General features: G+C 51.2%; 1 protein-coding gene across 10 annotated transcripts; it reads left to right on the forward strand.

The window, feature by feature from the left end:
* Positions 1–6,193: 6,193 nt before the first annotated feature.
* Positions 6,194–120,024, forward strand: MAP4 (microtubule associated protein 4). Of its 10 annotated transcripts, none has more exons than XM_057367857.1 (22): positions 6,194–6,251; positions 24,111–24,369; positions 32,363–32,428; positions 59,099–59,212; positions 62,232–62,342; positions 62,805–62,933; positions 63,590–63,664; positions 64,551–64,691; positions 66,668–67,576; positions 68,501–68,644; positions 69,358–69,510; positions 98,929–99,029; positions 99,981–100,193; positions 101,740–101,917; positions 105,562–105,621; positions 106,161–106,480; positions 108,315–108,440; positions 109,991–110,083; positions 114,264–114,345; positions 116,632–116,744; positions 117,883–118,054; positions 118,208–120,024. In XM_057367857.1, exons 2-22 carry the CDS (start codon positions 24,129–24,131, stop codon positions 118,213–118,215), a joined length of 3,549 nt encoding a protein of 1,182 aa, XP_057223840.1. In that variant the 5' UTR covers positions 6,194–6,251; positions 24,111–24,128; the 3' UTR covers positions 118,216–120,024. The 10 variants fall into 10 exon arrangements, with proteins under 10 accessions (XP_057223840.1, XP_057223835.1, XP_057223836.1 ...); XM_057367852.1 differs by lacking the exons at positions 6,194–6,251; positions 24,111–24,369 and adding an exon at positions 70,484–75,025 and having other exon boundaries at positions 32,369–32,428; positions 66,668–66,955; positions 67,094–67,576; positions 106,158–106,480; XM_057367853.1 differs by lacking the exons at positions 6,194–6,251; positions 24,111–24,369 and adding an exon at positions 70,484–75,025 and having other exon boundaries at positions 32,369–32,428; positions 66,668–66,955; positions 67,097–67,576; positions 106,158–106,480.
* Positions 120,025–123,153: the final 3,129 nt, after the last annotated feature.

Raw genomic sequence — 123,153 nt, forward strand, 5'->3', positions numbered from 1 at the left:
GCTTCTCCTTGTTGCCATTAAAGAGTTCATTAATGTTTCCCCAGCTAAGGCAGGATGGGCGTTGGAGGAGCTCCAGCCCTGAACGATGATTTCATAGTTCAAGACTTGACTCTGTTCTTAGTGCTCCTTGTGTAATGTGTGTGCAACTGAGTCTTTGTGAATCTCAGATCATTGAAAATGCCATTTGTGGCCTATACGGTCCCAAAAGATGCAGGCTGGGTAACGCTGGCAGAGTGTGGGTGTGGGGATGTGCTTTGACAAATAAAGCAGAAGACAGGAGTCGCGGTGGATCTGTATTGATTAGACAGAACAGTAGGAAGAATTCCTGAATTTGTAAACCCTCTATTTTTAGATGTAWTTCGTCTGGGCTGAAGGCTTTCTGTTCCCTGAATTGTTCCAAAAATAAATATTTCAGAAGAGGATTAAACTTGAATGTGAAAGACAGTGTTTTTTATGCATCAGTGTTCATGGAAGGAGCTGGTCAGAAATCACTATTCTCCTTAAATTTGCATGCTCTCAATCCAAATTAGAGCTGTTTTCACCAAAACTACTCATCCACATGGGAGGCTTGAGGTGCTGGTGAGAATGCAACAGTGAGAGCTAATTTTAGCTAATTCAGTCCTGTGAGCAGCAGAGTCCTTCAGCTGTGAAGAGAGACACTTCGCTCTTGCTTAAATCACTTTCTTTTTTTATTGAGCTTCTGCTGAACAGGGACAGGCTTTGCTGATTCTCACCAAGGGCAATTTCTGCCTTGAGTTTTAGTGCTTTTTTTTTTTTTTTTTTTTTTTTTTTTGAATTTTGTTTTTAAGATTTTTTTTTTTTTTTTGACACTTCAGAAGGATCTCTGAATCTTTCTACGCATTGCTTGTGTCAAAGTGCTCCCTCTCAGCCTTCTCGGGGTGTTGCCAGGCTCCTGTTACGAGTACTTTGTGTGTAACACAGTCTTTCCCACCCTTGCCACCTTCCTCCGTTGGACACTAACAAACCACAGGCTTCTGGAACTTTCCTTCCCAGGTGAGTCCAGCCCTTGCTGCACTGCCCAGCACTTCAGAACCCTTCGGGAAGGTCCTTGCCTGGTCCTTCACACTGGCGCTGTGGTGTCCCATGAGTCACTCCTCCAACTTTCCAGAGTCATTGCACGTTGTTTCTTTTTTTCAAATTGCTCCTGACATCCCGAAATCCRTGGTGCTATAAAAACAGCCCCGCTTGTGCAGCTGCTTATTTCCTGTCTGATTGTGTGAACCTCAGTGGGTTTTAACTTTGTCAACCTGAATTGCTGCCGAAGACTCTTATTTTAAAGTCTGTCCCCTCTAATAAGGATGAAATGTGGATGTTGCCAAAGAGTATCTGCTTGCTTTGCAGTGGGAGACCTTCATTCTTCTATGTGCTGCTACCTGGGATTGGGGAGGATAATCTCCTTCTTCAGCAGCAGGACTTGCGTGACTGCTGTGGAACTCAGACTTGCTGTTCATGAATATTTCCCTAGAAAATGATTCACTCTTCAAGTGCAGTGGAATTACATCCTGTGTTTTGAAGACTCTTTAAATTATTAGTCTAACTTAACTTCTCTTGGGAGAAGCCCTACTCAAAAGCCTGGAATGAAATCTAAAAGCAGTMTCTTTCAAATCCCAGAGTCATTTGGGTTGGAAAAGATCTCCCAAGGCCATTGAACCCAACCTGTGCCCAGTCCCCACCTTGTCCCCAACGCAGACCAGTGAGTGCCACATCCAGGAATTCCTCAGACACCTCCAGGRATGGGCACTCCAAACCTCCCTGGGCAGCCCCTGCCAAGGCCTGACCACCCTTTCCAGGAGGAAATTCCTGCTCATGTCCAACCTGCTCTTCCCCTGGCCCAGTCTGAGGCTGTTCTTCTCCTCCTGTCCCTGTTCTCTGGAAGCAGAACCTGCCCCCCGGCTGCCCCCTCCTGTCAGGGAGTTGTGCAGAGCCACAAGGTCCCTCCGGAGCCTCCTCTGCTTCAGGCTGAGCCCCTTTCCCAGTTCCCTTTTCCATTTATCCCRTGATTTACTGTTGGCTTTATCCAAGATACTTCATGCCAGTGTGGGAACAGGAATTCAATCCTGATAAAAAATTCATTGAGTATTTGGCAGTGGTGCCTATGAGGGAAAAAGATCAATCAAATATTTGTGAATAAACTCTTGGTTTAGGATCTTGATGAGTTCAGGTACAGGCAAGGAGACAACGTAGGGGGTTGTGGCCATAAAGGCAATTTTCCTTCTCCCAGAACGTGTACTTGGCCATGGCAGGKAGTTGGAATGAGATCTTGAAGGTCCCCTCTAACCCACCCCACTCTGTGGTTCTGGGATTCCTTGTCAGGCTGTTGTAGTTACTGCTGTTAGCGTTATTCCTCTAGCAGAAGCTGGCACGGAAATCTGAGCTGCCCAATGTGGAGTCTCATGGCCACTGTGTATATTTAGCTCAGGGTTCACCAGCCCCTGCCTTCAGAGCAGCGGCATCCGACACCCCGGGACTGCTTTGCATGTGGAATGTTGGAGCTGRGGTGGGCAACGCCCCTCGGGGCTGCTCCTATCGAGTGATCTTCGTGCCCTGTGTGTGTTGGAGACGGAGCTATTTAAAGGGAGCTGTTTATCCCGAGCTTTGGAAACCAAGCCTGAAGGGTGACACAACAGGAAACTCAAGGTTGAGGGGCTGTCTCTCTCAGGGCACAGGAAACAGTCACGAATTTGGGATAGGAAAACAGAAAGTGTGCTTGTTTAGTGATCTGAGGGAGCTGATAAGGGCTTCTGATGTGGGGAATGGCGCATTCTTTGTTTTAGACTCCATGGCACTGAAGTGCATTCCACCTGGCTGGAATAATAATCCAGAGCATTGCTGTGCTCTGGCATGGTAGGCAGGGACTGAGACAATCATTGCTCACACAGAAATCCTGGAACACTGGAGCTGGAGAGTGCCCAGTGACGATGATTTTGTGGGGTGGATGTGGGAATCACTCTGCATCCTTTTTGGGTGGCTCACCTTGATAAGCTCTGTGCTTCTCTCAGGGACCAAGCAGAGCTGGGAGTTCACTCTGTCCTGCCAGGGRCTGTCACTGGGACCTGGCAGAGATGAATTGGGGCTACTAAAAGTAGTAAGAACCTTCAAAATGACAAAAGCCTGAAGGGAGWTGTTAATGTTTGCCCTGAAATATGGATGATTTAGGGAGTCCTCAGAATAACCATTGTATGACAGATGGGGTGTGTTTGGGGTGCTCTCAGATGAGGGTTGTAACCTGGAAGTAGCCATTGTGTTAATGGGAACAGGGAATTCAGTTTTTCTGGGAGGGGAATCTCTGAAGTTGGAGAAGCCATGGAATGTTCTGTATTAAAAGGATGAGGAGCTCGGCTGCCGAGGAGCTGAGGAACGAGAGCTGCTGGTGCAGGATGTGGAGCTGGATCTTACCGGGATAGCAAACTCCAGCAGCCTGCACTCCAGGCAGTGCCTGTTCTCTGATAGTGCAGGCAAGATGAAAGGAGGAGGGGGAGTGGTGTGGGATGTAAATGAGATCCCTGCCTCTCCTCTTGGTGCTGCTTTTCCATATCACTTGTGGGAAAATGGTGTTGGGGAGGAAGGAAGTTGGAAGTTTGGAATTGGGCTCACAGTACATAGACAGGCATCTCKACACATTAAAATAGTTCTCAGGAATATTTCCCAAACTGAAGAACAATCCTGGTTAATCATAAGCTATCACATGAGTTGGGATTTGCTAGATATGTGGCCTTTTCCCCTCTGCTCATCAAGGTTTATGTGACAGTCRGAGTCTTCCTCAATTTGTTAGGCAAGGGGACAAGGTGAAGTCTCTCTTAGGCTCCTGTAAGACTCAACACATAAGAAATCTTTGCAGCCACACCTTAAATTTCAGCAAATCTGTCGATTTGGGGTAAGAAAGACAGATATTGAATGTTACTGCTTGTCAGTCGAGAACACCCCCTAACTTAAAAAGCATCAGTCTTACAGTGGGGACTGTTTAGATCTCCTGAGTACAGGAATTCTGCCCTCAATGGGGTTATTTAGAGAGCAGCCAGAGGTGCAGCTTTACCAAAGGAAAGGTWAGTTTGCCCAGACAAAAAACCTGTGGTCGATTTTCTCTCACATTTACCAGGTTGACCCAGCACTGCCCCAGCTGAACTTGAGCAGCACTTAAAAAAGAACTTCTGCTTTTCATTTTCTTCAATTCTGCCCAAAAAGAGAGAGCTGAGGGTTGTTTTTTCTTAACGAATAAGGTAAAGTTTTAGTGGTTTCTGTGCAAAGAGATTGGAATCTCATGTGTGAGAGCGGATCACAGCAAGGGCTGTGGTATACACTTTAAGGGAGCAGGCAGTGGGGCTGTGCCTGGGGCTGCTGTGATGCCTTTGGAAGTGATGTGGGTGTTCCGCAGTGGGAAGGAGCTAGAGAGAGGGACCCTGATGTCTCAATTTATCACAGGATGGCTCCACTGTAARTAATGCTATGGAGAAGGAAGGAGTGGGTTTGGGGTGGGAGAAGGAAGGAGTGGGTCTGGGGTGAGTGCTAGCAGCATGTCTCTCTGCTGGGAAGGGGAACGTCACTGTCACTACGCAGGCAAGAGCTGACACTGAGCACCTTGTGTAGCTGAACCCTACGCAAGATCCTCCTCCATTCCTTAATTAACGTGATCGCTCCCCTTCTCAGCCCTTCTGAAGGGAGCAGGGCTCTTCTGCAAGGTTTTTCTCACTCCTGATGCTTTACTACTTCACTAAAGATAAAATGACACTTTTCTCTGGGCTGTTTCCTCATTTAGCTAAAAGTTCTGGCATTTTACTTCCCTGGAACATGAAATGTCCATCTGTGGGGTGAGGAACATGGATTAGTGCTTGCGTCTGACTCTGAGCAACTACTGAGATGATGTTTTCCCGTGAGATTGGTTTAATGCCTTGCAGTGGTTGAGAACAAGTTGGACATTTCTTTTTCCATGTGGATCATAATACTTAAAGTCCATGGCTCAGTTTGTGTTCTCTTCTGCAAGGGAGGTATAAAGAGTAAATATTTCGATAGACTGTTGTTTTTAATAGCTATGTTTGCTTCACAATTACGAAGCATTATCAACAAAGTGTAAAATATTGGGTAGAAAAATTTGGAACATGACATCCAGGTGAGGAGATGGTTCCCTGGCAAAGCTGGTGGGAACAGTTTCACTGGAATCATGGCCAAAGTATGGAAAACAGCTGGAGCAGKTAAAGGTGGGCTCGTTACTGGGATGTGGCTGTCCCAGGTGGGCAGGTGTGACAGGGACTGACAGGGGCTGTGTGAGCTCTTAAGCCTTTCATTGAGCACCTGAAATGCTGCTTAGGGCAGGGATGTCCTGATCAGCCTGGATTAATTCAGCTTTAATKCTGTGTTTGGGGAAACCTGGTAAGGTGTGTAACGAGGGAAAAGTTGCTCACAGTTTTYATGAAATATCCTAAACAACTTGAGCAAGTGTTGATGGGAAATAGCAATCACAGAATAGCCGGAATGTGAGGAGACCTCTGGAGATCACCCAGTCCAAGCCATGCCCAGGCAGGGTCAACTGGAGCAGTGACACAGGAACRTGTCCAGGGGGGCTTGGGATGTCTCCAGAGAGGGACACTCCAGATCCTCCCTGGGCAGCTGTTCCAGGGCTCTGCYCCCTCCATGGAAAGAGGCTCCTCCTCCTKCTGGGTGGAACTTGGTGTGCTTTGGTTTGTGGCCATTGCTCCTTGTCCTGTCACTGGCACCACTGAGCAGAGCCTGGCACCATCCCCTGGCACCCCTTGGAGAGATTTGTCRGGATTGATGGATTCCCYCGAGCCTTYCCTGYACCAGACKGACCAGGCCCAGCTCCTGCAGTCTCTGCTCATCAGAGATGCTCCAGAGCCCTGAACATCTCTGTGGCCTCTGCTGGACCCTCCCYAGTAGCTCCCYGTCCTTCTGGTACTGAGGAGCCCAGAACTGGACATGACATTCCAGCTGTGCCTGACCAGGGCTGAACAGAGGGGCAGGATCCCCTACCTCAATCCTGATCCCAGCAATAGTGAGATCATATTCCTGTTGAGGAGGAAATGCTGAGGAAAGCTGCCTGGATCGCTGGAGGGGAGTGCAGCAAAATCTCCCAAGTTTTGGTGAATTCTGAGTGTAACAGCATTCGTGTCGCTGCCATCCCAGGACTCTGTAATCACACTCTTCCCTCTGCTTTGTGTCTTGCAGATAAGCATTTCCTGAGGACTTAAGCACCTGCTCAGGGGACACCTGCTTGTGAGGTACGAACTGATTTTCTAATGACCCAACTCTAAATCTTTAAATCAGAAGCAGAAGTTGGGTGCAGCTGTGTGCACACCAGAACAGCTGTGCTGGGAATCGCAGCGACATCCAGAGATCTGGAATGAGAGCTCTGCCACGGGGAACCTCTGTGGAGCCAGCACGTCTGGAATKCACTCACCTTTCCATTCTGTTACGTGAAACCTTCTAATTGCTGCTCTTTTTACATCCTTCCAGCTAGAATCATAGAAAAGTTTGGGTTAGAAGGGACTTTAGGATCATCCAGTGCCACACCCTGCCATGGGCAGGGACACCTCCCACTGTCCCAGGGTGCTCCAAGCTCCAATGTCCAACCTGGCCCTGGACCTTCCAGGGATCTGGGGGCAGCCATAGCTTCTCTGAGCACCCTGTGCCAGGGCCTCCCCACCCTCCCAGGGAACAATTCCTTCCCAACATCACATCCATCCCTTCCCTGTGGCACTGGGAGGCCATTCCCTGTGTCCTGTCCCTCCATCCTTTGTCCCCAGTCCCTCTCCAGCTCTCCTGGAGCCCCTTTAGGCCCTGCAAGGGGCTCTGAGCYCTCCCTRGATCCTTCCCTTCTCCAGGTGAGCACCCYCAGCTCTCCCAGCCTGATTCTAGAGCAGAGGGGCTCCAAACTTTCAGGTATTTATTAGAATTTCAAATATTCCTGGGGATTTGTTTGGGATAACAGGGTTGGTGTGGCTTTCTGGCCACTTGGACCTTAATTCCTTGCCTTTTCAGCTGCAAAGGGCTCACATCTTGTTTAACTTGGTCATTCAAATCTTCTTTTTATCAGAGTAAGAAGACTACAAAAGATTAAAATGGTAAACTAGGCTAAGGAAAACAAGTCTGATTTGATTTGTTGGGAATTGAAAGCAGCAGATCATCCAAGTTTTTTATCCTAGCTGTCCTTTGGGAAGGYTGTAAAGTTCCAGCTCCACTGGAATCTGCCATCAGTTCTGCAGTTGGCATGTTCAAAGTGCAGGTGCTCACATAATGTGGTTTTGGGAAAGAATTGCAATTTATTCCTGATTTCTGTATGGACCGAGACTCAGGCAAGTTCTGCAGAGCAGTTTGGAATTGTTACAAATGCTGCTTATGTCTATGAGTCCTGAGAGGAATATCTGCTGTTTTCCTTGCTGTTTGATACTTCCATCTGCCTTTTCCTTAGAAAAGGGACTGAGCTGTTCCTGGCAGTGCTGGTACACGCAGTGACCCTTGACTGTGGGGAAGGCAGAGGAGTCACACGGACACCGCTCACAACACCTTGTTAAACATCGTCAGCTTTATCCACTGTGATCTGCTGGGACAGCCTGGAGGTGACAGGAGCCTCACATGTCTCCGAAAACTGAGTCAGGGAATAAAATTGGTCCTCAGGTGCATTTTTTCAGTGTCCTTAAATGTCAGATGCAGMGATAACATTGTAGGTACAGAGTCCTTTATTTTCGGTGGGGCTGATGCTCCTGTTCAGGGTGGGACTGGAAGAGGCTCCTGTGTCCCCATTCAGGGTGGTTCTGGAAGGGGCTCCTGTGTTCTCATTCAGGGTGGGACGGGAAGATTCTCCCAYTCCTGCAGTGGCTGGGCTTGGCTCCCTGAGCATTCCCAGCTCCTGCTGTCCGTCCCGGGGCTGTGGCCACCGGCCAGACCATCTTAAGTCATTGTCTCAAAGCCACTTGGACAGAAGCCAAGGAAGATGGCTTATCCCCCCTGGGTGGGATGGAAGGAGGGGCCGTCCCAGAGTGCCCCACGTGCTGGTCCCCGTGGCCTCAGTGGACCTGCAGAGGTCACGGGAGGTGGGTGTCACCTTCTCTGCAGGGAGAGGCCAGACAGGGACAGTGATGTAAGGATGGAAGAGCTCTGTGTTTTCCTTCTGGTGCCTGCCAGTCTTGAGTGGGTCTTAGTTTTTCTCTTTACTACCTGTCTTGGCTTTCAGCAGTGTGGTCTGAAGGTCTGCCAGGCTCCTGGGATGTCTGGACTGGATCTCAGACTTCATGGAATATCTCCAGCTGGAAGGGACTCTTAGGGATCATCAAGTCCAATTCCCTGCTCTTTGCAGGGACCTCCTAAAACAAAATCACACAACTGAGAGTTTTCCAGGCACCCTTGAACTCTGACAGGTTGTGTTGTACCTCCTTGCTTGTTCAAGGGGGTGACTTTGCTCTTAGGATTTTCCTCCTTCCTTTTCCCCATTGTGCAAAACTGGGAGATCCGGTGGAAGCTGCCTCCTGGAGTTCCAGGCATCCATGTACTTCTCCACATTTGTTGTTCATGGTTTCAGGACATAGAAACCAACCAGGTGTTTCCCACAGACTACATTGAGCCGTGCTTCCTGGAGTAATTTATCCGGGAATATTTAATCCACACTCATTGACTGYTTGGATGAATGCAGGCAGCTTCCTCCCCACCATCCTCAGCTGGGAGAGCTGGCAGGAAGGAGGAAATGCTGGTGGGACTGGGCACTGGCTGGCTCTGCTAGGATGAGCTGGTTGAGGAATATCTTGGGCTCCTCACAAACCATAAGCTGTTACCTTGGACTGTCCCTCAGAACAGCTGAGTTCTTCCTGCCTRTTCCATTATGAGCTCCTCCAGCCAAGTACAGGGCACGTTTGGTCATCCCTCTTAAAATGCAGGCACTGAGCATGACTGTGGCACCCAGATCTTCATTTGGTTCTTGTGTTGGTTCCACCTGTACAGGTGGGCAGAAAACACTTCTGAAAATGTTACCTGCTGGATAAATTTGTATTTTGTTGTGTGATGGCTTTAATTGGCAGGAAACACCCACAAACCCATGTCAGCAGRGGCAGTTTTATTGGGTGGGGAGGCCCTGGCATAGGGTGCCCAGAGAAGCTGTGGCTGCCTCTGGATCCCTGGAGGTGTCCGAGGCCAGGMTGGACAGGGCTTGGAGCATCCTGGGGTAGTGGAAGGTGTCCCTGCCGATGGCAGGGGTGGCACTGGATGGGATGAGATTTAAGATCCCTTCCAGCACAAACCATTGAGGGATTCAAAGATTCTGAGTCATTTTACCACTTACAGTTTTAATCTCTGAAAGTGATGTGGGAAGAACCCTTCATTAAAACCAAAACAGGGTGATTTTTTTTTTTTTCATTTTTACACTGAATATTTATTTCTTTGTTTAATCCCCTCTTTTTCCCTTTTTTGAAGGGAATTGCTGTGCCCAAGGGCACCACAGTGTGACCCTGGATGCTTGCAGCCGTATCTGCGATAAGAAAGTGAATCATTCTCTAAAGAAACCACCAGGCTGTGCCTGATAACACTGCAGGGACACCTGCAATGGTTTTTATTGCTCTTTTTTTTCATGAAATCTCAGTTTTTGTTTTCTAACCCAAGCCTGGTTCTCCAGGCACCCTTGAATGTGTTTGTTATCGAGAGTACGGAAATGTAAATACAATGGTGGTTGAGCTGCAGCCGCTCCTCCCTTCCTCCCCCTGCCTTCCTGCGTGCTCTTGGGAAGGGGGAAACCGTTCTTCTGCATTAATTCATTTCAGAAAGGACTGTTCTCCCCCTGCTGMCACCCCATCAGGTCTCAAAGAGAGCAAAGAGACACAATTCCCTCCTTGAGACCATGAATTAACGCAAGGCTTCGTGCTGTGGCTCCCCTTGGCATTTTCCCAAGCTCCTGCCTGACAGCACATCCCATTTTTGAGCCAGATAAGGCACACAGGCACCGTTCTACTTGAACTAAGACTGTGTTCTTCTGCTTGCAACATTTGAGTGCATTTCCTAGAAGAAAAACTAAAAGAATTGGAGCCTTGGGCRACTTGAGTCTCCCAGCCTTAAGTTTGCATCTATTTTTGAGAGTTGTTGCTCAAGTGTAGTTGGTCACTAGGAGCTAATGTTGGTTGATCTCTCAGTCAGCAGGAATTTTGTCATTAAAACCAGGTCAGGATAGCAGAAAGGCTCCAGTGGAAGATTTGTTCTTTTGCCTCGCTCAGGAGGAATTGGGCTCAGCTGTTGGCCGGGTGTGAGCAGTCCCTTGGCCTCACTCTGTGCCTGTCATCTGCTTTTTTTACAGGTTCTGTCATGAGCTTTGTATGGCAGGAACAACTTTCTGGGCAGAGTTATTTATTTATCATCTGTTACCCAGGTCTAACCTGCCACGGTATATGCTATTGATGTGTCTGATAACGCTAAGGCTGCTCCTTTGTCACTACTGAGGAGTTCAGTGCTGCTCTTCTGGCCCTGGGCCAGCTGTGGGGCTGAAGCAGCTAAAGAAAAATCCCCGGGATCCTCTCTAAGAATAAACATCATGTGAGAGCAGGAGTGTCCCCCTGCTTGGGGAGCATTAACGTGTCGTGCTGGGAAGGAATAACRGAGCAGCTTAAGGGCTGGGCTGGCATCCCTCTGACTAAAGGGATAAGCTGCAGGGCCACAGGAGCAGCTGGTGTGGACCTTTAGCTTTCCTTGCTGCTGAGCTTTCAGKGTGTGCAAATCAATCTGATCAATAACCTTGCTAGGGAGATGTGAGCACACATCTCACCTGCTGAACCTCTGGCCTGGCAGAGTTTCTCCAGATGAGATCCTGATGAATGGGCCATTGAACAGTTTTCTTTTAATTTCCCTGTGCTGGGTAGTGCAGGAGGTGCTGAGCTGTGTAGGAGTGTGATAGTGCTGCCTCGTGGCTGCTGCTCTGGCACTGGCACCCTCGGCTTCCCAGGAATTCCCTCACCAAGGGAGAAGGTCCCCTCTGCACTGACACCACTGCTGGAGCTGTGAATGGCCCTGTGGTCCCTCTGAACACCCAGAGTTCTGCCCTGGGGAGGTTTGGGGTGACTCACTGGGCCTATCCCTGCCTCACACCCTGTTTTGAAGCTCAGTTATCCTTATCCCTGGCCTTGGGAGCTGTTCTTTAYCACCAGGAATGCCTCTGTCCCTCCAATCGCAGGCAGGGAGTATTTATTTACCAGGCTTCCAGCACATCCTTTCCAGAGCTGTCACAGCCAAAGACTTCAGCTCTGCCTGCAGAGGGGCCCAAGTGTGCTCAGCACTTTGAAAGCTGAAGGTTTAAACTTTGTTTTAAAAGGTTTTTGGAGTTTTGTCTTTCTCGCTTTTGTGTAGGCACAAGTATCCCTACTTAGAAGTAATTCCTATTAAAATGAAATATATTTAGTTTCCATGATGTCTATTGTGAAATTGTCTCAAGATGAACAAAATCCACATCTTGAATTACCAAGGTGGTGCAAAAAGGCCCTCGCTAAGTGTGATCTAATGACACTCCAGTGTGTTAAGGCAGGTTGGGATATCCCAAAGCTGTCCTTAACAAGATAAGGAACAGGGATATCCCAGAGGTGTCCTTAACAGAATCAGGAACAGGCTCCACAGCTTGGAGACCTCCAGGCGTACCCTGCTTTTCCSCTAAATGTGCTTAGGAACTTGAATTCATCATTAATTTCTGAGCATCTGAGTGGCCTCCATGGAAATAGAGGGACTGAATTTTGTTCCTTGCCTGAAAATCTTGTGGAGCAGGCGGGGAGCTGCTCCTGTGTGGTACGTGGGCACATTGCCCYGGAGCAGTTCCCCAGCGTGTCCCAGAGTTTTGCTCCAGCAGAAGCCTTGCCTGGGCACCAGCAGAGTATTTGCTTTTCCTTGCTAAACATCTGCTTCCATAAGACTTCGTTGTGGTTTCCAAACAGCAGCCCCTGACCTCTGCACCAGCCCAACATGTCTGTTCCATTTCCAGGTTCCTTTGGGGCATTTCTGGGAGCTGGAAAAACCTTGATCCTCAGAGGAGCTGAGGAGTCCATCAAGTTCCTCACTTGCTGTAGCCAAGATCTTGCAGAATTTGCAAATAGCTAAAACTTCTTTCTTGGTATAGAAATGCTTTGATCYATTCTTCTAAAATTTTTTGACCTTCCAATAGTGTTTGAAAGATTTCAAGTATTGTTTTCTCTTAACAAATCCCCTTGAAAAAGCATTGCCAGGCTTGCTGTTCCACTCCTCTGGAACATCAAGCTGGTACTGAGTTGTCCTGGAGGAAAACAATTCTCCAGTTACCTTTCTCACATGGAAGCTTCCAGTCCTGTGTCCTGACGGGCAGGTTCTGGTGCTCTAATTATGCTGGCAAGAGAAAGGTTCATTTTAATGAAGAATGAAGTAGCTGCCCTCATACAGTCACTGCCACAACTGGAATTATTCCGTGCAGGAAAGGGAGTAGAGCCTGGATGGGAACCGAGCTGCTGGAGGCAGAGATGGTGAGTGCTGGCTGCCAAACGAGGGCCTTCTGTCTCTGTGGCTGTGTCTGCTGGAGCTGCTGCTCCCCATAACCTGCGGTGGCTCGTGCTCCTTGCCCAAATTTTATCTTGTTTTTCAGTAGCACTGGTGCAGGTGCTGGTTTGGGGCATGTGGARTCAGTTTGCTCGCAGCGGGTGGCATCCAGCCTGTCCTGTGGGCATCACAGTCACGGAATTGTCGAGGTGGGAAAAGACCTCCAAGACTGAGCTCAACCTGGTCCTGGTCCCCAGCTGAATTTCAGAATTCATCCTCTCAGGCCTTGCTTGCCCTCCTGCGCTCTCAGATGTGTATATACACATATTTATATATTATTATACACATTTGGCAAAACTTAAAATCGATGAAGCCACTGAYGGCCTGCGCAGTGGTACTAAAACTGTAATTAGACTGGACTAAACCTCTGAATTTTTTTCTTACAGCATGACTTGAACTCATTCTCATCTCTGGGTTCGTCATTCCAGTGTTTGTGCTGTACAGTTTTCATCCCATCTTGGAAATTAATGCCCAAACTCTCACATGAGAACAARATCCATTATTCTGGGAGCCACGTATATGAGACAGACATGGAATAGGATGGATTTAGAGGAGCTGGCATAAGGGTGGAGGTGAACTTTGGCAGTGAAACTTCTCCCTCTTCGTGCACTGAGCTCTGTCCAGGCTGTGGCAGTGAGATGATGTTGCAGAAAGAACGAGGAGGTTAAGATGAGAATTGCTGGGTGCTTCCYTGCTTTGCCATCCTTGCCTTGCCTCCAGGAGAGGGATCTCTCCAGGCAGACCAGGCAGCCCTTGCGCTGCGGGTTTGCTCTGGGGAGGAGGTGGGAGCCGGCTCCTCCCCGGGCCGGCTGCTATTAAAGGAAAGCAGCTGACGGGAGCAGCTGCTGGGGCTGGGGCTCAGCCCGGCATCCTCCGGAGAAAGTGCTTTGCAAACAGCCCTTCCTGCCCTGCCCCCACGGTCCTGCCCCGTGCCAGCAGCACAGAGGAGTCTCTTCCCCMTGATGGATGAAGCCATCCCATCCTTATTTGGTGCTGCTGGCCCGGGGAGCCGCACCAAACCCACTCTGCTGCTGGGGAGCTGCTTTTGTAAAGCTCCTAGAGAATAGGACGTTTCAGAGCTAAAACTTCCAGGTCTGGGCAGAAGGTGGGCAGGCTCTCCTTTTTCCTTGCGTAAATATTTATGGTTTTGGGAGTCCTTTTTAGGTCTCTTACTGCGGTGCTTGTAGGCCTGTGCAGAGCTCTACACTTGAAAGTCCCTCACAGTTATTATCTATGAACTCATCTTCCATGTGGCTGTTTTGAAGGCCAGCCAAGAGCATTAATCCCCACCTTCTAGAGTCCCTAATCCTTGCTGGGGCTTAGAGGAAAGTTATTCTTGTCGTCCCAGTGAAGCTGCTCTGGCAGAGCATCTCTCTCTGTAACTTAAGGCAAGTTTATTAATGTGACTTTTTATCAGCTTGGAAAGGGTCCAGCTCTGCATGGAGCAATCCAATTTGGACAGTCTTACCCCATCCTGCTGAGTGCTTCATGGCACTGCAATTGCCCAAAGGGAGGGAATCGTGCACGAGGTTGGTGTGCCCTTATCTCATCAGGCATAATTACCCATAGTAAAATACTTTACAGGCACGGTACATGCCACAAAGCTTTTTTGGGGATGGGTGCAGCTGAAGCTGAGTCAGGGCTGGAAGTGGGGCTGCTGGGATGATTCTTCGCCGTTGTATCACTCTTCCTCTCCCCAGCTTGACGTTCCTAAAGCCTCCCAGCTCTGGTTTTTGTCCACTTGTGGCTGTGCTGGCGTCTGGTCTCTCCCTACGTGATCCTCCCCCTTCCCACCATCCCTCCTTGCTCTGCTTTGGTTCCAGGAGTGCTCCTCCAAATGCTCTGGGCTGGTTCAGGTGCACTTCCTCCCTCCCATTTGTTGTCCTTGCAGGGGTTTGGACAGGAGGGAAGGCTGAACCATTTTGCCTTCAGTGTGGTGGCTTTGGGCAGCCCTGGTGATCGGTCTGGGCTCACATGAAGGTTTTGGGAGGTGGCTCAGGGCTGTCACAGGGAGCTGTGCTGCCTCGCTGGCACTGGCGCTGCTCTCCACAGGGAAATTGCAAAACAGCCCTCAGGCTTTTGGACAAGTGCAGAGCAATTGCAGCATGATTYCCAGGAATGCGGTAGCGTTTCTGTCTTGGCTGTGTGGAGGTTTCTGTCTCTGGGTTCTGTGGGCACAGCGTGGCTCTCCAGAGCCTGAGAGCAGCAGGAGCTGCTGTGGAGCGCCCTGATCAAACAGGCTCGTGCTTTGTGCCTGGAGTGCCCAAAGCTCCTTCTGGAGCCCGTACCTGGCATTTCCTCCCTCTGCTATCCCTCCTCCTGAACATAGGGGAGCCTGGAATGAGGCCAGAAGGGAGCTGGTGGAAACCCTGCAGGTGAGGTCTGCAATGAGAGTTTGCAGAGTGCTCAGTGCAGCTGGACACGGGGCTGAGCTGAGATCAAACGGGGATCTGTGCTGTGGGAATGCCRAGTTCCAGAGGCCTGGCTGGAAGCTGCTGGGWGGGTGGGGAGGCCCTGGCACAGGGTGCCCAGAGCAGCTGTTTCTGCCCCTGGGTCCCTGGCAGTGTCAGAGGCCAGGCTGGACACTGGGGCTTGGAACACACTGGGACAGTGGAAGGTGTCCCTKCCATGGGACAGGGATGGCACTGGATGATGTTTAAGATCCCTCCAAGCCAAATGATCCCGTGACACCATTCCACGGTGCCAGGCAGCTGCACATGTGTGTGTGTGTGTGTGTGTATGTGTGTGTGTGTGTTTAGGCACACTCAAACAGGAGCTCTCCCTGGTTCTCTTGCATTTGGATATTCCTTCTGCCTTGATCTTTGACAGAGATCTGGCTACAACTAATTATTTTCCTTTTGCATAAGTGCAGAATGCAGACTTTATTTTTAAACTGCTTATACTGAGTTGAAAATAATGTTAATAAGGGACATGTAATATTCATGTTACCCGCCGCTGGAATTCCTCGAAGTCCTGAAGTACCAGTATTTATTTCTCTGTTCCCTTTCCTCTGCTCAGAACAGCCCTGATCACAATGATCCATTTGTGCAGTGACCTGGAACCTTCCRTAACACCTGGGAATAATGGCATCAGTGCTCTCCAGACAGCTTTGCTGTGGGAGAGGGAAGTGGAATGGGATGGAATGTGCAGGAGAGTTCCTACAGGTGCAGGTGATTCCCTCCAGCTGTGAGAGGGCTGTGCTCCAGGTGTTGGAAGTGAATACTTTGTGGGGTGCATTAACACCGAGATGGACAGCAGCAAATGGCAGAGCCTTTGGCTGCTGGCAGGTTTTGGSTGGTGCCAGGGTCACCAGAGTCTCCGCGGTGTCACAGAATCTTTAAGGTTGAAAAAGACCCCTGAGATCACCAAGTCCAGCCTTTGACTGACCCCATATCAACTAAACCAGTTGAACTCAAGTAGCCTTTGAGTCACCATGGTTGGTGTTGCCTCACCTAGATGCCTGTCGTGGGTTTAACTGTGTAATTGGCCCAGGCCTGATGGTCAGCCTGTCCATCAACCTCAGAACCAATGATGGGTTGGCTCTGAAACACAGGAGGGGGGGGGGCAGAGCTCCATTTGGTGGAGAATGCGGGCAGAACATCAAAGAATGAGTGATTTTTAGATGGGAGTTAACAGGAAAGATTTATGGCTAATTGGGAGAAAGATATATCTAGTTGGTCAGACAAGTTTATGCTCCACTCTGTTGCTGTATTCTTTTAAGGTAGAATGATAAGTTGTAGGGGTGGATACCTCTTTCTTTAGTTGTATTTTTTTAGTTGGTGTTGGTATAATTTCTGTGTTAAGAGTAAGAATTAAAAGTAGATTTAAATTATTGGGGTTTTTTTAGAGAAATGTCATCACAGAGGTGTAGGGGTGRAATGTCATGGTTTTGCTTGGTCCAATTTTTGGTGGTGGGGGATGGGGAYCAAGAAACCACAAAGATGGCTGCTGTGAGAAGTCCTAGGAGTGTCTCCTTCTTCTTCTTCTCCAGCAAAGGGAGCTCTGCCCCTCCCCGCTCCTGTGTTTCAGAGCCAACCCATCATTGGTTCTGAGGTTGATGGACAGGCTGACCATCAGGCCTGGGCCAATTACACAGTTCAAACCACGACAATGCCTTTCTGGTCCTGCAGTTTCCTTTGAAGTCCCTTCATACTAAAAGAAAAATGTTCCTTTTTTTTTTTTGTTGACTCAAACACTGATAATTCTAATATTAGTGAATATCCACATGTAAAAAGAACAGGTGGGAACTGCTTTAGTAAAGCTGCAAAATGCTGGCCTTGCAGCCTTCAGGCCACCTTCAGCTATGGCTTTTGAGTTGACAGTGAGTAGGAACACGTGGAGAGAGGAGCTTGTTTTACAACTTGCCTTTGGCTGGTGGGGGATTTCTGCCTGGTTATCCTTGGAGACTTCATCATTCCATGAAGTGTGAGCTCTCCAAGCCACGAGTGGCTGCAAGGCAGGAAGAAAATAGAAGTTGCCTCAAATCTCCAGAAATGGAGAGAATCTTTTTAACATTCCCAAGGAGGCAGGAATGCTAGGAGAGCGTCTGCTGCCTGGCTCTGCTAATTCACATGGCACCTGAATAATTGATGRTGGGGAAGGGATGGCTCGCTGGCTTTATCAGTGCTTTCCTGAGGGAAGCACACTTGATGAAAATGTCTCTGCTTCTGGAGCAGAAATCATCATTAAGGACTCGGGTACAGCAAGTTGGGTTTATCTGCGGTGCCAATAACAGCAAAATTAATGCTTGAAACAGGAGAGAAATGGCTCATCCCCTAAGTAATGAAACCCTACAAATTCATGGAYGTCCTTGGAAGTCCTGAATAAACCCCTGAATTATGGAGGCTCTTACAAGACATCGTGAATTGAACAAACTGCCCTTTAAGCCATTGACTTTGAAACTGTAAAGTTGTAACTTGGGAAAGTTGAAGTATGGCCTGGGAAAAGAACTGGCCCAGCTCAGGCAGAGGTGAGTTGCAGTGACTTTCCTTGTCACATTTCCATGGCCTCGCTGTGGCCGTTCCAGTTGTGCTCCAGCAGTTGCTCTTGGTTTGTTGAAGGTCTGAGGAGCCTTGAGGGAGACAAGGTTTCTGCCYTGAGGAGTGGAAGGAGGGGAATACCAGTCATGGAAGGGGAAGTGACTGGAGCAGACAGGGTGAGGAGGAATCAATCGGGGCTGAAGTTCTGCCTCAGCTTTGGAATTGTGTTGAAACCTCATTAAACCCATCTGAAGTGAGACCTTAAAACTCCTGTTTATTATCTGGTGTGTGGCCATAATGGGATTGTGGGAGTGACAGAGATCTGGATGAAGCCTTCGGGGCTATGTCATGGTTGGAATACTGGARTCCCAGAATGGYTTGGGCTGGAGGGACCTTAAGGATCATCCAGTGCCACCTCTGCCATGGGCAGGGACACCTCCCACTGTCCCAGGCTGCTCCAAGTCCTAATGTCCAGCCTGGCCTTGGGCAYTGCCAGGGATCCAGGAGCAGCCACARCTTCTCTGGGCACCCTGTGTCAGGGCCTCCCCAYCCTCTCAGCCGGGAATTSCTTCCCAATATCCCATCCATCCCTGCCCTCTGGCAGTGGGAAGCCATTCTCTGTGTCCTGTCCCTCCATCCCTTGTCCCAAATCCCTCTCTTGCTCTCCTRTGGAGCMCCTTCAGGCACTGGAAAGGAGAAGCTAGGATTCCTGAGTGGAAATACCTGTGTCCTTGTGTTCCTCCGTGGAGGCAATAGCAGGATCTGTTTTCCCTTTACTGGTGCATTGCTGGCTTGTTTCCTGTAGCAGCTTGGAGCTTCTGGGGCTGACTGAATTTATTTGGAGTGCTTAAAGTGAGCCAGAAGGCTTGGGGAGTTTGTACTGAGAAAGGAAACAACTCTCTGAGTGCTTTGTCTGTTGTAGAAGTCCGGGCTTAAAATCATCAAATGCCCCAAATCTGCCCTTCTGCACCCAAACCTGCTCTTGTTGTCTCCAAATCTGCCTCCTCTGGTTCTGCCCTGTCTTTGTCACTCACACAGGAGGGCAGCAATCACTTAAGCTCTATAAATAATAGCTGGAAAATCTCTTGGTGTATTTATGGATTGTCTGAAAGAGAACATGGCTCTGTGACTCTGCCTGAAATCCTGGTTTGCTGGAAGTCCCAGCGTGCACTGGAAATGAGGAATATCTGATGTGCTGTCTCCCTGTCTGCTTACCCAGGTGCTCTGAGGAAGCTGCTGATTTACTCTGGTTTCCACAACACCTCCAAGTTGAAATTGGGTGTTCGATTTTTGCATTGGAAATATCTGGAATCTTCTAATTAATCCTGATGATGCCATCGGGTACTTGGGCTGGTCCAGCAGGGATGGAGCATCCCAAAGAACTGGAYACCTTCCCTCTGCAGGGGGTGGCACCTGCACATCAGGGGATCTTTGGGGAACTGATTCCTGAATATAATTCTGGAGTCCAGAACACCCATTCTGAGGCTGTTTTTTCCAGCAGTTGAGCTGAGCGTGGTTTTAAGTGTTGGAGAGATTTTATTACARGTCCCTCAACCTCCATCTCTTTACCTCTGAGAAGCTTCTGGTGATTTGTGGGATTTTCCTGTGAGTCCTGAAACAGCCACAMAGCAGAGCTCTTGCTGTTTTTAGTTTTAAAACAAGAAATAAATGAATCCTATTGGTTCAGACTGTGCCAAAGAAAACTGTAAAATATTCAGTTGGGTCATAGATTTTTGTGCCCAGCCATGGAATGTGAGGAACGTCGGCGACTCCATTGGTTGCTGTGTCCTCTCCTTTGGAAGGGTGGATGCAGAAATCCTTCCCATGGATTCCAGGACTCTGGGAAGGAGGATGACTTAGCAGATCTCTKCTCTCCTGTTTCCTCACGCCTCAGCAGCCATGGCTGTGCTCCCAACAGCCTCAGCTAAGAAAAGCAACCTGACTTACCCAGGAGAAATGGGAATCATGACCGAACTGTCCCTGTTTTTTCCAGCCAGGCATTTTGTTCTGCATGGAGTTAGGAGCTAATTTTAAAGGAGCAAGTGGCTCTGATGGAATAATGGACATGCTTCTCATAAATCTGGGCATCAGAGTCTCCTTTAGACCTGCAGAAGTGAGGAAGTGCTACTTCACTRTTGCTCCTGCATGGGAGCAGGTTCTGGTTCCCTCTCTGGCAGGAAGGGTGCTGGCCCAGGGGCAGAGTCCAGCCCGTTTGGAGCAGGCTGGAGCTGCCTGGCAGGGCTCTGGAGCAGACTACAGTGCTGTGTCACCATCACTGCAGGGCTGGGGCTGCTACCTGGGTGTGCTCCTCCGGGAAAAACCATCCTTCCCTCCACCAGAAATCCCAGTGAACTAAGGCAGTGTCTCACACCGAGCATGCTTCTGTTTAAACTGTTTACAGGCTTTCAGGTTTGGGTTTTTTTGGGCAGCATCTCCTGTCCTGGCTATGCCTGCTCTTCTCTTTCTCTGTCTTCAGAAAAGAAATGCAAAATCTGGGTCAGACTGATCATAACTTGAAATTCCAAGCCTGTACGTGCCAGGAGACAGGAGCACAACAGAGCAGTCAGAAAAGCTGTAAAATGGAAGCAGAAAGTTCAGGAATTAAATTCCACGCTTCCCTGGATGGGAGGCAGGAGGCTGTGGCTCCTGCAGGTGRTGTGTGATTCGCCTCTCTTCCCCAGAGGGTGGCTGAGGGGATGATGGCTCTGGGGAATAGTTCCAGTGGCCACGGAAAGCACAACCTGAGCAAGGAAGTTGCTGAAGAGTTCTTGACAGGCTGAAAAGTGTCCAAGGCTGGGTTGGACAGGCTTGGAGCACCCTGGGACAGTAGGAGGTGTCCCTGCCATGCAGGGGTGGCACTGGATGGGCTTTAAGGTCCTTTCCAGCCCAAACCACTCTGGGACCCTTCCAGGGATGGGGCAGCCACGACTAAAAACCAGTCAATAGTTGGAACTCTTTAAAACAAGACACCAGGGGGATTGGGGGCTGTGATGTGGGTGTGGGATTAGAATAACCCTGCTGGATCTTCCAGAGTAGCTGACAAGAGATGGGATTTATTTATCCCAACAAACAGGTTACTCACTGAGCACACAGAGAATTCTGAGCAGGGAGGAGAACAGATGGGGCAAACCCTGAGTGTAACASATCAGCTGCGCCTGGAACAGGGAGAGATCTAAACAATCCTCCTGTGTAAAAATAATGTGTGAATTAAAGGGACATAATTGATTTGCTCTGGGATAATTTGAAGATTTCCTAGAATGTGTAGCTACAGGAAAACCCTTTWCCTTGTCGGTAGCGCAGCTGTCCCTGTGGCGCTGGTAGGGCTGTTTGGTGCTCCTTCCACACCTTTCCTCGGAGCAAACTCCTCCCGTTGGTGCTGTCAGGGAGGGCTGGGCCGTTCCTGGAGGCTCCTCCCGGGATACAGAGCTGCAGTCAGGTTGGTGTTCACCCACTCCCTCTGCTGATGAACAGCCACCAGGACCTGGGCAGCTGTTCCACAGCTGAAGAACCGTTTAGAATCCCCGAATCCCTGAGGCTGGAAAAGCTCTCCCRGCCCATCGAGTCCAAGCTGTGCCTGATCTCGCTTGTCCCCAGCCCAGAGCTGGGAGTGCCATATTCCGGTGTTCCTTTGACACCTCCAGGGGTGGGCACTCCAAACCTCCTTGGGCAGTTCGAGTGCCTGACCACCCGTTCCAGGAAGGAATTTCAGTGCATTTTTAAACCTCTGCCTTTGGAAATCTCAGTCACTCCTCAGTTTTGTCCTTTCATGCTGAGGTTAATGTCAGAATTCATGTTCCCTGTGCTCTGGTAATGTCTGATTTCTAGAGCTGTGGTAACAGAGGATTAAGGTGCATCTCTCTGAGGATTCTTTAATGCTCCCRGCCAGCTCTGTTCCATCTGAATGGAAATGGGCTGGGAAGCATCTGTCTCTCTAAKCTGCTCAACACACGAATGTGCTCTGGGATTTGTTTCCTACCCTTGGGCACAATCCCGGCAATATCCTCCTTTTCCTTTTTCCTCTGATAGCTTGACAAGCCCTGGGAATGTGGGGATTGGTGTCGTTYGGCTGCTCTAACCCTGGAGATGAAAAGGAAGGAATTCCACAAGCTGTCCTTGAGCCCACCTGGGCTGTGGAGGGATCCCTGCAGCTTTGGGCAGAAGCAGTCTGTKCCAGGTGTTCCTGTGTGTCAGAGACACCAGAGCTGCCTTAGAAATGGTTTTTCTTAGTTACACTGGTTTATTTTTGTACATCGTTCCTACATTCCCTGTTTAGCTAAATATGGACAAGGAAATGTCCTGCTGATAAGGCTGTATAACCTCATTATTATTTTTCCCCAGAAAGTAGATCACTCCAGTGTCCTAGTTCCAATGTAGGCCTGAAATAGCAGCRCTGTCAGTGCCACAAAACCCCCTAAATACCATATATTTTATGGCAGCTATTYCATGGAGTGCAGCCGACTCTATGTCAGGTTCTGTTCCCAGGGAACAGGGACAGGAGAAGAGGAAACAGCTTCCAGCTGTGCCAGGGGAGGTTCAGGTTGGATATTGGGACTGTTCCTCCTGGAAAGGGCTGTCCAGCCCTGGCACAGCTGCCCCCAGGGCAGGGGTAGAGTGCCCATCCCTGGAGGGATGTAACAGCCCTGTGGATGTGGCACCTGGGGACATGGTCAGTGTTGGCCTGGGCAGTGCCGGGGGACAGTTGGGCTCCATGGACTCTGAGACCTTTTCCTCTCGGTCACTYTGTGCTCATGACGCAGCTCGTTGGGAAATGTGTTGTTTTTCTTTCTGATGCTAAATGACATTTTCAAAAGAAAATGATTAAATGTTCATCGCTCCACATTGAGGCTCACTGACCCAAAGCCATCAGTTCGCTTTTGAGTCGAAAGCAAAGGAGAATGTGGCTGAAAAATTGGTTCTTTCTGGGCCCCATTTGTTCCTTGAAGGAGACTGGTCAGAGCAGGGATAAAACTCCTGGGAGTGCCTTCCCTGGTGGGTGCTCCCTGCAGGTTAATGCAGCCAGTTGTGTGCACATCTGGGTGGTGGCTTGTCTTCAAAATAGTCAGGAACTCTGAAAGAAACCTTTTTGATAAGACTACAGAAGTGTTCTTTTTTACTAACCRTAATTCATTTCACTGTGACCCTGCACGGGGGGTGAAGAGCTCCAAACTTTTCACCTCTGGATTTGCAAGTGGTGATTCAGGGCCTTTATCTAAAGCAGCAAAAGCTGCAGTTGCTGGCTGAAGTGTGGTCTGCCCACAAGTCTGACCTTCTATTGTTCAAAGAATAAAAAAAGAAGAGCTTGCACTGAATTAGTTTCCATAATGCACTTGCCTGGAAGGACAGAAACCCCACTATCAGTGGGATACCATTGTTCATAAGGAATGTGAAGCATTGCCTTCCAGAGGCTGGGCCTGTAGGTATGTGCTGGCCCTGCAGTGCTGACACAGAATTTCCTGCACTCAGAGGAGTAGGAGCCTTTGTTTTTTGGGAACAAGAGGATCTGTGTTCTGCCACCCCATGGAAGGCAGTGASCCTGGGCTGCTGCTCAGTGGCCACTTGGGTCACCTCTCACTGCCCAGCTCACACAAGTGTCCCTTGTGTTCCTTGGGCTGTGGCAGCAGCTCCTGATTTTCCTAAGGAGATGCTAGAGCCAGGCTGGGAGAGCTGGGAATGTTCACCTGGAGGACTCTGCAGGAGAGCAGGAGAGGGACTGGGGGATARAGCCTTTCTGTACAGCAGTTCGTGTTGGCTCTTGTTCCCAAGAATAACTTCAAAAAGCTGAAACGTGAAAAATTCCAGAATAGGTGATGGGAGTGCRCTGTGCCAGCCTGAAGGTTCGAGATGAGTCAGTTCAGGTGCATTTTCATCTTGGTGCCAGGAGTTAAATTGAACACAGAGATGCAGATCAGGGACAGAAGGATAACTGGGGATTGCTTCTCCTCTGTTCCCAGTTCGTAGCTGTGGACATAATGCCTACGTGTGCACTTTGCTACATTTTTTCATGTAAACATTATTAAAACGTCACTTTCCCTCCMAAATCCCAGAGCTGGAGGGGGTTTGCTGGGATTAGCAAGGTTTGCTGAGGACATGAGCACGCTGCAGGACCCTCTGGGAGGGATCAGAGCAGTGCTGAAGTATACATCAGAGATTATGTAAAATCCTAATCTCCATAGGATAGGCTGGGTGGAGTCAAGCCCAGCACTAAATTCTCTTGCGTCATTTATCTTTGTGCTGCGGAGGGGTGTAATTAACTGCAGATCTGGGGCAGGGCAGGAGTCAATGTCACACCATRCTTACCYTGGCCAGGTCCTGGGAATTATTTCYTAGGTTTTATATTTCAGGTTCTGCTAAAGCATCCCATGAAATGCAACATCCACGAGCTAAACCTGCTTTAGATGATCCCGGTTTATTTCTGTTCTTGTGGTGGGGTTTAGAGACATCTGGGAATTATTGAGCGCTAACCAAAGGTTTCTCGTGGTGTGAAGGCCCAGGGGACACGCAGTGTTCAGCACYAAAGCGAGTGAAGCTCAGAGATGTCCCCTGAAATGTGTCTTTGTCTTCCTGCCCTCGTGGCTGCAGGTGCAGAGGCGCTCAGGCATGGCTGACCTGGAGCACAACCTCAGCCTGGCCGATGCTCTCACGGAGCCGCCCCACGACATCGAGGAGGAGGTGAAAAGGGACTTCATTGCCACGCTGGAGGCGGAGAAATTCGATGACGTGGTTGGAGAGACGGTAGACAAAACAGACTATGTGCCACTGCTGGATGACGAGGACGACGCCAAGCCCGGGAGCCAGGAGCCCAAAGGCAAAGGGCACACGGATGGGATTCCYGTGGAGCGTAAGTGTCCGAGCACTGGGCCAGGAACCGGCCCTGGACATCAGGGAGCACCTGTGCTCGATGGGGCTGCTGAGATRGGGCTTCCTCCTGCGCTGGCCTCACTCTGAACTGTTTGTTTCCAAAGCCAAGAGGGAGATCAAATGCTGTTTGTTGCTTTCTGCCCTTCAGTCCTTCGGCCTGTGAAATAACCAATCCTTGCGGGGCCACAGGAGAGGCTGGGCTTTACATTCATGTTTTGGGGTTGGGGGGTTTTGGGGCTCTCAAAGAAAGCACTGACCGAATTTTGTGGCCACCACACTCCACAAAGACAGTGTCACAGAATCTCAGAGCTGTGCAAGTTGCCACCACTCCAGGGGATGGAAAATCCAAGGAGTAAAGGTGGATTATGGGCTGTTGCTGGAGAGGCTGGCAGATGGCAATCTTCATCATCTGTTTGGAAGCTTCATTCCCAAATGTTTAACAGTTAAATCCCATCTCTCTGATCCAGGGCTTTATTTGCTTGGATTTCTTGCTGCATGTAAGTGCTGGTCATGTGCATGGATACAAAATGTGCCGCTGCCTCTGCTGGTTAGGAACACTTCCCAGCCCAGCTGATATTTAGAATAATGGAATCATTAAGGTTGGAAAAGATCTTTGGGATCATCAGGTCCAGCAGTTCCCCCAGCCACTGCCAAAGCCACCACTGAGCCATGTCCCCAAGTGCCACATCCACACAGCTTTTAAACCCCTCCAGGGATGGGGACTCCAGCACCTCCCTGGGCAGCTGTGCTGGGACTGGACAGCCCTTTCCATGAGTAGTATTCCCAGTATCCAACCTGAGCCTCTTCTGGCCCAGCCTGAGTCAGGGACAGCTTCTCCTCCTGTCCCTGTTCCCTGCGAGCAGAGCCCGACCCCCCCGGCTGCCCCCTCCTGTCAGGGAGTTGTGCAGAGCCACAAGGTCCCCCCGGAGCCTCCTTTTCTTCAGGCTGAGCCCCTTTCCCAGCTCCCTCAGCTGCTCCTGGTGCTCCAGACCCTTCCCCGGCTCCATTCTCTTCCCTGGACATGCTCCATCCCCTCCAGGTCTGTCCTGGACCTGGAGATTCCAGAGCTGCCYCAGGAATTTGAGGTGGAATCTCACCCATTTATTAGTGTTAAAAGCTTTATCAAAAAAATCCTTAGGAAAAGGTGAGTTTGAAGCAGATGCTTCCCTGTAGGAGTGAAAGGGAAAGGAGTAAGATTTGGGGGTCGTCCAATAGGTTTCTTTCCTGGTGAGCAACTTAAATTATTTTTCCCTTTGCCTGTGTGCTGTTCCCTCCCTGGCCCGGTGGAAATTGTCACCGGGGACCAGGAGGGCCTCCATGATTTTATTTTGTGGCCTTGATCTGTGCTGTGCAGAAGTGGAAAGTCTTTGGTAACCTGGTGACTCCTTAAAATGAAAGTTTTTTGKTTTTTTTTGCCTTAATCCTGCTGCTCATCAGCATTGGGGAAGGTGGGATGTGATTCCTCAGAATAAGTAGAACATCCAGGACCACAGAATGGGGAATTCTGATCTGTTTAAGGCATTCATTTGCTTTGTTTAGAAGTCCATCAGGTGCCTTTTAATACAGAAAATGTAAATTTGACTTTTCCATGCTGACACAATTAAATGAGTGAAATGATGGGAATGGACAAAGAGATTCTTAAAAAACATGGAATTTTGGTCAGTTCAAATGTGTATTATTTATTTTATTATAGGTGATTTCTATTTTAGCATTGCAGAAGTGGCTGAAACAGAGAAGCGTGAGGACTTGTTAACACCTTGTGGTTATGATTTGAAGATATTTTAAAGTTGATTTTGAGGATATTTCTGCTTCCTTCATTGCAGAAGCTGCAGATCCTAAACCATCTCAGCACCAGGATTTCTCAGAGCTAAAATGACACAATATTGGTTTAAAATACGAGTCCCTTAGTTGTGTCCTTCCTCYCAGCCACGTATCCTTGGACATTGCTATCCCAGTTCCTTATTTCACATACCCTGAGGATCTCGGAGTGGGGGTAACGAGGCCTTTTGGGTTTGCCCAGTCATTAAAACTCCCTGTGAGGGAACTGCTGGGTCCTGTGTGCAGACCTTGGGCAGAAATGTTGAGGGGGGGGAAGAAGTAGAATTTCAGGAGGAATTCCTTCCTGGGAAGGRTTGTGAAACACTGGCAGGGCCTGCTCAGGGAGTTTTGGAATGCTCATCCCTGGAGCGGTCCCAGGAAAGCCTGGATGTGGCACTCAGAGCTCTGGGCTGGGGACAGGGTGGGCWTCAGACTCAGCGGGCTGGGAGGGCTTTTCCAGCCTCAGTAGTTCAGGGGTTCTGGGATCTCTTGGCTTTTCAAGCCCCCTCCTCTCCCCTCTCTGCACACCCCATCACTGGGCTGCCTGAACAGAACTTGTTCCCTCCTACGTGGCAAGGGGGGATGCAGTTTCTTGTTCTTGCTTTGGGGATTGTTTTTTCCCTTTTTTGGGAGAGCTGGAGAGCAGTCAGGAGCATTATCTAAATCCTTGGCAAGCTGCAGGCGAGACCCTGTRTGAAGAAATGGAGAAGTGGCCCTGAATGGGGTTGTTGAGCTCTCCCACCTTGTACTGGGTCAGTTCACCACAGAACAGGCTTAGGATTTCATGCTGGAATATCTTCATTTCTCTTAGCTGTTTTTCCCTGAAGTGCTRAGCTGTTTCTTCCAGGAGATTTATTTATTGTTTTTAACTCTTAAAAAAGACAGTAAAGCTGAAYGTGCTGTGTTTATTGAGGCTCTAGAATAAATGAGCCCTGGGTAAGATGACAGGGTTCTAAGGGGGTCTTGATGTTGGAATTCCATTTTTGAGTGTAACACCAAGRTTTTGGGGAACAGCAGCAGGAGTTCCATGTTCCTGGCTCCAAACAGCTTGGTTTTCCTGAGGAAGAGGAGCAGCCTGCAGAGCTCAGGCTTTGCAGCCTCCACTTGTTCATTTATTTATGTTAAAAGGCACAAATGCATTCTGACATCACGGTCTGTGCTCCTGAGATTGCCTTTCCCCAGTCAGAAGAGGTTTAATCCTCCATCCTGTCAGGCTTTAGCTGGTCCAGCTCTGCTCCAGGGCTTTCTTTCACTTTTTTCCTAAACTCAGGAGCCAGATTAGGTGAGTCTAACGTTGTGCTGGGCCCCACCATGGAGCTGGGCGAGTACGGAGGGGCAGAGAAGAGGAGGGACATGTGATGAGCAGTCATTTGGTCACCTACAAATCTGTCCTAGAATAAAGCTTTAATAACAGCTAACTTAGAAAATACCAGGGAGAAAGGGGTTTACTCTTCCTCGCACCTGGCTGGACATCGCAATTTGGTAAATTCTGGGATAATCCTCTGGTGACCTTGTGGGCCTTACATAACACCCAGGGATCGCTTGGGGTGGGTGCTGCCTGCTTGCATCTGCCATTCCTCAGCAATTCCAAGGCTCTCAGGATACTCTGGAGCTTCCAGGGAAAGTCCTGAAGGCTGCAGCAGCGGTTTCATAAAGGTGCTCCTGTGATGGGCAGGGGTGGAGGGAAGGGATTTGGGCTGGGGAGCACATTCCAAGGGAAAGGAAACCACTGGGGTTTARTGGTTTGCAGCAGAGCTAGGGAATGTTTCAGGTGAAGTGAGGACCATCTCTGCCTCTGCAGCGATGGTTCTTGGGGAAGAATTGTGACCAAGAGCAAGTCTGTGCTGATGGGCGTGGCCTCGTGGTCAGTCCTGTGTTTTGCATTCTTGCCCCTGTTCACAGACTCCTGGATACAGTTTTTTTTTAGGGAATTGTCCTGAKATGGGGTGGGATAGAGTTAATTTTCATGCTCGTGGTTGGGACAGTGCYGTGTTTGGATTTCAGTGTGAGAATTCTGTTGGTTACACCGACGTGGTTGGGTTCTTCTAGGCCCTACCTGATCTGGATCAAGGACTCTGATTTCTGAGGCTCTGACAGGGAGCAGGTGTCAGGAAGGTGTAGGCATGGCCAGGAGAGCTGATCCCACCTGGCCASAGGGATATCCCGCAGCACAGAACGCCGTGCCCAATATAAACTGGGGGGAGTTGGCTGGGAGCTGCCAGTCACTGCTGGGAATGGGCTGGACATCGGTCAGGACCTGGTGACCCAGGGGGCTGGGCATCACTGGTGTCTCTTGGGTTTTATAAATGGAATCACAGAACTGTTGAAGTTGGAAAAGCCCTCAGAGTTCATTGAGTCCAACCATCCCCAGCAGTGCCAAGGCCAGCACTGCCCCATGTCCCCAAGTGTCACATGCACAGTTAAATCCCTTCCGGGGTGGGAAACCACCCCTACCCTGGGCAGCTGTGCCATGGCTGGACAGCCCTTTCTATGAAGGAACATTCCCAATATCCACCCTGCCCCTGCCCTGACACAACCTGAGGCCATTCCCTCTCCTGTCCCTGTTCCCTGGGAGCAGAGCTCAATCCCCCCGGCTGCCCCCTCCTGTCAGGGAGTTGTGCAGAGCCACAAGGTCCCCCCTGAGCCTCCTTTTCTCCAGGCAAACCAAATCCTCTCTCTTCTTTCCTTGTTATAATTCTGTTATTTTATTTTATTTTATTTTATTTTATTTCATTTATTAAGCAGTCCTTGAGCCATTGATGGGTTTTTCCCCACTCCCCATGGGGCCAGAGCAGCAGCGGGTGGCTCCGAGGTGCCTCATTCCTGCTGGGGTTAAACCCAGCAGGACTCAGAGCCTGCGGGGCCGGGAGGATGGGGTTGGTGTGATGGGATCAGTGATGGGGTCAGCGCCGGCTCGGGGACCGGAGGTGTCACCACGAGATGGCTCTGCCGGTGCTGCCGCCCGCCCTCCTTGCAGCTCYACAGCTCAAAGCCCTGGCCAAACCACGGTTCCTTTTAAACCACTGTTCCTTTTGCTTTTCCCTCCCTTTCCACATGAGCAGTAAGTGCCTGTTTGGAGCAGGATTTGCTTTAGTGAAAGGGAATTCAGACATTGTGTACACATGGAAGTGGAGATGGACAACGTTCCCCACGCCCCAGAGTTGCAGAGGGATCCAAGATAAATCAGCAGATGATGATATTTGCATTTTTGTCTCAGATGGTACATTAAACCTTTTCCCTCTCAAAGTCTGTCCAGTCCCATTCCTGCCCCACTCTTGTTACATCACAGAATCCCAGAATTGTTTGGGTGGGAAGGAACCTTAAATCCCATTGAGTGCCAYGCCTGCCAGGAGCAGGGACACCTCTCATTGTCCCAGGTGGCAGTGAGAGTCCCCAGCTGGTTTAGCCTCTGTCCCTCAGCGTTTTGTTCACRTTTTCCTCTGCAGTGTCAGTGTTTGACAGCGTGGGATGCTTGGTGTGGGACAGGTTGGTACCCCCTGCACCAGGACTTCTGTCCATCCCCACCTCAGCTGGGCTGCCCAGGCCCTTGCTGCCCTCAGGTGTGCCAGCCCCACTCTGGACTGGGCTGCAGGGGCTGTGCTGGGGCCGTGCTGGGGCTGTGCTGGTGTCCCTGTGCCCTGTCCCGCTCCCGCTCCCGCTGGGATTAGGGGTTATGTTGGCACTGCCCATTTGCTCCAGATTATCGGTTTAGCGAATGCTGCCTTAAATTTGTTTATATAAAAACAATCCTTTGATCCACGAGCCAGATGCAAATACTATCTTGTGATTCTGATGAGGATTAGGTAGTTACAACATCTTGACATGGTTTTGTGTTTATGCAATTTGGGATATGAGGGGAGGAGCCCTGGCCCTGTGCAGGTTGCTGGGGGCTCTCACACCGGGACTGCAGCAAACCAAACTCAGATTGATTTGTTACAAAGGCACTGACCTTCAGAGACTTAAAAATAACAGTCACTCGTGCTGACTGGAGTTGGTGTGATTTGACCTGATTTTTCTGGAAGCTTGTCTKCCCAAAARGCTAAAACTGTAAAGGGAGCCATTTTACCTGCTCTCTGTCCTTCCTAGGAAGGGTCTGAGGAGAGCCATGACATTTCTGATCCTTCTGCTCCTTTGGGAACCCACTGTGGAGGTGTTCAGCCACGCTRTGGTCATGTTGAGTCCTGGTTGAATCATCAGTGATGGTGGTGGCATCAGAGTCACTGAGGATGGAAAAGCCCTCCAGGAGCACCAAGTGCACCCTGAGCCCCATCCCACTGAGTGCCACGACCAGAAATTCCCTGGACACCTCCTCCAGGGATGGACACTCCAAACCTCCCTGGGTAACCCCTGCCAGTGCCTGACCACCCTTTCCATGGAGAAATTCCAGCTGATGTCCAGAACACCAGGGCCAGTCTAGGAAAGATCCCAGAAGCTCCACCACCTGTGCCAGATGTAAGGAGCAGCTTGGAAAGCAAGGAAAGCAGAATGTGATTGTGGAGGGAATSTGGGGCKGTCCTCTGCAGGGCCAGGAGCTGGACTTGGATGATCCTTGTGGGTTCMTTCCCACTCAGGAGATTCCATGATTCTGTAGGACTTAGGGAAATGGGCATCTGCTGGCCCTGGGCTGAGTTCCCTCAGTGTCACCTGTGCAGCTCCTCCAWGGAATTCTTCAGGGGTCCCATTGCAAGACCCTGGTATTCCTCATGTCCCTGTTGGYAGCTGTGACTCAGTGTTGTATAAACCCCCCTGTGATCCCGTTTTTCCTGTGCCTGACCTGCTCAGAAAGCCCAGGGACAGCCAGGGCCTCTCCCAGTTACTGCTTCAGACCRTTCTGCTGTTACAGCAGACAGCAGCCCTGTAAAGCCTGGCAGCAGGAGCTGGTGTGTGGAGCTTCTGAGGAACAGGTCCAGGCATCCCTGTAAGATTTCCAGCTCCTCCAGGAGGATGTAGGTGTGTGTTTTTCTATAAGCTGGCAAGTTCATGTGGAATTTTTGTCAAACACCAGCATGAGCCACTGATGTAGCTGGAAAGAGTTTTCCTTTTCCTTGACTGAGGGCTGGATTCAGCCCCGCAGCGCCGTGTCTGAGGGTCACTGGGAATGTTGCTCTGTTATAAAATGGCCTCAGGAAGGGACAGCAGTGGCTGCAGGTGACTGAGTGTGTGTCTCTTCGGGAGAGACTTTTATTATTTATAAAACGAGCATTTCCTTACCATCAGCAGAACTGAGGGCCCGGGAGGAGCTGCTCTCGGAGCTGGTGCTGCTCGTTCTGCTTCACTAAAACTGCTTGGGGTCATAAAGTCACAGAATATGAGGATGGTTAGGGCTGGAAGAACCTTAAAGGCCACCCACTGCCACCCTTTCCATGGCAGGGACACCTCCCACTATCCCAGGGTGCTCCAAGCCCCAGTGTCCAGCCTGGCCTTGGACACCTCCAGGGATCCAGGGGCAGCCACAGCTTCTCTGGGCACCCTGTGCCAGGGCCTGCCCACCCTCATTGTAAAAATCTTCTTCCGTTTATCTAATCTAAATGGACCCTCCTTCAGCTTCAAACTGTTCCCCTTGTCCACTGCTGCCAGGTTTTCCAAATTCAGTGTGTAATCGTGGTGCTGGCTAAAATTTTRTCTGACGATGCCAGAACAAGATGGACTAAACCTCTTTGTGGTAAGGATTTTCTGTGCTGTTTTTTGGAATTGGTGATCTTCTACCCTGACCTCCTCCTCTAAATCTCTCCTGGTCCCTTTTTTAGCAGTGGGTTGTGTTTCAGCAGGAATTTCCCCATGGAAAGGGTGATCAGGCCTTGGCAGGGGCTGCCCAGGGAGGTTTGGAGTGCCCATCCCTGGAGGTGTCCAAGGAAGGCCTGGATGTGGCACTCACAGCTCTTGGCTGGGGACAAGGTGGGGACTGGGCACAGCTGGAACTGGATGGACTGGGAGAGCTTTTCCAGCCTCAGTGATCCTGGGATTCTCTGAGTGTGCTCTCAAGGCTGAAATCGACCGTTTCTTTTGTTAGTTTTGGGATCATCACCTGGGTGACAAGGTAGGGATCAGTCACAGGCTRGACTTGATCTTGGAGCTCTTTTCCAGCCTCAGTGATTCTGTGATTCCATGATTAAGATGAATTCCACGTGGTTTAACCTTGCTGTGCTTTCTTGCAGATTGYTCAGCTGCTGGGCCGATGGTGGTAGAGAACGGTGACCACGGGCTGCAGGATCATCGCACAGGTACGTCCTGCGTGTCCAGGGAGCACAGCCCTTCCTGGGGATTGCTGGGCAGCAGAGCTGCACCGGGRCCAAATGCTGCTGCTTTGGAGGTCTCCCAGGGCTCGGGTTGGGATTTAATCAGCTTTTCAAAGAATTGGCAACACAGTAGAGCTTTATTTTCTTTGGTGTTGAAGTGATCTTTGGATCAAAGCTTGTTCTCAAGATGTCCTGTTCTTTACCCATGGTCAGCTCTAGGAAGGCAGCTGATAAAAATGGCTTGGCAGGGAGTCATGACATCCACAGGTGAACTGTCCCCTGTCCTGTGCCTTCCCCCGTTCCCTCAGACCCACAGTGGTGTTTTCCCACACTCCCCATCCCTTGGAGCAGATTTTAGTCACTGCCATGACCCCGCTGTGTCCTTCCTTCCCGCCCTCCCCTTCCATGGCCATGTCCCCACACCTCCTCCAGCAGTGGCACAGGTGACACCGAACCTTTGGAACCTTTTTCCATAACATCAGCATAGTTCTGACAGCCAGAAGCTTGTGATGTAACTGGATCAATAGTTCAKACTTGTGCAGAACCTGGAAAAAAATTGATCTTTCCAATCAAGTGTGAGGTTGGTCTTCTCTTAGTCACAGTTAATGTAAACACTGCTTCCCTTCCTTACCCTTCCCTTGAGGCTTGCTGACTGGGAATGGGGGTTCCTACCAAATTCCAACCCGTCTGTCCCCTTCTGTCATGAGCACTTGGACTGTGGGACCTCTCTTTTCTTGAGGATGAACTATTCCAGAGCCAGTTGTCACCCTGGCATGGGTGAGAATGGTTCATTTGCTCTCCCKTGGGATGATCTCCAGCTCCAGACCATTGCTCAGATTGTCTGGATGCTCCCAGCATTATCATCCCTCCTGATCCATAGGAGAAAGGCAATTCAGGAAATAACAAAYATTTGGAAGATGGGGATGAATTTAAGCACCTCTTTGCTATAATTCTGTGTAGGATTTCAGAGTTTGATTTAGAGTGYGAGTGAGTTTCATGTCCTTAGTGAGGATGGGAATAGAAAAATTGATCTTTATACTTCATTTGTTGTTGGAAATCCAGTAGAAAGGCAGTGGTGCATCTTTTATAATTTAGTATAAAATGAAATTAAGAACACTTCTGAACTTTCCTAAGGATATTTCCTCCCTCTTTTTTAATAATTATAACTAAAAGAGATAGAAACAAAATCAGATTTATGGTCTGAATAATTAAAGGCATCAGGATTTTTGTATTGAACTTCTGACTTGTGTTTAAAAAATTCTTTATTATTTGCTTCACTCTTGCTTTGTGGAGGTTTAACTCTTCACACTAAATGTTAACAACTTTGATCAAAGATACTTTTATGTGTCTGGAGCTTTTTAATTTATTAATATGTTCCCTCTTTKTGGGGTAGAGTTGGATTTTTTTCTCTTGTTCAAATCTGTCTAAAAGCGACATCAAAGTGGCAGAGCAGCGTGTCAGGATGAGGAGTTGTGGCCATCAAGTTAATTAGGTTTGCCAGAATAACAGAAGATTTATGTGACACAATTCCTTCATGGCCTCTTTCCCCTACCCCCTTCTTTGTGGAATACTTGCAATATTCCCGGTTCTCCGTGGGAGAGGAGGGAGRGATGCAGCATTTCCATCCGGCACTGGAGGGGTCTGTGGGAGCACCTGGCCAGGGTATGGCCTTGAGCAGTGCCTGGTTCCACTTTTCATGGGTGGTGCTGCCTAAAGCCTGGATCCCTGGCTCTGAACCACATCCAGGTTTGTCTGATTTGTTTGCAGCAGGATCCATTCCCCGTGTCTGAAAGCTGAAATGGTTCTTAGGGATGTGCAGTGTGAGCCCAGTGCAGAGAAATGGAGCAGGCGGGAGGGGACTGAGGAAGGTGATGCTCAGCTTTTTGCTACAAAAAACAGTGTTAGACGAGAGAGCTTTAAAAAGCAGAGTTGGGTTTAAGTTGCCTCTGAAACAGACTCCAAGGAAGGAGGGGTAGTTCAGCCATTTGCAAATCTGAATGTGGATCTCTCCGGGCTGGAGCACAGGAAGCGCTGCCGGATGGTTTTCTTCACTCATCAGATGAAACAAGGTGATGACTTGATCTTGTTTTATTACATGCAACATTATCTGCAGCCATGTAGGGCGTGTCTGCAGAGCTCTGGACGAGGCAGCACCGAAGTCYTCGCTCTCCTTGGCAGCCATGCCCGCTTCCAAACACCCTTAATGCAGCACATGGCAGGGACCCAAACCTCCTCCAGCTCGGGGGCAAACCCTCCATCAAGTGCTGAATTATTTTTATTCTGGCAGAGCTGTGTTTTGAGCACTGCTATGGGGTTGTGTTTAGTCCAGGATTTTGGGCAGGGAGACACGGGCAGCTCCTGCAAGGGCTCCGTTCTTGGCAGCGCTGAGCCCGACGTGAGCGGTGCTGCCTGGCCCTGTGGGTTTGTTTTGGGGAATTTGAGAGCCTCGGAGTGGGAGCTCTGGCTGTGGGTGCTCAGCACATCCCCTGGAAGGCTGAGTTAATCCTGTTCTTCCTTATAAGGATAAATGGAGCGRCTGCAGCAGCGTTCTCGGGGATGCACGGCTAGCAAGGGAACAGGGATGGGCTGTGATTGCTGATGGGGGGAGATGCTGAGGGAGGCAGCTTCCTGCTCAGCTGCACCAGGAAAAGGTCAGGGAGGGCTTAGTGCAAGCACCAGCAGGTTTAAAAGAAACAATACACGTGTAATTTTCAATTTGCAACTCCTCATTGCAGGATATTTGCCTAGAGTTCCAAGGAATTACATACTTAAAAATAAAGTCCAACCAAATTTCTGCAAAGCAATCCATCAAAGATGATCACATGGTTTGATCTGGATGCCTCTTGCCCAGGATGCTGTTCACATTCTGGCTGGCAGGTGAGAAGGGAAGTGTCCCCCCCTCTGGATGTTCATACTTCCCCTAGCTGGGCTCTCCCTCCAGCCAGCCTGCTGRGAATTCTGTCCCTCATGCTTGGGTGACAGAAATACTTGATTTCTGTGCAAATTGTGCTTGTGAGCAGCATCCTGAGGTGCTGCTCTCCTGTGCCTGTCACAGGCACRTGGCTCTAAGCCTGCCTGGTGACAGATTTTCGGACACTGGTGAGAGCAGAGCTGCAGTGTGTGTGTGTCTGTAACCTGGCTTCTGGCAAATCTCCTGGCTGCACGAATGAAGTGTTGCTTGTTGTGCAGTGCTGCCTCGATGGTGATGTTTACTAATAACTTGCGCTTTCTTGCCCCCTTCCCCATCCCCTTTCCCTCTCCTCCTTCTTCTCCTCTCTTCTATTTTCTCCTCCTAGAAGCCTAGACTGTCTCCTAACACTGGGGCTGCCACTGACACGAGACCAGTGTCCTTTTCTACCTGCCATTACACTTCTAAAATCTGCAGCATTTTACAGAGCTCTTGCTTTACCTCCTTGGACTGGGCTGTAGAAGAAGCCAAAGGGTGGCTCCGTCCTGCTCCTCCTCCCTGTGCTCTGCAGTGCTTGTTGAAACCTTCCTCTCTCTGTGTAAGCACAAAGGTGCACCCCGGGTTGGAACTGCACTTTCCCACTGGTTTGAAATCACAACCACAGCTCCATTTTCAGTTTGATCACATTTAAATTTAATTTTTCTCCGTTTTCATGGTGCTCAGTAGGAGAAGGTTTGAAATTTCTGGTTGTGCTTCCTTAGTGGATGGGTCCACCATGACTGCGGCTCCCCTTCCCCTTGTCCCCACGGTCACCACAGCCTTTAAGAGTACCTGCCTTGATACTTGCTGCTTTGGAACCCTCTCACATGAAGTTTTCATCTGTAACAATGTTGTTTTCTTCCAAAGGAGTGGTTTCAGACCWTTTCAGCACTTGAGAAACAGGTTAGGGAAAACCAAATTTCCTGAGGTGCAGGTTGATGTCTCTGGTSTCTGAGGGGTGGATTTTGGGGTCTGAGCCCTTGCCATAAGTGGGAGTATGAAGGAAAACAGCCCCAAATTCCTGCCTTAAGTAGTGGTTTTGTTGTCCTACTCCTTCCCAAAAGCATTGGAAATAAGAAAGGAAATTGCCATTTTGTAACTTCGCACCTCTGGCTTCCTTTGGGGAGTGACAGCCTTGGGTGGAATTTTACCTGCCAGGAGAAATAATCTRTCCCTGCTAAAACTGAGGGAAACAAGAGGACTGAATGGTGAAATTGTACTGAAGTAATCCTGRTGATTTCCAGCAACACCAGAAGGAGCAGGCTTGTTTTAACCTAAACCAAAACACAAGAGGTCAGCACATCTGGTGGGATTTCTGCTGCCTCCACAGAGGTACAAAACTTTCCAAACACAAAAGTGCTCATTTTCCCATCAACAGATAAAACAAAACCTGAAAGGAGGAAATAATTAGAGAGACAACGCAGCATTTTACCTGGGCCAGGCTCAGCCTGGGCTCCTGGAGGTGAGGGAATGTTGTGGGTGACGAGGATTGTATTGTGCAGCTCAGGGTACTCRGCCTGCACCCCCTGATTGAGAAGATTTTATTGAACCCAAATTCAGTCTGGGGCTGACCCAAAATAAGCCTGCCAAGACCTTCACTTGCCGAAAAATGGCATTTCCTTGTGGTGAAGGGAGTAGCCTTGGTACCCTGCTGGTACCCATTGCTGTATCCCTGGTGTACTCAGGGATTTACAAGGAGGGGTGTCCCACCCAAATGAGGGGTRTCCCACCCAAATGAGGAGTGYCCCACCCAAATGAGGGATGTCTCACCTGAAATGAGGGATGTCCCACCTGAATGAGGGATGTCCCATGTGGAAGAAGCGCTGCTGGCAGTACTGTGCCAGTGCCACCAGAGGGTTGCTCCGAGCATCTCCCACAGGCAGACCCGTCCAGCCTGGCTTTGTTGTTTATTCCCCAATGAGACCTCACATGCTCCCCACCCAGGGTGGCAGTGCCAGGGCTGAGTCATGGCCTGGGCAGTGATGTGCAGCAGGACTTGGCGCTTTTCTCCTCCAGCCTGGTGCCAATTTATCCCTTTGTGCCCSGCTTGAGGCCTCGTTAGGAGCTGCCATCCTTGTGGTGCCAGTTCCCAGCAAGGAACACCGGTGGCTTTTCCTTCCAGGTCCGTAGTTGTTGTTTCTGGGAAAACTCTCCCATCTTCCCAAGCTGGGCTTCTCTTTCCCAGTGCCATGTGCCAACCTGGCTGAGCCACCATGCAGTTCGGGGTCATTCASRTTGGGAAAGACCTCTAAGATCCAGTCCAACCTGTAAGTTCTTCCTGTTGTTGGGGCTTTCCTTTGAGTTTTTAGTGTCCATGGCCATAAAAGGAGATTCTTGTACTCTTGCCTTTATTTTCAAAGACCTTTTCATAGCTATTTTTAAAAAAAATGTGATTTTGAAGCAAGGCAGCATCACTTTAACTTGGCTTCTCAAGCGTTACTTCTCACCTTTTGCCTTAAGTGGGCTTARCTCTCGTGCCCTAGAAATAGAGAATAAATTATGTGAGACTGAGAGGTATTTTCAGATTGAATTATGGAAGGTTTCAGGTTACCTGAATATGAGACTTTGCCCACTCCCACAGATGCTTTATTTTACTGWAGTGCAACAATGCTTTAACGTCTGGGCTAGAGGGCCTTACAGCCAAAGTGAGGTGGACAGAGGAGTTTGGGAACAACTGCCCATCCTGGGACCCTCAGTCAGTGGGATGGGGCTGGATGGGGCCYAGCAGAGCAGGGGCAGCTCCTCCAGGTTTGGCTGTCCCAAACAAACAGGGTTTGTTCATCCCATTGCACCCCCATCCTTCCATCCCATGTTTGTGTCCCTGTTCATTTGAAATGCCATCGGTGCCGCTGATGGGAAGGTGAACTGGAGGCAAARGGGGAGCTCTTTTGGGGGTCTGAGCTGGTTGTTCCTGCAGGACTGACCCCGAGCTCTGGGATGGCCCAGGGACTGGATGCCAGGTAGGGAATGGGGGGGTCTGTGTAGGGTGTGGGATCTTTTGTCCCTCSTGGACCATGTCCATATGTCCTGCGATGAGCTCGGTGCAGGGCTGTGTATGTGTCCTTGTGCAGTCCTGTGAGCAGAGAGCCAGGGAGCCCCTGGAATGTTCTCTGGTGGGATTCCCATTGTCCATCCTTTCCTCAGCCCTCGGAGGTGCTGCCCTGCCTTTGCTGTGCTCTAACACCCTCGTGCTTCCACGCCTGTGTGCTGTCTCCTGATGCTGAATTATTAATTCCAATGCTCTGTATGATGTGAAGCTGTAACTGCTGTGGAATAAATCTCCCTAATAAACATCTCAAACTAACCCCTCCCGAGTTGTTCTGTGGTGAGAATCTCCGGGGTCCTGCTGCCTGTCCAGGGCTGATTCCTGCAGGGAATGTGCTGCATCAGCTGTTGCCGTGGCGGTGCTGGAAGGGGGAAATGGCTGGAGCTGGAATCCTTTGTGCCTGGACATCCTTGTCCCTCAAAGACAAGGATGTTRTGCACAGTGTTGGACACCGTCCTGCACAACATCCTTGTCCCCAAACTGGAGGGACAGGGAATTAATGGACAGAACACTCGATGGATGAGGAAGGGGCTGGATGGCCACACCCAACTGTGGTCACTGGGCTCAATGTCCAARTGCAGAGCAGTGACCAGTGGGGTGCTCAGGGTCGGGATTGGGACAGGCACTGTCCGAGTCCCTTGTCAGTGACAGGGGCAGTGGGACTGGGGCACCCTGGGCACTCTACTGGTGACACCGAGCCCTGGGTGCTGTCACAGCCAGAGGRAAGGGATGGGGCACCCACAGGGACCTGGCCAGGCTGCAGKGGGGGGAATGTGCCAACCTCAGGAGGTTCAGCAGGGCCAAGGGCAAGGTCCTGCACCTGGGCTGGGACAGTCCCAAGCACAATTCGAGGCTGGGACTGGGAATGAAGGGATGGAGAACCCYGGAGAGAAGGATTTGGGGGAGAAAAAGCATCCCAAAAAACCCTGACCCAAACAAAAACAATGACAAAACCGTGCCCAGATCTGTTTATTCTGGGCAGCACTTTGTAAATAGGACACTTAGAGGTGTGCTTTTCTTATCAAAGCTTTTCTGCTGGCTTTCCTCTTCTGCCTGCCTGTGTATTTCCCTCTGGGTGCAAGTTTTTATTTACAGAGGCTGGGCTTCAGGCACAGCTCTTTAGGCTTCTCAGGTGGGGCTGCATCCAGCCATGCTCAGTACCGGGGACTTCACGTTTCCTGTGGCTCCAGTCTAAAAACAGCAGCCCAGTGAATAATTCAGCAGCTTTGCTGAGCTCCTCCGTGACTCAGAGGGTTTGTGTGAATCTCCCTGAGCTTTGGGRTGATGTATTTTTTGGGGGGGAGGTGGGTGGGGAAGTTGATGTGACAGCCAAGGGGTCTCTGTCCCTGGTCCCAGTGAGGACCCTGGGAGGGACAGAGGCCCTTCCAGGGAATGTGGAGCTTCCCTGGCTCCTGGAGGGTGAGTGGAGGCATGAGGGTTTTTTCCTGCAGGTCCTGATGCTCTTTCAGATGAGGAATTTGTGGCTTCCTGTGGCTCAGGAGCTAAGCTGCTGCACAATCTCAGCTCCTGAGCTACTCCTGAGCCGTTCAAAGAGCATAAAGAAACTTCCCAGGTTCTGGAGTGCCGATAAACAYGGGAATGTAATAGACAGGGTKCTCAGAGAAGCTGTGGCTGCCCCTGKATCCCTGGCAGTGTCCAAGGCCAGACTGGACACTGGGGCTTGGAGCACCCTGGGGTAGTGGCAGGTGTCCCTGCCATGGCAGGGGTGGCACTGGSTGATCCTTAAGGTCCCTTCCCACTGACCCATCCCATGAGTTCATGATTCTGTGTTTCTGCTACCTGAGGGAAGGGCAGTGCACATCAGCTGAACCCCTTGGCTGGCTGGCTGGGAGTGCTGGGTCCATCCCAAAGTTCCTCCTGCTGTTCATGGGCTCCTCTGCTGCTTTCCCATATGGCAAAGGACGTGCTCAAGRAGCTTTTCCCTGGGCCCGAGTCCTGCTTGTGTCAAAGCAGCTTAAGCTGTTGTGTAACGAGCTGCTGCTGGAGCAAAGGGAGCGTGGCAGCCCCACGGGAATTCTCCGTGTCCCCAGGGACACTGGGACTCTGCCCTGCAGCTCCTGCCAGGCTCAGCATGGAATGGGAAGTGTGGATGGCCAGGCTGGACTGGGCTTGGAGCACCCTGGGACAGTGGGAGGTGTCCCTGCCATGGCAGGGGTGGAATGCCTTAAAGCCCATCCCACCCAAAMCATCCTGGAATYCTGTGATCCTGGCTGTGTTGTGGTGTGGGKAAATGGWGCTCTGGATGAGGAARGGAGAAGCTGGGAGTTAAGGATGCAGGTTTTTCAGRGARCCAGCCCTGCTCTATGCCCAGTGTCACTGTGGGTCCCCGCAGGAGGGAGTGCTGGAACGGCCACGGCTCTGGGACTGCCCTGGGAGCTCCTGATGSCTGCAGGACAGGAAGGGACCTTCTCTGTGTCCGCAGTGCTGTTTTCATGCTGTGTCTCTCTCAGACAGTGCWTCCCTCCAACCTGCTGTTTGGCTTTTCACTTCTTGTTCCAGACCACGCTCCAAAGGTGGGATGTCCCTGACTTGGCTCAGTGAACGGGAAATTAAAACGATCATAATGAAGTTATACATATGTCGAGAAGTCTATTAAAAGCTTAACAGGGAGGCTTAGTGAGGTTTAAAAACTGGGAATACAAACCTTTGCTGTTTTGCAGCGTGCTCAAGAGTTGTTCTAGTGAGGATCTGACAGCTGGGTGAATTAATGGGGTCCTCCAAGGCTTGAATTGCCTGAGCAAGTAGCTGGGACTTAAAATATTCAAGCCATGAACTTTGGAGTTYATACCTTGGATTTAATGTGTTTTCAGTGCACTTAAACCTCCTGATTTGGGGAGGTGCTGCAGAACTACGCAGGCTGAGACCTCCTGGAAAATGTGAACCCTTTTCTCTGCCCATCCTTTGAGTTTGTCAGCCTTTTCTCAGAATCAGCTTGTCATTTCTCAGAACTACTTTTCTGTGGAACTGGAGTGTTTTTCTGTGCATGTAATGAGGCAGTCTTTTTAAAATCTGGGTGTTTTCAGGCGTTTTTGAGGCAGGTAGGAGAGAGTCATTGCTGCAAACAAGTAGGACTCACTGCTCTCATTGCTCATCATCCAAAGCCCTGCTGTTATCCCGCACTCACATTACCCGATTTGCCTTTAATTTGTCACTCTGGAACTTAACTGCAGCTTAAAAAGATCCTTACTTTTTTCCCCTTCTTCAGTGCTTAAAACAACATCATGTTTATTCCCTTGCTTATTCCAGTAGCTCGTGCAGAGTCTTTGCAGTGATCCTTCAGATTAAATGTAGGGAACTTCAGTGAGAGACTTGTCAAAGGAAAATAAACAGCAGCATTGTAAAGGCACAAAAAATTAAGCTTAGTCTAAACACTTTATCATCACCTTTCTGCCAGGTGGGGTTCATTGTCTGGAGCTCTGCCATTCGATCCCTTGGGTAAATATTTGCCTTGGAGTTGCAGCAGGGAGTTGCCAGCACCGAGCAGCAGGGAAAGAATGAACTCTGCTGTGGCTCAGTCATCGCCCATCTGTGGGGATGGGGAGGGGGTTTGGGACCTTGGGGAAGGTGGGGTTGTACCAGGAATGTTGCTCCAGGCTGAGCTCCCCTCCCCACCAGGCTCTACCTTTGCAACTTCCCTTCCCCACCTTTTATTCCTCATCTAAAGCTGGGGTTCTGCTGCTGAGAACRGCTTTAATGGGGGTTTATCCTGCTTACAAAAGCTTCGGGAAGAGTCGTGTGCTGGGATGGTGCAGTGGCTTTGAGAGGTCGTGTGACACAGGCTAAATCTGAACCTGGGGATAGGAAACTTCCCTAATCCTGGCTCTGCTTGTGGCTCCCCCGGAGGCCTGAGCTCTTTAATCTCCTTCCAGTTCAGTCCCATCACTGCAAATAGGGTAAGGCTGATTATATTGTGCATTTTATCTTTTCTAGCTGCACCCCAGCTGTTGTTATCGAGYGTTCTCGTTTCGGGCTGGGTTGGTACCGGGGTAATCTTGGATTAATGGGACCTTTTTTTGGAAAAAGAAAATATTATAGTTAAGGAATGTATTGGATACAGTGAGGCTGAGCTCGGAGCCCTTTGGGGCTTGGGGATGAGAGTCAATCTGCACCTTGGAGCAAGTGCAGCTTTGGAGTGGCTGAGCAAAGGGAAACTGAAATGTTGAGCAAGGCTGTGGTGCCTCCTCGTTAAACCCCACAGAACTGCCCTCCTGGGAATGGCTTTGGACAAACGCAGCTCTCTTAGTCCTGCATGAACAAGTCCCTGAAAATAAAGAAACTCTAGATGTSCGCATCAGCAATCTCCCTTCTGGTGCTGTTTTTGTGCAGCTTCTGCAGCTGATTTCCAGCTCTGACCCATGAAATAGCGGGTACACCTTGTATGGAGTTGGTGTGTCTGAAACACTCAGGATTTTGGCAAGGGTAGCATAAAAACTGCCTGAATTCTTGCTGAGTGAGTGTCAGAACAGGAAAGCTTTGCTTCTCTTTGGAGTTCTGAAACTCAGTCGAGATGTGAGGGATGCTCAGGATCCTTGTCCTCTCCCGGCGCAGGGAGCTGTGCCTGCTCCCCTCGGATCAGTCTCCTCTCCTGTTGGGTGACACTGCAGGCCAGGCTCACCCTGCCCTTGGAAATGGTGCAAAATGCTGTGTGGGATGATTTATCCAAGTGTGGGCTGTTCCTTTGTCCATTAGATGGGTAAAAGCTCACCTCAGTATGGCAGAGCTGGTCCCTCCTCACCTGGAGCTGCTGTGCCAGTCGAGGTGGGATCAGGATTTCTGCCTGATGGGGGATGAGGCTGTTCCCACRGACCTGCCCCTTGATTTTGGCAGCAGTGGAGGTGGCCAGGCAGGATCCCTGTTTCTGCTGGCATTAATCAATGCCTGCTAAGTGGTGCAGGGTTAACAGCTCCCTTGGGAGCAGCTCTGGAACTTCAGAGCTGTGGATGTTTCTGTGGACAATTGATGCTGGAGGCACCTCTGGAATTAGAAGTGACTTGGCAAGGCACAGAAGTGACAGGAGACTGCAGGACATAAGCAAAACACAGTTCAYCACCCCCCAAAAAAATATCTGCAAGGGATGTTTGATTTTGTTCTGTCATGTAACTTAYGATGCTGTTTAACCTTCTTCCTTTCAATGAGAGCACTTTGCATTTCAAAGTCACAGAATTGTTGAGGATGGAAAAGAGTTCCAAGGTCACCGAGTCTGAGCTGTGCCTGATGCCCACCTTGTCCCCAGCTCAGAGCCCTGAGTGCCACATCCAGGAATTCCTTGGACACCTCCAGGGATGGGCACTCCAAACCTCCCTGGGCAGTTCCAAGGCCTGATCACCCTTTCCATGCAGAAATTCCTGCTGATGTCCACCCTGCCCCTCCCCTGGCCCAGCCTGAGGCCRTTCCCTCTCCTCCTGTCCCTGTTCCCTGGAGCAGAGCCTGACCCCCCCAGCTGCCCACTCCTGTCAGGGAGCTGTGGAGTTGGAGAGGTTTGATTTGTCTCTTCTCAAGGAGAATTTCCTGCAGTTGTCTGTGACAAGTTCAGCCTATGCAGGCCTTTGGTGACTATCGTGTGTCCCCCCAGCTCAGGATATTCTCTGGTTCTGTGCACTTGTGTTTTCCATGTGCTCAGGTTGGGCTGAACTTCCTGAAAAACCATACTCTGGCCAAAGTCACTGTCTTYCCCTGTTCTTCCTGAGCTGCTGGGGATTTAGGAGTGACTTGGATTTCAAAGGGTTGGGAGTTCCCTCAGAGATGACTGAAGGACTGAAAAACAACATTTAATCCTTCTGGAGTCCCTTTTTACCTGTGTAGATGAAAGCTTGCCATGTTAGATGGCCCTTTGCCGTCTCCAGGAGACAAACTGGGAATTGATGGTGCTGCCCCATGGCCAGTTGGTGGAAGGGCTGGCAGAGAGCTCAGGTGTCCTGAGCCAACCATTGGACTGTTCTTCCTCACCTGAAAGCAGCAGTGGGAGCAGCAGGAGCTGGACTGTGGCAGAGTTTGCCAGCAGAGCACTGGTGGGTCTGATCCTCTGGCTGCCATGGCTCCGTGGCATTCCCTGGGAATGGGATTTGGTACAGGAGGGGGGATGGAGGYGTCTGTCTCTTGAGAGGATGCCACAAATTCTGCCTTAATTGAGGCCCAGTTCTTTGTGCTTCCAAATCTCCCATCCCGGTGCTGGGCTGTGGAGTGACATGTGCCAAGGGGAATCATGGAATCGGAATATTCTGGGATCATCCAGGCTGTTTCTGATCACTGGGAAGCAGCATCTGATCTGCACCTCCAGCACATGCAGGTAACAGAAAYTGGGCTGCTCAGTTGAGTCCTGAGATGTGAAGGCAGAATATTTGCTCTGAAAAAAGCTACTTTTAACCTCATTTCATCAGAACTTTTTTTTTATTTCTGTGATTAAAGATGAAAACATGAAGCAAGGATTGTTTTGGATTCTTGATCTTCACCCTCTAATAACTGGTTATGTTCCTCCRGGAAGAGAATTCCCCTTTTGACATTGCCTTGCCACTTGTCACTTAGCCARCTCTTTATTTACCTTTGTGTCATTTCCTTGTGTCTCCACTTTCCCTAACATTTCCCCTGGCTACAGATAAAAATACTTTGCTTTCGGCCTCGGCGAGCCTTCCATGGTTTGTCTGGAAAATCTGTGATGTTCCATCTCCTGCGTTAACGCTCTCCTGTTTCCCTACAAACAGCTTCTCCTTCAAAACATCACTCACGGGTGGTTTGGTGAGGTTTGAGGGGTTCCACATCTCAATCTTGCAAGCGAAATTACTGACTCTGCTTAAAAACAAACAAACAAACAAACAAACAAACAAACAAACAGTTTAAAAACAAATAAACAAATCTGCATTTCAATGTCTAGCACTGGAAGTTTCAGGTAGGTTCGTGCAGCTCTGTGTTCTACCAAAGATAGTCTCGGATTCAATGTTAATGGGAGCCAGATAATCGTGGAAAGATCCAGTTCCATAGCTCAGAGTTTAAGAATATTAAATTTACCTAGCCAGATTTCCAGTTAAAGAGAAATAAATACATTCATAAATGAGCTGATGAGGGGTTTCACCTGCCAGTTTTTGTGGTGATTTTAGAATTGCTGCTCACAGGGGCAACATCAGTTTTTTTACCTCCAGAGTCTCATGCTRCTGTTCTGTCTCAGGATTGTGTCCAGTCCTGCCAAAGTCAGGAGGCTTCAGCATTAAACCTCAGTGAACTGAAAGCAACCAGGGCCAAGAGCAGGTTCAGCAGTGCCTAAAGGTGCTGGAGGAGAACTGGAGAGGGACTGGGGACAAGGGATGGAGGGACAGGACACAGGGAATGGCTTCCCACTGCCAGAGGGCAGGGATAGRTGGGATATTGGGAGTTAGGAAATCCTGGCTGRGAGAGTGGGAAGGGGYTGGGTTGGATTTTCCAGAGCAGCTGTGACTGCTCCTGAATCCCTGGCAGTGTCCAAGGCCAGGCTGGACAGGGTTGGAGCACCCTGGGACAGTGGGAGGTGTCCCTGCCATGCCAGGGGTGGCACTGGATGATCCTTAAGGTCCTTTCCAGCCAGCCTATTCCAGGATTCTGTTCCAGCATGTCTCAGTGCTCATCTTTTTGGTGGTGAATTCCATATTCAAGCCATACACCCAAAGGGACCTGGAGGGCGGGAATTGAGGATTTTTTCCCTTGTTGATCTATTTTGGAGTCACCTGCAGCTGAACCCATTCCTGCAGCCTGTGTCGGTGGCACCTTGTGCTCCCTCCCTGGGGCGCAGGGCTGGGTTTGAAGGTCACACTCCGTGTGCTCTGCTGTGCTTTTCCCAACCCCGAAGGGAGCCGGGGGAGCTGTCTGGGCTGGCTGAGCCCTGCCCTGCAGTGCTGGGGCTGCAGAGCTTGGGAACATCTCCCGGAACCCTGGAAACGTCCGCTCGYGTCACCGTCAAACGCGGGGCTGGGCACTCTGCTGCAGCTCCCAGCCCCGGCTCTGTCAGCCCCATCGAGGTGAGACAGGTCAGTGTCTGAGCAACCAGCCCTGGCTTTTTCCTTAYATCCCATGTCCATGGTGTTTGGGCAGCTGGAGCAGCAGCCAGAGCAGGTGAGCTGCTCCCTTGGATGCCACATTCWGTCTCTCAGGGCTTGTCCACGTGGATAAAAGGACTTCATTTTTTGGATTTTCAGAGGAAAATAAAATTGGCAGGGTTTATTTCAGAACATCAGAAACTCCTTAGTAAGGAATTAAAGAATTCCTGGAAGACCGGCTGCTTGTGTGCAGGGCTGTAAATTAGAGTGATTTCAAAAGAGCACAGACAGCGTGTCATCTTCCTCATTCTCRGGCAGAAGCTGCCTGAATAAACAGTAATAGAATTGTAGATTCTTCTGGTATTATGTAAATGGCTTCATGCTTTGATGTCCCTCGTGTCATTAGTTTGACACTAGCTGGAATTAATGGCCATAAAACTCTATTACAAATGTGGCAGAGAGATTTCTCTTGACTGCTTCTGATTCCTCCCGCGAGCTCGCTGCCTCTGCCACGGGATTGGGAAAGCTGAAAGTAGGTCAGGGCGATGTGTGTGAACATGGGCTGCTGGAATCGCAGCCACAAACAAACAGCACTCGAGTGCTGAAGGGAAATTTGCTATTTTAAGCCCTTATTTCCATTATCACCATCTCATTCTGCACAACAAGCGTTTGGGGGGGCTTTGTGGCCATGCACCCACAGATGGGATCCAGGAGAGAGGAGAAAATATGAGTATGTACAGATATATATATATATGTGTGTGTATTTATGTGTTTCAAGTGTGACAGTAAATATTGTCACTTCTGAATGGCTCCTCCACATCTCATGTGAAGCAGAGTGAAGGTGCCAAAATATGTAGGTCAGAAGAAATGAAGCCTTTTGCATCCAAGCAGCAATCAAATGCTGGAATTCAGGGCTGGAATTGCTGATTCCTTGTGGTGAAACGTGGGGCAGGATTACAGGGGTGTGTTCCACAGTTCCCACACTCCTTCATAATTCATTCCTAGTCCTTGGAGGGGCTTCCCCACTGACAGCTCTTGGGGACRAGTGTTGGCTCACAACCCAAACTGACGAGCTGGGATGTTTTGAACCAGAAGAAGGGTTAATTGTGGAGCTGGGGTGTGGTTTTCCTTAGGAGAGCTGGATGGAATCAGGTGGGAAACAAGGAATGTGATAGAATTGGCTGGTTTTAGGCAACTAAAAATTTAAGCAGAAGGGAGAAAAGGGCGGAAGATTTAAACTCATCTTGGTAGTCAGGGATCTCAAAAGTTAAATCTGTGGAGAAGGTGAAGTGCTAAAAAACTAATGGAGGGAAGTGATTTGTGTGGGTAAGAAAGACATTCACAGACCATTTCCAAGGAGTCTGTGTCAAACGGTTTTAAGAGTCTGGAAAAAGAAGGAAATTAATAAAAATGGAAGCCAGGACTTAGAGCTCGAGAGATTTAAAAACTCCCCAGATTATGGTGCACAGTGATTTACAAGCACAAGTGCATGAGTCAAAAGAAGAGGGTTTCTAATTTAATAGAGATAAGAGAAGGTTGGAAGAAAACTGTAAAAGGGAGATGGAGGAGAAAATGATGCCMAGGAGGCTGTGGGGTTCAGCCCTTTGTCTGCTTTAGGTCTGKTTTTTATCACTGGTAAGGGCTGGAGCACCGGCTCCATCCTGGCCTTGGACCCAGGGGAGCTCTTGGGATGGGGATGGGTGTTCCCAGGTGGTGGAGAGGGCAGGCACCACCCTGGCCTGGGGCTGTGAAACATTATTAGTTAGTAGCTTACTTCATTAAATGATATTAAAATGAGTGATGGCACAACCAGAAAGAACCAGATGGAGTGACAGAGGCTGTTTGAGGAGGTGTAGCTACAACATGCTGCACTGAGAAGGTTTTCCTAATGTATTTATTTGCCGTAAGTTTTGAGAAGAGTCAATTTCATGCCCTCCTCAGCCACAGGAATAGCTCTTGGAAAGTGCTGTTGGTGGATCGAGAGGTTGGCTGAGCTGGTGTGTGGATCTTGTTCTTCTGGTTCTGTAAATATTGGCTCTCAAAGGAGCACACTTGGAGCTYGTGATCCCCAGCAGACGCCGTAAGTGCTGCTTTTATTTATTTTTATATTTATTTTTGTTTTCTTCCCCAGCCCTGATGGCATTTACAAACCAAGAGCTCAGCTCCTGGATGTTGTCAGGGAAGGATTTGGGGTTTGCAGCAGCTCGGAGCAGCCGTGGCTCAGCACAGGGAGTGTCAGCTGTGTCCTGCTGCAGTGATGGGTGTGGGAGCTGGGCCCTGGTTCTGCTCCAGCTGCTCCTGGCAGGGTCTGGCTGGGCATCTCTGGCAAAGGGAACCAGTCTGGGRTCATGAGGAGCATGAGCATGGGGTCTGCCTGACCCTTGGAAAGGCAGCTCAGATACCGAGCTTGCCATGGAGAGAACAGAGCAGGGTTGGTCTGTCTGATGTGGACGCAGCGTGAGGAGAAATCCTGGGCTGCCTTAGGGTCTGAAGGTCAAGGAGCAGTTTGTGTTCAGCTGAAGAAAAAGCTGCAGGTTTTTTTTTTTTTTTTTGGTCTTTTGGGTAGGTGGGGTTGGGTCWCAGAAGGATAAAGCTTAGGGAACATTGGAGTTCCTCAACAGGAGGTACCAAATTATCATCAGTGGGAAGAGGGGATATTTTCATTTTGGAATTTTGCTGGCTTTTTATACTTCAGGTATTTTTTTTTAATCCCCTCTGTGGTTCTGGGATTTCCTGGAAGCAGGAGGCACTTTGCAAGTCCCAGTCCTGTGTGCAGACTGGCAGCAGATGGTGGTTTAGCTGCTCTTCTCTGTTTGTGGTGTCCTGAACCCTCTGTAGGTGTTGGCATCAGCTCAGGATTCTCTGAACTGTGTCTGGTACCAGCCCAAAATCTTCGCTGGGCTGGAGGAGATTCCTGGGTCTCTCTCTGTTCAAGAATGGAATCACAGAATCCTGGAATGACTTGGGTGGGAAGGGACCTTAAAACCCACCTGGTTCYACCCCCTGACATGGCAGGGACACCTCCTACTGTCCCAGGCTGCTCCAAGCCCTGTCCAGCCTGGCCTGGAGCACTTCCAGGGATTGGGAAACACAACCTGTGCCAGCCGTCTGCTCCTGAGCCCCGGGGAGTCACTGCACACCTGGGAGGGACCTGGAGTGTGTTCTCCAAGTCACAGCTCCATCGCCAGCTGCTCCTGCTCATGGAGATCCTGCTCATCTTCCACACTCCTGGCTGCCTTGTCTGGGTTTGTTCTTGTGTCTGGTAATGTTTGCTCATCCTTCCCCTCTCTCCAGAGGCTGAGGGGAGACCTGTGTGCATGTTCAGGAGACTAACTAGTTTACCTGGAGGAAAAGCACTTYCAAACCTGCCTTCCCTGGAATGCCCTCCATGGTGGCAATTGCTATCTCCCTGTATCCCTGCTGGAAGGTTGGAGCACCGGGCTCCGCACTGACCTTTGCTGAACAAAGCTTTGTGCTGGCTCCTTGCTGCTGCCTCTGCTCTCATGCAGGGCCCCTGCTCTGCCRTGTCCTGCCCTTCCCCTGACCCTGCATTAATGTGGAGCACGGGCAGAGTCCTCAGCGTGTGCCCGAGAGCTGCCCCAGCCCCTGCCCCACTGCAGAGCTGATGATGGAGCATTTGAACTGGAGCATTCCCTGAATCAGGAGGGAACTGTTTAAATTTGGTAACAGCCTTTCAGGGGAAATAGCCTCTGTTGCTTGGAACAAGGGCTGACAGCGCTGCGGGTCACGGCTGCCTCTGCAAACTGCACTGTCACTGCTCTGGGTGCCAGCAGGAGGGACGCTCTGTCCCTGTCTGCGGTGCCACTGGGCACCGACGGGCACTAATTCCTCTCAAAACCRTTCCAGACTGTTCTGGAAGTCAGGAGGCTTCTGCAGGGCATTAAACCAACTCGCTGGGAGATTCCATGGAAGGGCAGGTGATGCTTATTGTACACAAAAGTTTTGTCACTTGGGATCTTTGTCACGTCACTGTCAGAGCTGTGTGTTCATGGCTGTGAGATCTCCGTGCTCAGGAGCTGTGGCCAGGCTGGCACAGGGAGGGGGAGAGGCTCCAGCTGCTGCTCCCAGCTCAGCCTGGGCAGGAGTGGGGCTCCAGGGGGATCTTTGGGCTCTGCACAGCTCCCTGACAGGAGGAGGGGACCAGGCTCTGYTCCAGGGAGCAGGGACAGGAGGAGAGGGAACGGCCTCCCCCTGTGCCAGGGGAGACTCAGGTTGGACATCAGCAGGAATTTCCCCATGGAAAGGGTGTTCAGGCCTTGGCAGGGCTGCCCAGGGAGGTTTGGAGTGCCCATCCCTGGAGGTGTCTGAGGAATTCTTGGATGTGGCACTCACTGGTCTGGGCTGGGGACAAGGTGGGGATCAGGCACAGCTTGGACTCCATGGCCATGGAAGGCTTTTCCATCCTCAACAATTCCACAATTCTGGGAACTCTGAGGCTCTCCCCTGTGCCAGCAATGGGGTTTGGGCAGGCCTCACGTGGCCACTCCTTGTTATGAGTCTTTTTACCCCAGAATTTATCTTCCTTCAGCATCACACCTTCGAGGCAAGGCAGCCTGGGCAGGGTGTCCACAGACCTTCCTGCAGGTTCTTCCCTCYGTTTTGAGGCTGGATGCAAGGCCAGGAGTGGGGGATTCAGCTGCCTCAGTCCTCCCCTTGCTGCTCTGGGGTTTCCTTAGGTGCCAATGTTCTCTGCATCCCCTGCACCTCACGCTGCTCCTGCTGAACGGGTTCAGGGCTTTACCACGCTGTGGGTTAGAATATTCCCCACCAAGGACACACAGAGGGCTCATGACTTTAAGAAGGAGTCCCAAGGGGAACAGGGGAACTGTCTTAGCTGAACCACTGGGCTGAGAAAAACCAAGCAAAAAGCACAAGTAGGGACATCTCTCACTGTCCCAGGCTGCTCCAAGCCSTGTCCAGCCTGGCCTTGGACACTGCCAGGGATCCAGGGACAGCCACAGCTGCTCTGGGAATTCCATCCCAGCCCCTCCCCACCCTCCCAGCTGGCAACTCCTTCCCAATATCCCATCCATCCCTGCCYTCTGGCAGTGGGAAGCCATTCCCTGTGTCCTGTCTCTCCATCCCTTGTCCSCAGTCCCTCTCCAGCTCCCAACATCCAAAATATTTCCAGTGCTGTGGAAATAAATCTCTAGTGAGCCTTTTGTGTAAAAACAGAGCTTCAGATGCCTGTGTTATTAAAAGATGAAGAGTCTGTCGGGGGTGGCTCCAGGTGGGGAGTGTGGAGAGGTCCCTGCTGGGCACTGTCCTGTCCTGCGGTTCAGGCGCTGAGGGGCCAGGGAGCCTCGTATCAATCCAAGCTGTGCCAAGTGTTACTCACTTCCTGAGCAGCCAACATTCCCAGTGGGAAGCAGTAGCAGCAGAACAAACATGGAGCAATTAGAGCAGAGGGTGGGAGATGTGMGCTCTGTGCACCTCTGTGCTTCCACCTCCCAACTGATGGCAAAGCAATCGCTGCTGGAAAATTCCCTTTGGGAAGGAGAAGTGAGGAAGGGAAAAATGCTGGACCAGAAACTGTAACAACTGCATTTTTTTTCCCTTGCGGATTTTTTTTTTGCAAGGCAGAACAAGAACCTTGTGTTGAACTTTGGAGTTAGTGACTTTGCATCTCTGAAGTTTGGAGATAGTGGTTCTGACAGCCGTACGCACAGAGCCCTTTTAGCATTCGGGATTATGTAACYGCATGGAATTTCAGAGGGAAAGCAGTAAAATCCTTCTGGAACTGTCAGCACCCTCTGAAATGCCCTGCRGTTTCTTGGGGGCCTTTAAACGATTTCTGATTCTCCCATTCTACTCGGTGGTAGAATTTAATTTGCTTCTCATTGCAGGGACTTTGGAGTGCCAGGACACAGGAAATGGCYTCCTACTGCCAGAGGGCAGGGATAGGTGGGATATTGGGAAGGAGCACCTGGCTGGGAGGGTGGGGAGGCCCTGGATCCCTGGAAGTGTCCAAGGCTYGGTTGGATGGGGCTTGGAGCACCCTGGGATAGTGGAAGGTTGGAATGAGATAATCTTTAAGATCCCTTCCAGCCCAAGCCATTCTGATATTCTGTGAAATTTAAGCATTTTGTGCAGTCTCAGGCAGATTTGGGCTCAGCACCAGCTCCTGGGAGTTAACCTTTGCAAACTCTGAGATATCTCCTTCTCCAAAAGCTGGATCTGCAGAGCCTGTGATGGCTCAGGAGGCCAGAAAGAGCCGCTGACATCCCAAATGCAGCACCTTTGCCCAAAGCGGGGAAAGCAGACTCCACTCGTGCTCTGCTGGGCTGGCTCTGGAGCTGTCCCCAGGGCTGGACAGTCCCCAGCCTCTCTGGCCAGCCTGCCCAGTGTCCAGTCCCCTCAGGTCTGAGTTTTCAGTGAAGTGCAGTTGCTGCATTTCAGTTTGACGAGAGGAAAGGGAGGGAGTACCAGCCTTGACAGCTCTGTTCTGGGTGAATTGTCCTCCATCAGGGCTGCCAGCTTAGTGCTTTAGATATTCATTAAATGCAAAAACTTCTTGGAATCTTGAGCTCTTATCCTCTTGGATAAAAGTGTACAACCTCCCTTTGGGTGGCTGGGTGACATCTTTTTCCATGTAGTTCCTGTCTGTGCTTATCCCTTAGATTTTGGGATTAGTCAAGCTTGTCTGCAAAACTCACTCACAGGGATTTTCAGACCCTTCACTCTGAACTGAACTAGACAATATTTTATTTTAGGAAATGATGAAACTGATAATAAAATATTGAGAGGATATTCCTGCAAGATGCTCCCTGTTTATTCCAAGTCAGGCACAAAGGGAGCCTGGGCATCTTAAAGGAGGAGTCCTGTGACTTTTTGGGTGACTCTTTTGCCTCCCTAACCCTAAATAAGGTCTGGAAATAACGTCCTGAGCAAGGGAAGGAGACCCTGCAATGTCTTGGCTGCCTGTTGGGGTTGTTACCTGATGTTCCAGGCAGATCCCATCCTGTTGGGCAGCAGATTGAAGGGGTGTGTGCATAAGGAAGTGCAGACAAAGATCTCATGGATCCATCCCTCTGGTGGGAATCAGAAATTGTTCCTGGCAGTAACTGTCCTGAGCAGCCGCCTGAGCACAGGGAATTTCTTCTACAGGAAGCAAGTGCTCCCAAAAAAAGTCTGAATCTTATGTAAAATCCTTAAAGTGTCCAGTCTGGAAAAGGGAAGKCTCCAGGGAGGCTTTAGGGCCCCTCCCAGTGCCTAAAGGGGCTTGAGGAGAGCTGGAGAGGGACTGGGGTCGAGGGATGGAGGGACAGGACACAAGGAATGGCTTCCTGSTGCCAGAGGGTGGATTTGGGTGGGATATTGGGAATTAGGAATTCCTGGCTGGGGGGGTGGGGTGGGGTGCTGGGATAGAATTTCCCAGAGCAGCTGTGGCTGCCCCTGGATCCTTGGCAGTGCCCAGCGCCAGGCTGGACAGGGCTCTGAGCACCCTGGGACAGGGGAAGGTGTCCCTGCCCATGGCAGGGGTGGCAYTGGATGATCCTYAAGATCCCTTCCCACCCAAACCATTCCACGACAGATTCTCCTTTTTAAGGCAGCAGGTATCCCACCCTGCAGAGGGGTATCAGTGTGTGGAGGGACTTTCCTTCCCCTTGAGACTGATGGGCAGGACTGGTAAAACCATTCTGTAGTGATTGCAGCAAGGCCAGCTTAGCCCCTGTGTGAAGTGCACCCATCCCGTGGGTGATGTGGGCAAATTCCCTTCCAGTTCCTAATCCTCCCTGTGCCTGTTCCCTGCTGGGTGCTGCCAGGGCCCTCTCCTGGCTGCTCACTCATCCATTGTGAGGATCCTTAACCCCGAGCTGGAGGTCTGGCCGGTGACCTCCCAAGATTAGCATCTCCTGCAGCGAAAAGGCTTTAGCGGGTAATCCTCTGCTCAGAGAGCCCTGCCTGGACATTCCCCGTGGGAAGTCCTGCGGGACAGCAGCTCCAGGAGCCGGTCCTGCCCGAGGTCCAAGCTCGGCGTGGGGTGCGTGGTCAGGAGAGCACTTTTGGCTGGATCAGCTGTGAATTGGGTGGTGTGACTGTGCTGATTTCTGCAGAGAGATGATCAAACAAACAGTTTGGCACTGTCAGCAGCTCTGCTAAATGTTCCACCCTCGTCCTGCCCTGGCACTGGTGCGGGGAAGGTGCTACTTGCATGGGATCCTTATTTTTACTTTCAGAAGCAAGTTTGCTTTGTAAGTATGTTGTTAATGGTCTTTTTTCCTTTAAGCAAGACTTTGTAAGCTCTAATCCTACATTGGTTTATATTATCAGGAYTCGTAACCGGATTTTCAGCTATCAGCCAGCTTTAATACTTGCTAAAATTGCTTTACAGGTCTGTGGGATCTGTCAGATTTGCATTTTGTGTGGAGTGCATTATCTGCTGCTGATGCACATTMACAGGCACCGTCAGCACTGGGCCTTGTAAAGGCTTGGCTTCGTTTTGCTGTTTCTGTGTCTTTTGTTGGTAGGTCAGAGGCAGAATGAGTGTTTGGGGAGGTTGGGTTTGGAACTGAAAAATCCTCTTTTCCCAGTCCTTGGGACCTTGTTCTGAGATCACGTTTTGTGTTCCAGGCTTGATAAGGAGGAGCTGATTGTTGGGATGGGATGGGGATGAAAGATAAGCTGGAAGTGTCCACTTTATGGCAAATAACTTGGAAAACATTTTGGCAGTAGCAGAGGGGGTTTTGCTGGTGGCAATTGTGGTGCAGCAATCTTCGTTGTCCTGGCTGTGGCAGGGGTGCCTTGGCTCTGGGGGGCTGATCCAGGCTTGACCCTACTCCTGGCCCTGCTCTGGCCTCTTGGCTGCTCCAGAGCTGCCTGGATCCCTCCTTGCGCTGCGATTCCTGCTGGGAAGTGGTGGCTGGTTTGGGTTTTTAATTTGCATCTGTTGTAAAATATTGTGTGAAGAATGTCCCAGTCTTGGGTTGAGATTTCGAAGGATTTGGCAGAGGCAGCTCCCAACTGCTCCTGATGCAGCTTCTAGCAGCTTTTGGGGCTTTGCTGGAGCTCAGGGCTTGCAAACRYTGAGAGTTTTTTGCTCAGCTTGGTYTCATCTGATGTCACATGGAAATATTTCCCATTACAATTCCGTTGTGTCCTTCTGCTCCCTCCGCCTCCAGCCCCGGGTGTGGTTCCCCTCTGTGTTTAAAGACATGAACACAACGTGGCTACTAAAAACAACCCCAAAGTGGAGGACTCCCTTCTACTTTTTTGTGTTCTTCCCTGTGAAATCTTGAATCATGGCAATATGTCAATATGTTTTTAGTGCTAACAAATAGATTTATTGCAAATATTTAGCGTTCAAGCAGYGGGTGCTCTCCATCAGCCTCAGTGTGGGTCCACCCAGAGCTCAGTTCACACCATAAAATCAGAATATCATCTTCAAAGAGGTTCTTGAATGTTTTTAACTGCTCCCAGGCTCTTCCTCGCACTGTCAAGGACTTTTAGTGTCTTCTATTTTTTTTTTTTTTGCTTTATATAGTTTTATAGACACGCAAATGACAGCCCCCTGTCTAGAGGAATTTACAGTGGAATCTAATTAAATCCCTTGCTGTTCTGTACCACAAATAATGGTAAATAATAATAATGTCTCTTGACACATTGCAGCGGCACTGTATCTCCAAAGCACTTTGCAAATCTAAATAAAATATTWCAAAAATTACATTATATTATCAAATAAAATATTAATGAAATATTTTCCCCTTAAATTATCAGCCTTGGTAATTTAAGAGCTCTGACAGCATTGCCCGGGCTGGATTTTCCACGGGGCACTTGGAGGGTTGTTGCCTCCCCACGTCCCCATGTCCCTTGCCACAGGGGAGGCAGAGCTGGTGGGAGCCCTGGCCTGGGAGYRTTCAGTGTGCTCGTTCTGCAGTCASCCRTGGCCAGTGGGGCCTTTCAGCAGGGTATCAGCTCCGAGCCCCCGTGCCAAACCCCACTGTTCYGGGCTCCAGGGGTGATTGGGGCTGGGTGTGTGCAGGGGCAGGGCTGCAGTGCCTGCTCTGAGTCCTGCTGGCCTGGGAGCCCAGGAGTGGGAGAGCTTGTGTTTGCTGGAATTGCCCTYTGATTCCCCATCTCCGGCTTTCCCAGTGTGTGTGAGCGGAAAAAATCCGTGTTATTGTCTGCAGTTGGATCAGCAGCTTCATGGGATCTGTCCTACAGCGTGAGCYCTGGTGAGAGCCTGGCACTGCCCATGGGGGACATGTCCCTGCCCCGGCACAGTTTGGAACGGGTCAGGGGTGTCCCTTCCACCCCAAACCATTCCAGATCCCACTCTGTGGCTCCCTTATTCACTGGAAGTGTTCCGTCCCATAACCAGCGTCCACCCCAAGGGCAGCCTTTTCCAGAGTTTGGGTTTCAGTAAGGAAAAAGCCTTTTCCCAGAGTGTTCCCATCTGCATCATTGCTGTGGGACAGCGAGGATCAGCCTCTGGGAGAGGGGGAGGCAGAGCTGGGGTCCTGCTCCCGCCCAAGGTGGCACTGGGGACGCGGTGCCACTGCTGTGTCCCTGAGCACGCGGCCCTTCCCTTCGTGTGACCCCTCCAGGGGACCTAAAGCCCCGGAAAGCTCCTGCCTTTCCTGGGATTAGTGGGGAGCGCCCTGTGGAAGGGATTGCTGGGAACGGCTGCAGTGGGGACACGCYGAGRGAGGGACAGAGGGAGGGACAGAGGGAGGGAGGGTCACACACACAGGGTCACACTCACAGTGTCACACACACAGGGAGGGTCGCACACACAGGGAGGGTCACACACACAGTGTCACACACACAGTGTCATACACACAGTGTCATACACACAGTGTCACACACGCAGAGAGTGTCACACACACAGTGTCACACACACAGTGTCATACCCACAGGGAGGGTCACACACACAGGGAGGGTCACACACACAGGGAGGGTCACACACACAGGGAGAGTCACGCACACAGTGTCACACACAGGGACTGTCACACGGCCCTGAAATCACAGAGGCCACACCCTGGGGACGCAGCAGCGCTTGGAGCTCCAGAACCTGACTGGAAGTAATATTTAGATTATTTCTATTAGTCATTGCACATGTTCTTTTTTACTGTATGTGTATATATGTATGTATATCTATATATTTATATAGATATCTTTATATATATAAAAATGTGTCTCTGTGTATGTATAAATAAAAATATACATTTATAAATATATAATGTATATATGTATATATATAAATATATAAAATTAAATATATAAATGTATATATACAAATATATAAAATAAAGTGTATAATAGATAATGTACATTATCTATCTATAAAGTGTATAATAGATAATGTACATATCTATTTATAAATATAATAAAATATTAGGTAATCTATATAATATGTAACATGTGAAAATATATAAAATATACATTATAATATATATATTGTAATGCATAATAGAAAATGCATTAAAACATAAAATATATTATAAAAGTAAATATATATCATATATGCTATATAATATATTCTATGTATTTATATCTTATATATAAGATATAATATAAATTGCCTAATATATTATAGTTTTACAATATATATTATTAGTTTTAATATCTAAATTATTATTTTATCTATATTACTAATTACGTTATAAATTAGAAATAATATTTCATTTTTACCCCTAATCAGAGGTTTGGATGTGTTTCAAACTCCACAGAATCCTCTCCTACTCTTCCAAACCCAAACTCTCTGAGCAAATTGTTGAACCCACTGATGATTTGTCCTGGCAGCCTTTCGTTTTCTTATGATGTGAAGCAAATGCCAAATCCCACAAAAGACATTTTTCATTGTATTCTTTCTTAATCACTTTGTTATTATTAAAATTTTTAGAGTTGAATCTCTGCCCACCTTGCTGTGAGCTCTCAGCCCACCTGGCACCTCCAGGTTGTTGCTTTTACAGACCARGGTCGTGCTTTTGATGAATTATTCCCTTCTGTTTCTTCTGTGTCTTAAAATGTGGTGGTCATTTTTATTAACTGCAGTTTTCACTGAATTCAGGGATATTTTGTGATGCATTTCCTCTCCCAAACTCCAGGCTTGCAGGTATTGTCAGCCTAAGTGAAGGTAAAAATATGAAAAGCATAAGGAGATGTACTGGCAAGTGAGTAGGAAATGCTGTACTGGAGATGAGAGGAGTCGGTGCAAATATTTCTGTTTCCAGAAGAAACTGGAACCAGTTTAAAACTAATGTTGCCCACAGAAGAGCTGACAAATTCAGGCCTCTTTAAAAAAAAAATAAGAAGCTCAAAGTCATTAGTGTGGGCATTAATTTTGAAGCCTTCCACGGAGTTTGTCCTGTTTAAAGCTTCAGGCATTATGAGTTTGTTTCTTTTGTCCACCTGGAGGCTTTGGAGCAGGACAGCACTTCCATGTGAATCCATTGTTGATCTCACATGTGCGTCAGGACACAGAAATCACTATTATTCTGTGTCTGGTATTTGGAGAGCTGGATCAGACCAGTAAGAAATTAATGTTATGGTCTGTGGTTTGACTGTCAGTCCCTGTTCCCTTGGGATGTCACATCTGAATGGCACATGGTGCAGTGATCCATTCTACMTATTTTAATGTTTGGCTTTTGACTGGGTCATTTCTTCTCCCATGTCAGTATTCCCAGGAGAAATCATGGATGAGAAGATGTCCTACAAAGAGTTCCTGGATCGCAAYGACTCCTGGTCGGCAGAGGAGAGGGACCTGTGCTTCAAACCCATGGACATGGCTGGTAGGACAGCTCAGGAGCTGGGAGTGTCCCTGGATTGAGCAGCTGGGGGGCCTCAGGGACTCCTGGCACCATTCCTGGCCCCATCCCTGTGGGGGTCTCTGCCCCAGTGCCCTCCACRGCCCCAGGGCTCCTCAGGGCCGGGCCCTGCCCTGTTCTGTGGCCACTTTGGGGCTCTGGGTGAGGCAGGGAGGGAGGGAACCCTCAGGGAGCTCAGGGACAGCCCTGAGCAGGGTGGGATGTGGGTCTGCTGGAGGGTGRGAAGGCTCCAGGCCGGGGTCTGGACCAGCTGGGTCCGTGGGCTGAGRCCAGCAGGGTGAGGGGCACCATAACCCTGCAGAGTGCTCCAGGCTGGGATAGAGGGGCTGGAAACCCGGGAAAGGCCCTGGCTATGCTGGTGACATTAGCCCAGATGTGCCCAGGGGGACAAGCGGCCAGTGGCCCCTCTGCAGTGCCAGCCCCATCGTGGGCACAGCCCCAGGGCAGGGATTGTCCCCCTGTGCTGGCACTGCTGAGGGACCACCTCAGATCCTGGGGGCAGCTTTGGGATTTCCTGACAGGAGAGACCTGGAGGGGCTGGAGCATGTCCAGGGAAGGGAATGGGGCTGGGGAAGGGTCTGGAGCACCAGGAGCAGCTGAGGGAGCTGGGAAAGGGGCTCAGCCTGGAGAAAAGGAGGCTCCGGGGGGACCTTGTGGCTCTGCACAACTCTCTGACAGGAGGGGGCAGCCAGGAAGGGGTCAGGCTCTGCTCCCAGGGAACATGGACAGGAGGAGAGGGAACGGCCTCAGGCTGTGTCAGGGAAGGCTCAGGTTGGATACTGGGAGTATTCCTCATGTAAAGGGTGGTCAGGCCTTGGCAGGGGCTGAAATGCCCATCCCTGGAGGTGTTTCAAACCCAAGCAGACACAGTGTTTGTGGTGTGTTTTGGGGTCTGTTGGGGTGTTCAGACGCTGGAGTTGATGATCTGGGCCACGCTGTCCCTCACCCTCTGCACAGGGAGCCGGGCCTGGTGKAGCCCAGCCCCGCACACAGATGCAMTTTTACCCAGCAGCTTCCCCTYACTTTTCTRCTTTCTTTYCTGYATTTTGTGAAAGCTTATGGGAATTGCTTGCTGTTGGAATTGCCCAGATTATCCCAGGCAATCAACCCAGAAAGATACAGAGTGGAACTTCTTTTTTTAATATATTGAGTACTGTAGAGCTGCTTAGTGCATGGTTTCCTTGCTGTGTGAATCTCATATTTTGTATCTGTGGAGAAATGATGTATTTTTACATAAGGAATGATTCATAGRAGAACTGGAAGTAAAGAGCCACAGGTTGGTTGGGTTTTCCTTCCTGTTGCTGTGTGGGTGCTGGAATGGGACRTTGATGTCATTGTGCTCAAGAGCCAGATGTCAAATGCGTTAATTAGGAGCAATTTACGTACCACCCATTGTCCTTTTGARCAGTGAATAATGCGAATTTTGTGGTATATTTGTTGCATGAAACCATTTCTTTAGGCACTGTGCCGTGCACACCTGCACAGGCACCAGGTGAAGTTCAGGATCAAAGTATTCCCTGTCCTGCTCTTCCCATTGGGTGTAAATGAGATTGTGCTTGACATTCCCATAAAGGAGCAGAGGGATCAGAGGGCACGGAGCAGCTTTAAGGACCAGAGAAGTCTGTGGGTTTGTGAAGTGTTTGTGTGCCCACTCTTTGGAAAGTGGAGGATGATTTCCCTCCCGAGGAGAGGATTCTCTGGCCGGTGCTGTAATGGATCTCTTGACCACCATTGCTGTAATTCCTTGGTCSCTGGGGAAAAAACAGGYGAAATTCCAGCTCTYCCACTTCTCCCTTTTCCCCTCCAGGGAAGAGGTGGGGTTTGCCCAGAGATCTGAGTTGCCCATTTTTTCCACATTATCCAGCTGCTAGGGAAAGAGGGAACATCAGTGGGATCTCTTTCAGTTTTAAATTGGTTTCTGTCATGACCTTTTTTTTCCCCTTGTTTTTGGGGTTGTTTTTTTAATTGGAAAGAAGGCAGTTGTTCAGACCTGGCAATGCTGATCTAAACAGCTTGAAATCAAAATATTCTCCACGTTGCTCTGAGGCAAGATGTTGTCTTGGCCTCTCAAATAATCTGACAGGTCGATAAAGGAATTCACTCAGCTCACCTGATCCTGCCATCCCAGACAGGAACACCTCAGGCCATGCTGTCAGCCCTGCAGGGAGCACATCTGGCATGGAAATGAGCCCCAGCCCTCAAGGAACTCCCTCTTAACTGGCGTTAACTGGGAGAAATCTGAGTGTCTGCGAATGGATTGTTCACCCAGGGGAGAAAAGTCTCTGGGAGAGCTTAGAGCCCCTTGCAGGGCCTAAAGGGGCTCCAGGAGAGCTGGAGAGGGACTGGGGACAAGGGATGGAGGGACAGGACACAGGGAATGGCTTCCCACTGCCAGAGGGCAGGGATGACAGGGACCTTAAAGCTCATCCCATTCCACCCCTGCCACRGTAGGGACAACTTCTTCTATCCCAGGTTGCTCCAAGCCCCATCCAACCCAGCCCTGGACATTCCCAAGKATGGAGCAGTCTGCCTGGAGCACTGGGAGATGTTTTAATTTCCCAGTAACTTGGTTAAAACCCCAACCCATCACTCCAGTTCACACTGGGGTGCAGTTCTGGCCAGGAGGGTTTGGGGRTCCCATACCTTTCCTTGCTCTGGGGGGAGCTGAGCTGAGCCCTGGCTCCTGACTCGGAATAACTGGATGTGTCCAGCAGGGAAGAAGCAGATGATCCCTCCTGGAGAGGGGGAGACAGGTTCTCCATGAACAGTCCTGATCCACTTTCCCCAGGAATCAGCCCGAGCAACTGAGTGTTACTGCTGGGYGTGAATTCCAATTAAGAAGGTGTTTGCTCCTGCTGAATAACCCCAAAAGCAGCTTTCCCTTGGAATTTCAGTGCTGGGATCTGGTGCATCTTCATTCCTTGTTTCAATGATGRTCCTTGTCCCCCTGTGTGGTGACTCTGCCTGGTTCTGTCTCTGCCAGACCCCTTCAGCATCCACAGAGGGGAGAACCTGCCAGACTTGTCATTCCCCACGGACATGAAGAACATGCCGCTGTTCCCRGGCCACGCCGACGCTGCCAGGGACATCCTTGGTGAGCTCCTCCTGGACATCCCTCCCCAGCTGTCAGCTGGGCAGTTTTCTCTGCTGACTCTCATGTAGTGAAAATTAAGGTCCTAAGCTCACAAGCCTTTTTTCGTGCTCTTGTTTTCATGGCTAAAATCCAGATACTCAGAACTGTTTTCACAAAGTGCTCTTTGGCATTTGACCTCCTGGATTATTAKATTAATATTGGATTATTGAGGGATTACCAGCAGGAATTCATGGGAGCAGAAGCAGAAAGCCCAAGGAAATAATTTGCCTGTGTTTACTGTCTTGCACTTGTTAGAAAGTTTTGTAAAATGCAGAATTTAGGGTTTGTGAGGCAGAACAGATTTGATACAGATTTATCTGAGCTGCTGCTGCTGATCAGAGCAGCCCAAGTATTGTAGGACTTGAAGTTTAGGAGAGGATTCATCAGGGCTGGTGCTTAACAAAGGGGTTTTTATTTCCCTAGCTCCACATGGACCTATGATGGGACCTGAGCAGCCTTTCCTGGGGTCCCTGTATTCCCCTGCAGAGGCCCTAGACCCATCAGCCTTCATTGGCCTGGAGTCAGGCACAGAATTCCTGCCAGGAAAAGCAGGTGAGAAGCAAATGTTTTCTCTTTTTGGGTTTGGAGGGYTTGCAGCTGAAAAATCCCTGTTCATGAGTCCTAAAGAATCCTGGTGGGAAGTTGATACATAAAATGAGCCAAGATTAGAAAGTTTCCTCTTGGTAGTGGCAGTTGTCGGYTCAGGGGGAATGTTCTGGTGTGAGGCCCTGGCACAGGGTGCCCAGAGCTGCCCCTGATCCCTGGCAGTGTCCAAGGCCACTCTGGACAGGCTTGGAGCAGCCTGGGATAGGGGGAAGTGTCTCTGCCCATAGCAGGGGTGGCACTGGGTGATCCTTAAGGTCCCTTGCARCCCAAATCCTGGATTCTACGTTAGGGGATCCCAGGATGGTTGAGTTTGGAAGGAAACTTTTCCAACCCCCCTGCTCAGACAGGGCCACCCAGAGCCACTTGACCAAAATAATTGAGGAAAGAAGCTCCTCTTTGGTCAGTGCTGGTTATAACCCTTCTCTGATGGGAGGTTTCACTCCCAGTAACTGTGGAAATACAGGATGTTCTGGTACCTCTTGCAGAGGGAATTGAAATGTTACCTGAGGATGAAGTCCCAAACCAGCAGGGTCAAGACCTTCCATGGGGGATGTAAAATCCCTGTGGGGTCAGGGCTGGACTGAGTGTGTTTCTTCCCACAGTGCCTGAGGAATACTGGATGGGAGCTCAGCAGGACATGAAGGGACCAGATACCTCTTTCTTTGTTGAGCCACCAGGTAAAATCAGTTCTAAGCTGATGTGCAGGAAGTRTCAGTAGAGAGTTCCTGAGCAGCAGAGCCAGCTCTCTCCTGCTCTGTCCTCTTAGGGAACATGAGGCTGTGACAGAGCCAAGGGGGACCTGAGCAAGGACAGCACTGTTTCTGCTGCTCCAGTCAATTTAGAATGGAAATGCATCTTTGAGGAATGGCAATGGCTTCCCACTGCCAGAGGGCAGGGATAGATGGGGTATTGGGAAGGAATTGTTTCCTGGGAGGGAGGGTGGGGAGGCCCTGGCACAGGGTGCCCAGAGCAGCTGTGGCTGCCCCTGGATCCCTGGCAGTGTCCAAGGCCAGGCTGGACACTGGGGCTTGGAGCASCCTGGGACAGTGGGAGGTGTCCCTTCCATGGCAGGGAGTAGCACTGAATGAGCTTTAGAGTCCCTTCCAAGCCAAACCTTTCTGGAATTCTGTGATTATCTATAGATTCTGGTCACAGTTTAACCTTCGAAGCTACTCTGGGACGTCATTGTATTGGGGATTCTTGTGTATTACAAAACCTGTCCCATAATGGGATCTTTATTTCAGTGGAGAAGCTGAGAACAGTTTAGCTCTGATCGTGGGTAGAAAGTGCTTTTGGAGCTGGGGCTGGGATTGTTTGTAACACAGCACTCCCCAACTCTGCCACTTCATCCGGGATTCAAGACTTTTCCTGGGTGCCACATAAATTATTTCCCTGGGAATGGGCAGTAAAAGCCGATTCTCTTTGAGTTGATGGGGGTCTGAGGGGGGAGTTCCCTSCCCGGAATGGCTGAGGCTCTGGGAGTTTCAGCCCCATCCCAGCAGCTGCAGGGAGGAGCCGCTGCCGAGGCCTTTGATGCTCATCCCGGCTGCTTCTGTGTCCCAGTGCCCCCCGCAGCCGCAGAAGCAATAAAGACGAGTCTGCCCGAGAGCCCCACGGCAGCAGCGCCTGGAAACGCTCCCGCTGCAGCCACAGCATTGCCAGGAGAGGCTGGAGCCACCGATGGACCAAAGGGTGCGGCGCCAGGTAAATTCCTGCAGCCTGAAGGGCGGGGTTTGGCCCTCTGGGAGCGGGTTGTGTTGGTGGGAAGTTGTGGAATTGCTGCTCCTGAGGGAAGCACAGCGAGGCGCTGGCAGATCCTGCAGGTTTGGGGTGCCTCAGCAGTGTGGGGAGAAGCAGCAAATCTGCTCCTTTGTGTCCCAGCCCAGCAGCTGATTCAGTTGTTCAGGGCTGTCTCCAGAGTTCAGCTCCAGGAAAATCCTGAGAATGTGGTTACAGGACAGAGTCAGGGAATGGTTTAGGTTGGAAGAGCCCTCTGAAATCACTGAGTCCAGCCCTTCCCCAGCACTGCCAAAGCCACCACTGCCTGTGTCCCCAAGCCTCAGATCTCTACAGAATCACTTTTAAACCTGTCCTTTTTAAAGACTCTCTTAAAAAACCTCCCATTTTAATGTATTTATACACAGATCTACAGTACCAGTAGTTGTCCAGTTTCCTAATGCTTTATCCCACTCATTTCCGTAATTCACCAGGGAGCATCCATATTGCTTTTAATATCTATTTATTTACAGTGTTATTTGTGTATAAAATCCCARTCTTTAAATTTTCTTTGGAGAAGATCATGATATCACTTAAACCCACAACAAAGTAGAACCCAAATGAGGGCTGGTACCTCTTGTATAATGGATCCTCTCATAATGGGTTCTTTTGGTTTGGTTCACTAAAATATTTGTCTTATCTAAATGCATCCTGAAGTACCATTTTAAGAGGCACTTTTTCCATTTTCCTATTTCTTTCCAATTTCAGTTTAAATCTCTAATTTAGATTTAATACATTTTCCATTGGTTGGGGAGGATATTTTTAGATGTGACTCAAAAAATCAGTAGAAATGTWATTTTTTGGTAGCATCTTCTCAGCAATAGATGGGAGATGTTCAGGGCACTGAGCTGCAGGACACAGAGGGTGGGCAGAGCTTGGGGCTGTCAAGATGAGAAGCTGCAGAAGAGAAATCCAGTGCTTCTGGCACTGATCATTTGCAAAGCTTGCCTCTAGACAGCTGGAACATTAAACAAAAACTGACTGGAAAGCCTCCTTTAAGGGGATTTTAGGCAAATAGGAGCTTAAATGCAGAGGTTTGATTGTGCTGTGAAGTGACAAATGCTGGTTTGGAACTACCAGCTCAGTGTTAGGAGATATTGTGTGAAAAATGAATGAGGCCAATATGAAGGAATAGAGGGAATTTGGGATTCATGGGATCATTTTTGTGTGAGAAGTTTCACAGCTCCTGCTTGAGCACCAAATTCTCCTCACCAGCACAAATCATGTTTAGAATGAATTGTGTGGCTTTGGAGTGTGTCAGGACTTTTCCTGCTCTTGGAAAACCCACAGGCTCACACAGGTGATTCCACATTTTCTGTGTCCCACAGCAGAGAAATAACAGGTTTCCCAGGGAAGCTGTGGCTGCCCCATCCCTGGAAGTGTCCMAGGCCAGGTTGGAGCAACCTGGGATCATGGGAGGTGTGCCCTGCCCATGACAAGGGACTGGGACTGGAACTGGAACATTTTCAAGGTCCCTTCCCATCCAAGCCATGCTGGGAGTCGGTGAAAGCCCCCTCGCTGTGATTCCTGTCTGGGTTCTGCTGGAATGTGCTCCTGGCAGAGGATCYAGCAGCTTTGGCCCTTGGCCAGCTRTGTGGCATCAGGGAGGCTTTGAACAGGAGCAATCCATCCTTGGCTGCTGCACGCTGGGAGCAGATGGGAGTCCCGCTGCAGTCAGGGATGCAGAGCTGGCACATGGGGCTGCAGCAGGAAAAGCTCTTGGATGCATCCAGGAGTGACCTAAAGGCTGGAACAGCTGGAGTACACTGCTGGAAGGGGAGGGAGTGGTGCTGAAAGCCAAGGGCAGCAACAGGGGGTGAAACTCTCATTTTCCCCAGCCGTAACCAGCCAGGTGAGGTTTTCCCATTCTGTTTTTCCCTGATTCTGTTGCCTGTTCCGGGCAGGTGCAGCCTCCGTTCCCGCCTGCGATGCTGCGGCSCTTCCTGCCGAAAAGGCCGGGTCTGGCCATGCCGTGGACACCAAATCTGCCCAGGCTCCGGGGGCTGGATTTGCCTCTCCAGCAGCAGCCAACCCTTCCCAGGCCACAGATCCGGGGCTTTCTGCTGCCCCTGAACCCACCCCCCGCAAAGGTGTCAACGATGTGTCCACCCCGGGGACAGAGCTCGGCTTCGCCCCGGCACCCGACGCTGGATCCCACCACGGCCAGGATTTGGGATTTGCTCCAGCAGCAGGTGTGGAATCCCACCATGATATGGATTTGGGGTTTGCTCCAGCAGGATGCATGGAATCCCACCATGGTGTGGATTTGGGATTTGCTCCAGCAGCAGGTGTGGAATCCCACCATGGGGTAGATTTGGGGTTTGCTTCAGCAGCAGGTATGGAATCCCAGCATGCCATGGATTTGGGGTTTGCTTCAGCAGCAGGTATGGAATCCCAGCATGTCATGGATTTGGGGTTTGCTCCAGCAGCAGGAATGGAATCCCAGCATGCCATGGATTTGGGGTTTGCTCCAGCAGCAGGAATGGAATCCCAGCATGCCATGGATTTGGGGTTTGCCCCGGCAGCAGATGCAGAACCTCACCATGCCTTGGATTTGGGATTTGCTCCAGCAGCAGATAACAAACCTCAGCACGCTGTGGACTCTGAGTTTGCCCCAGCACCAGAAGTCAACCATGCCCACGGCCTGGATTCTGGATTTKCTGCAGCAGCTCCAGCCAAGCCTCTCCCCACTGTGGATCCCGGGAAGGTGTCAGTGGAAGCCCAGCCCTGCCCTGCAGCTGCCCCCAAAATTGCTGTGTCTGGGGAGCTGCCACCATCTGAGACTGCCCCTCAGSAAGACAAGGCTCCTGCAGGTGAGTATGCCCAAATCCCACAATTCCAGTCACAGATAGTTCAGGCTGGAAGCCACCTCTGAGCTCAGCGAGCCCAGCATTGGTTGGCTTTGCAGGGAGCACCTTGAGGAGAGCTCAGCTCTGCTCTCAGCACACACAGGAAATGCTTCATGGGGATTCTTCGCTCACAGAACAYAAAATGAGAGGTTTTTAATAAGCTTTAAGTTTTCATTGGGCAGGGCTCAGTAGTTTAAGTGCAGCCGTGGAGAGGTGTTGGCTCATCCCTGTTGGTGCTTGGCTTTGTGTCACCACCACCCTCAGCTCTCACTGAAATCTSCAAAATCCCATAGGACACAGAGCTGACACAGGGCCTTGAAAACAATTTCTGAAGAGACTGATAGGCTTTGTGGATAATTTTGGGACCTTTCCTTGGGACGACTGTAGGTGTTGAAGTGGCGTGTTTGGTTTTCCATGTGGAGCTTTCTTGTGCTGTGTGGATTTCTCCGGGGACACTTCTGGAGAGAAAACTGCTCTCCAAAATTAAATTTATTCTATATTTAGATTACTAAAATGCAGCAAATAGTCCTGGGCGGAGGCAGCATATGTGGATTGATTGTGGATGGGCTTGGAGTGAGATATTTTTTTTTATCTTCTAATACTCTTTAGTTTAATGATGAGGATAAATTTCAAGAGAGAAATTTTATTAAAAAAAACCTCACAAGAATGTAGTGACTGAGAGGTCCAGGTGGGTGAATAGAGAGGAAATACAAAAAAATACAGGAAGGTAGAAAGATCCTAAAAATCACTCCCAAAAGGTTTTGAAAGTGCAGAAACCCCTGAGTTCCTTGTGCAAGATAAAAATTGGTGGGGGAGTGGTTTTTGTCTTACTTAATCTGATCTGAATTGAAAAWTAGGATTTTTTTATTCTTTGCACTCCATTTGCAGAAGCAACAGCAAAGGTGGAAGYGGAATCCAAAGCTCCAGAAGTTTTTGGGGATGACTCAGAGAAGATGAAGGACAGGAAACCTCCCCCCAGCCCCCCRGGCGAGCAGCTTCCTGGGAAAACCAACCAGCACCCGGAGCCAGCAGGTGGGAAATGCAACCCCGAGCAAAGCTGGGCTAGTCCTGCCCCACACAGGCACTGCCCTTGGCAAAGGAAAGAAAAYGAATTCCAATTCCAAATTGGAATTTCAGGTTTTTAGTGTGTGCTGACACGGGGCTGTTATTCATGGAACTTGTTCTTTTCTTCCTCATCCACAGTTGTTGTACCAATGTCTGTCATCATTTTCCTTTCTATTTAAAATTTAAATAAAATTAATTACAGGGAGAAGTGCTCTCCCATGTAATTATGCCTCACAAATTAAAACTGGGTGTAATTATGCAGAGTGAGGAATGTTTGGTGTCTATGTGAAAGTATTGTAAGGTATAGATGAATACAAGATGATCAGCATTAGCCAGGGACTCCAGGCTGATAATGGAGTTCGTTCTGGATTTGAATTCCCAGTGGGAGGCTGGGGTGGTCTGAATTGGGTTGATTACAAAGACGAAAAACCCAAACAAATCCTCATCCTGTGCTTGAGCCCAAGACAGCCCCTGCTTCATGTTCTACCCCCACCTTGACATGTCTGCAAAATGTTGAAGTGCTGCTTCAGATGGATTGTGAGGAGATGAAATAACCACGTTTCCTCAGCTTCATTCCTGTTAAACACAGAATTAACCCCTTTCCAAGGGCTGGGGRTTGGCTGCAGGCTGCCTGCACTCCTGAGACCTGAAGCTTTCTGTTCCTGTCTTTCATCTTCCAGTTCCAGCAGAAGCAAAAGGAGCACTAGAAAATAAAGCCCTTCCAGAAAAATCCACTCCTGCTGAGGACGGTGAGGCACAAAAGGAGGAGGCTGAGCACAACCACGTCCAACACGTGGAACCTCAGGAAGGGAAAACCCTGCAGGAGCCCACAGGTAGGATACAAATCATAATATGAATAATAATTCCATTTCCTCCTGGAAGTCTCCTCTGGGAACTCTTCCCCTTCTCCTCCTGGCTGTGGGGCCACCTGGGCAAGCAAAAATGTCTTTGTGTGGCTCTTTGTGTTGTGGTGCCGGGCTCCCCCTTCCCCTTGGATCCCTGTCCTCTCCAAGGCTCTTTTCTCTCCATATTCAAACAGAAAGCCCCAATCTGGGTGCTCTGAGTGCTTTCTCACTGGGACTGGCTCACAGCTGTGCTGGAGGATGGCAGAGCTCCTYATCTCTCTGCCATCAGCACTGGCTTTTATTTTGGTATTAAAGGGACTGTTAATTCTTACGAGGGTATTCCCAATGAGGATCTCTGTCCCAGTCGAGCTGTGTAATCACCACAGGAAGATGTGATTCTCTCCTGCTCCACTGACCCAGCCTCCAGAGGAGCTGGTGCTGCTCATGCTGTGCGTGGAGAAGGATTTGTGGGCCAGGGCTGAGTGACAAATGCTCCTCTCCTAGAACTCAGCTGACGGGTCCCCAGGGTCACAGCAAGTGACCTTGGGACAGAGGTTCTGCCTCCCACTGCTTCCACCCTGGGTGCTGGGGAAACTTGGCTCTCCTGCCCCCATCTCTCTTCCCATCTTCCCACTAAACTTCTGTTTTCCCACTCTGGAAGGATGCCAGCCAGAGATATAAAAAGGCTCTCTCTGAYCTTGTCTTGCTGAGACAAAATGGATCCTTAATGCATTTTTAAAAAGCAATGGCATGTCCTTACRAGAGCTGGTGCTTTTTGGTGGGGTAAGAGCCTGTGGCAGGACTCGTGTTTAAATAGCTGGGTGGCTCTGGTGTGGGACCAGGGCTGGGGAGCCCTGCACGTCTGACTCTATGGCCTAGAATCACAGAGACAGTGCATTTAGTATTTCTTTTATCAAGCACATAGTGGCCTTGATGTTTGAGTGGGCTTCCTATATTCCAGGTCTTCCCACTGCACAAGTCAGGCAAGCTCACAAATCCAGGGACCGCGGGTTTGGCAGAGCAAAACCTGCCCCAGTGCCTCTCACAGATGGGCCAGAGGAGCATCCTGTAGGTCTCCCACAGCAGAAGAGTCCTGAGCCCAGAGCAGATCCCTGTTCCACAGTGGAGCTTGGCTGTGGTGCCGGAACGTCCCCTTGTTTTAGGGTTCCACACAAAAAGGCCACCAATGTCCCCATGGAGCCTGTGGAGAGCTGCAGAGATCCCCCCCGGGAAAACTGGGATTTGGAAGGGGCTGTTGTGAAGAAAAAGAAAAAGAAACCAAAACAAAGGAGAAACCAGCTGCCCAGAGGGATGGAGTTCTGGGATGAAAACGGAGCAGCCTGCAGAGCTCCCAGGAACGCTCCCTTTGGGKTGGAGTGGCAGAATCCAGACGTGTGTCCCGGAGCAGGGAGCAGGGAGCAGCCRCTGGCCTCGGGAGGCAGAGCTCTGRATGTGCCAAAGGATGCTAAAATAACAGCTGGGAATCACACCCTGAACGAGCAGAACGCCTTCCCCGGGACAGCCCCGGGACAGCAGGCCCCAAAATCCAGCGTGCTGGGTGCCAAACCCACAGAGGAGGTGAAGACAGGAGCAATGAGGGAYGACAGCTGGGTGCTGGAGTCCAAAGACAAAACCAAGGAGCAGGTGGGAAAGACTGAGGAGGAGGAATCTGCCACAGCGAAGGGACCCACCAGGGCCACGGAGAGAGATCGTCCCAACAAAAACGAGAAGAGGGAGGATAAGGAGTCAAAATGTGCTGACCTGGTGGTCAGTCTGAACAAAGCAGAAACTCCCTTACAGACCAAACCATTGGAATTGCCCCTTTGCCATAAAGATAAGGAGCCTAAAACCCCATCTGCWGGGCAGGAAGCATCTGGTGGCTCTGTCCATCAGTCTTCCTATGGATCATTGGAAGCAGCAGCTGAAAAAAACTGCGAAAAAAGCAAAGGGGCTGAAAAGGAATCCCTGAAACAGCCTCACCTGGAGGCTGCAGCCATGGGGGACAAGCTCCCTACGGAGCCAAAGGCAGCTGGGGAAGGTAAAGCAGGGTCAGAGGGAGGGCTGAAGACCCCAACAAAAGCTCCTGGAGCTCCTGTTCCAGCGTTGGCGTCACCAAAGGCTGAGGAGGCTCCAGCTGTGCAGGACAGAAAGGCTGAGGGTGCTCCCGATGCTCCCAAACATCACACCACTGGTGAGGCAGGGGGCAGGGCGATGGCAGCAGATTCCCCAGATCCAAACAAAGGGAAAGGATTTACTGCCTTAGAGCAGCAGGCTGGAAAAGATCCCAGTTTTACACACAGGGTGGACAGGCCTAAAAAAAAGCGTGGTGAAGGGAGAGTTAAAAGAATTAAAAATTTCTCAGAGCAGATGATGCTCTCAGAGGATGGAGGCAATTTCACTGATGGAGGGAGGACAGATGAGGCTGGAAAAGAAACAGCTTATCCTGAGAATGATGGAGGTTTACCTGCCAGGGGACACCCACCAGCCAGCCCTGCACAGGCCTGTCCTGCAGACAAGCCCAAAAAAAGGGACAGCGATGGAAGGAGCAAAAAAGGGGAAAGAAGCTTTTTCCAGCAGCCTTTCCTTGAGAATCAGATGGATCCAGGCAGTTTTCCTGAGGTGAAGGAGGGCTGTGATAAGGACAGAGAGGGAGGCTCTGTCGCCGCTGGGGGCTTRCAGGAAAACGCAGCTAAAATGCAAAGGCCAATTGAGCTGGGACTGGAGAAAGCGACAGAAAGTGGTGGGAAAAGTGTAGGAGCTGATTTGGGAGCTTCAGACCAAGTTTTGGTGCTGGAGAGCAGGGGAGAGGAAGCCAAACATTCTGCCCTGGCTRCCACCATCAGTCCAGCAACACAGGTGGGCTTGGCTGGGAGAGGCAGAGAGGCTGGAGGAGCTGGGGACTCTGCTGGGCTCAGCTCGGATGTGACGGTGCTGGCAGAGAAAGCCAGGAAAAGGAGCAGTGATGGGAGAAGGAAACAKCCCGAGAAAAGCCCTTCTGGTCAGGCAGCTGTCCCGGGTGCTGGGGGGGAAAGCAGCCAGGAGCAGGCGGCTGGAGGCAGGAAGGAAATGAGCCTGGATAAGGAGACGGGGTCTGGTTTGCAAAGGGAGAGTCTGGAGGAGGAGCTAGGAAAGCCCCAAATGCAGGGGGGCAGGGGGAGCTTCTCCAAGCAGCCAAACCTTGCAGGCCATGAAACRGAGATGTCAGAGCCAGGAACAGGCAGTGCCAGAGAAACTTGGCCTACGAGTAAAGGGAAGGAAGCAGAGAGATCCCAGCCTCTCCCAGAGCTCAGGGCAGGGATGCACAGTCCCAGCAGGGAGATGGGGATGGACAAACCCAGGAGTAAAGGCAGAGATGGGAAAGGCAGGAAGGCTGAGCACAGTCCTGAGCTGGGGCCGGGTGATGTCTCCGCAGCAGGAAATGTTCAACAAACTCAGACTGGAAAGGGTGAGGAGGCTCATTCCAGGACTCCAGCCATGCTGCTGGGTGACCTGACTGCTCCTGCTAAGGTACAGGCTCCTGCTTTGCCTTTGGAGCCAGGGAAGTCACACACAGAGGGTAAAGAGAAGCACACAAAGGTGGAGCCTGACCCGCAGCTGCCTTTGCTGCTGGAGCATAAAGCAGGAGCAGAGATCTTYCCTCCTTTTGGCCTGGAGGTCAGGGACAAACCTGAGGCAGGAGGTGCCAGTCCTTGCAGCAGGAATAAAAACCCTGTTCCAGAGCATCCAGCAGTGTCAGATCCCAGTCTGGTCCCAGTCCCTGAGAGATCTAAAAAGAGGGGTTATGATGGAAGCAGTAAAAAGGCTAAAAATGCCTCCAGGCAGCCTGTTCCTCCAGAAGCAAAACCAGGCAGGAGCGAAGCACAGCCTCCYCCGGGATCTGGGCTGGAATGTGGCRTGGAAGACACAGATTTTGTAGATGAAAACAGAAATATTAAAAACTTTCCCACTGGCCCTCAGAGGCTTTGGAATAATAAAGGAAGTGACTTCAAATCTGTGGCTCAGACCACAGCAGGTGGCCCTGGTGACGTGGGTGATGCTCTCTGTGGCTCCCCAAAGCAGAGAGAGGGGGGTGCAGGGACTGGGGGCCTTCCTCCTCCTCCTCCTCCTCCTCCTCCTCTGGAAGCTGTGGCACAGAAAAGCAACAAAGAGCCTGGAGCTGGTGCTAAGCAGGAGGTGCAGACCCTGAAATCTCACAAGCAGACTGTTAGTCTGGGGCACATAGAGCCTGGAGAAGAGGGCTCACAGGAGGATGGGAAAAGCAGAGAGGCTGCTTCCCAGGATGGTCAGTCCAAGGAGAGAAGCCACCTTTCTCCCATGGCAAAGGCGGATGATAAAGGAACAAAACCCACTGATAGAAAGCACAACGCTGCCCAGGCTCCCTCAGAGCTCCATCATGAGATGGCAGATCCAAAACTCAGAGCATCCTCGGGAGCTGCTGAACAGACAGGGACACCAGGGGCCACTGTGTCCGGGGCAGAGAGGGGCACAGGGAGCATTTCCCCAGCCCCTGCAGGGACACCAGGGACTGGAGCCAAGGGAGCCGCGCCCCAGGCTGTGCCAGGAGCTGGGATGGACAGGAAAGGTGGAGKGGCTGAGCCGGGCGGGGGCACGAAGAGCGAGCAGAGCTCACCCCAGCACCGCAGCTCCGAGCCTGAGCCTGCCCAAACTACCCAAAAACAGCCCAAAGAGWGCAAAAAAGGTCCCTCTGAGCCTGCAGAGGAGGGCCCTGCTCGCGCTGGGGATGCTCTCCTGGAGGACGCTCCAGTGTCAAAGACCGAGACAGATAAATCAAAGACTGAGATAGATAAACCAAAGATGGAGATAAATAAACCTCAAGGCACAACCAAAGAAAAGGAATCTCAGGCCAAAACCCAAGAAAAGGATTCCCAAGACACAAGTAAAACAAGGGAAACTCAAGCTACCAAAGAAATGGAATCTCAGGATGCAACCAAGGAAAAGAAATCTCAGGACACGAATAAAGAAAGAGAATCTCAGGACAAAACTAAAGAAAAGGAACCTCAAGAAATAACCAAAGAAAAGGAATCTCAGGACACAACTAGAGAAAAAGAATCTCAGGAAATAACTAAAGGAAAGGAATCAAAAGAAAGAACCAAAGAAAAGGAATCTCAGGACAAAACTAAAGAAAAGGAATCTCAAGAAATAACCAAAGAAAAGGAATCTCAGGACAAAACTAAAGAAAAGGAATCCCAAGAAATAACCAAAGAAAAGGAATCTCAGGACACAAATAAAGAAAAGGAATCCCAAGACACAGCCAAAGAAAAGCAATCTCAGGACACAACTAAAGAAGCAGAAGAAGAATGTAAACAGAAAACTGTGAAAGAGGCAAAGAAAGAGAGAGTGAAGGCAGCAGAGCAGCTCAAGGGCTACATGAGACCCACCAAGGCCCGAGGGGGGCCAGCCCTGGTGGCCAGGCCCGGGCTGGACAGAGGCAGCCCCCGGCAGCCRAGAGCGGCCGCAGCGCCACGGCCCCGGCCGGACAAAGGTGTGTGCGTGTGCCAGGGAATGCRGCGGGGCTGCTGCCTGCCCTGCCTTGGCATGAGCCCGAGTGGTCATTCCCAGTGTGGCATGAGGGGTGTGGGGCTGCTCTGAGGGGCTGCTGGCGCTGCTTGCCTGGCTCACGGTGCTCGTTCCCAAAGCTGGGAGCTCCAGCAGCTCACTGCGAGTTCCAGAGCTCTGCACTGGGTTTTATCCGTTCAGTTGGAGTTTTACAGGCTTTGTAGAGTATTAAAGCAAAGTGGCACTTTTGGGGGGGAAGCTGCATTGGCTTCTTGTCACCTCAGCCTGGAAGTGGCCTTGACCTGTGCAGTGACAGTGGTCACTGTGACCCTGCTCAGGGATGGAGGAATCCAGGGGAATTGTTCTGGGTCACTGTTGTTTGTAGGGTTTGGGTTTATCCCACCCCACACCAACTGCATCCCTTTTTCCACCTGCAGTTGGTTTGGGTTAAGCTTCCTTGAGCCTCTTCATCCACAAAATGTTTCCTTCTAGAGTCAAAACCCCTTCCAAAGCAGCTCTAACAATAGTGGTACTGATGTAAATTTTGAGACTATCCCTCTGTGGAGACTTTGGATGGGCTGGTCAGTATCCAGGGCTAGTCACCCTGGCTGTTCTCCAGGGAACAAGGTCCCTGTGCTCATAGGAAATGAGCTGGAAATCATCCCATAGAACTGAATCAAGTTCTTAAAAATTTTGAAATATGGATAGAGATGAAATTTAAAATATTCTTGTACTTCTACTCATTCTAAAGCTTCCTCAGAAAGAGTTGGCACCTCAGTGAACCCCACTGTGTCGAGATGGGCTGGGAAGTTTCTCCCTGCCCTCAGGTGCTCTCCGTTTTTGCCTTGTCATCAGGCATGAAAGTTTGTTCTGTTCGTGCAGAGTTTCTTGCTGCCAGTTTGCATGATGCAGCCACTAACTCACCAGACCCCGAGCCCCAGAGTGCCTTAACATGCTGCTCAGGTTTTTGAGAGGTTTTGTAATTTTAATGAGTGTTGCATAACCCGAAGTAGTTCTATTTTAGTGGAAGTGGTGTTCTTTGCATGAACTTGTGCCTGCAGAAGTGATGCTCTTTGGTGCATGATGCAACAAAACAAAGGGAAAGCTGAAGGCAGCATCTTTTACAAAACCAACATTTCTCCAAAGCCTTTCCATTCTCCACTAGGAGTTTTTGAAGGAAAAGCTCCTCCTGAGCGTCTTGCCCAGGTAACACGTGCATGGGATGAAGGAGTGTTGGCTCAGAGCAGCGCTGCAGCCTGTGCCTGAGCGGGCACACTCTGTGCACCTGGAAGTGGTCCTGGTGTGAGTTTGCACAGGGCTTGGATGACATCCCTTTGCTTTCACCCCCTCCACACATTGTAGGTTCAACAGTTGGTTGGGTGGGGTTTTAAGAAGTGCCTTGTCTGGCACTGCCCAGGCTTCCCAGGGAATGGTCACATTCCCAAGGCTGCCAGAGCTCCAGGAGCATTGGGACAGCGCTCACAGGGATGCACAGGGTGGGTTTATTGGGGTCTCTGTGCAGGGCCAGGGATTGGATCAGTGATCCCTGTGGGTCCATGGTTCCATGACTGAGCTTGTTTTGGAGCTCTTGGTTGCCGTGTTCCCRCAGCAGTTTAAGGTGCTTGGGCATCCACGCAATCCCAGGATCGTTAAGGTTGCAGTCCGAGCTGTGCCARTGCCCACCTTGTCCCCAGCCCAGAGCATTAAGTGCCACATCCAGGTGTTCCTTGGACACCTCCTGGGGTCRGGACCCCAAAGCTCCCTGGGCAGCCCCTCCCCAGAAATGCAGATATGTGACCGAGGCTTTTGTCTCCATTTCCATCCGTGGCTGGCCTTGCATGGAACAGCTGTTCCATGAGCTGCAGCCACCCACAAAGCCTGGCTGAGTCCTTCACTTGGCACAACTGGTGTGGAAGCGCCTGGGGCGGATCTGAGGCTGCAGCAGGGAATTCAGTCACACCCAAGCTGAGCCCAGGAAGCAGTGAAGGGAGAGGTGTTGAGGTCCCTGACCGTGGGGAATGTTCTTGTTTACTGACAGAGCCAGGGAACTGCTCATTAACCCCAGCACTGCCAARGCCACCACTAAACCRTGTCCCCAAGTGTCACAGCCACACCTTTTATGGTCACGTCCAGGGCTGGTGARGGCAGCACTTCCCTGGGCAGAGCTGCAGGGTCCAGGAGATTACTGTCATAGTCCAGGTGGCCCACAGACCATGTGTCCCCTCCCTGTGCCTGCTGGTGCCCCTGTTACAGAGCAGTTGGATGCTCAGGGAGTTGGATTTTCAGCTGTTGGCCAACACCTCACTGTGTTTGTCAGGCAGGACTGGGAAGCTCATCCTCACACCCTATATCCAGCAGGATCCTGGAAGGGRTTGGGTGGGAAGGGACCTTAAATCTCATCCAGTGCCACCCCATTTCATGGGCAGGGATACCTTCCACTGTCCCAGGSTGCTCCAAGCCCTGTCCAGCCTGGCCTTGGACACTGCCAGGGATCCAGGGGCAGCCGCAGCTACTCTGGGAGTTCCATTCCAGTCCCTCCCGACCCTCCCAGCCAGGAATTCCTTCCCAATATCCCATCCATCCCTGCCCTCTGGCAGTRGGAAGCCATTCCCTGTGTCCTGTCCCTCCATTTCTTGTCCCTCCATCCCTTTCCCCCTTTCTTGTCAGCCTCCTTGGGTGCTGAAGCCATTTCTCTTGCCCCTGCTGGGCAGGCAGTGTTTTACTCCCAGATTTAGGCATTTTGGAGGATCTCCTGCTCAAGTTGAATAATGAGATCTCTTTAGCCAGGCTTCCATGTTCTACACTATGTGTTCCAGGATAACAGGATGCTTCCCTAAAAACATCAGCTCCTGTATGTGCTGCTAAAATAGGTCCCCACGTTGATACAGCTCCCTCGGGAGCCATGGCAACTGTGATGCTGCAGATTGCTCTCTCTGACGGAAGTTGGATCCATCTCCTGTAAATCAGGCCTTGCATACTTCTGTAATTTTGTTTTTCTTCTATTTTTCACTGTGCAGCTTAGRAAACGTTGGCTATAAGGCTGATCATGCAATTTGAATTTAATCCCTTATCCCTCTTTTGGGTTTATTTCAGCTTYTCATTGTTGTCATTGTCATTGGAAGAGCTGCCCCAGAGTCTTCTGGAAAATTATTTTATACCTTTTAATGTCAGGAGGCAGCTGAGCTGATAACAGAAACATGACGGGCATTATCGGCCTTTACAATGCGACTGAACCTTTGTGCTGCACCTTGTGTGAATTAAAACTCAAATTGGGAATTAGAGATGACAAGCATGGTGCTAAATTCTGTGTTTCCGAGGAAGTGCCTTGGCTGATGCAGGGCTGGGTGCTGAGGAATGGCTGAGGGGGGAAATGATGGGAGGTGTTCACTCAGCCAGGGTTGGGCTGTTGGATTCCGATTTGCTGCTGACATCCCCCTTCCCTCTGCTCCTCAAGCTCAGTTTCAAAGGGACACTTGCAAAAGATACTTTTCCCGTCAATCTGTCCTTAAAGAATAGTCGATTTAAAAAAAAGAAATTAATTTGTTTCAGCGTTTGGGGGCTGTATCCTCTTAGGGATTTTGATGGCATAAGCTGTTGAGGCAGGGCCAGCTCGGATCCCTGGCGCTGCCGAGCCGAGTGCTGCGGGCAGGGAGCTCATTGCACAACCACCCTGTGGTGCAGACAGGCTGCTCCTGAATCACTGCCCCAAATGAGGCCTGCAGGGCCTGCTAGAGTGCTCATCTCCTGCCTGGATCCCTCCTTCCTCCCATCCATCCCCATCCCTGCGGCTGCCTTCTGTCCCCAGCCCATGCCAGGCTTTGTGCTGCCCATTGCCACAGTCCCYCTGTGGGATGCAGGGCAGATTTCTCAACGTTTTGTGTGCAAATCAAATACATTTAAAAGCAAGAAGTGCCCATCTCTGTTTAATGACAGRATTTGCTTTGCTTTTACAGCCACAGTGAAGCTCTTGCTGTAAATATTTTCTTTTCCTGCCTGGTTCCCATTATTTTAAGTGGGTCTAACATTTGCACAGTAACCTTTCATTCATACCATGTTTGTAATTTTCCCATGGGACCCCAAACTGTAATTGGGTTTGTCTGACAGGAGCTCATCAGCTGATTAACGCTCTGTTAATCAGGGCAGGGGCTGAAGGGTGTGTGAGTGCAGCCAGTCATCCTGAGATCATCAGCATGGTGCAGTGTGGTGGAGGAACTTGTAATAGCAGAGGGGCTCTAMTAATGCTTTTGAAATGGTCAGAGTGTCATCATATTGCAGCCTGCTCATTAATTAAAGGCTGGTTAATTGTCCCAGTCCAGTGTGAGAGGGAACTGACCCCCCACGGTGTCACAGCCAGTGCTCTGTCAGTGTCACACGGATTTATGAGGAGACCTCGGCCGTGAGCTGCTTTCCCTCCCTTGGCCCTGGTGTGGGTTTGGTTCAGCTTGAAGTGCAGGTTTTGTGGGGCTGTTGGTTCTGTCTGTGGCTAACAGGTGAGCTGAGCTTACAGGATGTTGTTCCAAAGATGCAGCTCAGCAATGCCAGGTGCTCCGGGGCCTCTGATCCAATGGGATCGCAATCCCTGAATGGTTGGGTTGGAAGGGACCTTAAAACTCATCCTGCCATGGCAGGGACACCTTCCACTGTCCCAGGCTGCTCCCAGCTCCAGTGTCCAGCCTGGCCTTGGACACTGCCAGGGATCCAGGGGCAGGCACAGCTTCTCTGGGCACCCTGTGCCAGGGCCTGCCCACCCTCCCAGTCATGAATTCCTTCCCAGTCTAACCCATWGAAATCCACTCTCCTTGTCCTGTCCCATAGCTCTGTGTTCTTTCAAGGTTGCCCAAATCAGCTGTGTCTCACTGCATGTGCCCATGACTTTTTCCAGCTGGTTTCCTACCCGGTTACTCCAGCTCCTGGTTCCTCTCCAGCTGGATGCTCCGTGCCCAGCTCTCCTTGGAGCTGGCACCCACCATCCTTGGCCAGGGCTTCCTGAGGTTGGTTTCCTTCCTTTATTTTATATTCCCGCTCATCCTTGACACTCGGATTTTCAAGAAAAGCTGGGAGCGAAACAAATCCAGTTCTGGCTGCAGATTCTGCCAGGCTGAGGCTGCTGACCACATTTCCTTAGTGATGCTGTTTAACTGTCAGGGGAAATATGAATTCCAAGCCTCTTTTCCTGGCTGATGTTGCCGGATTGTGGCTTGTGCATCATTCAGTGAACTTTGTGTTGCCTCTTCTCGGTTTCCACTATGAAATACTCCCACAATAACCAAATATTGAGTTAGAAACACTTTGAGTGTTTTATTTCTGGTTTTGGCTGATCTCTGATTTTTATTGTAAATTCTGAAGCAGGGTTTGATCCATATGTGACACATCCTATAAAACATGAGGCTGTATTAAAGATTTATACAGCCCCACACCTTTGTAATGTTAAGCTTGCAGTGCAAGGTTCTGATGGTCAGAATCCTAAATATTCCAGTKCTGTCCTTCAGCCTGGCTTCTTGCAGCCTATGGGGGAAGTGAAGCGTGGGCTGAGCAGGGGTGTCAGGCTGGTTCCACAGGCTGAGCACGCAGCCCGTGTGTGTGTGTGAGCAAGCGGGGCAGTGGGTGTGTAAATCACACCTTCCTGGACACACTGAGCGTGTCCTCGTGGTTCCGGTGGCTCTGATTGCTGTTCTTGGTAATAACTCTTAATTAGAGACCTCGCCAGCGATGCTGGCACAGAGGAGCTCATCATCCTGGAAAGTGATGTTGCCTTAGAAACCAGTGCAAGAGGCTGCACAGAAACGATTGTGTTAGATTAGAGCAAAAAAAAACCCCGAGCATTAGCAAGGATAAGTAATAGCTTCGGGAGTGGAGCAAAAATAGAAGCACTAGGCTGATTCATCTGCTGAGGCTGGGAGGCTGCAGATTGGGTACCAGAGCTGACGTGGGATGTAGCGATCTCCGCCYGCTCCGGGGACTGGCACAGCCCAGTTCCACCTGGAACAGCCCAGGGAAGGGCTCAGGCATCCCTTGGGGAAGGCTGCCCTTGGAAAAGGATCAATAAAGCATCCCAGTAGATCTGATTGGCTGCAGAGCTGGCTGGTGCTGGCATGGACACCTGTGCTGGGTGTGCTCYGTGTCCCGGACAGGCTCCTTTCTGTCAGCTCTGCTGCAAGGAAGGACGGGGTTTAGTGAGGAGAAAAGGACGTGAGCAGGCAAAACAGACCCTTCCTCCTGATGAGAAGGCAAAACAGACCCTTCTTTCTCTGCTCCCTCCTTCCCACTGGGGCAGAGAGGGAGCTTCAGGCAGTGGGGGCAGCTCCACATCCAGAAGCTGGACCAGGGCCTGATTTGTATCAGGCTRTCACTGTATCAGGATATCACTGCTCCTGCCTGACATGAAAGGTGGTGAAGAACCCAAAGAAGTGGGAAACCCCMGATTTGATGCTTGAGTGTGAAATCTTCCTCCAGGTTGAACTGAGGGTAAAAGCAGTAGCTGGTGCTCCTCTGAGGGTGTCTGACTCCCCCTTCCAACCCAGCTCCACTCCATTGGGATCCTCCCTTGTCTGAGTCAGCTCCCAAAATCTGCCCAACCATTTATTATGAACGTCCTCCCACCCTTTCTGGCTCATCTTCATTGACTAGTTTGCCTTTTAATTCTTCAGAGAATTTGAGGTTTGTAAGAATCTAAAGTAACAACAGGATCCAAAGCTCTGGTGTGAGGGCTGCTGCTCACGCCTTGTGAGTGGCCATTCCTGGCCTCACTGGAAGTGTTACACAACTACTGTGGCACAGCTTCAGAGGCAGAATATTAATAAATGGAAATTTTAAAAAATTAAATGGGCAGAAGGTTGAGGCTTGGGCATTGGAACTGGGAAGGGATATGGCAGCAGCATGTGAGCAGGAGGAAGCTGTTGGAAAGCTCAATGTATGAACTCTGCATTACCTCCATTAATGTCCTGAGAGATTAAATACTTAGATGACTTTGGAGATTTTTCATAGCTAAGCATTCTCCTGCTTCTGAGTATCCCAGGTATTGACTGTGGCTCATTTCCTGCATTAGAAAATATTATTTAATAAAGCAGCAGTGGGGGCTGTTACTGGCTGTATGCTGACATTGAGTCAGGCTTTTCTTTACAGTGATGCAAATCCATTCCCTGATCCCGGGCTCTGAGGTACCAGCCCTGAAATCAAAGAGGGTTTTCTCCTCTGTTAGAAATTGTAGATGTTTGCTTTAAAAAAAAAAATCAAATGAAAAGCTCCTAGGTGGTTTCTGAGAGGTTTACAGGGCTGCCCTCACTCCTGGGGAAATGCAGTAAGTCATCTCTGATGGATTGAGATTTCCTGTAAAAAAGTCTTGGTTTGGATTGAGTGAGCAATGGAGGAATAACAGTAATTATATGGGATTGGAGGAATTAAAAAAAAAAATCAAATGAAAAGCTCCTAGGTGGTTTCTGAGAGGTTTACAGGGCTGCCCTCACTCCTGGGGAAATGCAGTAAGTCATCTCTGATGGATTGAGATTTCCTGTAAAAAAGTCTTGGTTTGGATTGAGTGAGCAATGGAGGAATAACAGTAATTATATGGGATTGGAGGAATTCAAGGGCTGCCAGATTGGGGAGCACAATCAGTACTTTCAGAGTGAGCAAGTGCTTGCAAACATTAGTCCTACACCAGYGAGGAGGGAGAGCACGAGCCGTGAGCTGAGAGCCCGTTTCCCACAGCAAGGCACCTCTGAATATATTAAAGCAAAGAAAAATTGTTGAGGCTCTTTGAGAAGTGAAGGTTGTGGGTGGAACTATTCTGGTTAATTAGAGGCTGTCAGGAAAGATTCATATAACTTACAGTTCCTTAGTCATTGTTTTTAAATATAGCAGTGCCTTAAATCCCAAGCTTAAATACAAGCAGATAAATGTGTGGATTGTAGCATTTCTCACAGCAGGTTCAATTCAGGGGGCGTAGTGGAACTTGCAGGCTCTGGGTATAAAAATACATTTCTCCCAGTTCAACTCGAGCAGGGGAGGCCTTTTCCACAAGCTCTAAGGACGTTTTTCCAGAGTGGAGCGTGTCGATATCCGGAATGCTCGATCTGTTGTGACCCTGGTTCAGAGAGCAAAATCTGCTTCAGTCAAGGATTAAGCTGCGCCAGACACTTAAAAGATGAATGTGCAGTTTGGTGCTAATGCAGCCTCTGAGCAACCTCCAGCCCAGTGTAACCAGGGGAATGGTGTGCAAATCCAGACTCCCACCCGATGAAGCCCTGTGGAGGTGCTGGAGCAGAGGTGGTGGCATAGGGCACGTCAGAGGTGGTGAGGCTGGGTTGGGATGGATCAACACAAAGTGTGCAGTGCTGGTGAAAATGAAGTGGGATAGAAAAAGTCCACCTGCAACTAGGAAAACAAGCTATGAAGTTGTTATTTTTTGCAACTGAGACAGAGGTTTGGCTTGGCTGAAAAATTCTGTGGATCTCAAGAGGTAGCTGTGTCAAAACACACATAGGTGGGATCTTTTAATCAGCTAAAAATACTGTAAGATATGTTCGTGTTCAAAAAAAAATCATTAAAATGAATCTTGCAGTATTTGAGACTCCAGGACCTTTCCAAACATGTCCCATCCCATCCTTTTCAGCTTTGTCCTCTTGCTTACAGGAGSGATCCGGTTTGTGAATTGTGAAATCCTCATTACAGCAGGACTTGTGATCACTGTTGACTCTGAAAGAATATATTAAAATTCACAGAAAACAAAGCCCTTGTGCTGAAAGAGCTCATTCTGCACTGTGCTTTCGGGGCTGGGCTGGGTTGGGGGGGGCCGTGTTTTGGTTTTGTTCGCGGGGGAAATTGCTGACCTTGGTTCCTGCGTGTTATTGGAATGGCTCATCAGCAGGAATTAATACCGATAAAAGCATCGATCCTGGCAGAGTTTGGCAGAGCAAAAGGAGAGGGCGAAATTCTCCCGAATGTGTAAGGACCCCCCAGAGGCTGCTCTCAGAGAAGCCCTTCCCCGGAGCTGATTAAACCCACGGCAGCCTCAGCTCAGGGCCGGGCGTTTGCGCTCCCGAAGTGAATTCCTGAGGATTCTCCACAAAAGGATGAAACCTGCCGGTTTCTTTTGAACTAGCGGCTGGCTGCAGCAAGTGAAGGCGACGGCGCAGGGGGTGGGGAGGACGGGGTTTTGTCACGAATACAGGGGGCACGTTGTGTCGTCACGGCAGCCGAGCCCGGCAGCCGAGCGCTGCCGCAGCCGCCGAGCCAGCGCAGCTCCACGATGTCCCTCTCGAACCAGCAGCCAGCCTCGCTCTCCGAGTACAGCCAGCTGGGCAAGGGCAAGAGCTCCGAGAGCTTCTCGCCAGCCTTCCACCGCATGGAGTCCCCGAAAGACTTCGGCAAAACCGAATTCGAGTGGCAGAGGACCGAGGGAAAGCTTAATGAGATTGGCTTGAACGTGAACTCGGGGGGACCGATTAAGGACGGGCTCGTTAAGAACGCCGGTTTCACGGATGAGGACAAGCTCTGCTTCTTCGAGGGAAAACTAGACAAAGAGCTAAAAATAGCTCAGAAAGACAAAAGAGAAATTGAGGTGCCAGGCAAGAAATACCAGGCGGCTGCAGGTCACCTTGAGAGCTGGTCCTTGATTTCGGAAACGTTTCCTTCTGCTGAAGGGAACTTTGCGAACCCTAAAACGACCGATTTTCGCGTGGGACAGGCGGCAGCCGAAAAACCCGGTCCTGGGCTGGGCAAAAATGAAGCCATCACCGACCAAGAGAAAGCCGTGGGTAAGGCTGGGATGGAGACCAAATGCCMGCCAGAGCCGAAGCTGCCCCACGTATCTGTGTCGGAGAGCGATGCCAGCAAATATATGAAGGAGCAGGAAATCAGTGTCTGGAACCCCAATTTCCATCCTATCCTGCCRAACGATTCGGGGGCTAAAGAAGCAGCCGTGAAAAAAGATGGAGCCCCCGGCTATTGTGTCCTGGGGAYGGTTAATGACAAGTACGGGCAGAGTGGGCTCTCGTCCCCCTCTGCCGCACCYAAAGCAGCCCCTCCGACGACCACCGTGGAGCTGGCCCACGATGACTCCAAAAGCAGTGACCTGAGCGAGAGCCCCGAGATGGAGGAGGAGATGGAGGAGCAGCTGGGCTCTGAGGGCAGTTTGCTGGCCAGGGCTGCCCACCAGAGGAAGGCGATGAGGCGTGCGATGTCAGAGTGCTCTCACTTGTCGGTGCCCCTAACCCTTAACCTGGCCGATAAATACCCTGAGCCGGTGCTTAGAGAAGACGTCGCCACTGGGCTGCTCTCTCCTAATAGCAGCCTGACCCAGAGCAGCAGCCCCACGGCCGGCAAGCCGAGCGCGCCGATGAAGAGGTCGCTGACCGTGGCGGAGGAGCAGCCGGCGGTGCCCGGTGCCGCCGCCGAGCCGAGCCGCCCCGCCGCGCCCGCGCCCGCCGCGCAGCCCCCGGGGCCGCCCGAGGAGCCGGCCGCCAAGAAGAGAGAGGAGTGCAACGGCAGCAACTCGCTCAAGAAGGAGCTGGGCAGCCCGAGCGTGTTCCACAGCAAGCTGGAGCAAATCCCCGAGCTCGGCAGCCAGGACAAAGAGCGGCAGGAGGCGGCGGGCAAGAAGGACAAGAGGAACGGCACCGAGGGAGCGCCGGGGCACGATGCTCCCAAAAGCAAAGGCGCCGAGGTGGAACCCGGCAAAACGGCTCCTCTGGAAAGAAAAGAAATCGAGGTCAGCAATGTGCAGAGCTCTCCGTCTCCCAAGCAAGGAGATTTACCACGTGATGGTATGTTACTAATTTTTACCTCGCTGGGCAGGGAGCGGACAGGAGCTGGGAAGTGCCGAGTGACTTTGGAGCCCGCAGGCGGAGGGAGGGCGGAGGGTRCACCTGGGAGACGGCACCGGCCGTGTGCGGGAGCCAGAACAAAGGATGGGTTTGAATACTGATCAAAATGCAGGGCAAGTGGGAAAAACTGACTGCCTGGCTGGATGCACGGCATCTGGTGCAGCAMCGGGCATTAGTGGCTCGTTGGGATCCTAAACCCGAGCAATAGATTTTGCAATCGGGGGCGCCCACAGGGCTCCACACCGGTCCCTCCTGGTGCACACCAGTCTCCCCTGGGTACCCTCCTGCCACACCTCCCCGAGCAGAGGTACCCCCTGACCACGAGCCGTATTGTGAGAGCAGGGTGATACCAAAGTTAAAACCTTTCAGCCTGTGCCAAAAAAATCTGCGGATTGTGCTTTTCCCGTAAGCTTCTGGCACCTTTTGCTGTTTCTGTTTGAGGGGAGCACAAGAGCGATGGGTGCAGTGATTTACGGAGTTAAGCTCTTCCCGGTGCTGAAATTCAAAGCGGAATTTCCCCGTCACTTTCTGGAAGCTCTTTCCCAAACCCCCCGTTTGAATGGAGCCGTTCCTGTTCCAAGGGTCAATAGCAGCTTGTTGTGTTCTGTGGGGTTTGTTGTTTCAATAGTGCTGTGCTGTATGAGGTCACTCTTCCTGGATTTAAAATCTGTGAGAAGAGTAGTTAATCTTTGTTCTCCCGCCTGGAACAACATCTCTGTGTCCCCCTTGCCAGCCCCAGCCAGCAATAAACCTGCTTTTTTTCCCAGATTTTGGATGCGAGGACGGTGTTTGTGCTTTGTCTGTCACCSGCATTAACGAGAGCAGAGAAAATGTGTCAGGGGATAAAGACAAAAGATTTGCATGAGAATTTTTGCATCCTTTTGTAGCCAGCTGGTTTGTCAGACCCTCGGAGGACTGATGTAAAATGGAAATTATCAGGTTGTTGTGAAAGGGGAGGGTAAAACACAGGTGTGCAGAGGGTTGAGCTCCTCAGGTGGAGCCCCAAAAGACTTGGGGTGAGCTGAGCTCTCCGAGCAGGCAGGACAGCCCTGAGGGGCTGTGCTCACAGCCTTGCATTTGTTCTCTGGGTTTGTGGTGTGTGAGTGACACCCCATGGTCACTCGGGTGGCTCTCGCTGCCCACGCCGGGCTCTGGCCATCGCCCTTCAGCCAGCAGTCACTCATCACTGCTGTGCCTAATCAGAGTTCTACTTTCTCTCATTATTTCTCTGAGATGCTTCAGTTTCCAGCCTCATGTTTGTGRAGTTGTGGAACGAGGTTTGGGCAGCACAAATCTCCCCTCTGTGATGTGCCTGATGTGCCTGAGAGCATGTCTCACCTAATCACTGAGCCACAGAATCCCAGGATGGGCTGGGCTGGAAGGACCTTAAAGCGCATCTRTTCCCACCCCTGCCATGGGCAGGGCACCTTCYGCTGTCCCAGGTGGCTCCAAGCACCGTCCAACCCAGCCATGGACATTTCCAGGGATCCATGGGTGTTGAGGATGGGGAGATTCTTCCCTTTCCATTTTCTCAGTGTTYGCTGGTTCCTCACAGTTGACTCAAGGGACAGATTTTAACGAGCTCCAGCAGCYGTGACCGAGGTGGTGGCAGCACGTCGGGGGTGCAGCCCTGGCTCCTGGAGCCTGAGCAGAGCTGGCAGYTCCTGGCAGGCAGGTGGGAGCCACAGCTCTCATGTGGTGAGCACAGGGAGATCCTGGCTGGAGGCAGGGTTGGATGGGACACCTGGGGATGGTTCCTTGGGCTCAGGGCAGACCCTTGTGTTCCGTGTTCACCTGGGCTCAATTTCGGACTGAAACATTAGCGGCTCATCAGATATCCTGGGAACTGAAACGTGGCAGGAGYGAAGAGGTGCTGGCAGCAAATGTGCAACAGAAAAGCCTCCAAAATGACTGTACTTGGGCACACCTTTCATGCCACAGAGCTCTTGGRGTGATGTGGTTTTGCCACCACCTTTCATGTCACTGTTTTTTGGCGGTTTGCTGACATCTTTCATTCTTTCATGCCCAGGGGTTTGGGGGGGTGGGGGGGTATTGATGACACCTTTCTGTCCCAGGTTTTTGGGTGGTGGAGCTTGATCCTACCTCTCATGTCAAAGAGTTTCAGGAGTTTGCTGACGCTTTCCATGTCCCAGGTTTTTGGGGGGATGGAGTTTGATGACACTTTCCATGTCCCGGAGTTTTTGAGATTGGGAATTGCTGACCCTTGCCYTGACACCAAGGTTTAACTACAACAGGACCATTTAGCAACAATGTTCATATTTTGGAGAACTGGGAAGCCCAGTTTGGTTTGGCTGGTGAATTCTGCCCAGCTGARGGGGCAGCTGTTTCAAAGCACAGCTCTGTGGGATCTTTAAATCAGACCAACATTTAAAACCTCATCTATGGTGGATTGACATGTTTTCCCCAGAGGGGCTGAGCATCAGTGATGGAAAGGTCACTGAGACGGGAGTGCTCCGAGTGTTCCTGGCTATGTTGTGTTTTGCAGATGGTTTATTCAGATTGCCAAGGGTTTTTTAGCATTTGGTTTAAAATGTTGCTCTTTCAATCTTTATTTTAAAAGCTTCTGTCTGTTGTCCTTACAACCACAGATCTGGGCGAGCTGATACAGAGATAACTGAGCTGGCAGAGCTCTCACAGACATGAATATCAGAGCATTTTAAGTTATTTTCTACTCTTTATAATTTTTGCCCTTTTAATCTCTTGCTTTATCCTCTCCTGGAAGCAAACAAAGCAGTAAATGCAACGGAATGTTTTCTGTCTGTGCAGTTTAGAGAGGATTTTCGGAATGCAAGAGGAATCAGACAGAAATTCCTCAGATGTTGCTGAGAAGCTTTCAAACTTCCTGTGCTGAGGTTTTTTTCCCCTCTGCCCTGTTAATCAGCAGCGAGGTTGTTATAGTAAAAATAACTCCCCGAGCAGGCAGTGCTGCCTGGAAGGTGGAGCTGCTGCTGAATCGTCCTTGGCATTTCATTCACGGCTCATTCCCGTATCCGATATCCCTGTCAGCCTCTCCTGCGTTGGTCTTGGCACTCACCTTGCACATCTTCATCCAGGCAAAGTGGTCAGTGGATCCGTTTTATTTGACAGGAGGAGGATTTTTCTGCTTTTTGTTAATTCCTCTCTTTTCCTGCCGGTTCTGTCTGTTTATCCTCACTTCTGCGGTTACAGCTGGGGTAACAAACTTTGACACTTGCACCTTTTCTCATCCTAAAAATACTTCCAAGAACTGTGCAACCTGATTGCAGTCATTTGTGTGGTATCTCCACTGAAAGMAGAACTTTCTTGGTTCTGCTCACCTAGGGTGGTGGGATTTCTTTGCTAAATATCTGCTACTCTTGTTTTCTTCTACGGTGACATAGAATTGTGCATAAACCCTTTCTTGCTTGCAGACAGGTGGGTGTTGGTGTGATCACAGAATCCCGGGGTGGTTTCACTGGAAGGGACCTCAAAGCCCACCTGGTGATGACTCATTTATTTTGAGTTTCATTTCCTTCTCAGAGCTGCCCYGAAGGCGCTCCCGGTCAAGCCCCTCGCGTGCCCACAATGGGTATTTTAAGCCAGGAGCTCCTGGCTGCAGATTAGTCCTGCTYGGAGCTGAGCCCCAGGACTGTCCAGCTCCCTCAGTTCCTCAGGAATCAAACCCCCCCTGAGCAAGAGGCCGTGTTGTTCCCAGCACCAAGGACAGGCTGGATCCCTACTCGCCGCGGGAGCGTTGGGTGATTGATTGGATTTATTGGCATTTGTTTGTAGCTGGTGTCACCTCCAGAGGTGTCACTGCCCTAAGTGATGTCCTTTGCCACTGCCTTCACCTTGTGCCTTCTCTCACTTCCATGGCATCTCCCTGAAATGTTTTCTGCTCTGAAACACCAGGAACTGCAGGCTGGGTCTGTCACCCCTGACACCATCTCAGTGTGTGCATCAGGAAATCATCCTGGATTTCCAACTCAGATTTCTTTATCATCCACAAGCAAAGCCCAGCGTACCTTCCAACTCTCCTGAAGGATTTTTGTTTTCAGCAGAGCACTGTAGTTTAGATGAACACARAATCCAAGGCTCCCAGCAGCAGTGAAGTTGTGAGAGCCCCTGGCCTCAGGTTTGCACAGATTAAATTAATTATGGGATTAGGAATGGGATCAGCCCGGCCACCTGTAAGGAACCATCACTGCAGTRGTGGTGGTGGGTGCTAAAACAGGACCTCACCACAGGAAGTCCTGCTCATCTTAGGGGAAAAAAGACAGAAATGATCACAGCTGCCCCATGCCTGGGTAGAATTGGGGGACACTGGGGAATTTAACCTGGGATTAGTTGGATCATTAGTGACACCTTTGTGATTAAGTGTTCTGAGACAGGATTGTCTTTATTTTGCATTCTGAACAGTGTGGAATAGCAGTTTTATACCTTCAGATGCTGAAAAGCTGGAGAGAGACTTTGGACAAAGRYGTGGAGGGACAGGACACAGGGAATGGCTTCCCACTGCYAGAGGGCAGGGATAGATGGGATATTGGGAAGGAATTCCTGGCTGGAAGGGTGGGGAKGCCCTGGCACAGGGTGCCCAGAGMRGCTGTGGCTGCCCCTGGATCCCTGGCAGTGYCCAAGGSCAGGYTGGACWGGGCTTGGAGCACCCTGGRGCAGTGGGAGGTRTCYCTGTCATGGCAGGGKTGACACTGGGATGAGCTTTAAGGTTCCTTCCAACCCAAACCATCCTGGTAATCTCTGAATTCTGTGTAAATACCCCAGGTGTCCCCTGGCCCAAGCACTGCCCAAGCTCCAGTGGCCACCTGAAAATGTTCTGAGGTTTCCTCAGTGCTCAGACCAGCTTTAGGACCAGGCTGAAAGAGAAATTGAGACCCTGTTCGTCCCCTTCTCCTCGCTGGATATCGCACCTGCGGCAGCTGCTAAAGTTCAGTTCATGTCCTGTTGGATAAACATGGGAAGGACTTTGGGTTGTTCTAGAAGAAAAAGTTCTGATTTAGGATTTCCCTTGCTGTGGTAAATAYAGTTTTAACAAGCCTGGAGCCTTAGGTTTACAAATACAGGCGAAGAGGACATCTGGTTTATTCTMAATTCCTGATAACGAGGGGAATGTACATGTTGATTGAGTTGCATTTGGTGCCCAATAAAATGCTGAGCCCTCTGTATTTGGGTCAAGCAGGAGATGCTAGTTTAGCCTTTTCTGGGAGGAGGGGGCAGCCCAAGGTTGCATTTCTGCCCAAACGAAGATTTGTTGTATTTGCAGATCCTTTTCTCTAAGAGCCTTACACAAAAAGGCTTTATTTGAGGGCGGTTTCTGGGCTGCAGCCGCTGCCTCGGGGTGGTGATGGGTGAAGAGGGAGCTGGTGCCTCTCCGTGGTTCCACATGGACAGGGCTTGTTCCAGGGCTTGTTTACGTTCCAGAGRGAGAGTAAAGACAAAGATGGTCATTGCCTTATTGCTTAATCTATTTCTCTTAATGGATTTTCAGCTGATGACTCTAATCCCAATGAGAATTATGGAGMTGTTTCATTGAATGATGTTTTAGTTCAGCTTAGCCTGCTAAATATCCCTGCCTGGGGATCTGGGGATGATGCCTGGCCTGGTTCACGTTGGGAGGCAGCTGTGGTTCCCTCCTGGAGCAGCCACCCGGGGCAAGGCAGGTGACACAGGGACCTGTCACCCGAGAGCCTGGGCCTCATCCACAGGGACAGCTTTTAGGGGATACAGTCTCAGGTATCCATGGAAACGCTCGTTTATTAGAGGGAGAAGGGAACCATGGAATATCCCAGCTGGAAGGGACCCACAGGGATCACTGGTCCAGCCCCTGGACCTGCACAGACACCCCAGAATTCCCCCCGTGCATCCCTGGCAGTGCTGTCCAGACACCCCTGGAGCTCTGGCAGCCTTGGGGCCATGACCATTCCCTGGGGAGCCTGGGCAGTGCCAGCACCCTCTGGATGGGGCACAAGGTGCCACAGTCCCAAAAAGCAGTGCAGACTTACAGATCCTTCCTGGATCTTCCCTGGAGCCTTTGCCTGTCGCGGTGCCAGGAAACAGGAACACTTCTGGCCTTTACAGATGAGCCCAAGACAGGTTCTTCCAGGGTCTTCCTTTTGACCTGCAGGGCGTTTTTTTGGGAATGCTTGTTCTTGGCAAAATTGTTGGTTGGTGTTTCAGGAATAGCTGCACACTGACTTTGCTGCTGAGTTCTGTGATTTATAGAACAGTGCAGTAATACAGTTTTACTTAAAAAAGACTCTCCTGGGTACATTTCTATAAGTGCTTTTTCCTCATTTTACTTCTTCAGGGAACACAAACAGCAAAGCCTTCCAGATTTCGTTTCTGTTTGGGTTTTTCACACACACTTGGAGCTTTCATGAGAGCTGTTCCTTASAACTGAAGGTGAAGGGCTCTGAGAGGCTGAAGGTTTGTGTTTGCTCCCACCTGGGTTCAGCTCAGCACCACCTCACACGAGCTGGGACTCTGGTGCACTGGATTTGTAGGTATAGGTGGCATGAGAACACTTTGGTGTGGCTTTCCTCCAGCATGTGGAGTTGTAGGAATTCAGAAAGAGAGAATAAAATAGAAAAAACTGTCAATGTATAAATCCTTAYGTTTTAAAGAAGGAGGGGTCAGGTTAAGACATGTGGGAGAAATTCTTGGCTGTGAGGGTGGGGGGGCCTTGGCACAGGGTGCCCAGAGAAGCTGTGGCTGYCCCTGGATCCCTGGCAGTGTCCAAGGCCAGGCTGGACATGGGACTTGGAKCAGCCTGGGACAGTGGAAGGTGTCCCTGCCCATGAAATGGGGATTGATGGTCTTCAAGATCCCATCCCAAACCATTCTGGGATTCTGTGTGTTCGTCTTTTAGTGCAATGTGTCAATCCACACCTCCTCCTTGTCCTCCTAAAGGCTCTCTGGAATCCAAGGTGTGATAAATAAAACATCGTAGTGGAGGAGCTCACACAGGCAGTGGCCAAACGAGACTCCTGAGCCTGGGAGACAGAGCAGGGAGAGGGAGGTGKCTGTGGCTGCTGTCTGTAAAGCCATCAATGACAGGGAAGCTGTGAACAAGAGGAGACAGTTCTGTTTTTCCAGGATAAGAATATGGGTCAGCAAACCAAAATAGCAGCAGCAGCTGAAAGCAAAGCGTGCTGGGTGACTTGTGGGAGATTTCAGCAAAGCTGTAAAACAGCTTCTGCCAGGAATTGGGGAACTGTGAGATTTTAGATTCTTGTTATTTCACCAGGAGGGTAATCAGATATTGGAGGAGAAGCCCCAAGATAYGGAATCTCCATCCTTGGAGATGCTCAGAAAAAGATGAATGTACCCTGAGCAATCTGGTGTATCTGGAGTGGGAGGTTGGGCTAAATGATCTCCTGACATCTCTTCCAACCCACACTGTCSTGTTATCCATGTGCTGGAGAGCTGCTGGACAGGCAGGTGGTTTCCACACTGCAGTTCAGGATGGGAAGAGATGTTATTTCAAGGAGTGGGTGGGATGGGTTTTTTCTCTTTCTGGTTAGGAATTGTATTTATAGTTATCCGTGATCAGGGTTTGGCTTGGGGAAGCAGCGGAGGGGGTGTGGGCGTGGTGGGCACCCCCTCTCTGCAGGGACTCACTGCGGCTGGACTGGTTTGACCCCGACCCACAGCCTTGGGGAAGCAGAGGGGCTGTTCCAGGGCCATCCAGGTGTGTCCCTCCTGGCTCTCAGGATCTCCATGGGTGGAGACTCTTTGGGCTCCTTCCAGCTCAGTGTCCCTGTGTCACTGGGGGATGTCCCTGTGGCTGGGCTGCAGAGTTCATGGGGTTCCAAGTGGGTTGGGTTGGAAGCAACCCTAAAGCCCATCCAGTGCCACCCCATTTCATGGTCAGGGACACCTTCCACTATCCCAGGSTGCTCCAAGCCATGTCCAGCCTGGCCTTGGACACTGCCAGGGATCCAGGGRCAGCCACAGCTGCTCTGGGCACCCTGTGCCAGGGCCTCCCCACCCTCCCAGGAATTCCTTCCCAATATCCCATCTATCCCTGCCCTCTGGCAGTGGGAAGCCATTGCCACTTCTTCCCCAAAAGGGCTGTCCAGCCCTGCACAGCTTCCCAGGGTCAAGTCCCCATCCCTGAGGGGATTTAACAGCCCTGTGCATGTGGCACCTGGGGACATGGTCAGGGGTGGCCTTGGCATTGCTGGGGGATGGTTGGACWCCATGATGTGAGAGGCCTTTCCCAGCCTCAGCAATCCCTGGATGGATTTGCAGGATGTGTTTTGAGATTCCTCAGGGCATTCCATAGCTGCATTAGAGCTGTGCAGGAGCCTTTGGGATGAGACTCAGTGTCCAAACAGGGAAGTTTTAAGGAAACAATGAACAGAATGTTCAATGTGGAGCCTTGGGGACACTTTTGGCCTTTCCCACAGGTGATGAAGGTGCCSTTCTCCCTGTTCTTTTTGGGCAAAAAAAGAGATTCTTAAAGCCGTTGCCTCGGCCACTTTGACTGTGTTGTGTCAGGTTTCATTTCTTCTGAAGGCACCTCAGCTGCTGGTAGGGACTGCCAGGAGAGCAGCAGCGTGTGAAGTGAGAGTTTAAGGATAAAACACGTTAGGAGTCTCCTCAGGCCCCAAAGTTGCCATTGCAMGTGGCTGCCAGTCCCCCAGAACGGGCCGTGTCCCTGTAGGAGCTGTTCCCACTCACTCCGTGGCCGGCCCCACGTGCTCCGTGTGCGTCACCACCTCAGACCTGGCTCCACAGGCACAGTTGCAAATTCCTCATTAGCGGGGTTTGATGGCTCACTCTGCTGGAACAGGACAAACCTCAGAGTTATATTTTCCATCCTTTTTCAGATCTGTAGGAACGCTGTTGTTCCCTTTCAGCACAAGGAGCGAAATCTTGCTTTTCTGGGTGTGCTTTTGGCACAGACCATCTCATTATTACTATTTATTCTGAAAAATTGCCGCTGCTGGTTGATTCTGAGTCTTGTTCACTTCGACTCCGGTTGTACCCAAACTCCACATGGTATTGATCACTCAGTCCTTCATCCAGCAATGGTAAATACCTGGTTTCTGGTGACAAACTTTTTTTAAAATTAGGCTTTTTTACTTATTGGCTCTAAGGGCTTTTGCCAGACATCGTTTTGGTGCTTTGGGCTYTGCGGGTGGCCTTGGCTGAATGTTCCCCAGCTCTGAGCTGGGTTGGCCAACCTGGCACCCGCGCTGAGCACTCCGGCACAGATGGATCCATGTGGGAGAGAGAGATCGGAGTGTGCCACCCACAGCTGGCGTGGGCATTGCTCCACTCAGCTCCATCCTCACAGGAGTCACACAATCCCTGAATGCTTGGGTTGGAAGGGACCTTAAAGCTCATCCAGTGCCACCAGTGTCCCATGGCAGGGACACCTTCCACTATCCCAGGCTCCAAGCACCAATGTCCAGCCTGGCCTTGACCACTGCCAGGGATCCAGGGGCAGCCACAKCTTCTCTGGGCRTCCTGTGCCAGGGCCTTGCCAATGACAGGAATAATTTCTTGCAGTGTCGCTCTTGGAAATGGTGAGTCAGAAATGCCCAGGGTGCTGTGAGCTGAGCTGTCCCCAGAAGTGTGATTTCCACCATAAAAACGCACTGAGAGCAGTTTAGTGAGGATGGATGCGCTGCACAACACGTTGCCATCGCAGTGAGCAGCAGTGGGGAGGAAATTCCTGCTGGCAGGGCTGTGTCTCAGAGTCCTTAGTGGGAGATGCCAGATGGGAATGTCCTTCCCTGTCTCCTTGAAGCCCCTTTCCCTYGGGAGCGGTTCCGCTCTGCTGCTGACTCAGCCGGGCTGGGTGAGCAGCACGAGGCGCYGCAGGAGCCGGCTCGGGGCAGCCCTGGCTCCAGCTCCAACAAAATGCCTTTGAAATATCTTTCAGGGGGTTGTTGCGGTGCTTGGGGGAGCAAGCCAACTGAAAAGTCTCTTAAATAATTCTTGCAGACTAATGAACAAATTTGATTAAGGTTTGGCAGCTTTTCCTAATATTCCTTGTAACTAGGAAATGGTCCCAGTTCTCCGCTCCGCGAACACCCTCGTAATTAAACCATGAATGAGAGCAAATGTCCTGATGAGCACAGGACAAATGAATATTAAGCCCCAACCTATCCTTCTGTAATCCCTGGGGGATGGTACAGGGTTGTGTATCCTGGAATGTCAGAGGCTGTGAGAGATGGAGCCTGAATTATGGCCCCTCAAGTAGAGAAGTTCTCCATCCAGTTCCCTAGGATTATTTTTTTTTATTATTAATGTTGTTTTTGTTGTTGTTATTATTTATGTTTATAAAATCATGGAATTGTTTAGGTTGGAGGGACTTTAAAGCCCATCCAGTGCCCCCCCTGCCATAGGCAGGGACACCTTCCACTGTCTCAGTGTCCATCCTGGCCTTGGACACTGCCAGGGATCCAGGGGCAGTCACAGCTGCTCTGGGCACCCTATGTCAGGGCATCCCCACCCTCACAGGGAACAATTCCTTCCCAGTATCCCATCTCTCCCTGCCGTCTGGCAGTGGGAAGCCATTCCCTGTGTCCTGTCCTGTTTTTGATTGACCTTTTATTAAGCAACATGAAATAACATGAAATTCATGTTGTCATTGGTTCAGAACCATGGACGCTGCTGGAGTTCAAATCCTGAAGCTTTGGAAGCTGTGGGTTTTGAGGAGCAGTGGGCTCCCTGATCCAGGGGATTCACGGTGTGCGTGCTGCAGCCCCTCATCAGGCAGAGGTTTCATGTTGGTGCTGAATTAGCTGAAATAATTAACGACAGCAGCTTCCAACAGATGGGAGTCACCTTGAGGTGGGGGATATTTGAGAGYGGTAGGATTGCAAATGAAGCCATTCCCAGAAGCAGAGAGAAGGGAGTGGGCTGGAGGCTGTTGTTATTCAGGAGGGGAACTGCTGACAGCAACGGCTCCTGCTGGCATTGCTGTGGGTAGAGCTGGCAGGTGACACGAGGGGACCATGAGGKTTTATTGAAATGCAGGGGAGGACTCAGGTGGAGAGGAGCCAGTGCAGATCAGCTGCAATAAAAATGGCTTTTCCAGGTGAGCAGGAACAATTCCTCAGAATTTTGCATTAAAGCAGGTGTCCATCCTCTACATTTTGCTGTTCATTTTTCCTCCCAACCCTTTTATGTGCCCAAGATGCTCAACCAGAGCTGTGAAACTGGAAAGGCGAATGGGTAGGAACGCTAAACCAATGCAGGGAAAAAACACYGATCCTGAACTTACCCTGGAGTCACAACATAAACAACAACCCCATACTCTGGGGCAGGAAGACACAGGTTGGTTTTGTTTTCCTGGTTTGTACCAGGACTGAACCACCCTCTGAGATGCTCCCCTCAAGTCTGACAGGCAGGAAAATGGAGAATATAAACAGTGATTTCCAAAAGATGCACAGAACAGGCTGTTTGCTGCTGGAACTGTTACCCTGGGTTTGTCACAATCTGTTGTGTTTTATAAAAAGCAGTGTCCAGCTCGGATAACAATGGGTTTGAATCCCCAGAYGCCAGGGGAGCTGCAGGAATTTGTGCTGGGCTGAAATTCCTGCCTGAAATTGCAATGCTGCAGGAATTGGAGTGGAGGGGAGCCCATGGCGGGGCGGCTGTGCAGCAGCCCCGTGGGGAAGGAGGGGTTGAAGGCATTTATGGGGAAGCTGCTGCTTGTGTGTCCCATAGTGCCCACTGGCACCAAGGGCTGCTCTGGGATTTCAGGCATTTGGGGAGAAAATGGGGGAAAACTGCAATTCAGTGAACATTTTATTCTGTTGTTGGGTTGGAGGGTGGTGCTGGTCCTGCTGTGGCTGGACACTGCTTTGGGTCCTGGGTTTTCAGAGGAGGTGGTGCTGCTCTCCTGCCCCTGGGAGAGGAGCTGGTGTGTGTACCCTGTCCCCACCCAGTGTCACAGCTCGGGGAGCAGTGATCAAAATGAACAAGCATAGGGACAAGTGGCACTTCTTGGAACTGAATCTGAGCTTTGTGCTGTGACACAGCRTGGGCAGGGAGGGCTGGTGTGATCCACGTGTGCCAGAGGGATCTCCATGTTCCTGCTCTYGGGGAATCCCAGAATGGYTTSGGTTGGAAGGGACTTTAAGGATCATCCCATTCCACCCCTGCCATGGGCAGGGAGACCTCCCACTGTCCCAGGGTGCTCCAAGCCCCAATGTCCAGCCTGCCTTTGGACACTGCCAGGGATCCAGGGGTAGCCACAACTTCTCTGGGCACCCTGTGCCAGGGCCTCCCCACCCTCCCAGCTGGGAATTCCTTCCCAATATCCCATCCATCCCTGCCCTCTGGCAGTGGGAAGCCATTCCCTGTGTCCTGTCCCTCCATCCCTTGTCCCCAGTCCCTCTCCAGCTCTCCTGGAGCCCCTTCAGGCCCTGCAAGGGGCTCTGAGCTCTCCCTGGATTCTTCCCTTCTCCAGGTGAGCACCCCCAGCTCTCCMAGCCTGGCTCCAGAGCAGAGGGGCTCCAGCCCTGGGAGCAGYTCYGTGTTCTCCTYTCCAGGTCCCTGTGCTGTTGCASTCCCAGGCTGGATTCCAGGCTGGAGTAATTTTTCCTCTGTGACCTTCCCTGTTGCTCCCTTGGGCTCCTGGGAATCCTCCCTGCTCACGGAGGGCTCAGCTGTGAACGTGGGCAGAGGAAAGGATGAGCAGGACCAGCTGTAAAAATAGGGATAGCTGGGAACAGGACCACACTTCAGGATAGGTGTAAACCCTGGAAGAGGTCAGAACTTCACCATTAACATTCCAACAATTTATTTTAACAACTCAAAAGATGGAAAGATTTGCTATTTAAATTAAACCACAGGTTTCCTTCATCTGCTGTGTGGCTTTTGCCACTGGGATAATATGAGATGTTGGAATCTAATGGCATCTGGATGCACCTCACCTGTTACAGGGAAATTCTTTCTTCCTGCAGGTGTTCTGGGGTTTAGGACATTTTCCACTAACACCAACCTGCACTGAGTTCTGTCTTCTGCTACTGCTGTGTTGAATAACAGTAAACTAAACAAATAGACCTTTAAAAAAAAACCTTAAACTTACAAATCTCCCTTCCTTCTCCAGGTAAACCAGAGGAGCCCAAAGCAGCCGAGACCGTGACTGGGAACGACATCACAGCTCCTCCCAACAAGGAGCTCCCTCCCAGCCCTGAGAAGAAGACCAAGGTAGGAGCTGTTCCACATTGGGCATCTCCGCTTCCCTGGATTTTATTTGCCAGCTTTTCTGCTTCCTCAGCTCTGCCAGCCCAAATTCTGTTTTCTGAGCTGCCACTTGAGAGCCCTTTCCCTGGAGCAAACCCATCCAGCTCCGGAGCTGCCGACGGCTCAGCCTGGGCCTGGGGGGACTGGAAGTGCCTTTCACAGAAGTGTGGAAACTTTATTTCAGTGAATTCACCTGCTTGGTGTTGGTGGTTGTAGCAGTAGTACACGTAYAGTAAACATGTAGTAAACATGTAATGAGCGTGTAGAACCAGCTGTGCTCACAGACACTCTGCGAGGGGCTCACAACAATTTCTGTGTCCTGCAGAATCCYGCTCAGGGCCCGGCTCATGAATCCCGCTCAGGGCCTGGCTCCTCCGGCTTTGGTGAGCTCTGCTGCTTCCAGCAGGCAGCAAATTCCTCCCAGAGTGTCCCCAGGAGGGCTGGGGGCCTGGGGCACTCTCCCTTCGAGGCCCTGCCCATTTGAGCTGATCCGATGAGGATTTGGAGCTCGCAATCCCCGTGTGCCCGTAATTGGAAAGCCACAGCCCGCAGATTGCACATAGCTCTGGATGCTGGGAGCACCCAGTTACTAATCCCAGCTTTACCAGCCATTCCTTCTGTTGCTTTCCATGCTGCTGGAATAAATCCCGTTGGTTTGGAATTGAATGGCAGCATCTCCCGGCTCTGGAGGCTGCTGCATTTGTGTCTTTGTTGCACTCAGAAAACAGAAAGCTGATTATTTTATTATTATTATTATTATTATTATTATTATTATTATTATTATTATTATATTTGTTTCCTTTAAAATATCACTTTTCTGTTGTTGCAGCTCAATGTTTTGGTTTACAATGCGCTATTTTTTGTTGTATTTCTTTGGTTTTATCCTGGATTTTGCTTTTTGGCCCAACCCTAAAGCCTGCTGCATCCACCTCCACTCCAAAGCCGGCAGCAGCGAAAGCCAAGCCCTCGGCCACCACCAGCCCCAAGCGGCCGAGCTCGGCCACCCCGGGCACAAACAAAAAGCCCACGAGCCCGAGCGCAGGTCCTACTCCAGGCAGCACTTCCAAACGCCCTGGCACCAGCAGCACCCGTCCCTCCACCTTAACTCCAAAAGAGACTAAACCAAAGGTAAGAACCGCCTGCCTCTGGGCAGCTCCTGGAGCTCACTGACCAGGGAAACTCCCAGCTCCCACCTGCCAGGCTGGACATTCCTGTGCTAGGATAAACTCAGCAATGGRAGCTAGAGGGTTCGTGGGAGCAGCTTCCATTAACCCAAGGATGGCATCGAGTCCCTGGCACTGAATTGTGTCACCACAGAGGAAAATTAACCCTCAGTGTGTTGCTGTGGTTGTCCTGACGAGCTTCCATGAATCAGGGAATCCCAGACTGAAGAGGATTGGGAGGGACCCTAAAGACCACTTGATTCCAACCCTCTGCCATGGGCAGGGACACCTTCCACTATCCCAGGCTGCTCCAACCCCATCCAGCCTGGCCTTGGACACTTCCAGGGATTCAGGGGCAGCCACAGCTTCTCTGGGCACCCTGTGCCAGCTGCTCCCCACCCTCACAGTCAGRAATTCCATCTGTATACAACTCTTAAATGCAKACAAGAACATGGGAGAACTGATTGGAGACGTTTGATATTCATACTGAAGAAAACCAAATCCATGTGAATGCTCTGCATTTCCCACCAATGCTCATTTTATGAAGTCTGCTCACTGTAAAACTGCACAGAAAGAACTGGTAACACTTCTGGGCTTAGGAAATGTGGGAGATGCCTAAATCTCCATTAAGAGAAGGTTCATGGACAGGGTTGGATCTTCAGAGAAGCAGGGAATCCCCATGTGTTAGGAACGGGAATGTTCCCTTTGTTAATTTGTGATCCTACCAAGTAGAGGAATTCAAGTTTAAAAGGGAATGTTAAAATTTATCTCAGAAGCTTTCACTGATGGCTAAACACAACCATTCCTGCTGTATTAAGCTCAAATTACTGCATTTGAGTGTCTTTTAGAGATAACTAAAACTAAGAGAAGGCAAATGAAAGCCCAGGTGTAAATCTGCACTTTTCTGTGAGCTGGTGACTTGGGTTGGTTCAAGTTTTTGCATCATTCTGAATCCCTTTTTGATAAAATCAGCTTTGTTCCCATGCCTTAGCTCAGTATTTTCATACTGCAGAGGCAGTTGACAAACAAGTGCCTTACCAGGAACAGCAGGAAAGTTTTCCAAGTGAGGGATGAGCYGTGTACACTCACTCCTCATGTCCCCGATGTTTAAAGCAATTCCAGCTCAGGAAGCATTGCTGCTCCTGGAGGATGGGAATGTCTCCCAGGAGCATTGCTGGTGGACTGATGGTTCCTCTTTGTCCAGGAATCAGAACCTCTTTCCCAGCTGGAGAGGCTCCCACAGATCCAAGCTGAGCCAGCCCCAGGTGAACCTGCTCCTCCGCAGGCTCCGTGCTCTGTGTCCTGCCCTCCATGCCATCACTCACTTCTGCACATCTTAATTATATTTTAATTGCATTATAACCTTCCAACAGTACCAGGCTTAATGAAGTGTTTGAGGATTYCAGCAATTTCTGTTCATTTCAGCCTTTTTTGGCACTGTCCATTCGCGTTGAACGCTGTGCTTTGGCGCTGACATTCCAGCTGTCCTGACACCGCCTGCTCCGTTTCAGGTCGCGGATGCGAAGCCCACGGAGAAGAGAACCTCCCTCTCCAAGCCTCCATCCTCCACCACTCCTAAAACTTCTTCCAAGAGCTCGTCTGCTGCTCCCCGGACCACGGTGCCGTCGCCAGTGACGGCAGCGGCCGCTGCCAAAACCACAGCGGCGTCTCCTCCCAAGAGGCCGACGAGTGAGTGCTGCCCCACTTCCCTTGGCAATCTGCCCTTCCACCAGCAGCAGCTTCTTCCTTGAGCAGCACCAGCTCCTCTGCACAGCTCTGGGGGACAGGAGGGGACAGCAGGGGGGTGGGCTCTGCTCCTGGAAAACAGGGACAGGACAAGGGGAAACAGCCTCAGGCTGTGCCAGAGGAGGCTCAGGGTGGGTATTGGGAATGWTCYRCCTGGAAAGGGCTGTCCAGCCCTGGCACAGCTGCCCAGGGCAGGGGCGGAGTCCCCATCCCTGGAATTGTTTGAAAGCCACTCCATCACTGTCTGGATTCTGACAGCAGCTCCACATTTTTCTCTTCAGGGCTTCCTCTTCCAGATTCCCTTCAAGGCCAGTCTGGATCAGTTCTCTGTTATCCAGGGTTAATTCAGTTACTGAACACAATTGACCTAAGAGTAGGGATTCTATTCCCTCTGTATTTTGCCACAGGAACAAAATAAACACTGAATGAAAGCTTGGGAAAGCAAATCTTGGGAAGAGGACTTGAAACACCTGAACTGGTGTGTGAAATCCAGGAAGGGTTGAGCAGAAGCAGAGGTTTTTCAGTAGTGCAGGAAGACTTTGGAGCTGAAATCACATCAGTTTCATCCAAAAACTGTGTCCCACTCCTGCTGCTGCTGAAGAGGGAACTTCCCATGAGTTCCACACACACCTGGGCAGCRTGTTAGATAAACAAACAGTGTTCTCACTCATTTTAATGGAGCTCGAGGGATTTGACATCAGATAAAACAGCAGTCCAGTGTTCTCAAGTCTTTTCAAATGATGGGACCTCGGTGGCCAAATTTGCCAATAAATGTGTWAGATTACATGGGTTGGGTTGAATCCCAAAGCATGGGTTCAGGACCCAGCTTTCCCAAAGGAATTGTGATGTTTTAGCTATGCTGGGATGTATTAGGTTTGATGGGCATCCCAGACTGTGTGCTCTGGGGGAAAATCTAATTAATCAAGTGCAGAGAAGGTGTTGCACATTCCAAGAGCCATGTATCCAGTCTGATCCCGTGGCCATGCTGGTGAAATTCATTTTGTGTGGTCTTGGAGGCAAACTGGAGCCCAGGAATGCAGGATCTGTTCTAATGAGTTGGGTTCATTCCTCCTTCCCAAGCCGAGCCRCAAACAAAGGAGCGCTTGCTGGTGCCATTTGAAAAGAGATGGAGGCAGCGATGCAGAGCCATAGGAAGGTCGTTCCAAGAGGCAGGATGTGCAGGGGAGGAGGCTGTGGCCCTGGGAATGTGGGGGAGCCTGCCAAGGCACAGCGAGGGCCGTGGGGTGAGGGAGAGATAAGGTCAGCTGGAGGGACTCCATGGGGAGGCAGAGCTGGCCTGTCCAGGTCTGGAAACGCAAAGGGCAGGAAGGAATGGAGTGAGAAGGGGGTCCTGTTCTCCTGTGCTGGGTGAGGAGGAAGCTGGGCTGGGACAGAGGGTGGGAGGTGCCCTGGGGCCTCGAGAGAACCACTGCGAGCCCAGTGCTCATGGTTGGTTTGGGTGAGATGGGGGCGGGGACACCTGGAGCACTTGGGGTCACAGCRCAGGGGACACCTGGAGCTTTTGGGGTCACAGAACTGGGGATGCCTGGAGCTCTTGGGTCACAGCTCTGATCAGCTTCTTTAGGGGAGGGGGCAGCCGGGGGGATCAGGCTCTGCTCCCAGGGAACAGGGACAGGAGGAGAGGGCTCAATCTGTGCCAGGGGAGGGTCAGGTTGGATACTGGGAGAATTCCTTCATGGAAAGGGTGGTCAGGCATTGGAAGGGGCTGCCCAGGGCAGGGGTGGGATCCCCGTCCCTGGAGGGATTTAAAAGCCCTGTGGATGTGGCACTTGGGGATGTGGGGCAGTGCTGGGGATCAATTATACTGGATGATCTTGCAGGACTTTTCTGGCTATAGTTGGAATTTATTCCATGGATTTAGTGTCTCACAACACAGTGTTGAGCCAGAGAGTAAGTTTGGGGTGAAGATGGTGTTTGTGGCTGAAAATGCTCTCTCAGGACAGCTGCTGGTGCTTCTCTCRTGTCAGAAATCAGGCACTTGGTGCCTTGAGCTGCCATCAAGTTTAAGTCATTGTCTCACATAAAATGTGTRTAAAGGCCAGGTTTGACATTATGTAGTTCGACTTTTTCAGGTATTAAATGTCAGTCCTTTCTCTAAAGCAGAGCCATGGATTATGTGAGGATTGATATTCTGATTTTTAGGGTTTTTTCTTTAGTTTTTGTTTCCCCCCCGTGGAAATGACTTCTGTGTTTGCACAAGAGCACGCTCAGCCCTTCAGATCAGGCACAGATCAAAGTCTGTCACCACAGACCATTGTCCCAGGAGCTTTAGCTGTGTTTGCACCATCTCATGTTAATACAGACAGAAATTCCAGCATTTGGTTCCCCACTGACACGAGCAGAAATAACATCTCTGTATATTAAAGTAACATAATATTCCTTTGCCTTTTATGTAAACCTAAGTCTGTTCTGTCCATACAGTTTCCCCAATTAAAGTTGTGGTCTCGAGGAATGAAATTAGGTTGGTTTGACAGCCCCTTTTTGAAGTRTTTGCTATTAATTATGTATCTATCCTTTAGGCCTTATTAAATTATCCAAATGGGTTTCACCTCATTAGCTGGAATCTTATCTGGGGTGTTTAATTGAATGCTTTTAGCAAAGTCAGGGTGGAATGATCCAGACTAACTTGGCCTGTAGTTATCTGCCTCTTCCCCTTGGTCTTTTTGGTATTGATATTCCATAAAGGACTCTGCCAGCTGCTGGAGTTTATCTAAAAAGTTAAGACTTAATGGAAATTAAATATTAAAAAATGAGGGTTTTCATAATTTTTAACTTAGGTCTTTTCCATTTAATAATTATTTTCCACATTGCCTTCATTTGGCTGCTGAAATTAAGCAGACTTTACCCAAACTTGCTCATCAGTGATAGTAAAAACCTTACAATTTCATGATCAAAGAGCTCCTTAAAATAAAGTTCTGTTTCTCTTTTTCAGTCCATAGTTTTTTCCTTGATCAATTTGGTGTTTGGTTTTCTCCTGCCTGGAGAAGTGTGGCTGCATCCCCGGTTTAGAGTGTCCTCTGTGCTGTGTAATCAGGTCATGATCGTTGGGCTTTGCCCAAAGGCAGCTCAGTTTAGGGATTGATTTTTGGGTTTATACAATTAAAATAGGGGCCAAAATATGTGCAATAACTCCTGTGCAAGAAAATTGGCACAGGGTAGGACTGGTCTGGCAATGGGAGCAAGGTTGGAGAAGGACAAATGCAGGGTTGCTTTTGTTACTTTTTGAAGAAAGGAGATGTTTTGGGGTGGKTTTTTTGTTTGTTTGGGGTTTTTTTAAGAAATGAAGGTGGGGCAGGATTAAAATAGTCCCAGTGAATGCTGTCAGATTCAGGAGGTTAATTTGAGAAGAAACAAAATGCAGCCCATCCCCAGGTGTGCGGTATCGCTGAACGAGGATCCTTGGACACGAGCTGGTGCTTTGGCTGCAGAGTACCAGGGGTTTTGCTGCCAGCAGGAGTAGTCCAGCCAGGTGCTCCCACAGAGCAGTTTATCCTCGGGCTGATTCCAGAGCTGGAATGCTGCAGGGATCCTCCCTGATGTTCTGACCTCTGCGTTTCTGTTGGCAGCCATCAAGACAGACGCGAAGCCAGCAGACGCCAAGAAAACCTCTGCAAAGTCTCCCTCAGGTACTGCTCACCTTCCCTCTCTCCATGGACTCGTGGGATCCCTGGGTTTGGGAAGACCTTGCAAGACCATAGAGCCCACCCAGCCACCAGCACTGCCAAGGCCACCCCTGACCATGYCCCTAAATGCCACATCCTTAGGGTTTTTAAATCCCTCCAGGGATGGGGACTCACCCCTGACCTGGGCAGCTGTGCCAGGGCTGGACAGCCCTTTCCAGGAAGTATCCAAGCTGACTATCCCAGTATCCAAGCTGACCCTGCCCTTGCACAGCTTGAGGCTGTTTCCTCAACCTGAATCAAACCCCCTTTGTCTGGGGCCRGGGTCACTGAGAGGTCCCTGTACATATCTGGGACTGGAGGTGTCCAAAGCCTGGTTGGATGGGGCTTGGAGCCCCCTGGGATAGTGGGAGGTGCCCCTGCCATGGCAGAGGGGAGTAAGGTCCCAACTCCTGCTGACATTGTGTGACTGAGGCACTGTGTGTGACAGCTTCTGAGCCCTGTTTTCCCCTTGCCCTCCCCCATTCCCTCTGATCCTGCAGCAGATTCCAGCCGCCCCAAGAGTGCTACCGGCAATGCCACCAAGAGCAGCGCCACCACTCCTTCCACCGCTGCCTCCAGCACTCCCAGCGTGCCCGGGGCAGCCCCCAGCCGGCCCAAGCCCAAATCCGCCGCTCCCAAATCTGCCACGGCCTCCACGGTGTCGGCGGAYGCCAAGAAAACCACGGCCAAGGTGGGCAGCAAAGGCAGCACCAGCACCCGAGCACCGCGCCCGGCCAGCAGCGCCTCCGCCCCCGACCTGAAGAACGTGCGCTCCAAGATCGGCTCCACCGACAACATCAAGCACCAGCCGGGCGGGGGAAAGGTGAGCTCCCGGCCGGCCAGGGCAGCGCTCCGGGGCTGTGGGGCTGCGGGCGGGGCTGGGCTGGGCGCTGCGTCCTGCTGCTCTCCCGGGGCACAGCTCCCGCTGGGTTCCTGCTGGGTGCACGGGCTTAGCCGGGCTGCGGGTGCAGGCGGGATCCAGCCCAGAGCCAGCCCCTGCTCCCTGGGACACTGCAGCGGTTCAGAGCTCTGCTCCTGCTCTCCTGCCGYATGTCCCAGCACCGAAACTCGGTGTGGAAGGCTCCGAATCTTCTCTGTACTCCAAACCTTTGCCTTTGAGTAGAGGAAATGAGTCTGCTGAATGGTGCAGAAGGTGGAATAGTGCACTAGGATGAGGGAAATCTGGATTTGGGAGCAAGTTCCACAGCATCTTTCCCATGTCCAATTTGTCAGGCCCAAAGCTGACATGAAATGAGTCTTTTTGGGTTGTCTGTGGTGGCCACAAGGAGAGGGCAGTGCTGAAAAACCGTTAAAAGATAAAACCCGGGGCTCTCAATGCCTCTTACTGCTCTTAAATGGCATTTCCACCATCAGTGTGTGCCAGGGAAATGATAAAGGTTTGGGGATACACCTGCAGCCCCTGCTGAGCTGTAACCAACGTGGCTGTGCAGCACCCAGACCCTCGAGGAGCTGTTGTATAATCCCAKCTGTGGCCACGTGTGTCAGCAGCAGCCACAGGGCTGCAGTTCCCCCCTGGTGGGACAGATCTTTCCACTCCTCTTTGCTGCAGTTCTGTGGTGCTGAATAACCCAGCCCGGAACTTTAATCTACTGCCAAGGGAGCACGTTCCATGCTGGGAGCCTTAATCTGCTCTCAGGCACATTACAGTCAAGGGCACTCCTGGCTGGGTGTTGTGTGTCCCAGACAGCATCGATACAGCATGGATTTATCCTCAGAGTCAGCAGTCTCCTGGCAGTGCAGCAGCGCAGCACAGTCCTCATTGTGTCAGCTTAAGGGACTTCAGTTTACATTTAATTGCACCGACCTTAATTTTCTAAATATTTCCATAGAATTATTAAATCCTAACAATTGCATTGCTAAGCAAATTGTCCTTTTTGTAGTCTTAYTTACACTGAGATGCTTTTAGAGTCTCAGAACGTTGTAGTGCTGGGTTTTTTTTGTTCACTRGACTGTAGGTTAGTGAAATACAAGATTTATGCTGAGCTCCCCTAAAAATGCAGGTTCTGCTGCACTTCCCTGCATCTAAATTAGCATAACAATAGATATTCTCAGGTATTTGCTGAATTTTAATGAAACTGTAAATTTTCCTTCAATTTTCTGCTCASCTGGACTCCCTGGGTCCACCTGCCTTTTGTAGGATTAAAGCTGCATGAGCAGTTGAGCTCGAAGGCTGAKCACAGTGTGAGTGGGTGGGAGCCCGAGCTGGGAGCACGGGGCGTGTGTCCAGCAGAGCTCTCTGAGCTCCTCGTCAGCCCTGGTGGCTTTGCCTCCCCGATCTGTACCACGTGCTCCATGTGAAGGAGCTGTCYTGTGCTGCTGGTGGGTTCCTCAGAGATTTGGTTGGATTTTTTTGGCAGGATCGATGTCCTGGGGTCACGTGGATCCCAAGGAAGGGCACCAGGAGCGTTTTSAGAACGGGATCCTTGCTCTGTGGTGCTGGGTGCCGCTCCCCCYGGGGCCAAGGGGTGCCTCAGTGTCACCCCATGTTCCTGGGCAGGGATTATCCTTGGCCGGGGCATTAGAGCATGCAAGGAGTTCTCTTGGGTCATCCGCCCCACCAGGTTTATCCATGTGCCCATGCTCCTGCCCACGCTTGTGCTCGTGCTGGTTGAAATCATCCCTTTGTCTCCATCCAGGGGAAAGTAGAGAAAAGGCCAGACTCAGCCGCCGCCGCGCCCAGGGCCGAACCCGGTGCGGGCACTAAAGTGGCTCCTAAAGCAGCCGCAGCAAAAGAGGGGGTCCCCAAACAGCCCAATGGGAAAGTGAGTTCCTTTCACACTTTTGTCTGGGGGARTTGAAGGAAAATGTTTCCGTTTTGAGTCACTGTCCCTCCTCTCCAGCTGTCCTGCTCTCTCCTGTCAGTGGCACTGTTCCTCGCACAGACACTCCCCGTTCTCTCTTGTGCACCCTGAGATGTTCCCAGGGAAGGTCCTCCAGGGAGGGACCTTTTCCACACCCGCTGGAAATGTTTCCAGCGCAGAGTCCTCCTGTTTCACTTCCAGGTTAATGCAGGCTTAACTTCGAGTCAGAGGTTTCCCTTTAACCCAGTTCTTCGCACACAGAACCAGTTTGCACTRAGACAGAGAGGTTGAGTTCCGAGCTGCTCCTTTTAAGACTGCAGAATATGAAGGAGTTTGCATCTTTCCTGAATATTCCCAGCCCAGTAGTACCAAAACTCTCTAACTCCATGCCTTAGGCCATCAGCATTGGATAGGTTACAAGTGGATGGGGTGAGTTGGGARTGTCACAGGTCAATTCCAGTATTATCAGGCAGGAATGGTCAGGAATGAACAGGATTTGTACCTCTAGGGAGTCAGAGAACCACCCCACACTCCGTGGCACAGGTGTGTTCCCAGAGCTGCTGTTCCCTGAATCCAGGAATCCTTTCTGACCTGGTTGAGGAGCTCTGGGAATGTGCCCAAGTGGGAATGTTGGGTGGTTCCTGTTGTGCTCTAAGTTTATCCCATTCTGTAGGAAGCAGGTTCCAGCTTGGGCTCGTTTGTGCCCTGGTAAATAACTCCAGATTAAACCCGTGTTGTAACCAACCTTTGTCAGCACTGGTGTCTAACCCAGTTACTTCTGGGAGAAAAACTCACCTAAACTGCTCCCCTTTTTAAAAAAAATCATGGGATTGCTGAGGCTGGAGAAGCCCTCTGAGACCGTGAAGTCCAACCATCCCCCAGCACTGCCAAACCATTGCCACCTTTGTTCTCATGCCCTTGAATCCAAGTCAGTGGACAGGAGAAACAAGTTCATTAACACAAGACTCACCTGAGATCATTGAACCGAAGGTCTGACCACCTTCAGCAGAAAACTCTTTCTCAGACCCAGCTTTACTGCCCAGGGTTTGGAGCTGCGTTATCCAGGGCTGGAGCCAGTCCAGGTGTGGGCATGGGGCAGCTCACAGCATGCTGGGAGCGGTGGCTGCAAGGGCTGGCTCTCCCTGCTCCAAGGAATTCCTGGAAACCTCCCTTGAGGCTTCCTGGGCCATGGACAGTCCCATCCCATCCCATCCCATCCCTCTTGGCTGGCTCTCCCTGCTCTAGGGAAGTTTCCCAGGGCCATGGACAGTCCCATCCCAGCCCCGGGGCTCCGCAGGGTCCGTGGGGAGCATTTTCCATGCGTGGCACTAACACTGTCTGTGCAGCCTCTGTCCTTCACTTTCTGTCCCTCCCCTCATCGCTGGYGTTCCCTGGCACCGGCTCGGGTCCCACACGGTCCCTGTCCCTCCATGACCCCCCAGCCTCCTGCCGTATGACAGCTCTAACCAGTCCTCTTCCCTTGTGTTGTTTTCCATTCTGTGACGTTCCAGGTCCAGATAGTCTCCAAAAAAGCGAACTACAGCCATGTTCAGTCCAAGTGTGGTTCCAAGGACAATATTAAGCATGTCCCTGGAGGTGGGAATGTAAGTATGGGTGTGGGGGAGCTGTCTGTCTATCACTGCCTCCCTCTCTGTGCTGGGGTGGGTGTGCCAGCTTAAGGGAGGCTCTGCTGGAGGCAGACGCTTTGGTGGAGCTCAGGGATCCTGGAGACAGCTCAGGCTGGGCAATTGCTGCATTTTCACTGGGWCTGCCAGGCTGAATGTATGTGTTTGATTCCACAGTTTCACTGCACATGGGCTGCTCCTGCTCTCTGGGCTGGTCCTGGCAGACCCGGGGTTGGGACGTGGCTGAGCCTGGGACTGAACTCACCCCTGGCACCCCCTCACTCCCTGACCTCCTGTGGAACTTGGATTTCCCAGAGCAGATGCACTATGGCCTGGAAGTGCCTGTTACCCTTCCCTGGCTCACAGGGCCAGCTAGAGCCARACTCATTTCACTCCTTGTTTCACAAAAAGGACTTTAGAGCAGGCAAAGACTGTGGACTTAATCTTTGAGCTGCGATTAATTTCTAAATTTAAAGGCTGCTGGTATCTCTGGCAGCAGGGCTGAGCTTATTAAAATAGAAAGTTAATCTGGTGGTGTCTGCAGCTTGGTTTGGGGTGTTAGGTCCTCAGAGCGCCTGCCAGGCAAACCAGGTTAACTGTCCAGATCCTACAGCTTGGGAGGGCATGAGCACAGCCTGGGGGCTCGTTTCCATGGGGCAGATCTGTGCTGCCCTGAACAGCCTGGGCTGGGCTGTTGGCACAGTTTCAGGAATACAAAATTTGGGTGATTTCAAAGACACAGAAGTACTTAAGCCCAATGAAGTTTTTTCCATGGATGTTTAARTGTCCTGGGTTCCCGAGGAGTGATGCCCTGCTGCCACATCTGCTGCAGTGCCCAGGGTGTCTGGCTGGAGTCTGGTCCAGGGACACAAACCCTGCTCAGGACATGGCTATGGAGCCAGCTGAGAGCCACTATTCCTGGGAAATCCATATCCAACTGGCTGAACCTTTACAAGACTGATTTTTCCACAAATCTTTGCAAGAGGCAACCAAATGTGAGTTCCTAACAACCGGTTCCCTCCAGGCTGGTTGCCAAGGTGGCCAGAGACAAATGTGACACACACGTGTGTCACTGAGCCCAGGCTCCCTTCCCACAGTCACTAGACAAACATCCCTGCTGCCCTCCTGGCTGAGGATTTCGGATTTGTGGTTCTTCCTTGCTATTTCCATTTACGCTGTGTTTATGGGGGTGTTTCCCATGAAAATTCTCCTGCAGGTGCCTTGGAAGGGCTGGTGTTGAGCCCTGGTGTCCGTGGGGAGCCCTCAGTTTGCTTTGGAGCCCTGTTCCTGTTCCTGCCGGTTGTTCCACCTGGTTCTGTCCCCCTGCTTGGGACAGGCTGCTCCAGAGTCAGTGGCAGAAGTGTCCGTGGCCACACTGGTGACAGTTTCTGGTGGCATTTCCCTGTCYGTGCACCCCAAGAAGCTGCATTTTATAAACCACTTCGATTTTGCTACCTTTACCTTGTTCAGTCTTTCAGGGGCCTCCCAGGTGCCTTTCATGTTCTTTCTGGCTCCCAGAAATGGGATTGAAATGTGGGGGATCATTTCTTGCTTTATTAACTGCATCAGTGAAGTGTCCTGCTTGTGAATCACCATCCTGTCTTTCCCTCTGCGCTGCCAGACATTCCCAGCCCTCAGGACAGCTGTGTCCCTGCTTTCTTCTTCTCGTCTCCTCTCCCACACTCTGACCACTGCGGTTTTGCTCTTTGCTTGGCTATTTAAGCAGCTCTTTATTCTGCATTTTCAGAGCCAAAAGCTCATTTCCAGGTTCCAAATGCCCCCAGAGCAGCTCCAGGCAAGCATTCCCAGCCCTCCACCACAGGCACTGGGGGTGTGAGTGCCCCTGTCTTCCCAGAAAAGAATTTTCTTCTATTCATTTTTGTCTCTACTCACTCCCTTCGGGGCACTGTGATTTTAGTGACCTCTTCCAAGATGTTTTTGTGCTCAAGTAGTTGCGGTGATCACTGTTGATAGAATTCCCACCCCCTGGTGGGTCTGTCTGAAAGGTCTGTTCTGGTCTGTGCCTTCAGTTAAAGCTTTTAGGAATCCTGTGGACAGGAATGTTGTGGTTTAGGAATGATTTTGATTTAGCCTTAGGGTTGCTCTGGTAGAAGGGATGGACATGGAATGGTCTGGGTTGGAAAGGACCTTAAAGATCATTGCCACAGGCAAGGACACCTCCCACTGTCCCAGGGTGCTCCAARCCCTGTCCAGCCTGTCTTTGGACACTTTGGGGGATACGGGGTATTGTCCTGCCATCCCACCCAAGTGGCTCCTGGCTGGGTCTCTGTTCAGGTGCCCATTTTGCCCTCTGTAYAAGGAAATAATCTCTTCTCCATGCCAAGATTCCCCAGAAGCCATGCCCAAAAGCTGAAGTTGTTGCTCCTGGTCATGTTACACTCACCAGAAATACCTTGACACATAGTTCAGTTTCCTGGGGAAGAGGTTTTGATAGTTTTTTTTTAGTATTTCCCACTCTCACAACCCCTGAGGTTGGGAACGATCTCAAAGACTGCCAAGTCCAGCCTTTTACGAAGCTTTCTGTTTAAAGAAAGCAGTAAAGATTTTACAAAGCCAGGCAATGTCTGTGTTGATGAAGATCTAAAGGGGATTTGGAATGTCTGTGTGTTTCTCTGTCCTTTGGCTTGGCCTGCTTGGGTTGATGGGAAAGTGGTCAGAGCCAGAAAAGCTAAAATGTGTTGAGGCTCACCCTCCCTCCCYGAGCCTCTGTCAAACTTGGAACATTGATTTCTGGCACCAGAGTCTGTGTTTGGCTCTCTGGGGGCAATCCCAAGGTGCAAACCCAGCTGCTGTTAGAAATCCTRCAAGCACACCGTTCCATGTAGGGGGGATAGCTTGGGTCTCAAGTGAGGGACTGGGAACAAACACCAGGATTTCCAAATGCATTCTGTGAGATCAATGTAATCTCATGCCAGCTCTGAGCGAGCAAGGACTGGTGATTAAAGCTGTGGTMACTTCACTTGCAAGCCCTGAGAAAATCACATCAGACTGGGGGATATGGGACCGTGGCAGGAGGCTGAGCTGTGCTGTCCTGCTCACCCCGGTGGTGTCCTGTCACCCATCTCTGTGCACACGGAGCAGGAGGTTCCAGGCTTCCCAAGGAAGAGTCACGGCAGATAATCCTGAGAACTCTCGCTGAACCCTTAGAGTAGCTGCAGGGTGAAGGAATTCTTGTTAYATTCAAAGGAAATCCTTGGATTTCCTCTGAGAACCAAACTGGAGCAGAACTGCTGAGCCTGCAAGTTCTGGCTGCTGGCTGCCCTCACCACTGGCACTGGTCTTCGAGAGGGACAGATTCCTGGAGCAGTGCCTTCCATCTGGGCACCGTGGTCCCACAGAATTCCAGATTGGTTTGATTGGAGGGACCTTAAGGGTCATCCTGTTCGCCCTCCCACTGTCCCAGCCCCAACCTGGCCTTGGACACTCCCAGGTATCTAGGGGCAGCCACAGCTGCTCTGGGCACCCTGTGCCAGGGCCTCCCCACCCTCCCAGGGAACWATTTCTTCCCAATATCCCATCTATCCCTGCCCTCTGGCACCGGGAAGCCATTCTCTGTGTCCTGTCCCTCCATCCCTTGTCCCCAGTCCCTCTCCAGCTCTCCTGGAGCCCTTTAGGCCCKGCAAGGAGAGCTCTGAGCTCTCTCCGGAGCTGTCTCTTYTCCAGGCTAGATGTGATGGTGGAGAGCAGAGGTTGGASCTGGTGGCACATCCGTGCCCTGCAGCAGGAGGTCTGTGAGGTGTCCCCTGGCCTGGTGACCGTGGCACTGCCCAGGCCATTGCCGTGTCCCCAGGCTAGGCAGGAGCCATGTGGGGACATAGCAGCAGGGCTGGTATTTATTGTCCCTGTTCCTGGTGTTTTTGTATCCTGTGGCCGTGCCTGGTTCTGTCCCTCTGTTCCTGTGTCCTTCTGTCCCTCTGTCCTGCTCTCTGGTCTCAGCTCTGTCCCTCCCTCGAAGCTCTCGTGGCTCCGAGTGGCGCCACAGTGGCCAGGAATGGCCAGGAGCGATGGCTGGGAATCTGCAGGAGGAGCAGCGCAGGGCACGGCCCCACGGAGCACAGCGCGGTGTCTGAGCTGCCCTTCGKCCTCCGCAGGCTCCACAGGTTTCTCTGGGCTCACCTGCTGCTCTTTGTCTCTCCAGGTGCAGATCCAGAACAAGAAAGTCGACCTTTCCAAAGTGTCCTCCAAATGTGGATCTAAAGCAAATATCAAGCATAAGCCAGGTAGGAATTTTACCATTTCCTCATGATTTCTTTGTAGGTTTTGTCCCCAGACACAGCCCTGGATTGTGACTGAAGTAGTTTAAGGGATTTGTTGCTTTCAGGGGATGTTCCCGGTGCTTCTGGAAATTCCTAAAGRTGCTTCTTTCACAATTTCACAGAGAGGGGGATTAGGAGATGCGGGATGTCCTCTTGCCTGTGAAGATAATCTACAGCTTTGGCTCACTTCTGCTTTCTCCTTGCTCATTTGAGAAGGAAAATATGGATACTCCCATGACCATTGCATAAAACTCCATCCATGTTCACAGAGGGCTTTGGGGTATCTGAGGATGTTCAYGGAATATGGAAGGATAAAGGAAATTTCCTCCAGTTCCTTAGAGCACACACAAGGGTGCTGTTAGCCTTGAGTCCATGGCAGCTCCTGCCTCCCATAAAATACTGTCAGGATGAGCTTGTGGGAATTACCTGCTCCCCGCTGAGAACAGAGGGAATTCCTGAGAATGTTGGGTTTGTCCCCAAGCTGTGCCCAGCCCAAGATCCTGGGGCTGGAGGCCCCTGTTTGGCCTGAGGGTCGGTCACTCTGTGACTTTGGGCAGCCCCTTGGTGTCTGGGGACACTTCCCGGCCCGGGAGCGCTGCCGCCGGYGTAGCCCACGCACGAGGGACAAAGTTCAGTGCCCAGGGCTCGGAGCAAGCCCCACAGGCTGGTCTTTGTCTCCTCTGGGGTGCCCTGCAGYCTCTGCAGCCGGCCAGGGCAGAGCAGTTCACGCTCAGGCAGGAGCCCCTCGCTCATTGGGAACGCGGTGCCACGGCTGTGACCTCTGCGTGCGCAGTAACAAGCCGGGAGYGACAATCGCTGCCCTTGTCCAGGCCTGCTGAAAGCACAGCCACCCTGCCAGCACATCCCGGAGGGTTTGCCTGCTCCTCTTGGACCACATCCCTTGGTTTCCACTGTTGGCTGTGCCAGGCTTCCAGAGGCGGGGCTGGGGCTTTAATGATGTCGCTGGGAAGTGGAGCTGTGCTTAGCAAGGCTTCAGCTGGGTTTTGGGGAAGCTGCTAGACTGGGGACTGCAGCCAGTGAAAGGTGGCCCTGTCCATGCAGAGGGGTTGGAATGATCATGGAAGATCTATGATTCCAGTCTGGGTTTGTGCACAGCCTGATTAGAGAGTAGAGAAGGAACCAGTGTGATCAGAGGGCTGGAGCATTTCCCCTGTGAGGAAAGGCTGAGAGAGTTAGGGCTTTCAACCAGGAAAAGAGAAAGTTTTGGGGTGACCTCATTGTGGCCTTCCAGTACCTGAAGGCAGCCAAAATGGATGGGGAAAGACTCTTTCCAAGGGCCTGGAGTGGCAGGACAAGGGGAAGTGGCTTCCTACTGCCAGAGGGCAGGGATGGATGAGATATTGGGAAGGAATTGTTCCCTGGGAGGATGGGGAGGCCCTGGCACAGGGTGTCCAGAGCAGCTGTGGCTGCCCCTGGGTCCCTGGCAGTGTCCAAGGCCAGGCTGGACATCGGGTCTTGGAGCAGCACCCTGGCAGGGGTGGAATGGGATGGTCCTTCCAGCCCCTTCCAACCTAGCCCATTCCAGGATTCCATATTCTGAGATTAATGGGAACAGAATATRGAATGGCAGTATTCTGGAATCTATTCCATTCTGGAAAAATCTTGCTAAAGTTCTGCRGCTCTTTTTCTGCCCCCTCATGTTCTCCTGAACCTGCAGTGTTCCTACAGTTCCCACAGGCTTTTCCCTGCCCTGTGAAGCCGCAGGTCGGGTGTGTGCCAGGGAAGAGCTGTTCAGGCAGGCAGGGCTGCCTGGGGGTCCCAGTGCCGGAGCAGCAGTGGGAAGGGACAAGGAGGGCAGGAAGGCAGTGACAGGGGAGCTGGAGGGGTTCTGGCACTGAGGGATACTCAGATGGCGGAGCTGGAGACTCCTGGGCAGGGAAGGGAYGGGAGCAGTGAGAGTCACCCTTGGAATGGCACTGGTGAGGGATGGTGGGGATGGTTTCCCACCTGTCTTGGAGGAGGCAGCCTCGGGAGCAGAACCAGGGAGGATCCGTGCAGATCCTGTCTGCATGGGCAGTGTTCCCCAGGGCCCTGTTTGCCAGCATGACTGAGAATCACCAGCTTTGCTCTTCCAGTTCTAAACCCAGGGAGAGGCTGAGCCAGGGAATGTGGCACTTGTCCTGTCCTTCCTCCARAGGGTGCCCAGCGGCTCTGGGGAGCTGGGGAGGGAACAGCCRGGGGCACTGCTGGGGGCTGCCCCAAACTCAGCCCTGCTGTGTGTCCTTGCAGGGGGAGGAGATGTCAAAATTGAGAACCAGAAGCTGAACTTCAAGGAGAAGGCCCAGGCCAAAGTGGGGTCTCTGGACAATGTGGGACACTCGCCGGCCGGAGGAGCCGTGAAGGTGAGTGCAGGGATCTCTGGCACATCCAGGAAATGCTTTTGATCCAGTTCTTGTCCTCCTCCTGCTGTTCTTGAAGTGCAGCTCCTCCACCACAGCCTGTTACAGCCTCCTTGTTTCTGGGGCCTCTGCTGTGCACCCCAGGAGTGGGGCTGGAGCCTGGGAGGGAGGATGGAYCCTTGGATGAGGATGGTTGGAAAGGAGAGAGCTGGGACCCACCTCAGGGTACCTGATCAGGCTCCTTGTTGGGCATTCCTGAGGGCTGGCACTGCCCATCTCCATCCTTCCTCTGGAATCTGAGAGCAAAGATTACTCCAAACTGTGCCAGCAGAGGCTGACAGTGGCCTTCAGCCCCAGTTAAAGTGGGTGAGATCCAAGTGGGAGAGAGCACCTGGCAGTCTTGGGAGCACTTGGAGAATCATGGAATATCCTGAGCTGGAAGGGATMAATCCAGTCCAATCCTTCAGACCTGTTTGTTTGAGGATCAGAACAGATCAGGGCTGTGATTCATCCCTTCTCCCACAGAACACAAACTGTCCCCAGCCTTGGCTCTGCACATGCCAGGTCTGGCTGCAGCAATGGGACATCTGTGCTCAGGGAGAGGACATTCCCTCCCTGGGGGACGTGTGGGCCTGGCACAGCCAGAGTGTGCTGGGAATTGTGCTCAGGGAGTCACTGGAAGGGACCTTAAAGCTCATCTAGTGCCACCCCTGCCATGGCAGGGACACCTCCCACTATCCCAGGGTGCTCCAAGCCCCAATGTCCAATCCGGCCTGGGCACTTCCAGGGATCCAGGGGCAGCCACAGCTGCTCTGGGTGTCCCCGATCCTGGTCCAGTGTCACAGCAGTGACCCCACCCTACCTGCCAGCCCTTGGCGCTGGGATTTGTCCTCGGCTTTCCCTGGGCCCTGTGCCATTCCCTGGGTCATGTTCCAGCTGTGAGTCCAAGAACACACACTGAGTTCTGGGACCYGAGGGCAGCTCAGAGGAGCTCCAGGGCCCGAGGGTCAGTGAGACCCCGCAGGGCTGGGCAGGATTTGCTTTCCCTGAGCAGAGATTCCCGCTCGGCTCACCCCCCATCCCTGTGCCTCTGCCCAGCCGTGTCCGGTGCCACTGACGGTGCCCACGATTGTCATTGCAGGGTGAGGGCGGCGCGGAGCCGGCGCAGCTCCCGCCGGCCAATGGAGCAGGACCGGGCCCGGTGCCAGCAACCCCTGCACCGCGCGAGAACGGCGTGGGGCCGGCGCTGGCCGCCCTCAGCACCGCCGACCAAAGGGAAATGCAGAGCCTCGACACTCACATCCAAGAAACAAGTAAGTGCCAAGGGCCCCCGGGGTGGGGGAGGGAGCCCGGCGGCCCCGGGCACCGCGGCGTCGCCGCTGCCACAGCCCCCGACCGCTGGCAGCGACGTCCGCACGGTTACCGTGCCTTTCTTTTAATTCAGAAAATTGCCTTTTATCTTCCAGGCATCTAATGATGACATTATGGTATCGTCTTCCATTCCCCTCCTGTCCCTTGTCTCCTCCTCTCCCCGGTGTCCTTGTCCCCTGCCCTTGTATCGCTGCAGATTGAGTCTCACAAGCTGACGTTCCGTGTGAAGGCCAAGGCTCGAACGGACCACGGAGCGGAAATCGTCGTCTCCAAACCCCCCACCCTTCCCAGCAGCACCCGCCCCCGGCGTAGCACCTCCGCCAGCGACAGCCTGGGCTCCGTCGCCTCCCCGTCACCGCCGGCGCCCCCGGCCGCGCCCTCCCAGCAAGGCTTGTGACCCCTGGCCCCGCTCCACGCGCCCCGGGGACCCCAGCTTGGCTCTGTTAACCCGGCCTCTGGCTCTAGGTGGGAAGGGGACGGTGCTCCGCGGGCTGGGGCCCTCCGGCCACGCCGGCTCCCCGGARCATCCCGGGGGTTGGGCCCCGCCCGGGCGTGCTGGGCTGGGGGTCCCTCCACGGCTGGAAAGGGGCTCCCCTCCCTCTTCGTGCCCATCCCGTCGGTTTGGGGGGACCCCGGAGTGTCGGTRTCACATCAGGGCCGGGCCCGAGTGGCTCCTGGGCTGTGCCGGCGGCGGGGACAGAGCAGAGCCCTGCGGGGCTGTGGGGCTGAGGCCAGGCCCGAGTTAACAGGGATAAGCTGTGATCTTTCTTTCTGTCTCTTTTTTTTACCCCTTTCCTCCTCGCCGCTTCAGTTTCTGCCGCCCGTGGGATGCTGATAAATCCCCTCCACACTCGTTAGGCTGTTTTAACTGTTGACTTGAACCTTTTATTCTTTGTGACGAAGTGTTGATGATTTATCGTGCTACGAACCCGAACCCGTGCTAAGTTTCCTTTTCTCTTTCCTTCTTTTCCGACCCGTAGGAGAGTAGGGACATTTAACCGCTGCTGCCGTGCTGGCTTCTTACTGACATATCCAGCCATTGTAACTTCTCTGTTGTTGTTTGGGGTTTTTTTTTTAATATTTTAAACGATGGAGCGAGTTCATGGGATTAAGCCATGTCTGGAATGAAAGGCACAGGAATGTGTAAAGGGCAGACTTGCTGTGAGAGCTCAGGTGGAGCCTGTGTTGACCTCGAGATGTGTGAGTTGATGCTCGTGAGCCCTCCCCGGGGTGCCTTCTGCACAGGTGGTTTATTTATTAACTGGCACAGCTCGAGCCCTGGGATCTCTCCYGTTTTTCCAGGGCCTGGGCTGGAGGGAGGCAGGAGGCACAGGCCGGGAGTTCCGAGGCTGAAGCAGGTCCGTGGGGGTGTGTGGGGCTGTGGTTTTAGCGGGGTGAAGGATGGGTGACCGGAGCGTCGGGATGAGCAGGGCCATGGAGGCAGGAGGGAGCGAGGCAAAGGGCAGCGCTCATCCCAGCATGGGGCCGGGAGCCCTCAGCAGGGCAGCGGGGCAGCGTTGGTGCCAGGAAGTTGCAGCTCTGACTAGGAAGGAGATTTAACCACTCTTGGAGCTCCTTGTTTCAAGTGACACTAAAGAAAAGAAATGTAAATAAATTAAAACAAACAAAAAAAGTTTTCTTGGATGGTCAAAGTAATTTAAAGCAAAAAAAAAAAAAGAGTAATAAAACACTGGGATCAAAGAAAACTGAACCAGGCGTGTGCTAAGGGGGGCTGCTCCAGGAGGGGACAGAGGGAAGCCTGCAGCTTCTCGTGCTTGTGGGAATATTTCTTTGGGAAGCCGACAATGACACGATAACCCGGAATCTGTATTTACACACAAAGATTCTTATTGCACTTGTATTTTTTATATTAAAGTTTGCATGATTTCTAATAAAATGGCATTAAAATGTACTAGTTTGCATCAAAGTCGTCTGATAGTTTCATAAGTGCTTTTTCATCTGAATACAAATTTTAACAAGCGATGCAGATTTGCACCTGAAAGGGGCGGTTATATATACCCAGAGACCTCCCAGTGCTTCCTTTCCTCTTCTTCCTCCTCCTTCTCCTCCTCCTCCTCCTCCCCACCTCTCCACTCCCCTCCACATCCCTCTGATCCCAGCCAGGGAAGGCGGCCGTGCCGTCACTCCCTGCCCTCCATGTGTGTCCATGTGTGTCCCCGGCATTCCCCAGCAGCCGCCACCACCCGGCCCTGGCTCGGAGCTGTTCCCTGTATCCTGGTATATATCACTGCCCTCCCGTGATGCTTCTTTCTTTCTTTACTGCTAAATTCTACACACCAGCTTCAGCTTGGCAGCCTTGGCTTTGGTTTGAGTGATTTTTTCCAGCACTTGAATTGAGGGAAAATGTGAAGGAGGAGAGAGGAGCAGGGTGAGGCCTTTGGCAGGATGGTGAGCCTGGAGCCCGGTTCCCAGCCTGGAGCCCGATTCCCTGCCTGTGACCAGCCAGGKTGTCCTGGCACGGGCTGGAGCCGAGCTCCAGGCTGACCGGCCTGGCAGGGGCCCTGGGAGCAGGGTTTKTGCCGATGGGCTGTGGCCAGAGATGTTCGTGGGCAACCAAAGAGGAGGTGGAGGCTGAGGTGTCGTGTTCCTCTTGCTGCTCTGCCTGGGGCACCCGAGGCCTGGGGTGGCCTGGGATGTCCCAGGATGAGGTTCCCGGGGTGCCCAGGGGTGCCCTGGGCGAAGGGAGGCAGCCGGGTCCAGATTCAGGGCCTGCAGGAGGAAGACAAGTGGCAACATTGCACTTTAACTTCTGAGACTGCAAAAAGCAAACCAGCCCTGCCCCGCTGCGAAGGGACAGTGACATCACCTTCTCCCTGCATTGCTTTTATCCAATTTCCGATTCCCGGAGTGCCGGGTGGCCTGGCCCTGTGCAAGCCCTGGCCCAGCTGAGCCCCCGGCCTGTGCTTCTGTGCCACTTCTCTAACACTTGTTGTGCCTGTGTTTAGCTGACAAACTAAATCCGGATACACTAGTTTGCTGTGATGTTTCTAGGACAGCTTCAGTTTTAATACAGATTTTTTAATTTTATTTTGAGGAAGCGGCTGTACATATTGCTAGCCTGGGAGGGAGCCATGTGTGGTGAGAATGACTTTAGTTTCCTGTCGGGAGAGGTGGGGTGAGCTGGGTAGTGCTGAGACCTCAAACGCTGCTGGGGGGGGCACGCGTGGGAAGGGGCTGCGGGCACCGGTGGCTCCATCAAGAGCTGGAGGCAGCAAATTTGGAGAAAAATAGTAGTTGTGCTCCGAATGAGATGCAAGTTGAATGTACACGTTCCTGTTCCGAGCTGGCGCCGGGGGCCCGGTTTTGGCTGCTGTGCTGGGGGGACTCTGCTCTGGGGAGGGCTGGGCTGTGAGGGGCTGAGGGGGCCGGGCGGGCAGGGCTGTGAGGGGCTGAGCTGCTGAGGGGGGCGAGGGAGCGGCGCGGGCCGCGCCAGGGCTGGGCGGGAGCCGGAGTCCGGCGTCYCCCGCCACATCAGTGGCATATACAGTTACTTTGGGCTTTTTATACTGTTAAACGAGTACATTCGAGTAACCGAGTTTGTGGGTTCGAGGCCGCGGCTCCCGGGTCGGCTCTGGCCGCAAACTGAATGTAGTTTTTTACGCTGCCCCTCGCGTTGTCCCCGCGTAGTGTCGGTGTGTGAGGGGGGCCCCGGGACCCTCGTGTCTTTGTGTTTAGGCAGAATTCCCAGTTTTCTTGGAGATGATGTCTTTGTGCCCTCAGGGTGCCGGGGCTCCCCCAGGGCAGGGCCGGGGCCCCGCGGAGCCACTGCCGCGGTCAGTGCCCTGCCGAGGCCGAGCGGCCGGGGCTGGGGGGCCCAGCGGCCTCCGGGCTCGGGACAAACGGTACCCCAAGGCCCGGGGAGCCGGTGGGTGGAGGGAAGCAGCTCCGGGAGGCAGCAGCAATGGAAAAGGCTCCGAAAGGGCTCCGGCTCTCCTTCCTTCCTCCCCGCTGAGCTCCAGCCCAGCGAGCGCCCGCCTTCCGCCCTCCTCACTCGGGTCCCGCCGGCCGAGATCACCACGGGCCTCCGCCGCAGCCTGCAGCTCCCATTATCCCGTAACGTAGGACACCGAGTCAGGAGCGAGGGCAAGTGGCGGGAGCGTGGGACGGTGCGGCCGGGGAGGAGGCTCGAGATCTGGGCTATTGGCTCCCTCGTGGTCTCGGGAAGCCACTCAACCTCTCTGCCTCAGTTTCCCCATCTGCAAAGGTGGGGGGGATTCAATTTTACCTCACCGGGCTGTTGTGAGGCGTGAGCAGCGTGTGACGTGTTCTCTAAATGTGACGTATTATTATTATTTTGTGTCATAGGATTATTCTGCAGGGGGTGCCCGAGGAGGGGGAGACTCCGCGGTCCCTGTGCCGTGGTRGGGGAGGCGAGAGCTGGGGAGGGGAGGTCAGTGCTTGGCGTGAGACAACAGCTCTGGGGGGGCCGGGGCAGAGCCCCCCGGCCCGGGGGGAATCCACCGGTTGCTTCTGCCTTTGTGTCTCCCCTCCCCGGGGGCTACAAGAGCGTCGTCTCCTTAGCAACATTTCCTGACTTGATGTTGTGATTCTTACTATTGTAAAGGGTTGAAATAAAGCTTCTAGATGTTCCTCCTCAGCCTGGTGTGCCTGTGTGGGGTGGGAGGGCCGGGCGGCGGCGGTGGCAACAGTCCGGGCAGCTGGCAGAGCCCAAAGATGGGGCTGAAGGAATTTGGGTGTCTCTGATTTCAGCCACCAGAATTCCCGTCTCTGGCTTTGCTCCTCAGACCTGGGCTCAGAGGGGAAGGGGCTTTGGGCTGACAGCGGCCCCTGCAGGAGCCCTCGGTGCCTRTGGCACAACCGGCACAGGCGGCACAGCCAGAGGACACCAGCACCTCACACAGATAAAGGTTTCTCACCCTGCTCACCCTGGCTCAGATGTGACTGGGACCCCACATAGCATTGCGACCCAAGGTCCCTGTGGCTGGAGCAGCTGCTCCTCTGCCCGTCCTTGAGCAGTGCTGGGGAAACACTCCCAGCTCCAGACACCCCCAGTTCCCCC

This window comes from Malurus melanocephalus, unplaced genomic scaffold, assembly GCF_030028575.1.
Source record: "Malurus melanocephalus ecotype Western Australia unplaced genomic scaffold, MMel_1.1 scaffold_86, whole genome shotgun sequence".
Lineage (NCBI taxonomy): Eukaryota > Metazoa > Chordata > Aves > Passeriformes > Maluridae > Malurus > Malurus melanocephalus.